The 130,534-nt window shown below is 42.0% G+C and overlaps 5 protein-coding genes and 1 long non-coding RNA gene across 16 annotated transcripts in view; 3 read left to right on the top strand and 3 right to left on the bottom strand.

Moving 5' to 3' along the window:
* Positions 1–14,228: 14,228 nt before the first annotated feature.
* Positions 14,229–18,066, top strand: LOC132685276 (uncharacterized). Its single transcript, XR_009613032.3, has 2 exons — positions 14,229–16,676; positions 17,764–18,066. It is a non-coding gene; the product is annotated as an uncharacterized LOC132685276 (long non-coding RNA).
* Positions 18,039–29,381, bottom strand: DUSP13B (dual specificity phosphatase 13B). 4 transcript variants are annotated; one of them, XM_060642391.3, is made up of 6 exons: positions 29,196–29,381; positions 26,745–26,948; positions 25,644–25,738; positions 21,839–22,012; positions 19,217–19,437; positions 18,039–18,495 (listed from the first exon to the last, which is right to left on the bottom strand). In XM_060642391.3, exons 1-6 carry the CDS (start codon positions 29,280–29,282, stop codon positions 18,293–18,295), a joined length of 984 nt encoding a protein of 327 aa, XP_060498374.1. In that variant the 5' UTR covers positions 29,283–29,381; the 3' UTR covers positions 18,039–18,292. The 4 variants fall into 4 exon arrangements, with proteins under 4 accessions (XP_060498374.1, XP_060498372.2, XP_060498377.1 ...); XM_060642389.3 differs by having other exon boundaries at positions 26,844–26,948; XM_060642394.3 differs by lacking the exons at positions 25,644–25,738; positions 26,745–26,948; positions 29,196–29,381 and adding an exon at positions 23,276–23,818.
* A 1,616-nt stretch (positions 29,382–30,997) lies between these two features.
* DUSP13A (dual specificity phosphatase 13A) lies at positions 30,998–32,154 on the bottom strand. Its single transcript, XM_078434089.2, has 2 exons — positions 32,006–32,154; positions 30,998–31,232 (listed from the first exon to the last, which is right to left on the bottom strand). Exons 1-2 carry the CDS (start codon positions 32,152–32,154, stop codon positions 30,998–31,000), a joined length of 384 nt encoding a protein of 127 aa, XP_078290215.1.
* A 2,637-nt stretch (positions 32,155–34,791) lies between these two features.
* Positions 34,792–85,927, top strand: SAMD8 (sterile alpha motif domain containing 8). Of its 5 annotated transcripts, XM_078434431.2 has the most exons (8): positions 38,707–38,764; positions 39,392–39,570; positions 46,107–46,149; positions 61,685–62,277; positions 74,529–74,624; positions 76,851–76,968; positions 80,991–81,141; positions 81,316–85,927. In XM_078434431.2, the coding sequence occupies exons 4-8, from the start codon at positions 61,700–61,702 to the stop codon at positions 81,618–81,620; spliced, it is 1,248 nt and encodes a 415-aa protein (XP_078290557.1). In that variant the 5' UTR covers positions 38,707–38,764; positions 39,392–39,570; positions 46,107–46,149; positions 61,685–61,699; the 3' UTR covers positions 81,621–85,927. The 5 variants fall into 5 exon arrangements, with proteins under 5 accessions (XP_060498364.1, XP_060498365.1, XP_078290557.1 ...); XM_060642382.3 differs by lacking the exons at positions 38,707–38,764; positions 39,392–39,570 and adding an exon at positions 34,917–35,031; XM_078434429.2 differs by lacking the exon at positions 38,707–38,764 and having other exon boundaries at positions 39,009–39,570.
* Positions 85,928–113,210: 27,283 nt separating this feature from the next.
* Positions 113,211–125,575, top strand: VDAC2 (voltage dependent anion channel 2). Of its 4 annotated transcripts, none has more exons than XM_081790524.1 (11): positions 113,211–113,336; positions 113,469–113,558; positions 113,755–113,809; positions 114,913–114,981; positions 115,814–115,863; positions 118,898–119,050; positions 119,144–119,196; positions 119,799–120,026; positions 121,171–121,321; positions 123,618–123,675; positions 124,820–125,575. In XM_081790524.1, the coding sequence occupies exons 3-11, from the start codon at positions 113,779–113,781 to the stop codon at positions 124,909–124,911; spliced, it is 885 nt and encodes a 294-aa protein (XP_081646650.1). In that variant the 5' UTR covers positions 113,211–113,336; positions 113,469–113,558; positions 113,755–113,778; the 3' UTR covers positions 124,912–125,575. The 4 variants fall into 4 exon arrangements, with proteins under 4 accessions (XP_081646650.1, XP_078290559.1, XP_060498369.1 ...); XM_078434433.2 differs by having other exon boundaries at positions 113,752–113,809; XM_060642386.3 differs by lacking the exon at positions 113,211–113,336 and having other exon boundaries at positions 113,399–113,558.
* Positions 125,576–128,140: 2,565 nt separating this feature from the next.
* Positions 128,141–130,534, bottom strand: part of COMTD1 (catechol-O-methyltransferase domain containing 1) — a 3,206-nt gene continuing 812 nt past the window's right edge. The window contains exons 3-9 of the mRNA XM_060642387.3: positions 130,019–130,386; positions 129,735–129,862; positions 129,372–129,477; positions 129,165–129,283; positions 129,006–129,060; positions 128,597–128,730; positions 128,141–128,393 (exon numbers count right to left, since the gene is read on the bottom strand). Coding sequence (XP_060498370.1) covers positions 128,241–128,393; positions 128,597–128,730; positions 129,006–129,060; positions 129,165–129,283; positions 129,372–129,477; positions 129,735–129,862; positions 130,019–130,112 — 789 coding nt within the window. The 5' untranslated portion in view covers positions 130,113–130,386 and the 3' untranslated portion in view covers positions 128,141–128,240. The remainder of the gene's footprint in view (positions 128,394–128,596; positions 128,731–129,005; positions 129,061–129,164; positions 129,284–129,371; positions 129,478–129,734; positions 129,863–130,018; positions 130,387–130,534) is intronic.

The raw sequence follows: 130,534 nt of genomic DNA, 5'->3' as shown, positions 1-130,534 counted from the left end.
CCAGGTTGGGAAAGGCAAGGAAACAGATTCTCCCCTAGAACCTGCAGAAAGAGTGCTGTCCTGCCAATACCTTGATTTTAGCCCAGTGAAACTCATGTCAGAATTCTACCCTACAGAACTGTAAGATCATAAATGTGTTATTTTAAGCCACTAAGTTTGAGATAATTTGTTACAGCAGCAGTAGGAAACTAATATGTGATATTTGATTAATACATGACTTTTCTGAGTCCAAAACATCCAGAGGGATCATAGTGCTCTGTGGACACCTGAGTTTATGTGGATGTTGAATCCAGCTAGAGTCCAGGGGTGAGGACCCCCACCCAGAGGGCAGAGGGCATGTTTCCATAGCAGATGTGTGTATTCTGATGACCATAAGTCCTCTGCTCTCCCAGAGGTCTCTCTCTTCTTTCATATTAAAAGAAACAAAACAGGGATGCTTGGGTGGCTCAGTTGGTTAAGCGTCCGACTTCTGCTCAGGTCATGATCTTACAGCTCATGAGTTCAAGCCCCGCGTTGGGCTCTTTGCTGACAGCTCAGAGCCTAGAGCCTGCTTTGGATTCTGTGTCTTCATCTCTCTGCCCCTCCCCTGCTTGTGCTCTTTCTCTCTGTCTCAAAAACAAATAAACATTAAAAAAAATTAAAAAAAAAAAAAAAAAAGCAGGGGCTCCTGGCTGGCTCAGTCAGTAGAGCATGCAACTCGATCTTGGGATTGTGAATTCGAGCCCCACATTGGATGTAGAAATTACACAAAAATAAAAGCTTAAAAACAAAAACAAAAACAACAAAACAAAGCAAACAACCCACCCAATGCCATTCTGTGTGGCAGAAGGGACCATGGCACAGAACAGGAGACAACTCCAAATTCAATGTCTGGCCTCCTATTATTAAAAGGTTGTTGGCTGGGCCCCTGCCCCAGGGATTTCTCCCTGGGGACTTCTGTCCACAAACTTCCGTCCCTGTCCCTGACCTGTTCGTAAGGCTCCTCTCTATGTGCTACCACAGGTTTCCTTTTTTTCCATTCTTGGTCTCTCACCTTCCTCTCTAGAACTGACTCTTTTAGGGGGGCTCCAGATCCCTCTTCCCTTATGATCACACAGAGCAGGTGCTCCCTCTCAGTCTCAGTTTCCCAAGCAGGCTAAGCCTGGGACCTCCCACTGTCATCAAAAAGCCCCCTATAAGGCATTTTCCTAGATATGTCATCAGTCCAAAAGGGGAATTTTTTGACTCCTCTAGATAATAACATTCATAGACCCCAGAAACAGGAGGCCCTGCCCTAAGCTTGGTTCTTAGAGGTCCCTGCATATCGCAGATCTACAGTGGTTGGGACACTGCTACATACCTTTTAGAATGGCTAAAAACAAATAAACAAAAACCCAACAATACCAAACTCTGGTAAGAATGTTGGGGGGTGCTGGAACTGTTCTGTATCTTGGTCATGGTGATGGTTACACACGTCCGTAAAAGCAAGAGGAGTGAATGTTGCTATATATAAATTTAGAAATAAAAAGGATACACGGGTACCTCTTTCACTTGGGATCTGGCTTTTGACACTGGAAGAACGTGACCCGAAGCTGTATCCACTTTTGTGACAAACACCATTCTTGCTCTGTGTCCTCAAAACAAAAGGTAACTGAGTCTGAATTCCATGCAGGTTGGTGGGTTGTGTTGCTGCTAACCTTGGAGTACAGGGAGGATTCAAGGTGTGGAAGTGCTGAGGTGAGACAGAAGATGTCTTATTCAGCTTACCCAGTTGTCCACTCTGTACAAAAAGCTGAGCGCCCTTGGTGTCTCTGTGTTCAGCTTCAGGGTTTTGGGTAGGATCCAGAATTCGTGTGATATTCACAACTGTTCCACAACAGCTGAAGAATAAGTATGTTGGTGTATTGATTCATAATAGTCTTTCACGTATACATAGGTAGGTCCAGATATAATGAGTGTGAAGCATAATGCCAATTCTTTACATTGGCTAATAGAATTGTCAATGATTTTATTTTTATAACAATATTCTACAAGAACCTTCAAAGAAGTCAGTTAATATTTTCATGTTCATATAGATAATTTTGATTTAAAACCTTGATATTCAATAATTACATATCCCCTTTTATTTTTTAAAGTTTATTTATTTTGAGAGAGAGAGAGAGAGCACACGTGGAGGAAGAGCAGAGAGAGAGAGAATGAGAATCCCAAGCAGGATCCACACTGTCAGCATCAAGCCTGACATGGGGTTCAAACCCAAGAATTGTGAGAACATGACCTGAGCTGAAGTTGGACACTTAACCAACTGAGCCCCCAGGCGCCCCACCCCCCCACTACCTTTTATTTTTAATAGAAACTTTTAATGATTTAGAAAAATAACTCTTCTGAAAATATGCATGGAAATCATTTTAGTTTTTTTATTGTTTTCATTTAATTTACATTTTGATTAAAATAATATTTACCTGTGTTCACTTTGAATTCGAGTACATTTTATTTTTGATCCTTCAGATCAGCACTGTCCAACAAAAAGATAATGCAAACCATGTATGCAATTCAACATTTTCTAGTAGCCACATTAAAGAGTAAAAAGAAACAGGTGAAATTAATTTTAATAAAATAATTTATTTAACTGACTCTACCCCAAATATTATCATTTCAGCACGTAATCAATATGAAGAATTATTGAGATATTTGACATTCTTTTCTTCCAGATGAAGTCTTTGAAATCTGTGAGTACTTCACACTTAACAGCACACCTCAACTTGGACTAGCCACATTTAAAGTGGTCAATAGCCCCACGGTGCTGATAGCTTGCATACTGGACAGCCCGGGTCTAGGTCACTGAGGATGAGACTAGTGAGTGGGGATGGGAATATAGAATGGGGACTTGCATTTGTCCTTCTGTCCAGGCCCGGCCTACCTCATGACCATAGACCATCCCTCCTCCTAGCCTGAGTTGTGCCCAGTCCCTGAAGCCTGTTGTGTAGGTGCCTTAGGAGTTTCTGTGCCCCCACCCCACCCCCCAGGAATTTGCTGGCACCTGGCTGTGCCATGTCTGTTGTGAAGCTGTCACTCTTGACTCTGATAGCCAAGCAACGTGAGAACATTGTGTTTGGAGAGAATGTCTAAGGGCCAAGGATGTTTCTCTGAAATTGATACCTCTGTTTATCTCTCTGGCTATCAAAATACTGGGAGTGCCTGCTGCCAGCCTCCTGCTGGGGGGCTCTGGAGCCCTTAGGACTGAGGGCATGGGCAGTGGGGCAGTGGCCCCCTGAACTCCTCCCTTTCCCAGGAGGTTAAATGCCACTTGAGCCCTGTTCAAGTCTGTCAGTGATTTTGGCAAGTGGGTAAATTGTGTCTCTATTAGCACCTCTGTCTTCATGCCAGAACTAGTTTATTTTACAGATAGATGGCTGTTTCCTCTTCATGGCCTGTTAGTGCATCAAAATGACATTGATGAGCCTTGACAGTGTGTGATTATTCATGTGTGGGAGGCAGGAAAGCAGAGGAGTGAAGGGCATGTGCTTTTGAAACATAAGGACTTGGGTTCAAATCCTGTCCCTGCCACTTGGCTCTGAGCTAGTGCAAGCCCCTTAACTTCTCTGAGCCTGTCCATTGGAAATAATAATAGGATCTTACCTACAGGGTTATTTTGCAGATTAAATAAGATAATGCATGTGAAGCTCTTGGCTTGGAAGAAGCAACCAATATATGCTAGTCATTGCTATTCTTTTTCTCATTCTCCTTTGACTCTGGTTAATTGTGTTAGTGCTCACTGGATGGATTAAGAAGTCCCTATAAAGATTTAAATTAACAAACTATTTGTTAGGAGCCAAAATCTCCCTGTGGATTTAACAGACATATACTGAGGTAACACCCTACTCTGTGTCCAGGTTTTGTTCTGGAAGCAGGTGGCAGAACAGGGAGGCTGGAAATCAGGCCCTGTCTTGGGTAAACTCACTGTCCAGTAGGGAAGCAGAGCTCCCAGTGAACACTAGCAGCTCAGTGAGTGAAGGCTGTGATGGGTTGCACAAGGGCCAAGGGTTGCCCAGAAGAGCCGAGAGACTCAGTAAAAATGCTCAGAGAAGGCCAACTTTAGCACTGGGAGAAGAAGGCTGTATGGAAGTGTCATATGATAATATGTTGGTCATCCATGAACCCAGTAGGCACTCAGTCAATACTTGTTGCCGTGAGAGTGATATTACCTCAAACTGTCATGGACATTTTTGTTCAATGATAGGCATTAGCCAACCTATAATAGTTTAGTCATGACAGGTACCTTGAGCTAATCCTACCAGCCAGAGTGAGTTCAACTTTTTAAAAAAATGTTTTAATTTAAATCCAAATTAGTTAACATATAGTGTAGTAATGGTTTCAGGAGTAGAACCCAGTGATTCATCACTTACATACACAAGCCAGTGCTCATCCCAAGTGCCCTCCTTAATGCCCATCACCCATTTATCCCATCCCCCCATCCAACTCTTCCAGCAACCCTCAGTTTGTTCTCTGTATTTAAGAATCTCTTATACTTTGCTTCTCTCTCCGTTTTTATCTTATTTTTCCTTCCTTCCCCTATGTTCATCTGTTTTGTTTCTTAAATTCCACATATGAGTGAAATCATGATATCTGTCTTTCTCTGACTGACTTATTTCACTTAGCATAATATACTCTAGTTCCATCCATGTTGTTGCAAATGGCAAGAGTTTATTCTTTTTGATCACTGAGTAATATTCCAGTGTGTGTGTGTGTGTGTGTGTGTGTGTGTGTGTGTGTGTGTGTATACCACATCTTCTTTATCCATTCATCAGTCAGTGGACATTTGGGCTCTTTCCATAATTTGGCTGTTGTCTATAGTGCTGCTATAAACATTGGGGTGCATTGCCTCTTCAAATCATCATTTTTGTATCCTTTGGATAAATACCTAGTAGTGCAATACTGGGTCATAGGGTAGTTCTATTTTTAATTTTTTGAGGAACCGCCATACTGTTTTCCAGAGTGGCTGCACCAGTTTGCATTCCCACCAACAGTCCAAAAGGATTCCCCTTTCTCTGCATCCTCACCAACATCTGTTGTTGCCTGAGTTGTTAATTTTAGCCATTCTGACAGGTGTGAGGTGATATCTCATCGTGGTTTTGATTTGTATTTCCCTGATGATGAGTGATGTTGAGCATCTTTTCATGGATCTGTTAGCCATCTGGATGTCTTCTATGGAAAAGTGTCTGTTCATGTCTTTTGCCCACTTCTTCACTGGATTATTTGATTTTGAGGTATTGAGTTTGATAAGTTCTTTATAGATTTTGGATACTAACCCTTTATCTGATATGTCATTTGCAAATATCTTCTCCCATTTTGTAGGCTGCCCTTTCATTTTCTTGATTGTTTCCTTCACTGTGCATAAGGTTTTTATCTTGATGAGGTCCCAATAGTTCATTTTTGCTTTTGTTTCCCTTGCTTCCGGAGACATATCAAGTAAGAAGTTGCTGCAGCTGAGGTCAAGAGGTTGTTTCCTGTTTTCTCTTATAGGATTTTAATGGTTTCCTGTCTTACATTTAGGTCTTTCATCCATTTTGAATTTGTTTTTGTGTATGGTATAAGAAAGTGATTCAGGTTCATTCTTCTGCATGTCATTGTCCAATTTTTGGAATGTGCTCAATATTAGGAAGGGATTGACTTTGACACATTGCACCTGATCAGTCAGGGTCCAGCAAAGGACAGAATTCACCAGAGATGGTTTACATGAAAAGATGTTAGGGGCATCTCAGTGGCTCAGTCAGTTAAGTGTCTGGCTTTGGCCCACGTCATGATCTCACGGTCTGTTGGTTCAAACCACACACTGGGCTTTCTGCTGTCAGCTTCGGATTCTCTATCCTCTTCTCTGTCTGCCCCTTCCCCACTTATGTGCACACACTCTCTCTCAAAAATAATAAAAAATAAAAAATAAGTTAAAAAAAGAAAATATGTTAATGAAGGGATTACATACAGAGTATGAGCAGAGTTAAGGGAACAAATAAGTAATGTTGAAGCACCTAGGAGGTAGCAACAGTGGAAAGCCATAGAATACAGATGTGTTCAACCCAGCAGATGAGGACAACACTTTCAGGGATGGCAGAACAATGAGGTGGAAGAAACGTGGGTTCCTACATGACCTCTTGAAGCCAAGTCCTATCTGGACTGCCCATCTATCTCTGTACAGCAATGTGAGAGAGAAATAAACATTTGTCCATTTAAGCCATTGTATTTTTAAGTGTCTGTTATAGTAACCTAACCGAAAGCATTCAAAGGCCATTGTGGTTGCAATACAGAGAGTGAGGGAGAGAACATTAGCAGATGAGAACCTATAACCACAGGGCCTTGTAGCCTTGGGAAGGAGTTTGGATTTTATTCTATGGAGGATGCTTACATGATCTAATTTGCATTTTTAACATTTTTAAGTTTATTTAGTTGAGAGAGAGCACGCGCACATACACGAGAGGGGGAGGAGCAGAGAGGAAGAGATAGAATCCCAAGCAGGCTCAGTACTGTTAGTGAAGAACCCAATGCAGGGCTTGATCCCACAAACTGTGTGAGACCATGATCTGAGCCAAAGTCAAGAGTCAGATGCTTAACTGACTGAACCACCCAGCACCCCCTTCGCATTTGTAAGAACATTTTGACTGGTATGTGGAGAATGAAATGTGGTAAACAAAAGGTGAGTCAGTGAGGGGATTATTCTGGTTGTTCAGGAAAGAGATGCTAGTGGCTTCATTAAGGATAGTAGTGGCAGTTTGTGAGAAGTGGCTTCGATTCTGAGTATGTTTTGGTGGTAGATGATAAAGAATCACCTGATAACTTTGACTTTGAGGGGTTTGCATGTTCAGGAATAAATGAACAACATAACAATAGAACTATTATTGTTGTTGTTTTAATACAGTCTTTCTGACCCTGATGATATAACTTTTCCCTGCACAAGGTGCTGATGGATTGAGTTAGGAAAGAAATTCATGTTTTATTAAGCAACTTACTACTTTGGTGTCTGTGCTCACGGTCTCAGATTGCCCCTGAGGCCAGTCTTGGGGAGAGAGTACAGCCCAGACCCAAAGAGGCCCTCATCACTGCAATCAGTTTGGCTTGCAGTGGGTTGAAAATTCACTCAGTCTGTATACCCCCATATAACACCTACTATGTATGAGGCAGTATTCTAGAAACTGAGGGAAAAGTCACAGCAAGACATATTATGTCACTCCCCTTATGTTGTTGCTCTTCTTTTCACTGAGATGTATAAAGAAAGTGAGGCATCTTTGTTTTTCTTTAGCTCATCTATCTTCCCCACAATCCTGCTGGGAATTCAGGACACTTAATTTGCTAAATAATAATACCACTATCTCTTCCCAGTTAAAAGCTCAAGCTCTCAGAATTCTGCCTTCCTGAGATGGATTATGGATGTACCTCCTGGTTTACTGCAAGAGGCAAGGTGGGGAGGAGGTATTGATGTTATGGGGTCCCTTGAGCCTGGCTGCTGCTGCTCTTGGACAAAATGATTTCCCTCCAGATGCCTAAGTGGGGAAAGAGTAAAGTGCCCCACTTTTCACTTTGTCTTTGGGACACTGTCCTAGACAATGGAGGTCACCATCTGTAGACCTCTCTGCCAGCTCTCCTTCCTCCTTCTTCCTCAACCATCCATTTGCTTTTCCTTTCTTACCAGAACATCCTCTGGGCCTCCTCCTTTCCCATTTGGCCTTCCTTTCCCATTTCTCTGGGGCCATAAGGGAAGAATGACTTCCAGGTAGGTGTGACTGATGTACAAGTAAATTTTTAGTGTAAGTATGTTCTCTGCAATATTTAGGACATGTTTATACTAAAAAGTCATTTGTTGCTTACCTGAAATTCAAATCTAATTTCTCCAGTAAATCTACTTCTAGGGAACTAAGTTATGGCAAAGAGCAATGAAAAACACTGCTGTACAATATTTTCAAAGTACTCTATTATGCCCCAAATAAGGCTTACCCCCTGCTGGCCTCTTGGCTGGACAGACTTAGAGGAGCTTCAGAAAGGTTTTCTTCTACCTCCTCCCTAGCAAAGGCTGTTCCAGTTCCTTAGAGGAACTCATCATGTGTGTGTATGACATGTGTGTATGAGATGGAGGGTGGAGGGATGGTGAAGGAAACCACCTTTGGCTTCCTGCCCTTCACCCCTCAATCTCACCAGGCAGCCCTCCTTGGGATGTGGGTAGCCCTATTCTGCTAGCAAAGTGATTGCTTACCTAGAATTTTTATGAGGACATTTTTATTGAGCTGTAATTGAAAAGAAAAAAATTCCAAGACATTCCAGATTTTTCTCATAAGCCTCCTTCAGAAATGTGTGTGTGTGCATGCATGTGTGTGCATGTGTGTGTGTGGTGTGTGAGTGTGTGTGTATGTGTGTGTGTGTGACATTTAATTTTTCTCTCTTCTTCTCTAAATTATGGACCAGAATGAAGATGAGCTGGGAGTCTGGAGAGCCTGTAAAACTCTTTTCATTAAGCAAATATTCTACTGTTTGGAGAATTGGGGTTTTATGTAAGAGGGCTGCATTTGTCATTACAGCCTAATATCCTAATGTAAGTTTACAACCCTACTTAAGAAACCTGTAATAGAATGCAGAGCCTGTTATGTATGTAAAACTGCTTGGTAAAAGTTTATAAATCATACAGATTTATTTTAAAGAATGCGAAACTAAATCCAGATGATGGCCTTTTAGAAACAGACTGGTTTTGAATACCACATTGTGCCCCACTGCTGTCCTGAGAAGCTGCAGGAAAAGACTACATCTGTCCTGGGGTCTCTGTGACCAGCCCTCTCACCCTCCCCATTCAGGAAAGATAGAGATCCAGATCTTCTTTCCCAACACCCTGGTTGTTTCAGCAGGAAGGAAAGAAACTCAAGCTTTTTTTGAGCACCTACTATGTGCTAAGTGCTGGGCTCCTTCTCTGTCTTCATCCTCACAACAGACCTATGCAATGCTATTATCCTCTCCATTTTTACTCTTGGGGAATGTAAGGTTCAGAGGGGTCAGCTATCTTTTCAGGCTCACACAGGTTGTTAAAGGATGGAGTCTGAGTGAAAACCTAAGTCCACGTATATCCAAGGCTCCTGTTCTTCCCATCTGTTCTTCCCATTATTCCACTCCTACCCCAGGCAGCTCCACATGGTGGTGGTCATGGTGTATGTTATAGTCTCCTTGGCTAGACACATACTGCCACTTCTCAGGAGGGACAAAGCTGGATTGGGGGTGAGAGAGGGCAGGCCGGGCACCTCTGTGCAGTGGCCATTTCTGGAACAGTCCTGAATTCACTGACCCACTGTCCTGCCAGATGGACTCATTCTTGTCAGACCATGGCTGTGGTCTTATTGAAGTTCATGAAATGAATAGATGAGGTTCTTTGGGGCCAAAAGGTAGACTCAGAATCAAGTGACCTCAGAGATTCATTGGAAGAACACACTTGAAAACAAGGATCTCCTGGAGAATGGGAATGTCTCCCAGGATATACCGTGACTCTGGTGCCCAGGTTAACATGGGGTCTCCTCAAGTTCAGGCTGCTCCTCACCCTGTGGCTCTGGCTTTCTTTAGACTCGGCTCTTCTCTGCTTGGCTTCTGCCTTCTGACTCCATCTGCTCCTCTACCATCTGACTTCCTCTCTTCCTCTGCCATCTGACTCCCTCTGTTTCTCTACTTTGAGACTTCTGCTGCCTTACAGCTCCTGCTTCCCGACTTCTCTCGGGGTACCTCTCCACTCATCCTGCTACCGTCTCCCACTCAAATTCTCCAAAAGAGAGGACCTTATTGGGTCAGCAGTCTTGTCTGGGAAAGAGCACCCATCAGTGGCAGCCTCTCATATCAGACCACCCCACAGGCCTCTCACTACCTGTGGGTCAGGAGACTTAACAGTTAAGGCCTGATTTGGCTGCAAGTAACAGAGACTTGAAAAATAGTGGCCTAAACAGGATAAGCCTTTCTTTCTTTAGTAAAGGAAGTGTGGAGGCAGAGGCAGTCAGGACGAGCAGGGAACCCAGCCAGTGCTATTCACATTTAAGGCAGCACTGTGGAGAGGAGAAATCCAAGGACACTCTCCTTCACCCGTTAAAGAGACATATCAGAAGTTCCACACAATAATTCCACTTATATCTTATTGGCCAGAATGTAGTCATTTGGCCACACTTACCAGCAAGGGAAGTTGGGAGAGGTTCTATGTTAGCTGGGTACATTTCCAGCCAGCTAATAACTGAGGTTCTTTACCAAAAGGGGAGGATATTAGAAGCAAGTAGAAGTCTGTGCCCAGGTGCCCATCCTGATTTAACTACTTATAGCTAGGACAGCAGATCTTTATTGTAGACAGTATGTGATGCCAGAAATACCTGAGAAAGGACTACATGCCAGTATTGGCATGATGGGGCCCTTGCACGGCTGGTACAGGGTGCATATCTTTATTTGTGTGGTGTGGTCTAAACGGAACTAGAAGCATCCCCTCATTTCTTCTCCCAAGTTTCCCCTTAGTTGTCCTGTCTGCAAGTTCACCATTCAAGTAAAACAATGTCTTCCCCCAACATCCCTTTTAAAGCCTGCACATGATCCTGGGAAAATCAACCTGTACTCAATTATTTATGTATTTTTTTCATGTCTGCCTAAGCAGCAACCCTCATCCCCAGTCACTGCCAAAGTCAGGATAGCCCTAGGAGGCAACAGCACTAAGCCAGAATCCTGGAAAGCTTGATAGCTAGTCTTTTGGGGTCCCACTTGTAGGTCCCAAGAGTCCCATTTTAGGCCCAGAGGATATAGGAACCAAAGCCCAAATACCTGTAAAGGGATGTGAAAAGGGAAGGGTTTGGAGGGAGGACACACATATGGGCTTATGAAAGGTTCTGAAGTGGCAGCTGAGGTGCAGGAAATCTCAGAGTAGGGGAAATTCTAACAGCCCTCAAGGAGAGAGGACCAGGCGGACCAGATATCAAATGGCTCAGGAAGCATGGATAAGGAAGTTAATGCAGAAGTCTGGGGGAATGAGCTGGGAAGAACAGAGTGATCTGAGGAAAGTGAGAATACTGATAGCTGGTTCCTCTTGCCTGCCAGAGAGGGCAGTACCTGTGGAGGTGGGGGTGGGGTATTATTTTCCTTTGAGTTTTCCTCAAACCAGATTTCCCCAAGACCCCGATGGCTGCAGAGTCCATACTGTGGCTGCCCCCCTCACCCTCCGTGCGGTTGGAAATGGAGGAGGCAGCTGTCTAGATGAGGCTGAGAGGTAGAGGCCAGTAGATCCACAGGGACCCCTGTTAGCCTGGAAATCCTGGGCTCCTCAGCAGGAGTCTGTTGGCCTGGTAGGTAGGGTGAGTGGAGCTTAGGACAGAGCTTGGGAGAGAGGTGCCCACCCTGCCCATCTCAAGGCCTTTGCCACCAGTATTCCCCTTGAGCCCCTAACTGTCTTCCAATCTTGAGCGGGACTCTGAGCAGATGTAAGACAGAAGTCTCTTGTCCTCTGTCTTCCCCTGTAGATATGGGAGCTCATCTTCATGAACTCTGCAGCAGTGGAATGGAATAATGTGGCTGTTCTGTCCCTCCCTCATTCACCCCATTCCTCCAGAGGCTAATTTGGTGTTCAAAAGCCAGGGCTTTTGGTCATAGGTTCTGCTGGTGTGCCGGTTATGTGTTCATGCATAATCAACTATCCCAAAACTTAGTGACTTAAAACAAGAGCATTTTCTTATATCTCATGATTTTATGGGTCCTTAATTCGGGAAGGCTTGGATAGACTATTCTTCTGTTCCATGTGACATTGATGGAGGCCACTCAGTGGTATATAATAGCTGACAGACATGCTGGTCTGGAGAGTCCAAGATGGATTCATTTAAATATCTAGTGCCTTCATGAAAAGATGCTCAACGTCGCTCCTTATCAGGGAAATACAAATCAAAACCACACTCAGACCACCTCACGCCAGTCAGAGTGGCTAAAATGAACAAGTCAGGAGACTATAGATGCTGATGAGGATGTGGAAAAACGGGAACCCTCTTGCACTGTTGGTGGGAATGCAAATTGGTGCAGCCACTCTGGAAAACAGTGTGGAGGTTCCTCAAAAAATTAAAAATAGACCTACCCTATGACCCAGCAATAGCACTGCTAGGAATTTACCCAAGGGATACAGGAGTACTGATGCATAGGGGCACTTGTACCCCAATGTTTATAGCAGCACTCTCCACAATAGCCAAATTATGGAAAGAGCCTAAATGTCCATCAATCGATGAATGGATAAAGAAATTGTGGTTTATATACACAATGGAGTACTACAGGGCAATGAGAAAGAATGAAATATGGCCCTTTGTAGCAACGTGGATGGAACTGGAGAGTGTGATGCTAAGTGAAATAAGCCATACAGAGAAAGACAGATACCATATGTTTTTACTCTTATGTGGATCCTGAGAAACTGAACAGAAACCCATGGGGGAGGGGAAGGAAAAAAAAAAAAAGAGGTTAGAGTGGGAGAGAGCCAGCATAAGAGACTTTAAAAACTGAGAACAAACTGAGGGTTGATGGGGGGTGGGAGGGAGGGGAGGGTGGGTGATGGGTATTGAGAAGGACACCTTTTGGGATGAGCACTGGGTATTGTATGGAAACCAATTTGACAATAAATTTCATATATTGAAACAAATAAATAAATAAATATCTAGTGCCTTGAAAGGGAGGCTGGAAGGCTAGACTCAACTGAGACTGTTGACCTGTTTGACTACACATGGACTCTCTAGCATGGTAGTCTTAGAGCAGTATGACTTCTTGTATAGTGATTCAGGGCTCCTAGGGTGTTCTCAGAGACCCAGGCAGAGGTTATAAGGCATCTTATGACCCAGCTTCAGCAGTCCCAGAATGCTACTTCTCAAAATTCTATTGGCAGGCAAGTCACTAAGGCCAACCCAGAATAAAAGTTCAGGAAGTATAGTATGACCACTGTCAGCTGAGTGACCTTGAGAAAGGTTACTTAAACCCTTTGAGCCTCAGTTTTCACATCTATAAAATAGGAATACTGTAATAGTATCTACCTCTTATGGCCTATGAGAATTAAATAATTATATGTCTAATCAACAACTGCTGTCTAAAAGCCTGCTTATGATCACCAGCATCTGCAGTTTCCTCTTCTTGGGCACCCTGCTGGACTATATTTCTCAGCCTCCCTTGTAGTTGGATGTGACCATGTGACTGAGTTCTGCTCATGGAACTAGAGGGGACAAGATATATCTGGCCTCTACATCCTCCATGCTTGCTCCCCCTACCCTCCATGCCCCCATTAGCCTGTGTTGCAAGGAAGAAATAAAGTTTTGCTTGTCAGAGCCGTTAGCCTACCCTGACTAGTGCAATGATACATACTAGGCTCTCAATTAAAATTAGGGGTCCTCCTGGGGCACCTGGTGGCTCAGTAGGTTAAGCATCCTACTCTTGATTTCAGCTCAGGTCATGATCTCATGGTTCATGAGATAGAGCCCCACGTCCAGCTCTGCGCTAATAGCCCAGAGCCTGCTGGAGATTCTCTCTCTCCTTATCTCTCTGCCCCTTGCCCACTCATTTGTGTGTGCTTGTGCATGCACTCTCTCTCTCTCAAAATAAATAAATAAACATTGAAAAAAAATAAAGTTAGGGACTCGCAGGCCTAACCTCTATACACCTGTATTCTCATCTGTACAATGGGGGTGATGTTAGGAACCTACCCCATAGGGTGGTGAGGATTGGATGAAATAATATATAGTTTGACTTAATGGCTTAGCTCCTCTTTGATCACAATGAAACGTCATCATTACCTTTCTCTTGAAACAAAATTATGTGAGTTTGCAGTATTTTAGGTCAGAAGCCAATAAAAATGATACCATTTTAATTCAGAATACATCCTAAAATCCATTTGATATGGGTTTCAGAACCTAAATATATAGAATAGGATGTTTCTAAGTTTAAAAGTTAATTTATTTTTGATGTTTTAAATTAGGAAATATTTTAAGAATACAAAAGAAAAGATGTAATAAGCACCTACATTTCCACAACTCAATATGGTCAAATCTTAACATTTTGTTATATTTGATATGTGTTTTTTTTCATAAAGAAATAAAACCCTATGGATGAAACTGGAAAAATAAATGATGTCTCATTTATTTAGCATAGTGCTTGACATATGCAAAGCAGTCCATAACAGTCAGCAAGTTTTTTTAACTTTTTATTTTGAAATAATTTTACATGTATAGAGTTATAAAGATAATGGAGATGTTTCTTGTATACCCACCACCCAGCTTCCTCTGTTAACCTCTTACATAACCATGACATATTTATCAAAAAGATTAAAATTGTCATAACACTATTAACAGCAAACTTTTTCCAGATTCTACCAGTTTTCTTACTTATGTCCTTTTGTTCCAAAATACTATGTGGCATTTAGGTCAGCTAATTTTTATTTTTCATTTAAGTTTATTTATTTATTTTGAGAGAGTGTATGTGTGCACGAGTGGGAGAGGGGCAGAGAGAGAAGGAGAGAGAGAGAATCCCAAGCAAGCTTTGCACTGTCAGTGCAGAGCCCAACGTGGGGCTCGATCCCACAATCTGTGAGATCACGACCTGAGCCAAGATCAAGAGCTTAACCAGCTAAGCCACCCAGGCGTCCCTGTTAGCTAATTTTTAATCATTCATTCAACACTGAGAGCACTGCCAACTTTTAGTCCAACATGCTGTTCTGTGTAGCAGATGATGCCAGGGGCCCATGTACTATGTACTGTGGCTCTCATTTTGGGGAGCTATCATTTTGGGGAGCATTCCACCTGTTGCACAAAGCACTTTCTATATTCCCCATGTGATCCTTACAATAATCCTGTATGTTGGCTATTATTACTCTTACATCACAGGTGAGGAAAATGAGGTATGGAGAGATTAACTGAGGTCAGACACCTCAGGTAAAGGGCGAAGTAGGATTTGAACCCAGCTCCAAAGTCATGCTCTTAACAAGACCCCCACTGCCCTAGAGAAGAAGGGGAGCAGATGCATCATCATAGACTTCCCAGGGCAAGTGTGGCAGGCAGGAAGTCTTCCTGATGGAGGTGCCAGTCTGGAGCTCCGCCTCTGTTTCCTCAGATGCTCTGGGGAATGTTTGGCCTTCCTACCACATGCCTCGTCAGGGCTTCCCTCCCTCTTTTCCCTGCAGCCCCATTTTCTGAGCCCAAGCCTCAGAGCTCCAAGATGACCTGCTGTAACTCAAGCCCCAGGGTGTGGTTCTGTCCTAGATTCTGGGCACCCCAGCCTAGTTAGCAGGGACAGGCTGCCCACACTCATAGACCCGGATGTTGATTTAGAGACTGACTTCTGGAACCACTATTTTGGGTCCCGCTGACAGTGCATTAGCAAGAAATAGCAACAAGGGCTGAGTTGTCAGGCAGAGGGGGGATCCACGGGAATTGGGGGTGGGCAGGCTGGTCTACTGAGCAGGGACTAGCTTTGTCTACTCTGGAGAATTATAGGCCCCACCAACCTGAGAATGAATCGAGAAGTTTTCCATCCCCAGATTGGAGAGGTGCCCTGCCTGGTTGGGCACAGCAGCAGCAGCCCTTCTGCAATCCTCCAGCTGGGATGTATGTTTACCCTTTGGAAAAGGCTCAGAGAGCACCTGAGGTAGCCAACCACCAGCCATTAATGGGACCAAGTGCTGTAGGGAGGAGAGCAGGGAGCTGGCAGGGCAGTTCCTGCCCTTTGAGGCCAGAGCCCAGAGGTCCCACATCCCTGCGGCAACATTCCAACCGCGTTTCATCTTCTCTGAGCCTTGGGTTGTTCAATTTTAAAATGGGGGTGTTAATCCCTATGTCTCAGACAAGGCAGCATAGGTTTGCTCAGTTTATGATTTGCAGGAGGAGGAGCAGGGGCTAAAACACAGCCTGTGCTCAGCTCACTCAGACGGGCACCCTGACCTGGAGCTACGTCTGCTTGGGAGAAAGGGACACCTTTTCCTCAACCAAGCCCAGGAGCAATTATGCCTGAAAGGTTGGTTTGCTCCCAAGGGGGCACCTTGCCTGATTTGTACAGAGGAAAAGCACTTGCCATCTGGAAATAGGCAAGATGGCAGAGAAGGGCAAGGACCCCTCTGCCCAGAAGGCAGAGCTGGCCCCAGAGAGTGTTGGTAGGGAGTAAGGAGGCAGGGTCAAGGTGACCAAAGAAGAACAAGATGTGCTGGGAAGAAGGTGTCAGGGTGCCCAAGTGGTGAGCATGCGGGCAGAGCTGGGGGAAGCAAAGGTACCCTCTGGAGGCAGGCCTGCTCCTGGGGCTGGCTGGGACCCACTCCCCCTGGTGACCTCCATAGAGAAGACCTGGTGCCAGCGGTGCCAACCTGTAGTTGTGGTCCACGCAAGCACAGAGCTATGCCTGAGGGCAGGGTCATAACCAGGGTGTGGGAGCCATGGGAGCTTTGAGACCATGGGAAGAAGCCTGGTCAGAAACAGCCAGTTGGAAGAGAATGATAAGGCACCAGTAAATTATGATTCAGAGTGACAGGTGATGTCACAGAAGGTGGGTGGACATTTTGGTGGTTCGAAGAGGAGCACTTCTCTCAGGTTTGGAGGGTCCAGGAGGGTTTCCCAAAAGTAACTGCTAAACTGAGACCTCATAGAGACCCCAGTGAAAGTGGGGGAGGGTGGTACACTCAGGTGGTACAACCTGAAGGATGTTTCAAAGTGCCAGAGGTAAGAGAATGTGGTGCATTCTGGAAACTGCAAGTGGATCTACCATTTCTTAATTACACAGTGTGTATAGAAACAGAATTACAAGAGATAAGGCTAGAGATACAAGAAGGTTCTCAGATAATGAAGCATCTTTATACTTTGTCAAGGTGTTTGTACTTAGGGGGTTGTAAGCAGAGTGGCAATGTGATCAGATTTCCATTTTAGTAAGATTGTGTATGGAGGTTGGAGGGGCAGGGCTTGAGGCAGAGAGACCAATAGTAGGCTGCTGCAAGGATCCAGTGAGAGGTGAGGGTGGCTTGAACTTGGATCCTCACAACAAAGATGAAGCTAAGTGAGCGGGTCCCAAAGGTATTGAGGAAGTAGAATCAATAGGCTAATTGTAGGAGGGGACATGATACCCATCACTGACTTGAGCAATGGTGGCTGTCAGAACTCTTCACGAAAATGAAGAACTAGGAAGAGTTCAGCTGGTGGGGTGAGGCTGCGGAAAAGCTCAGCTGAGTTTGAAATTCAAGTGCAGTATTCAAATAGAGGTGGGCAGTGGGATACAGAGGTTTGAAGCTCAGGAGAGCAAACCGGGCTGACTCAGAGTAGTCATCAGCCTAGAGATGTGAACTGAGGCTGGGGGTGGGGGCAAAGGGACCCCCCCCAGCAGAGTGAGAACTGTGAGGAAGAGAAGAGGCAGTAGCCAGAACCATGAGAAACCTTGAGGCTTAAGGGTCAGCTGGAAGAGACAAGGGCTAAATAGGAGCAGCCTGAGAGGTGGGAGGAGAGCAGCCCGTGACACTTTGCTCCAGTTGAGGAACCTGGGGCTTTTCGTATTGTGCTATTAGGGCACAAAATGAAGAATCTTGGAACTAAATGTTTTGCTGCTTCATAAAACCATCCTTCACCCAGGACTCTTGGGCTGTCTCTTCCCTAGACCCTCTTCTCTCAGTTGGTGCTTGTTTTAGTCTGTCCTTTTGAAAGTACGCATAAGTGAAAAGATTCAAGAGATGTTATTTGTACAGCAAGTTTTGATGATCGCTTTTTGATGGGGTGGGCATGGAGGAGGATGGTGACGGACTGAACCTTGGTCTTTATTCAGACAACCTCACTCTTGGGTGATGATATGAGGAGGACAAGATGAGGAAAGGCCAGCTAATTCTCAGCGCTCGTACTCCCACTCCTCCCTTTTGTACCCAAGGCAGATACTACTAATTGATCCTCATGTGCCTCTTTCTTCACGAAGACTCAACATGGACTCAGACTCTCTCTGTAGGCTGCCAACATGCTGACTCAGAGCTGGTAAGCCTTCTGGACTCTCGTGGCCATCCTGAAAGTAAGCCACCACCCCCACAAACCACCAGAAGATCTCCTGTCTTTATTATGATGAACATTTTATTATAGAGACAGACTGAACTCTCTTTTGTATAAAGAATCTTTGGATTGGGTCAGGGAAATCCACCTGCTAAAGGTCACCACTCAATTCTCCCTGCTTCTGCCTCAGCTAAGCCCCCACTTGCTATTTATACCTCAAGGTCACTGGAAACAGCAGAGGCTGCTGTCCCCAGGGCCAGGCTGGTTGGGTTGGGCCATGCTGGCCAGAAGGTCAGGGCTTCTGGCTGCTCACCAAGTCAGAGCCGCCCCGTCTCCCGCCCCAGTCGGTTGTCCAGAACCTGGAGCTGCTGGAGGAAGCCCGAGTTGGGGCAGATATCACGGTGGGCCTGCACCGTCTGGATGGCCTCCACCAGCGTCATGTTCTCGCAGATCATGAGGAAGGCCAGGACAACTGTAGCAGAGCGGCTCACCCCCATAGCACAGTGTACCAGCACACGGCCTGTTGGAAAGACCCAACCTAGCGTTAGCTACCTGCCCTCACACTGACCACCCACTCCAGCGGGAATTGAAGATGCTTCTGGCCATCCTTCAGCCCACCTATCACAGCACCCTGGAATACTGACAATGTTCTTACAGTCAGATGGGGCAGCTGAGGCCCAGAGAGGGAAAGGGACTGGCTTAAGGTCACGGAGCAAGTTAGTGGCCCAGCTAAGGTTAACAGCTGGGATTCCCTTCTCCAGGTCCAAGGTGCTTCTTCTGGCATCCTTTCCAACTCTGCCATCCTGTTGTAAAGGGTGGGAGAGGGGACAGTATCCCTGGAGTCCCCTGGATTTGTGGTTGATTAGAGGGAGTGTCCCTTACTCCCTTAGTTCTGCCCTCTCCTCTATCCCTGCAGCCCTATGCCAAGGCCTCATCTTAGAGGGGTCTGTTTAGCCTTTGCTAGGTTGTGTACCTTCTGCCCAACGCCAGACCTCTTACTGAGGGATGGTTACCCTGAACCACATCAGACCTTAGCTATGTCTGTGATTGTTGGTCCCCTGAAGGGGACACTCACTAAATGGTAGTAGCTATTTGCTCCATGGGGTGGGAGGGTTGTTGAAGATGTTTGTAGCTCTGGACACCCCACCCACCAGTGCTACTGGGAAAAGTGCCCCAGATCCCATCCCCTCACCACCATCCCTACCCCCACCTCCACCCCAGTGTCTTCCCCAGCAGTTCACCTTTAGGAACACTGAGGGCAGTCCGGATGTATCGAGCAACAGGCAGAAAGTAGACACTGAGGTCGAAGAAGGGGTTGTCATCAGCCTCAATGCCATAGTACTCCAAGGGCATTCCGCGGTAAAACTTGGCACCTGTGTCCACTTGAAACTTGCCCGCAGCAACATTCACGACATGGGTGATGCCCAGCTGGGTCAGCTTGTTCTTGTCCCGGGCTGCGTACCTGCAGGGAGGGCATGGGGACGTTGAGAGGTGGGGCAGGTCTCATTGGGTCACCTCTGGCTGGGCTGGAACTTGTCCCCTTCCCTCCTCTGCCACCCCTCCTCCAAGTGTGAGACTAGAAACAGTGAACAGGCCCAGATGATCAAGACTCTGTTTCATGCAGCCCAACTCTTCTAGAGGGCAGTTTGGCCACATGCATCAGAAGCCTTAAAAATATGCATAATATATTGGGGCACCTGGGTGCCTCAGTCGGTTGGGCGGCTGACTACAGCTCAGGTCATGATCTCGCAGTCTGTGAGTTCGAGCTCTGCATCGGGCTCTGTCCTGAGCGCTCAGAGTCTGGAGCCTGCTTCCGATTCTGTGTCTCCCTCTCTCTCTGCCCCTTCCCTGCTTGCTCTCAGTCTCTCTCTCTCTCTCTCTCAAAAATAATAAACAAAAAAAAATTAAAAAATATATGCATAATATATACATCCTTTGCCTCAGCAAGTCCCCTTCTAGGAACTTGAAAAAAACCCAAAATGTGCCCACAGACATATATAAATTGGACCTAATGATATTCAAGATAGTGAAAAATTGGAAAAAATCACTATCTTGTAATAGGAGACTGAGTATGGTATATCTAAATGAAATACTATGCAACCACTAAAATGTTGTAGATTGTTGCAGGTAAACAAGGAAAGGTGTTTGTGCTATATTGAGCATCTGTGAAAAATGCAGGTTACATTGGGGCACCTGGATGGCTCAGTCAGTTAAGCGTCTGACTCTTGGTTTCAGCTCAGGTCATGATCTCACAGTTTTGTGAGTTCTGGCCCCACATTGGGCTCTTCCCTGGCAGCTCAGAGCTTGCTTAGGATTCTCTCTCTCTCCCTGTGTCTCTGCTCTTCCCTCACTAGCACTGTCTGTGTCTTTCTCAAATAAATAAATAAACTTAAAAAGAATGCAGGGTACAGAACTTTGTTTAAAAATGTTTTCAAAGGATGTGTGGTTCCATTCAAAAAGCTTTAAAAAAAAATCTTTCTACATAAAGGAGATTACAAAATGGGACTAGAAAGAGGTATCATTTCTGTAAAAAAAAAAAAATGTGACAAAGCATTTATGTCTGTATATTTTTATTTTTAACGTTTATTTATTTTTGAGAGAGAGAGAGAGACAGAGCACAAGTGGAGGAGGGGCAGAGAGAGGGAGACACAGAATCTGAAGCAGGCTCCAGGCTCTGAGCGCTCAGCACAGAGCCCGATGCGGGGCTTGAAATCACAGACTGCGAGATCATGACCTGAGCAAGTAGGATGCTTAACTGACTGAGCCACCTACATGCCCCATGTGTGTGTATTTTTAAAAAGTCAACAAGGATTTTATAACTGGTTATCTGGTGCGGGGAAAGCATACTTGCCATATTATTTATAAGATATTGAACCATATTTTCTAAATATTAAGGAAAATGTCTGAAATCCACGTATATTCATCCATATATTCCAAATTTTAGGAAAACTTTTGGGGAAATGACTCACAATTCTACTTTCTTTATACATATACACCCTATAGAAACTTGGTGTGTGTATTCCCAGGAACCATGTACTAGACTGTTCCTAGGATCACTGTTCATAATAGCCAAAAAGTGAAAACAACTCAAATGCCCACGTACAATAGAATGGATGAACTATGGGATAGTCATACAAACAAATAGTATGCAGCAATGAAAAATGACTGAGCTTCAGTTTCATATAATGCAAGTGAATTTTACAACACCGAGCAAAGGATGCCAGGCACAAAGAATCCACAATAGGATTCCATTCATATGACTTTAAAAGACAAGCAAAACTAACTACATTGTCAGGTATATAGGTGTTAAAACCATAAAGAAAAGCAAGGAAATAATTATTTCAATACTTAGTAGTTATCTACAAGGAAAGGGATTATGATGACTGGGACTTCTAGGGCATAAGTAATGTCCTATTTCTTGTCCTGGATGGCTAAATGGTTCATATGTGCTCTATACACTTCTCTTTTTTTCTTTTTTCTTTTCTTTTTTTCTTTTTCTTTTCTTTCTCTCTCTCTTTTTTTTTTTTTAATTTTAGAGGGGGAGAGAGAGAGTGCATGTGTGTGAGTGGGGGAGGGGGCAGAAGGAGAGAGAGAGCAGAGCCAGATATAGGGCTCGATCCCAAGACTCTGAGATCGTGATCTGAGCTGAAATCAAGAGTCGGACACTCAACTGAATGAGCCCCTCTATGCACTTTTCTTATGTGTATTCTGTTTCCACAGCTAAAATTAATAGTAATACAGAAGGAAAGGAACATGTGGAAAGAAATGGTGGGAGGCAAAGAGGGTGCCACCTCTGCCCCTGGAGGACTCTCGGAGAGGCTCTCCTTCTGTCCCCTCTACCTCCCACCATGGGTAGTACTTACGCATCTCCTAGGAAGAGGTTGGGCCAGACCTCATTGATGTGGCTCAGCATGGCAGCCCGACGGACCCACAGCAAGCGCTGTAGGGAGGCCAGTGTGGGTGGCTGGTAGGGGGACACCCGGACTGCCCCATGGATCTTGGGCCTCCGGAGGTCCTGCTTCTGCAGCGAGTTCATTCTGAAACACAGTGGACACTGTGGTGGTTGGGGGCAGGATCCCTACCTGTGGGTCAAGCTGATGGAAAGGCCCAGGCATGGTGCAGTGCCCAGGTGCCACTGGGATGCTGCAAAAAGGGCCTCAGTTATTTTGGATGAGGTTATTAACCAGCTCAGGTGGGGCTGAGGCCTAGACCCTTTCCCCAGGGAACAAGGGAATCAATCCCTTGTCACCCCTGTGAAGCTGAGAAGCTCTCTCCTGCACTTTCCAGAGGTCCCTGATGGTGGAAGATTTGGCTTCCGAGACAAGGCCCTCGGAGTTCCCTGTTTGTAGCAACTAGTCAGTGAAGACCCTGTCCCTTAAGTCACAGGTACTTGGGACTTTATAGGGATGAAGACTTCAGATGACTATGGCTCTCAGAGGGCACCTACGGAGGCCCCCACATCCTGGCAGCTCATCTCAAGCTCCCTCCTCTGCTACTTCCCCAGGTCCCCATTCCCTCTCAGTTTCAGGTGCTTGAAGGGCAGAGCCCATCTCAGGAATAAGGGGGCCTGGGCCATGAACAGACATTTGTTGGTATTTCTGTGCTAAGTAAACTGATGCTTTTATAGGCCTGAGGCCTCACTTGGGGTAGTTCCCTATTTTACATAGGAGGAAGCTGAAGGTCAGAGAGAATTTTTAAGTGATGCCCAAAGCCATATGGGTGATAAGTAGCAAGGCTGGGTTTTCCATCCAGTTGTGTTCCTTCAGTTCTGTCTCTAAGCCTTCCACTTGCCATCATTGGGGACTCCAGAGAATGGTCACTACTAATTCGTCTGTCTCTACATGAGAGCCTAGTGTTGGGGTCACACATCTGCCTATAGGCCCTGGGATTTTCCTCCTTACCCCCATGACTCAGGCCAGTGCTGAAGATCAGGCCTCACCCAGGGAGGGTGAGTTGTGTCAGGAGTCATCTGGCTGAGGGTGTCCGGGACCCTGCAGAGCTGGGTTATCTGTGGCACCAGAACCTGGGTCTGGTGCTGTGCTGGGAAGGAGTGCCTATCTTGGCTAATTGTCCCTGGCCCCCTCAACCAGTAACTAGGGAAGGTACAAACTGGGAAGAACATCTTTTCTCTTTGGTAGGCAGTTCCAGGACCAGGAAGAGAAATGGGCACCCAGGAGGCCACTGGCTTGGCCAAGCTCACCCAGCGGGTAGCCAGTGGGCAGGGTGGAAGTGAAGACCCAGCTTTCCCCTTCATCCCCCACTGTGACCTCTCAGGGCAGGCTGAATGGCCTGCCACCTACCTAGGGCATGGTCTGGGGCCAGGAATGGGGGAGTGGGTACAGGGACAGGACTCAGCACATGAGCGGAACTGGGCTGGGGCAGGTTCCGCCCAGAACACAAACGCTGTGAAGCGGCTAGAATTCCAGGTCCTTCCCTTGGAGCCTGTGGGGGTGGGGTCTGAGAGCAGACCTAGGCTGCTGTAGACTGAAGCACAGTCCTTTCAAACCCTCTCTGCTTGGCATCTCTTTGGGATGAAAGGCTTTTGGCCCTGAGCTTCCCATGTCCAATGGAAGCTACCTGAAGTGCTGGAAAGAGAACTTTGGAGGGAGGGAGGACAGCATGGCCATAACTCATTTGGTGGCCTCCCGCAAGTCTTTGCTCCTGTCTGGCCGATGGTCTGTCTAATGTTTAAAATCCTGGCCTTGCCTGACTTTAGGATTCCCTGGGGGTGTGACCTGAGAATGAGAGCAGTGGCTGGGTTTGCGTTAGCTACAGGGTAGGGAGTGGCATAGTGTGTTGGGGTGGAGAAAGCCCCAGGCCCCAGGGTTGTCCAACAGCCACACTGGTCTGCCGCCAGCAGCTGGAGCTACAGGAGATGGAGCTCTGGGAAGCCTGGCAGACCCACACTGGCCTCTGAGCTTGGCATGGGGTACTTCCGCCACCCTGTGGCCATTGGGTGCATCGCAGTCCAGCTGTGCCAGGGAGCAGGCAGCCAGGCTCTGGCTGACACAGAGCTGGTCCCAAGGGGGCTCCTGGGAAGAGGAGGAACCAGCAGAGGGATCAGGAATTGGGGGCTGTTAGGCCACAGCCCATGTTTCAATCTCCTAGGGGCCTTAGACCCAAGTCTGGAGAATGGGGGCCTTTTCCTTGGACTTTGGGGTACTCCTTGTCTGGTCCCACCTAGGTTCTCAAACCTGATGCTCACAGATGTACCCCACATTTGTCCACTCTATCCTACTGGGGGTCCAGCCCCCTGCGCAAGAACTCATCCTTCAAGCTCCAGGCACATCCAAGGAAGGGAAGTCAGTGGCTACAGCAGCTCCTCTGGTTTCTGCTGCCCCCGGACCTGGACTGACTCCTCCTCCCACATCTCCTTGGCCACCACAGAGTGAAGCATGCGCCCAACATTTAGTAGGGACAGGTCAGGCCTGGCTCTTCTCCTCATTCACTCTGGCCCTCATTCTGCCTCCTTCTTGTGTCTTCTCCCTAAGCTGAATACCTGCCTCTGTGGGCAGTGGTTTCTCTGCTCTTGTGCTGCTCTGTGGGCAGTGGTTTCTCTGCTCTTGTGCTGCCGCTGTTGACAAGTTTAGGTATTTGTTTTCTGTCTTTGTGTGTGTCCCTCCTCCTGTCTATGCTGCTCTCCCCAGCCTCTCGTAGGAGCTCATGCTCCTCCACAGCCCCCGACACACCACTCTGCCTGCTGGCAGGCCAAGGCACAGGCCTCCTCGGGGCGGGGGGCAGCTCTTGCCATCCACCTCCTCAGCTGAAGCTCCAGACGTCCCCCTGGCCTTCCCTCCTCCCCAGGCTCTCTGCTTCCCCCTCCTCCTCCCCAAGCAGACCAGATGGGACTGTGGCCACAGGAGAGTTGAGGCCAGAGATCTCAGGGCAAGACGAATGAGGAGTCTGGTAAAGGAAGCCTCGGGGAGGGTGGCAGGCGGGCAGCCAGCATGAGCTGCCAGTGGGGCTCTGCACTCAGCACGCAGGCCCTGGAGGAGGACAGATCTGGGCAGTTCTCAGGTCAGGTGTTTGTATGGTCTTCTTCGAGCCAGTTTTTTCATGGGGCTGCTGTGAGAATTTCATGAAATACTAAATGTAAGGCACCTCCCACAGGGTCTGCCTTATGGTAGATGCCTCCAGAATGGTGAATCTTACTATTATTATCATTACTACTATTATTATTCTTACCCTTTCAAGCCTCAGCCATATCCTGGGTAGAGGGTAACCTCCCCCAGGACAGTGAGGCTTAGTCTCTGTTTCTTTGTGTCTCTTAAGGTTTTTTTTCTCTGTCCAGCAATAATTGTTATTATATTCACCACCTACTAAGGATGGACTGTGTACCAGACAGAGCTAAATGCTTACATTTTCTCATTGGATCATCACGGTACCCTTATAAAGCAGATAACGTTATCATCCCCATTTTACAGATGAGGAAACTGAGGCTCAGAGAGATTAAGCGATGTGTTCAAGGTCACGCGGCCAGTAAGCATGGGATCCAGGATTCGAGCCCACATCTTTCTGACTATTCTGCTCTTGTCTGTGCCTGTATCTCTAGCCCACTCTGTCCTCCAATCTAACCCAGTCCCTCCACAACACACATAGACACAGGTGCCCTGACCCTCATGACTCAGCATGCTCTGTGGCCCCCCTGAAATAGGGGCACTCACCCACCTGTGGGGATATCTGGCCCAGGCTGTGGTCTTCTCTGACGGCCACTTTGTGCTGCCGGCTTCCAGCTGCCTGTCTCCGCACACTTGATGCTGTTTCTATTTTTTGATTTGAGTTTAATTATAAAGCATGATGTGCTGCTCCCCTCTTCTGGCCTCCCCCTGACACTCCCAACTCACCCACTGGGTCCCTGGCATGGTCAGTGCCAAGCCCAGCCAGGCATCTGGCCTTGCTGGGAGTGGAGGCAGCTCGCAGGGGTCTGCTATGGTGTGTATGCATATGTGGAGCAGGGAGAAAGAAGATCCAATAAGCCATTTTAAAAGCTCCCTTGGCCTTCGAGGGTGGTATGAAGGATGGAAAGAAGGTTAGAGCTAGAAGGATCTTCCATGGAGGAGGACAGAAAAGAGACTAGCCAAAACCAGACACAAACTGGCAGTGATGTCAACATCAGAACTCAGGTCCAGGGGTGCTTAGTTGGGAGCTGAGGATTATAGGACTGGCCCAGGATTAAGATCTAGAAGACCCAGGCTGAGGGAAGTGTGGGTACACTTAACAAAGCTGTAAGTGGGGTTCAGAGCAGGCCTTTAGACCTGCGCTGGCCTGCCATCAGAGGCTGTGTGTCCAGAAGCCACTCTGCCCTCTGCCAGGCTCCTCTTTCCTCCAGAAAGTATTCCTAACCCAGGTCTCACTGTCCCTTGAGGTCAGCAAGATGGTGTTTTAGGTCCTTCCAAGGCCACTGTGGTCAGTTAAGGACCTTGGATTTAGGCCTGTTAAGAGTCCTTCCTGCTCTCCAGATACCCTTCTCATATATACTTCAGGACTCCTCCACACACACTCCCAGATGACAGACACACACAGAGACATATGCACACCTGCTGCCACACCTACAGGGTGACTCTGAAGTCCGAACTCCAGGGAGCTAGGGCTCAACCCCTGCTGGGGTCCCTTGAGCCCTGGGGAGAGCTGGTGGAGGCAGCTATGGCTAAGGGCAATCATGAACACTTAGAGTCCCCTCCCGCTCTCCTCCCATCCTCCCACCCCAGGAAACTTGGAGCCCCTGCCTAAGGAGCCTCAGGATTGGCTGAGAAGGCAGACCATTCCCACCTGCAGGGACTGAAGACAGTGGCTGGCAGGGAGTGCAGGCAGCGGGAGGAAGCAGATGGAGTAGCAGGCTCTAGGGCGGACTCCACACTGGGTTCTTACCATCTTCTTGGAATCCACCTGGGCCAGAGCCTCCAGCAGCACCAACAGGACGAGTGCCAGGGCAGCAAAGTGGCACAGCCCTGCGGCAGGGAGTAATGACGAGCTCTGGGGAAGAGATGAGCTCCATGTTATAGGCAGGCAACCCAAGTCCCAGAATGTCTGGGACTTGTCAGGGCAGAGGCAAGAACTGCCATCTAAACCTGCCTCTGCCTTGAGTCCTCTATGTAAGGTCAAGTGGGTACAGGTGCTGGGAGAAATAAGGCAGGTCTGGGGCCTAGGGCTCATGGAGAGAAATGACCTTTCCCCAAGGCCCCCTCATCTTTCGGAGTCCCTAGGTCTGCTGTGTATGGCCATATAGGCTGCACACTGCACAACTCCTGGGGACTCCAGTAGCACAGGCTGTCTGGTGGGTGGCACCTCAAGGAAGTGTGCAGTGCTGCAGCCCAACTGATTTCCCCCAAGCCGCCTGATGGAGAGATACTGAAGTTGGAGGTCAGGGCATTTAAGGGTTCCAAGCCAAGGAAGTGGGGCAGTTGGGCATAATCAGAGATCTGCTTTCCACCAGTTTCCTGAACCTGTTTAGAGGAGAGAGCAGGATGGGAACGTGCCATTCTTGTCTCCCTCTTGGCTCCGCATACCCACAGAGCTCCGCACAGTGGTTTCCCACCCAGCTCAGCCCTAGGCCTAATCCCAACCACGGCTATAACCCTAATTTTCTTCCATTACACTCACCCCCAAACTCTAAACCTATCTCTCCGTCCTGCTCTGATCCCCATCCCCAAGATGCTCATCCTTCTGAAAGTATCAGGAAGAGGTCAGTGTTGCTACATGGCTCCCTGGCAGTGGTGCCAGTTAACAATTCAGAACCAAGAACAGCTTTTAGTGGGGGGCAGGGCAATTCAGTCCACATCCTGGGAAGCTCTTGGTAGGAGAAAGCTACCACTTTTCCAACTCCCAAGAGAGCCCAGGCCCATCACCCACCCCTAGCTGGCAACCCCTCTGAGCCAGTGGGCACTGAGGCACAGAGCCCAAGTCAGGGTTGAGGAGAGATGAGGGAAGGCACAGCATGGGTAGGAGGCTTAGCTCCCTGGCTGATGGCCCTCAAGGGGGATGTGAATGTGAGGCAGGTGGGCTACTGGGGACAGACAAAACAGACCCAGCCTCAGCATGGTGAGAGAAGAAGGGCAGGTGACACCGCAGCTCCCTCACAATGCTGGTGCCAGCACAGCCACTCCACCACAGGAAGAGACGTCCCTGTGGTCTCCCAGCTGAGCTGGAGGAAAACAGGGCTGATGCCAAAGAAATTGAAGTAGCACCTCGGTGACCGTTTGTGGGCCGGGAGCCTGAGAAGCAGTGTTGCTGTTGGGAGCAGCCAACTCCTTCTACTAGGCAGCTGGGGATACAGGAGGCCCCCATCAGGAGTGGGGAGACCTGGGGGAGGAAGTGTTGAGGATCTGTTCCTCTTCTGTAACTTAAGGACCATCTGTTAATGCTCTGAATGCACTGCACATGGGGCCGCAGGACGGAGGGTAAACGGAAGTAGAAAGGAGCTGGATAGACCTTTAATGTCCTACAGGGGTCCTCAGAACCTGAGAGGGAATGAAGTTAGGGAGGCTGCTTCTGTGGATCTCTGAGATCAGATTGACTGGGGGAGGACAGGTAGGGAGTGGGGTACTGGGTCTGAGGCAAGGAATGGAATGGCATGATGGCAGGAGAACTTTATATCAAGCTGGGCTCAGGTAAGGAGGCCATGGCTGGTGGCAGGAGTACCTGTACTCCTCCATTGTGAGAAGGGTGAGGCAGGGCTGATGTGAAAATTAGCTAAGCCTGGAGTGACAGCTGTAGCCCCATTTTCCCCCCAGAGCTGGAGCTGGGATCTGGACCTGGGAAGGAGGTATGCAGAGGTGTGGGAATGTCCAGACAGCCCACAGGTGTCAGGACTGGCTGTGTTGCTGCCTCAGTGGAGTTCAGGTGAACCCCCACTGGCTTTTGGCCAAGGAAGCAGGGCAGGCCACATCAGAACCAGGTAAGAAGGCCTCACCTCTTCCATTATATGTTTTCCACCTCTTTCCTTCCTAACATTTCCATCCTCTCAGGGGTCTGAAGAACATGAGTAGGCTGCAGGAGAAAGGCTCCTTCTGGAAGGTTGCCTTAGCCAGGCCCCTTCAACCCTCCCTCTGGCTACACATTAGCCCTGACAACCCACTTCTGAACTGGTCCCATTCCATGTCCCCTGCCAGCCCTCATGGGCCTTCCCTTTCCTGGTTCCCCATCCAGCCCTGACCTGACCTCTCACTTCTTAACTGCACCCAGTCTTGCCCCTCACCCCCTCATTCCCTGCCCAGCCCTCACCTGGCCCCTCAGCTCCGGCCTGCACCCCGCAGCTGCTGGTCCAGCTGGCAGAGCTGGTGGAGGAAGCCTCGGTTGGGGAAGACCCATCGGTGTTGCCTCACGGTGATCACTGCCTCGCGCAGGGACAGCTGCTGGTGTAGCATGAGGTAGGCCAGCACCAGTGTGGCAGAGCGGCTCACCCCTACCACACAGTGCACCAGGACCTTGGCTGAGGAAGACATCCTGGTGAAAGACCCTTTCCCACCAGCTGGCCCACCCAAGGGCAGGGGTAGGGACCCAAGTTCCTTTCCCCGCTCTGCCTTGGGTGTACTATGTAACCCTGGGCAAACCATTCAGCCTTTAGGGTTCCCAGTTTCCTGATCAGTCAAACGGGCATATCAACACCCTTTGCCTCCCCTTGGGATAGGGTCCAAACTCCTCAACACACGGCTTACAAGACCCTCCGTGAGCTGGCCCCTGCTAACCTTACAGCTTCATCTCAGGCTGTCTCACCCCAACCTTCAGATCTAAGAACACTGGGTAACTTTGAGTTCCTTAAAGCTCTTATGGTCTCTGGCCTCCAGCCCTAGAACATGCTATTCCAACTACCTATAGCTTCTCTAGCTCATGGTCTGACTAATGTTTAGTACTCATCTGTCAGGTTTCAGCTAAGACATGATTTCCTTGTCCAGGCTTTCCTGACCACTCATGGTATCACTTGAATCACAGAGCAGCTCATCCTTTTTGCATGTGGCCCAGTGAATACTGCTGTAGAGGGAAGTCTCCTCACTTCCTGGTCCTCTGGACTGAGCACCCTTGCCCTGTCCCTGGTCTCCCACGTCTCTTCACATTTACCCATTCAAAGGAATAGTACCCACAATACTCCACATTTTGACCATCTTTCCACAAAACATATAAGTTTTGATTATGCAAGTTCCATTAGAGCAGGGAGCCTGCTTTGTCTAAGTGTGGATTTAGTACCTAGCTCAGTGCCTGGCACAGAAAAAATAATAAATAGCTGGTAAATGAATGCTTGTAAAATGAATGTCAAAGTGCTCTAGATGTTAAAGAGTGCTGTGAGCCATAGTCTTGTCTTTCCTGTCACATAGATGAGAAACTGAAGTCCAGAGAGGGACACTGGCTTGCCCAGGGTCAGGTAAGAAGGGACATGGCCCTTACCCAGGATAAACACAGAGTGCGGGCTCCAGTTTCCCCAGCCTCCTTTGTTCTACCCTGGGTATTAGAAGTTTGTTGGTTTTTTAGGGACATATGGGTGGCTTAGTCAGTTAAGTGTCCGACTTCAGCTCAGGTCATGATCTCACAGTTTGTGGATTTGAACCCCGCATTGGGCTCTGTGCTGACAGCTCAGAGCCTGGAGCCTGCCTTGGGTTCTGTGTCTCCCTCTCTCTATGCCCCTCTCCCAGTCATGCTCTGTCTCTGTCTCTCATAAATGAATAAACGTTAAAAAAAAAATTTTTTTAAGTTTGCTTTCTTTTCCGTTTGAAAATATTTTAGAAACCAGACATCTAGTTACTAAATGGCAATTTCTCAAAGCTGAATGATGCAGAGAAAGAACTGTTCTGCTATTTGTGAAACTTGGCTTTCAGTCCCAGGACTGCTCCTAACTCGTGACATGACCTTGTATTCTAGGCCTCAGTTTCCCTGTCTATGAAGCAATGAAGTTGGATAAATTGTAGTAGCACTGAGCAGAGGATTTTTAAAAACCTGAAGGCTTTTGAAAAACTAGAAATGGGAGGGCACCCATATTTGAGGGGAAACTTGATATCTCGCCCCCCAATGACTGAGCAGGTTGGAATATGAGTTCAGACCCAACTCCTACCCCCGGGTGTGCTGAGGGCACGGTGGATGAAGTCAGCTGCTGAGGAGAAGTAGGCACTGATGTCGAAATTGGGGAGGTCGTGGGCTGGCACGCCCAGGTAGCTCACACTGCTGCCGTAGAAGTCAGGGCTGCCCTGACAGTAGAGTCCGCCGTGGGCTGCATTCAGCACATGGGTGATGCCCAGCTTCCATAGCTCAAAGCGGTTATTTGCCGTGGCCCTAGGAAAGGGAGGAATGGGACTGGTTGCTGGCTAAGCCATGGGGTCCAGAAGAGAGGTTTTGTCTGGCTCCCTGCTTCAGGGGGACAGAGCCATCAATATCCAAAGGGTACCAAGAAGGAACCCAGTAAACTTGAGCCCCGGCCTCAGAGCTTTCTGGTGGAAGGGTGGGTGGTATAGGGAGTTATCTTCAGACCCTCTTTGCTACCTGAGATGATCTGCTCCTGCCTTAGCCAAGACAGGAAGGAAAGAATTGCTTCAGCTCTGGAATCCAGCTGCCCCTCCTTTCCTGCCCCATGCCCTCCCACGGACATCTGGCCTCTTGTGGCCACCACCTCGTACCTGTTTCTAATTTGCAAATGTTTAATGACACCTTCCCTGATTCACCTTCCTCACCCACTCTGTGTCCAGAGGAGGCTGGACTCAGGAAGGGGAGCTTTCTGTCCATCCCATGTCATACCAGAAAGCACCATTCCCCAGGCCTCTGTCCCTGAGACTCGCCAATTGTCCAGGATATATCAGAAGATTTCAGAATCCTCTGGGAGCTCCAATCATCCAGGCAGGCAAAAGCTTTCCTCCCCCTGGTGGTCACATCTGATCACTGCACTCACCCCCGCACACAGGAGTCCTAGAGTCAGTCAGTCCCTGGCCTGAGATGTGCAGCGCAGAACTATTTCTCCTTGTGCCACCCAACCCCTCATCTCTGGTAAAGAGCCCAAGAACTGTCTCTCCTTGTCCCCTTCCCCACACCCTTTCCGATGAGCTATCACTCACGCATCTCCTATGTAAAGGTTGGGCCAAACTTCGTCCACGTGGCTGCAAGAAACTTTCCCTGCCCTTAGGAGCTCTTCCAGTTCCAGAACGCTGGGGCAAGGCGTGGCTTCGGCATCTCCCCTCAGCACTGGGACTGAGGCTTCAGCCATGGGCCAGCCCACCCAGCCCTCTGTCTCTGCGGTCACTCCTCTTCTGCCTCTCCAGTGTCATTTCTCCTTCCTGGAGATTGGCAGGGACAGGTGGGACAGAAGCAAGTGACTCAGCAAGTCGTGGGGCCTCCAGAGAGAACAGGACATTTTTCCCCCCAAGTTACTCCCCTAACCCCAAACTCCATGACAACATAGAATCCATCGTATCTTTGCAAGTTATTTTACTTTTCCACCTGGGTTTCTTCATCTGTAAAGCAAGGATAATTGCAATTACTTCAAAGAATTGTGAGGATTAAATGAAACAAAGGATATTCTGTATCTAACACATCGTAATGCCTAAGAAACATTTGTTGAACTAAGAGGCTTTGGGCCCTGAGGAAGGCTATTTAGTTCTGAGGACTGAGTTAAAGTGGAGATCCAGGGTGGAGAGGGGGTGATTGATTCCAAGGATGAGTGATAAAAAAAAAGCACCGCAGGTCTGGGTGGGCTACCAATTGGGTGGGAACCATATGGCTGCTGAGTGAGCCTCTGGATTATGCAGCCCAGGGAAAGTTTCGAGGGTTGTGGAGTCAGAGTAATGTGGAGAGGAGGCAAGGAGGACTTCATCTCAAGGATGCCATGGGGTTTGTGGGGGAAGGTTTGAACAATGGTTCTGTACTGAAGATGGCTGATTTCTCAAAAGAGAAAGCTGAAATGGGCTGTGTATATCAAAGGGGGGAGAAGGGAAGTGAATGTTGCCCTAGACTTCTGAAGAGCCAAAAGGACTGTCATCAGAAACATTTTGGGGGCGCCTGGGTGGCTCAGTCGGTTTAGCGTCCGACTCCGGCTCAGGGCGTGATCTCGCGGTCTGTGAGTTCGAGCCCTGCGTCAGGCTCTGTGCTGACATCTCAGAGCCTGGAGCCTACTTCAGATTCCGTGTCTCCCTCTCTCTCTCTGCCCTCCCCCGCTCATACTCTGTCTCTCTGTCAAAAATAAATAAACATTAAAAAAAAAATTAGAAACATTTTGGGGATGGGAGGGAGATTCCCCTGCTTACAAGGGCTTTTGTCCCCACAACAGAAACTAAGAAAGCTCTATATCTGCCCTCCTGTCAGAGGCAGTTATGGGCAAAAGAGGTAAGATGCCTTGCCTGCTCTCAGGTGAGTTCGTGAAGGCCCTGATGGGTTGGGAGGAATATGATTTGCTGTGGTGATGGGGTTTTGAGGTGGTGGGAGTTTGGAGCTGACAGCCAAGAAAGAATCCTTGAAGGCATCTTTGGTGCAAAAAGGTGATTTTATTAAAGCCTGGGGACAGGACCCTGGGCAGAAAGAGCTGTGAAGAGTGACTGGTTATATACTATGGAGTTGGGGGAGGTAAAGTCCAGAGGAAGTTTCTTAAAGAGATTTCCATATGCTAAGACTCACAGATTACTGAAGGCCTAGCTATTGTCAAACTAAAGTTGTTTTTCCCTCTAGCAAAGCATTATCTTTAAGACAGTAGGGAGTTCCTGGAGATAAAACTATTGATAAATTGCCTTTTTCTTGTAATTTGTAAAATGATGGAGAGTCTCAGATTAACCATTTGTTTTCTTTTTTTTTAATGTTTATTTTTGAGAGAGAGAAACAGAGAGTAAGTGGGGGAGGGGCAGAAAGAGAGGGAGACACACAATCCGAAGCAGGCTCCAGGCTCTGAGCTGTCAGCAGAGAGCCGGTGGTGGGGCTCAAACCTACAAACCATGAGATCATGACCTGAGTTGAAGTCAGAAACTCAAGTGACTGAGCCACCTAGGTGCCCCTTGACCATTTGTTTACGTTCCTTTATTTTGTTCTCAGACAGCCTGAAAGTGCCTGAGGAATGTCACATATATCCCACGGGGGTGGGGGTGGGGGGTGTTGTTAGCTTGTGCTTTGCCCTCAGCTTGCCTTATGCTTCCTCATCAGTGGGAAGGCTCCCAACTGCCTCTGGCCTTGAGTCCAGCCTGAGGGTAAAGGCTACAGCAGGGCATCCCACGGGAGCAGTAGGCACTCTTGTCCCCTCCCCCCCCAACCTGTCTCCATCCCATCAGAGCCTCCGAAGTCTGCCCTGCACTTGATGGGGAAGCAAGATCAAGGAGGGTTTGGAGCTCAGGTCACAGGTGGTTTTGGAGTTGGTTTATGCCAATTCTAGGCCAGGTTAGGTACTTTCTGGTAATGGAATGAGAAGAGTACAGAATCTTGTTAGATTTAAGAATACTGGCTTCGGCATGTATTAACTGCGGTACCTCAGGTAGGTTTCTGGGCAGTTCTGTGTTATAACACCCTGAGAGTTGGCACAAGGATTAAGTGAGATATTTATATAACATTTGGCATAAGCGCTGTCAGAAAGTAAAGGCAATAAATGGTAATAATGATCCCTGGATATTGGCTCTTGCAGAGGAGCTGGCTCCCTCCAAAGGAATTAGGTAATTTCTTGTTCCCAAACCCTACTTACTAATCCCATAGGCCCCACCCCAACTTCACCAGCCTTTTATTTTCTCCCACTTTGGCGTTGGGCCTGACGCATGCGCTCTCAGACTTCCTTGCTGCGGTTTTCCTTCCCCCAGCCCAGCTTGAGTCCCGCGAACCTTCCGGTTTGGGCCCCACCCCCGCCCGTAGGCTCCGCCTCCCTCCGGTACGGCCCCTCCTTCCGAAGCAGTTCCGGTTCGGATTCAAGTGGCTCCCGGCGCGACAGAGACAGGCCGAAGCGATGCCTGCGCGCAGCCGCCACCGCCCCCGTCTCCACTCGGGCTCTCCTCCCCGGGCTCCGCCCCCGCCGCTCGAGGAGCTTCACTCCGGCGAGGCCCGGAGGGCCCGGGATTCCGACAGCGGCTCGGACGCCGACTCGGAGTTGGGTCGGGGGAGCCCGACCCGGACCGCAGAGGTGAGCGGCAGCTGAGCCTGACGAGAGGGGGGGTTTGGGGTCGCCTGCAGCCGAGGATGAGTTGGGAGTCAGGGGCGGAGCCGGGGCTCCCAAGGACTGGGGTCTGGAGGGGCCACAGGAGACGGTTGAGGGAGCCTGGAGAGTCGGCTCTAGAATGGAATCTGTGGGAAATGGAGGCTGTTGAGCCGAGAGCCTGAGGTGAGGTGGGAGAGTGGGAGACTGAGGGAGGGATGGCTTTGAAGAGACAAGGGCTTGGAAGGTTTTGAGAGCCGAATAGTGAGGGAAGCAGATCGAAGGGGTCCCGCGTGAATGCGGGACTGGAGAAAGAGATGCTCCAGGATTTGGCAGTGGGGGCGAGGCACCGTAGGAGCCGGGAACACGGTCAGTGTTGTTGCCTGGCGAGCGACGGAACCCGGCTGTGAATGATGAGGTAGCTGACCAGAGTCGGGGGGGTGGGGGGTGGTAATTAGGGGAAGGATTTAGGTTTGATTGGAAAAGGGAGGGGCTGTCCGCTAGGAAGTCGTCTGACCTAAAGGGCCTTAAAAAGAGAAACGGGGTCAAGAAAGAAAAAGAGCCCTGGGGGATCTAATTTAGGGCTTTGGCGTTTTCACAGGTGTCTTTGAAAACGTCGAAGATCGCTAGGGTAATGTGCTTGGATAATGGGGCTTTCTCATTTGTGAATAGGGGATCGTTTTAATAATCTGGGGCGGTGTTGAACATTGATTTGCCGTAAAGACTGGGGGGAAGTAGTAAAAAGGAAGTGATGTTTGGAAAAGATAGTGAAGGGGGTGATTCTGAACATAAAGGTATCATTTTGGGTTTTTACTAACAGTAATAGCGTGTTTTTGTCTTTGTATTTTTTTCTTCAAGTTTACTGTAAATACCAGACAAGTTTAGATCTTTAAAAAAGAAGAGGTTTAATACGTTACCATTAAATTAAAAAAAAAAAAAACAAACCTCAAAACAAGAATTTGGACGCTTAGGTTTTACAGAGACTCAGTATTGACTGGTTCCGCTTTGACAGTTTGAGTTGACACATTATTTTGACCACAGGGTAAAAATATGATCAATGCAGGTTAAAAGGGTTATAAAACTGCAGTTCACCCTTGAACACCAGGAGGTTGGAAGCATGCAGTCATAATCCCCTATAACTCTTGACTCTACAAAAACTTAGCTAATAGCCTGTTGACCAGGAGCCTTACTGATAACATAAACGATTGATTAACACATTTTGTATGTTATGTGTGTTATATACTGTATCCTTATAGTAAAGTAAGCTAGAGAAAAGAAAATGTTAAAATCATAAGGAGGAGAAAATAAATACATTTACAGTACCGTATTTATCGGGAAACAAGCCTGCATATAAGTGGACCTGTGCAATTCAAACCCATGTTGTTCAAGGGCCAACTGTCTACGTGAAATCACTGCAGCCCAGGAGTACCAGCTCTTTCTCTCACCCGTAACTCCAGGATTGGAGTCACCTCTTGAAAATTGGAGAAGTTCTTTTGATACATTTGCAGGACCAGTATTGATGCAATTTTGTATATATTGTATAAATAATATTTTTAGGAGAGTAATCTAGAAAAATAAGAATAGAGGATGCTTGTAGTTGTCAGTAAACAGAACTGGGATAGGTGGGTACACAAATGCTTTCTATAGAAGACGGTACCAAAACAATAATTGTGCCAGAAAAATAATGATTGCAATACTTATGTTCACTTTAGTATAAGTAAGTTAATTTCCTTTTGTAATTGTTAAATTATAACATGGCTTCAAGAAGTCTTTGACTTTAGCTATGTTTCATATGTTGTTTTACTTTTGCAACTTTTTATTTGACTGTATGTTTTGCACATTTGTTGGCCATTTCAAAACAAACTTTAGATCAAGTGTTTCTTCTCTAAACAGGTATCTACTATTTAATCTTCATGCAGTGAAAATGTACTTTATTGCAAAAACTTTTCAATTAGCTTATGTATATAGACTGTCATCTTCAAATGCTTAGCGGACTAGTAATTATTTCTTCAAAGGAAAGATGAATTCTTTGCTTTAACTGTTGTCAAAAGATTAACTCCCTTTTAACTTAATACAAAAGATATTTAGTTGGAAGTTACGTAGTATTACTATTGCTTATATCTCTGTTTACCCTCACCAGACAGATTTCTCTAAAGACCTTGCCTTTATACTTAGCTCTAAATAAAAGTCTTGGCATTTAAAAATTTACTGAATGGAACTGAAATAGAACTCTCTATTAAGGTTACATCTTAATATTACTATAACATTAAAGAAACTATTAAATGGAATTGTATAATTTTTAATGTTTATTTATCTTTGAGGGACAGGGGCAGAGAGAGAGGGGAAACAAAGAATCCAAAGTAGGCTCCAGGCTCTGAACTGTCAGCACAGAGCCCGATGTGGGGCTCCAACTCACAAACTGCGAGATCAGGACCCCTGCCAAAGTCAGACTAACTGACTGAGCCACCCAGGCACCCCTGGAGTTGTATAATTAACATATTAAATGCCTAATGGTTACTTTTGTTTCCCTTTGACAGTTCTCACTGTCCCTTAGTTGTAAAGAAAATCAGTTTTGTGGTAGAGCATTTTCCCTAAAACAAGAAGAAGCCATCATGACCACAGTGGCAGAACTTGCAGATATACTTAGATAAATCCATTTTTGTTTATTTTTTAAAACATTTTATTTTTACTGTTTATTTGTTTATCACAGATAAATCAGTTTTGATTTCAGTAGTACTCTCTGCATTCTGTAAAAACTCTCACATTGCACAACTACTTATAAAAATGTATTTTGCTAACCACTAAATCCTCAATGCGTTTTCAAAACTTTGCCATAGTTGATTTGGAAGCATTTTCATGGCTTTTCTGAGAATTGAAATTTAAACACTGTTTTTGAGAAATTGTTGAATCACAGATGTTCTAATGAATATTATTATTTTGTCTTATAAGAATGACCATATTAAGTGGACATTCTTTGAAAATTCTTACCTTCTGGCCTGATGTAATATATGGTGTTACGTAGTGTGAATCTAACACAGCCATTGATCATGACAGTAATTCTTACTTTAGGTTTCACTGTCCTCTTACCTTTGAGAAATCCAGAAGTTAACAAAAATTGGAGAGCATGGACCAGGCACGCTTGGAGAACAATTCAGTGTTTACATGCTGCCTCTGTCACTGGTTGGTAATTTGTCACATGAGTATTGGATATGAATTTGTGACAGACTTGTGTGAATATTCCTAGGCTCCCCCCCCCCCCCCCCCCATATACACAGCATTGTCATCACTGGATCTTAAGTTTAACCTTCTAGTTGAGTCTAGACTTCATGTCTCCAGATTGAAGTGTTCTGTTACTTCCCTACACATTGGGTCTTCCTGGTAATAAAATCACTTCAGTACAGAATGTAACATAATATGAGTTTATCTTTGCTCTTGCTTAGGATAGTAGGAACTAGGAAAACTTGGTTACAATAGTTTCATCACAGTCTTTCACCATAAAATAGTTTTTATCATGTGTACCTCAAAAGAGTGTTGTGGAGTCAGTGACCTATATTTATATTTGTCTTAAATTTTTATTGTGGGCTTAGGTGAGTAATTGTCTCAGTGGACAAGAGAGGTAGTATCTAATATCTTGATCCTTTGTTCTCTTAAAATTCTTGACAGGTAAGACATTCTATCTAGTAGGAGGTGAGAACCACGAATTCTGCTAATTTCAAATCTTGTAAGTTATGCCGTATCACTGAGTTATTGAAAATGTCTGCAAATTGGTTTTAATTTGGAACTTCGAGACTAAATTAAATCAATGTCAGTTTTATTAATGTAATATTGTCATGAAAGTCAAAGATTGCCAAAACTATACATTAAATTTTGAGTCTAAATTCAGTATATTTTCACAATATTGTGATGGGTTTTGAAATCTTGAGCCAGTTTCTCATTTTCCATCATGTCGATTTGATTTGGAGGTGTAGCATATTTAGAAATAAAGATTTTACCAATCAATATATCAAACTACTACTCTTTCCAAATATCATTTTAGTGATTAGAATAAGAATTAGAATTTATATACTTCTTTGCTGGTATATTTCTTTGTACTGGCATGCAGCCAGATCAAGAACCCCTCATCAAATTTACTACTAAATTATCATCATTGTGTAAAACATTTTACTGCAACTGAGGGTTTAAACTGAGCAATATTGTCTAATTAGATTCTTACTCATTGAGCTGTGATGGTTCTGGATGTGGTATAGAATTAGATGCATCCTGCCAGTGGGAGTCTTAGTTTAAAGGCAAGTTGGAGCCAGAAAAAGTGTGGGTTCTTTGGTATACATGACAATTTTTTTTTTAATAGCATATGAGATTGCATGATCTGGACAGAAAAAAACGTCCCTGAACTGAAGTGCAGCCAAAAGAATGATGATGTAACTAAGAAGGCAATTTAATTTCTTCAAATGTGCTGCATCAAACTCTACTGCTCAGAAGTAGGACATAACAAAATAGTAAAGAATCACTGCTGGAGTTTCAAAAATGGTTGGTAGAAATTGGTTCAGGGTCTTTGTAACTTTTGAAATTATACCAGAATTCATAGATGTTTTGGAAACAATGCTCTGTGCTTAAGAAGGTAAATGGGGCGGGGCGCCTGGGTGGCTCAGGTCATGATCTCGCGGTCCGTGAGTTCGAGACCCGCGTCAGGCTCTGTGCTGACAGCTCAGAGCCTGGAGCCTGTTTCAGATTCTGTGTCTCCCTCTCTCTGACCCTCCCCCGTTCATGCTTTGTCTCTCTCTGTCTCAAAAATAAAAATAAACGTTAAAAAAATAAAATTAAATTTAAAAAAAAAAAAAAAGGTAAACGGGGCATCTGGGTGGCTCAGACGGTTAAGTATCTGATTCTTTATCTCAAGCATGATCTCACTGTGAGTTTGAGCCCCACATGGGGCTCTCTGTCAGCACAAAGCCTGCTTCAGATCCTTTGTCCCCCTCTCTCTCTGCCCCTCCTCCACTCATGCTCTCTCTAAACAATAAACAAACGTTTAGAAAAAGAAAGAAAATTTGATGAAAAGATTTAAAAATAGGATTAAAAAATAAAAATGGGATAGAAAAAAAGCTGCATAGTTCTAAATACTACAAACTGCAGAGCTAAATGCCCAAAGTAAACTTCATTCTTCTACATTATAGTTTAGTCTTCTTACTTTCATAAAAGTTAATTTTATGCTCTGGCTTATGGATCTGCAAACTGATAGAATTTGTCTGTATTAAATGTATAATAAGTAAGCTTTATTATGTACAATTGGATTTAATGTTATTTTAGCTTGAGTTCACTATAATGTTTAATTGTTTTAAGGAGAATATATTTACTATATAATTTTTAAAAATCTCTTCCCCTCTTTTTTAAAAAAAATTTTTAATGATTTGTTTATTTTTGAGAGAGAGCATGCACAAGCTGGGGTGGAGGGTGGGCAGAGAGAGGGAGACACAAAAACCGAAGCAAGCTTCAGATTCCATGCTGTCAGCACAGAGCCTGACACAGGGCTCAAACGCACGAACTGGGAGATGATGGCCTGAGCTGATGAAGTCCAACGTTTAACCAACTGAGCCACCCAGTCACCCTTCTTCCCCCTCTTTTTTGTCTTGGGATATGGTCACTTGGAAATTATAATTTAAAAAAATTTTACTGTATGCCAAATCAGTAATAACTTTCAAAAACAGCACATTTTGTGTTCATGAATCAAGTTTAATCAGTTCTAAATTCCTTTAGAGACATTCGAATGTATGGTTTTTAAAGACAATATATGGTTTTTAAATAAGACAATTACTTCAGGTTATACTCTAGTATTTTAGATTACACATGATCGAGTGAAACTACAAGAAAAATCCAGCATATTTAAATTACTGTCATCATAGGAACCTCAACATTGGTTCTGAAAACACAGAAGTAGTTTTTAGGGCACCTGGGTAGCTCAGTCAGTTAAGCATCAGACTCTTGGTCTCAGCTTAGGTCTTGATATTAGGGTCGTGAGTTTGAGCCCTGCATTGGGTTCTGTGCTGGGCACGAAGCCCACTTAAAAAAAAAAAAAGTAAAGTTTTCATTTTGTTCATATATCCTTTGTATTCTAAAGATTGTATAATGATAACTTGAAAGTCATTTTGGTCTCTTATGTGTTTGTATAATTAAGACCATCAGGATGGTTTGTCTATTTCCAGTTATTGGTACCTCTCACTTTTTTTTTTTTTAAGTTTACTAATTTTTTTAGAGAGAGAAAAGGAGAGAGAGAATCCCAAGTAGGAGATTCTCAGGGATTCGCCATGCCGACAGCAGAGAGCCTGACTTGGGGCTCAGTCTCACAAACTGTAAGATCATGACCTGAGCCGACATCAAGTGTCAGAAGCTTATCCAACTGAGCCACCCAGGCGCCCTGTGCCTGTCACTTTAGGAAAATTTCCCAAGTTAATTGTTAAGGTATAGAAGTACTTTTTTTTTTTTTTTTTTTTTTTTTTTTTTTAAGATTTTATTTTTAAGTAACCTCTACACCCAGCGTGGGACTTGAACCTACATTCCTGGGATGAAGATTCTCATGCTCCACTGACAGCCAACCAGGCACCCCTAGAAGTACTTTTAGATGTCAACAATAATCAATTATCATCAACCTATAACATATTTTTTTAAAATATTCATATGTTCCTGTTGAAATATATTTTTATTTAAACTTGATATTAAGTAAGTCTTTATATGAGAAACTCAGGTTGAGTTGAAGTCTACACTGATTAATTGGAATCACTATTGTTATTTTACTTTTCAGTTTGTTCTTTGATTACATTGTTGTTTCCCTGAAAGGTAATTCCATCTTGAGCAAAACCTTATTAAGATTTTACAGCTGTTTTCAAATATTCATAATTATTTCATATTAACCCAAAGGTTGAGTTAAGAGTGGGTTTGGGGGTACCTGGGTGGCTCAGTTGGTTAAGTGTCTGATTCTTGATTTCAGCTCAGGTCACTATCTCACAGTTTGTGAGATCCAGTCTCATGTCAAGCTGAGCTCTGCGCTGAGCATGGAGTCTGGTTTGGATACTCTCTCTCCCTGCCTTTCCCTTGCTCGCCTGCTCTCTCTCTCTCTCAAAATAAATAAATATACATTAAAAAAAAAAAAAAAGAGTGGGTTTAACTATTAGTTGATAGGTGACTGTCCTAATGATTTAATTTCAGGCCTAGCGCAATACTGGCAGAAAGAGGAGTTAGTGAGGATGGCAGTATTAGTTTATATTTACTGAGCAGTTTGTATTTGCCGAGCATTATTACAAAAGCATTACATGTTTCAGTCCATGTAATCTTAACAATAAGCCTGTGGAGTAAGAGCTAGTATTCTCTCCATTTTGCAGATAAAAATAATGAGGCCCAAGGAGATTAAGTAACTAATGCAGGGTCACATAGCTGTGAGTTGTAAATCCCTGATTTGAATCTAGGCAGTTTGATTCCAGAGCCAGCATTCTTAACTGCTATGCATTCTGGGTTATTTGTTGAATTCTGTTGCAGAATAGCTTTCTGAAATTTATTTAACTCTCAACCCTTTGTTTCTTAAGCTGTCAGTTGAGGAATTGTACTAAATCTTCCATTCAAGTCATTTCCAATTCTACCATTTTAAGAATTCTGTCATCCTGATTTACAAAACATTGTATGTTTAATATTTCTGATTAGGTTCTGTTCGTAATCTCTTGATCTCTTAAAGTACAAAGGTTAAGTCATTTTCCAAAGTCACACTGGTAATGGGTGATGGTGCTGGATCTGCAATTAGATATTTTTTGGACCTCTTGGGCTTGTTAGTTGCCTCACTATTTCTTTTATTTAGTGTATATATGCATACGTAGATTAATAATTGAGTTTAATTGATTTTCTTTCTTAATTTTCTATTCATATCTTATTTGTGTGATATGCTTCAAACAGGGAGAAATAATATTGTTTTCATTTTCTTTAAAGAGTCTTTTCTCTTTGGTTATCAAGTATTATATGCTTATTGTATAAAATTTAGAAATTTTAGAAATGTTTAATGTAGGTAGTGAAGGAGTCCACTGGAGGAGAACTCTTAATAGTTTGACATTTTACTTATTTAAAGATACATACATATGATGCATCTGCTATTTTTTAGGACATTTTGCTCCTTTAAATTTTTTTTTAACTTTTATTTTGAAATAATTAAAGATTCACAGTATGTTGTGTAGATAGTACAGAGAGATCCCACATACCTTTCACTGGTTATATCTTACATATTTATAGTACAATATCAAGGCCAGGAAATTGACACTGGTTCAAAATGTGTGTGTAGTTGTGTGTTACTTTAGCATGAGTAGATTTGTGTAACCATTGCACTGATTAAGATATAGAGGGGCACCTGGCTGGCTCAGAAGAGTATGCAACTCTTAATATCTGGGTCATGAGTTCAAGCCCCACATTGGGTGTAGCGATTACTTAAATAAATAAATTTTAAAAGTTAAAAAAAATTTTTTTTTTAAATATAGAATTATTCCATCACTATAAGGATCTCCCTTGGATTACCCTCCACCCTCAATACATACTCTTTCCTGTGTTCCACCTGTATAATTTTGATATTTTGAGGATATTACAGAGGGAATCATACTGTATATGACCATTTGAGATTGGATTTTTTCCAAATAGCACAATGCCCTTGAGATCCATCTACTTATTGTATGTATCCATAGTTTATTAATTTTTATTGTTAAATAGTATTCCATGGTATAGATGTACCACAGTTAAACTGTTCACATATTATGGGATATTTTGTTTTTATACACCTTTCAGCTATTAAAAGTAATAAAGCTGGGGACATTTGTATACAGGTTTTTGTGTTAACCTTAGTTTTCATTTTTCTTGGATAAATGCCCAGAAGTACAGTTGCTCAGTTGTATGGTAAGCGTATGCTCAGATTTTAAAGAAATTGGCCAAACTATTATCCAGCATGGCTGTACAATTTTACTTTCCCCCAGCAGTGTGTGAGAGGTCCAGTTTCTCTGCATCCTTGACAGCATTCCATATTGTGACATTTTATACCTCATCATGGTCTTAATTTGCATTTCCCTAGCAGCTGGTGATGTTGAACATCTTTTCATGTGCTTTTTTGCCATTCATACATCTTTTTTTTTTTAATATTTTTTTTTAATTTTTTTTCAACGTTTTTTATTTATTTTTGGGACAGAGAGAGACATAGCATGAACGGGGGAGGGGCAGAGAGAGAGGGAGACACAGAATCGGAAACAGGCTCCAGGCTCCGAGCCATCAGCCCAGAGCCTGACGCGGGGCTCGAACTCACGGACCGCGAGATCGTGACCTGGCTGAAGTCGGAAGCTTAACCGACTGCGCCACCCAGGCGCCCCCATACATCTTTTTTGATGACATGCCTGTTCATGTCTTTCACCGATTTTAATTAGATTTTTAGTTTCTTACTGTTGAATTTTAGGAATTCTTTGTATGTTCTAGATTTGAGTTTATCCAGGGAGTAATAGTGAAAAGTATGTCTACTCCATCTTCCCACAAGCAGAAGTCCACATATGCTCTTTTTAAAAATGTACTTGTCAGAGGGGTGCCTGGGTGGCTCAGTTAGTTAAGCGTCCGCCTTTGGCTCAGGTTGTGGGTTCGAGCCCTGTGTCTGACTCTGCACTGCTGGTGCAGAGCCTGCTTGGAATTCTCTCTCTCTCTCTCTCTCTCTCTCTCTCTCTCTCTCTCTGCCCTTTCCCCGCTTGCACTCTGTCTCTTTCAAAATAAACTTAAAAAAAAAGTATTTATCAGAAAGAATGCTGTTACCGCCATTTTTTCATCTGCTGTCGTATTTCCTTCATCTCTTGCCTCTATTTTTTAAATTTTCTTTCAGTTTTTTTAATGTTTATTTATTTCTGAGAGAGACACACAGTGTGAGTGGAGGAGGGGCAGAGTGAGAGTGAGACACAGAATCTGAAGCGGGCTCCAGGCTCAGAGCTGTCAGCACAGAGCCTGACACAGGGCTCAAACCCACGAACTGTGAAGCCTCTATTTTTAGAAGCTATTTCCTTCATTTAGTCTGTTAAATACTTTTATGCTAGCTTCATCCCTCACAGTCTGTTTTACACTTTCTGACAGCTGTTCTCCTTAGAGCACACTTATTATGTCATCTTCTTATTCAAAAATCTCTAGTGGTTCCCCACTGTCTATAGAATACCCTTAACTTGATGGGGCACCTGGGTGGCTCAATCAGTTAAAGCCTCTGACTTTCGCTCAGGTCATGATCTCACGGTTTGTTGAGCTCAAGCCCCACACTCTCTGCTGTCCGTGGAGCCCGCTTCAGATTCTCTGTCCCCCTTTCTTTCTGCCTCTCTCTTTTCTTTTTCTTTCTCTCTCTCTCAAAAGTAAATAAACATTAAAAAATTTTTTAAAGAATATCATTAACTTGACAAAGGTTTCCATGATCTAGCCCCAATTTATATTTTCAGCTTAATATCCCAGTAGTCCTTTGTGCCCTGTGAACACTAATAGTTCTCCATTGTTTTCTGTCTTCATACCTTTGCTCATACAATTTTCCTCTATTAGTGTACTTTTTTTTTTAACTTTTTTTTTTTTTTAACGTTTATTTTTGAGAGACTGAGAGAGACAGAGCACAAGCAAGGGAAGGGCAGAGAGAAAGGGAGACAAAGAATCTGAAGCAGGCTCCAGGCTCTGAGCTGTCAGCACAGAGCCCGACGCGGGGCTTGAACCCACAAACCATGAGATCATGACCTGAGCTGAAGTCAGACGCTTAACCGACTGAGCCACTCAGCTGCCCCTTTGTTAGTGTACCTTTATTTTTCCGTCTCTGTTCACAGCTTCACCCTTCCTTAAAGGCTCAGCTCAGATGTCACTTCCAAGAACTCTTCTGATCTCACCAACTGGAAATAACCTCTCTTTCCCTTAACTTCCTAATTTTTTAAACAAGTTTCATAAGTAACCACTTTATTAGTGTTGTTTTAAGGATTAAGTGAGCTAATGTATATAAATAGCAGCTGTAATTTTACCTTTTTTTCATAATGACTTTCTTTAATATCCCTTTCTAGACTAAAAATCATTGAGGCCAGGATCTGTTTCATATTTATCTAGGTAAGTGCTACATTGCCTAGTGAGATACTCTTCACGTAGTATGTGCACAGTAAATATTTAATAGGTGAACAAACATAACATGAGGGCATTTTAATACTGTCTATATCCCCAGTGCCTTATTACCTGACATCTGGATATAGCAGACAGTAAATGTTTGAGCCTGTACAGTGCAAATTTGTGATTCAAAAAGCTTCCATCATTAAGCAGTCTCATTGATGTAATCTTTATGTAATGTAACTGAAAACCTTTGATAAATTCCTCTGCTGATAACTAGAAAATATTTAATGTTTATGAGATTCAATCCCTACAGAAGTATAAGAACCCTCAGCTTATGTGAGGTGGTGTGGTGTAGTGAGAAAGAACATGGACTTTGAAATGAGATTGCCTGGGTTGGAAACCTGTCTGTACTAGTTACTAGTACAAGTTTATCTTGGGCAAGTTATTTAACCCATCTGTTTCAGTTATCTCATCTGTAAACTGAGGAAGATGATAATGCCTACTTTATGTGGTTGTGAGAATTATATGAACATACAAGTAAAACACTTAGAGCACTTTCTGACCCTTCATAAATGTCTTAAGGTGGTAGCTAATCTAATTATTGCCTGTTGTTACTTCCTAAAAATGTACTGAACACAGTTCAGAAATCAAAGAGTGTGTGAGTTAGGACATACATTCTTTTAAAGAACAACACTCTGCAGAGATGGAATATCTTGTACCTGCACATCCTGCCCACTGTATTCCTCTTCCAGTAGGTGTTGATTGGGTAACTGATAATCCTGTTCACCTCATTGTACTAATCATACAAAAGTCAAAGAAGCAAGTCTTCCAGGGACTTTTTACTGAAAAAGGATTTTGAGTTCATATCAAGGAACAGTACATACTTTTGTCTTCTTCCTTTGAAGAATATGATAACTGAGTTTTTTTGGTTCTGGTTGAATATGCTTCCCTATTTTGTGCAGTTAATTCTTCTGAGGTGATATACCATTAATTTTGTCTTCATGGACAAATTAAAATGGCTATTTAACATTTCCTATATTACTTTGAATCTTGAGTCTGTTTTTATCAATTTAGCAGTCCTCTAAACTTTTTCCAAAATTACTGTCATTCAAATTTTTTTTAAAACAGGTGAATGCTACAATCTACTTTTGTATAATACTTGAATGCATACAGTGTGATTCAATTCATATAAAAGAGAAAAACAAGCAAAACTAAACTATATTGTTTATGAATATATGCTTAGGTACTGAAACTATAAAGAAAAACAAGGGATTATCACAAAGATAGGTTTGTAGTTCCCCTGGGAGAAAGAACAGAGTTATTCATTGGGATACTGGGCTGGTGACATGGTGGTTATAAAATAAGGGAAATTAATAGTTGCCTGAAATGAAAAGATTTTTTGAAATCCAGCTATTTGTTTGTATTATTAATACGTGTATGTACCTGATTTTGGTACCTAAATAGTTAACCTAGATTTCCCAACAAATAATGAGGAAAATGTATTATTTCTATCTGTAAAAGGGTCTCTTAACAAAAGTTGAAAGTTTTATAATGAAGAAGCTGTATTACAAATCACCTCCAAATCATCTGGATCTTATTTCTAGAATGTATTTTTTTATTCTGAAGATATTTTGGCCTTGAGAATGATTAGTCTCATTTGACATCTTCAGTTTTTGGGGGTTTTATTAAGTGTTATTTTGAGAGAGAGAATCCCAAGCAGGCTCCACATTATCAGCACAGCTTGATGCGGGGCTTGAACCCACCAACTGCCAGATCATGATGTGATCTGAATGAATTTGGACACTTAACCAGTTGAGCCACCCAGGCGCCCCTTGGGATTTTAAATTCAAGCCCTACGTTGGGTGTAGAGATTACTTAAAAATAAAATCCTAGGGGCTCCTGGGTGGCCAGTCGGTTGAATGACTGACCTCAGCTCTAGTCATAATCTCACAGTCCGTGGGTTCAAGCCCTATGTCAGGCTCTGTGCTGACAGCTCAGAGCCTGGAGCCTGCTTTGGATTCTGTGTCTCCCTCTCTCTCTCTGCCCCTTCCCTGATATCACTCTGTCTCTCTCTCTCTAAAAAATAAATAAACATAAAAAAGGAGAAATAATATATATTCTTAAAAATAAATAAATATAAAAATTAAAATAAAATCTTAAAAAGATAATGAATAAAATAAAACATAAAACAGGTCCAGTCAGAGTCCCCAAAGCAACTAGGCAAAGATGAAGCAGGAATTATTATTATAATTATTGCTATTAATATTATTATTAAATCACATGTGAAATCATCCTGGACAGTGTCTGATCTATAATAGATGTTCATAAATATTAGTTTCCTTCTATTAGCTCTTTCTTTGCCTCCTCATTTTATAGATAAGGTATTGAGATGCCAAGAAGTTTAGATTGTTTTAAATCACCTAAAAGGGTAATTAATGTTGTTGAAATTGAGCTCCAAGAATTTTGACAACCAATTCACTGCTCTTCACTATATCATGCTACTTTTCTTTTAAGTTAAAGGACAGGTTGAAAATAAAGCTCTTAAATCCTACCAGGGATTTATAGACTTAATATTTATTATAGATTTTTTTTTAAGCTTTCTTACTATGTTTTTAAGACTTTTTTCCTTATAATTATCAGAAATATATAAATTGTGGGGACACCTGGGTAGCGCATTCAGTTAAGTGTCCGACTTCAACTCAGGTCATGATCTGATGGTCTGTGAGTTCTAGTCCTGCGTCAGGCCCTGTGCTGACAGCTCAGAGCCTAGAGCCTGCTTCAGATTCTGTGTCTCCCTCTCTCTCTGCCCCTCCCCCACTCATGCTCTATCAAAAACATGAATAAACATTAAAAAAAATTTTAATATATAGATTGTGGGTAAATTTATTTAAGTTTATTTATTTTTGAGAGAGAGAGAAAGTGTGCACATGTGTGAGCACATGTGGAGGAGGGGCATAGAGAATTCCAAGCAGTCTCCACACTGTCAAGCAGATTGCAACACAGCTCTGAACCCACGGAACATAAGATCAAGCCTGAGCCAAAATCAAAAGTCAGATGCTCAACCGACTGAGCCACCCAGGCACCCCAAATTGTGGGTACATTTGATCAGTTATTCAAAATAATAAAAAGTTTCTGTTTCCTGGGTGCTAGGGTATTATAAACAGACTCTGAAGGATTATTTTTAGTATAAACTAAATGCAGTTTTTCTTAATATATATCAGTAGTCAACCCTAGAGTGTGATATGTCTTTACCTGCAGTTCTGTGTATAGGTATAGTTTATTCAGTTGTATCATGTAGATTTTTATATAGGAGAAACAGCTGCTCAACGCAGAATCAACATATAATGGATGAAATAAGATATGTGTGAAGGAACTTGAAAGATTAAATGTTAGCCAAGCCAGAAGTAGAAAAACAAGCAGAGTTAGATTGGATGGTCTGGTGTAGTGCTTCAGAATCACTTGGGGAGCTTTTAAAAAATGCAGATGTCAAGCTTCTCAGATTCTGATCCAGTAAGAAAGTTAAAAAAAAAGCATGGGAAGTAGAACGGGCATGTTTGTTTGTTTGTTTTATTTCAGATTATTCTAATGTGTAGCCAGGTTGAAAACCATTGTTTATATTGATTCCATGGAGCATAGGCAAAGGAGGAGTCAAAGGTTTTTTATATCTACCCTGTGTGGAAAAGAGAGATAAACTGAGAGATGTAAACAACTTTTTCTAGACAGATACTCTGTGAGGCACAGACGTTATACATTAAGTCTCATAAAAATGTTGCTTAAAATCATCTGCTTTTCTGTGCTCTGATTACTTACTCTGTAAGTAACATTCTGCTTATTAAGTCAGCCTTCTAGATACTTCAGAGTTGTGAACAAATCTGCCTGGGACAAGATTCTTGAGTATTCTTTCTAGACACTTATGTGCCTAGTATTGGCATTCTAGTTTATCCATCAGTACCTTATATAAGTTCGCTTGTAGTTTCACTCAATTTGATCAACTCTGGGGTAATGACAAAAGATCAAGTTTTGAATCATTGAGGCTGATTACCAGATCCTGATTCCTATGGGTTTATCAAATTAGTGACCAGGGGTTGTCTCTTGGCAGTTAGACATTCTAAATTTGTTGATGTAAAACTGAAGCCCTGAAGAATTTGTAATAAAATTTTATTATTAAAAATGTGCATAAATAAAGGGAAAATGTAAAATCTTTTTAAGACTATACTCTTAAGAATGAAATAGCCAGTGTAAAACAAGGCGTTTTGTTTTTAATAATCCTGTTTGGAAGGGCATTGGGGCAGTTATTTTGATTGCTACTTTGTTTTTGCACATTTATTTAATAATGCTTGTTGAGAACCTATTATGTGCTCATCATACAGGTCTTTGTAATATTCTTAGTAATCCCTACCATAGTCTCTAAAAATAAAAATAATCTAACGTAAAAAATCTCTTAAGCTCTCCTGCTGCCCTAGGTGCTAGATAACTTTTTTTGCTAGACATATTCATGTTTTACTTTTTCTCCCCCTTTCTTTAATTTGTCGTGCTATTTGCCTCCTTTATTTTCTCCCCTGTGGGCTTCACAGTAGGCAGTCTGGTGCACCCAAGCCCACAGCCTCCTCACTTTTCCTGTACTCCCAGGAGACCTACGGCTGGCTAGAAGCCGTGGGGCACCTGTCTACTTTCTTATTCTTAATAGATAGAGTTGAACCTATTTAATAGATGAAATGACCAGATCAGAGCCTTTGTTGTGTTTAAATTATCAATGGGACATTTTACTGCTTCATCTTTTTCCATTGGCACAGTGTGCTTGGTTGAGAAAAAAATATGTTGTACAGCTTATTAAAATAAAACAAGTCATTCATTCCAAAGATAATGCAAGAGTATGTGCATTTAATGGGGGGGGAAAACAGATGAAACCATATCCTGCTTAATTAATTTCCCAGGAAGTTGAAATAGCATAAATTTATTTGCCTTACCTAGAATTAAACTAGAATGTGGACCTTGTGAGCAAGCTTGAAGCCTTTAACCTTAGGTACTTCACTTGCTTTGAAAGATGACAGTTTGGAGCACCTGGGTGGCTCAGTTGGTTGAGTGTCCCAACTCTTGATTTCGGCTCAGGTCATGATCTCATGGTTGGTGGGATCAGGCCCCATGTCAGGCCTCTGTGCTAAGAGTGCAGAGCCTGCTTGGGATTCTCTCTTTCTTTCTGTCTCTGCCCCTCCCCTGCTCCCACATGCCTGCCCTTTCTCAAAATAAATAAGTAAACATTTAAAGAAGAAAAGAAAAGAAAGTTAACAACTGGGAAGATTGAATGGCCTGGCCTATACTGACATATTCAGGCGAGGTTCAATTACAAGAGATAGAAACTACTCTAGGCTCTGGGCTGGGCTGCTAGGAATGACTTCTATAACAAGATTTGAACTTGTGTGCCAAAGAAGTGCTACCTTTGCCACAGTCATCAAAGGTATTAGAAGGCCGGCGTGGAACAATTTTAAGAATGTACCATTTCAGAGCACCTGGGTGGCTCAGTCGGTTAAGCATCCTACTTCAGCTCAGGTCATGATCTTGTGGTCCGTGAGTTCAAGTTCCACATCGGGCTCCGTACTGACAGCTCAGAGCCTGGAGCCCGCTTCAGACTCTGTGTCTCCCTCTGTCTCTTGCCCCTCCCCGCTCATGCTCTGTCTCTCTGTCTCTCTGTCTCTCTGTCTCTGTCTCTCACAAAGAAATAAAAACATTAAAAAAATTAAAAAGAACATACCATTTCAACAACCAAACCAACTTGATTCAAAAATAGGCAAAGGACTTGAACAAACATTTCCCTAAAGAAAATATACAAATGTCCAGTAAGCACATGAAAAGATTCTCAACATCACTAATCATTATGGAAATCAAATAAAAACTACTTTACACTTTACATCCACTAGGATGACTATTGTTAAAAAAAAAAAAAAAAAAAAAAACAGAAACAAAAAACATAAAATAACAAGTGTTGGCAAGAGTATGGAAAAATTGGAACACTTGTACATTGCTGGTGGAAATGTAAAATAGTATAGCTACTTTGAAAAATGGTATGGTGGGCTCCTGGGTGGCTCAGTTGGTTAAGCAGCTGGCTTTGACTCGGTCATGATCTCACAGTTTGTGAGTTTGAGTCCTGCTTTGGGTGAGCCCTGCTTCTCTCTCCCCTCACAGTACTCTCTCAGTCCCTCATGAGATTTTTCTCTTTTTCTCTCTCTTTCTTTCTCTGCCCCTTCTCACTTGCGCCATCTCTCTCTCTCTCTCTCTCTCTCTCTCTCTCTCTCTCTCTCTCTAAAAAAAACAAAAGAAAAGAAAAAGAGAAATGGTGTGGTGATTCCTGAAAATAAAAAAAATTACCAAAGACTCAGCAATTCTACTTCTGAGTTTATACACCAAAGAAGCGAAAATAGGACTTGAACAGTTATTGTACAGCCGTGTTTATAGGAGCATTATTCACAATAGCCAAAAGTTGAAAGCAACTCATGTCTGTTGATGGATGAATGGGTAAACAAAATGTGATATATGTATATAATGAAATATTTTTTAAATGTTCGTTTATTTTTGAGATAGAGAGAGAGAGAATTCCAAGCAGGCTCTATGCTGTCAGCAGAGAGCCCAATGTGGGGCTCAAACTCATGAACCATGATGTGATCTGAAATCAAGGTTCAGGTTCAACCCACTGAGCCACCCAGGCACCCCCATGCAACAAAATATTATTCAGCCTTAAAAAGGAAGGAAATTCTGATAACGTGCTACAACATGGACTAACTTTGAAGACATTATGCTAAGGAAAATAAGCCAGACACAGAAAGACAAATATTGTATGATTCCACTTATATGAGGTACCTAGTGTCCAATTTATAGAGACAGAAAGTAGAATGTTGATTGTTGTGGGGTGAGGAAGTAGGGGATAATGGGGGGGGTTATTGTTTAATGGATACAAAGTTTTCATTTGGGATGAAGAAAAAGTTCTGAAAGTGGACGGTGGTGATGGTTGCACATCCATGTGAATGTACTTAATACTACTGTTCTGTACACTTAAAAAATTGTTAAAATAGTAAGTTTTGTGTATGGTTTAACAAACATACACAAACAAAACAACGTATCATCGTGTCTGATGCAGGCATTAGAAAGGCAGCATTGCTGCTCCACAATTGCAACTTCTTCCTTATACTCAACACTTAGTGACTGAAAACTGGAGAAATGTGTGAGCATGCACACACACACACACATACAACACACACCCAACATTTACATAGTCTGTCTTGTGGACAGCCAGAACTTCAGTAAAATGGCCCCTACTTCACTTACTGTTTTCCGTATCTCTTGTCAGAGAATCCACTTGGCCGAATCTAATTCACATTTAGAACTCTAGTTGCAAGGGATCCTGGCTAATAATTTTTTAGCTTTCGACCTCTGTAGTAGCAGAAAACAACTAGAGGGAGATTGGAAAAGATGCCAATTCATCAGTGCCAAATTCATCGTATCTGTCACAGACACTGAGTCAGTGTGATTCACGAAGGTAATGCTCCTTTCAGTTCAGTCATTTTCAGTGGGGGCCAGATTGTTCTGCAACTGGTCATACAGAGGTAGGGTGGAGCACACAAATAGTTTCAACAAGGAGGAGTAGGGAAAGAGTTCATTGATAATCATTATCTGCTTTTGCAGTTCTGGACTGGTTGTACTTTGTCAAGCCTAACAACATACAGTACTTGCAGTTTGAATAGAGAAGAACACAACTGAGTTATTTATATTATTGTGAAGAGATTTGGGTCATTCTAATGGGATGCATTAAAGTCTTGTTGATTGAGGAATAGCTATGCTACTGTTAAGAAATACCAAACTAAAGTTCTTATGATAAGGTTTTTTCATTTTATTAAGTATGGAGATAAAGTCATCTTTACAGTATATAGGCAATATACTGTAAGCTCTTTTGCTCTCAGGCTGGTGAAATCTCTAATTAGTATGAACTAAATTTGGAAAGAAAAGAAATATGCTTGTAAATTAAAGAGTTGATGTGCCGAAAATTGCATTTTCTATAGTTTTCAAAAATTTCTAACTGGAGTCCATCCATAAGATACTTTTGTTCCCCTTTGTACAGAACAGTCAGCTCCTTTTGTTTATCTGTTGTCTAGGACTTGGAACTCTGACTAATGCCTGTTGATAATGAGATTCTGCAGGAGTTGAATATTCTCTCAGTGCCTTTGATAATTAAATTCTTAATTGTTCATGATTTCAGAGTAAACCTCTTTAGAATTTTATCTCAAATGGGGATGTTTCCTTTATACATACCAATTAATGTTTTAGACAAGTACAAGCTTTTCATGCAGTGTTTTTTAATTGTGAATTAAGCTTTAATGACGTTAGTGGGGAAACACTTGAGTTTTTTTTTGATAGTTACTTGACTCCTAGAAATCTTAAGTAAGGCACTACAGTACTATTTATAATAGTAATAATATTGTGAACAATTGCCAACAATGGAGAGATGGACAAACTATTGTATAACCATTAATGGACTGTCCTTTTCAAAGGATAATTTAATAATAGTAGACAGGATTCATGTAATAATGTTAAGGAAAATGAGACAGAATTATCTATGGTATGATTTCTTTTCGTAGAAAATTCTGTGAGAGTTATAACAAATTATAAGCAGTAGTCTCAAAGGTAATTTTAAAATTTTATTTCTTCAATGAATATATATTACTTTTATGTATTTTCTGTCTTTTTAGTATAGAAATACATTGCTATAAAAGATTCAAACAATGCAGAAATTTACAGGCTAAAAACTATAAAGGTCCTTCAGTCTCCTACCTAGACAAATGAAATCCAGTTTATCAGTTTATTCTTTTATGCATTTTGCTTTTGGTGTCATATCTAAAAAATCTTGACCTAACCTAAGGTAAGAAAGATTTTCTCTTGTGTTTTCTTCTAGATGATTTATAGTTTTAGACTTCACATTTGGTCTGTGATGCATTTGGGGTTAATTTTTATATGTGGTGAGAGATATCGATTGATTTTTTTGCATATGGATATCCATTTGTTCCAATACTATTTGATGAAGACTATCCTTTCTTCATTAAATTGCCTTTACATGTTTGTAGAAAAACAGGTATCTATCGATCTATCTATCTAGGTCTATTTCCAGATTCCCTGTTCTGTTCCATTGCTTTATTTATCATCATGCCACTACCACTTTGTCTTGATTTGGGGTAGATGATAGAATTCTAAAATGGTCTCCAGTGACTGTTGTATAATAATAGAAGGGACCTGTAAATATGATGGGCGATCACTCCTGTGATTATGTTGTGTTAATGTGGCACAGTTGACTAAGAAACTAAGATTATTCTTGGTGGACCTGACTTAATCAGGCAAGCCCTTGAGAAGGAATGTGCTTTTCCAGGAGAGATTCCAGGTACAAGGGGAGTTCAACACAGGTGAAGCTGCTGCTTTTCAGAATAAGAAGAGGCAAGAACTGAGGGTGGTCACTAAGTTTATGGTAATTAGCTACATAGCGGTAGAAAATAATTGCTGTATGATAAGTCTTGAAATCAGCTAATTTGTTCTTTTTCAGAGTTGTTTTTCGTTATTTTGGATCTTCTACATTTCCATATGAGCTTTTGTGAGTTAAGTTTATCAACATCTACAAAAAATCCTGCCAGGATTTTGATTAGAATTGCACTGAATCTGTAGTTCAAATTTAGGGGAGAATTGACATCTTAACAATATTGAATCTTCTGACCCACCCATCTCTCATTGTTTATTTAGATCTTTAATTTCTCTTACAGTGTTTTATAGGTTTTAGTGTACAGGTCTTTTCCGGGTTTGGTCAGATTTATCCTTGAGTATTTGATATTTTTTGATGCTATTGTAAATGGTAGTGTTTTATAAATTTCAATTTTTTTAAGTTTATTTACTTATTTTGAGAGAGAGAGCATGAACAAGGGAGGGTCAGAGAGAGTGAGAGAGGGTATCCAAAGCAGGCTCCACACTGTCAGCACAGAGCCAATGTTCTGGAACTCAGGAACCACGAGGTCATGACCTGAGCTGAAACCAAGAGTCAGATGCTTAACCAACTGAGCCTCCCCGGTGCCCCTATAAATTTCAGTTTTTGAATTTTTATTACTAGTATGTAGAAATACAATTGATTTTTGTATATTGATCTTATATCTAGCAATCTTGCTAAACTAACTTACTAGTTGTGGTAGGTTTTTGTGTGTACGTATAGATTCCACTGAATTTCCTAAATAAACAATTATATTGCTTGCAAATTCTGCAGATTGTGAGTTTTATTTCTTACTGTCTAATCTGTATGGCTTTATTCCCTTTTCTTGCCTTATTCTACTGGCCAGAATGTCCAATGTATAGAATTGGTGAGAATGGATAGTTTTGGCTTGTTCCTGATATTATAAGAAAGCGTATAGACTTCTGTCATTAAGTATGATATTAGCTACAGGTTTTTCAAAGATGCCCTTTATAAAGTTGATGATGCTTCTGTTTTTGGTTTGCCAAGAGGTTTTATCAGGAATAAATATTGGATTTTTTCAAATGCTTTTTTTTGAGTGTCTTTTTAAAAAACTTTTTTCTTAACATTTATTTATTTTTAAGAGACAGAGACAGAGCATGAGTGGGGGAGGGGCAGAGAGAGAGGGAGACACAGAATCCAAAGCAGGCTCTAGGCTCTGAGCTGTCAGCACAGAGCCCGACGCGGGGCTCCCACTCAGGAACCATGAGATGATGACCTGAGCCGAAGTCGGACACTTAACAGGCTGAGCCACCCAGGTGCCCCTGCAGGGTTACTTTCAAAGGAAAAAAAAAAAAACTTATCTTTTCTTGTGTTTCATTTTGAGTAATTCCTATTGTTGTGTCTTCAGGTTTATTATTCTTATCTTTTGTAATGTCTAATCAGCTGTTAATCCAATCCAGTGTATTTTTCATTCTGTGTATTGTAATTTCATCTTTAGAAGTTTCCATTGGAGCTTGTTTATGGCCCATGTCTATAACTTCTTGAATATGTAATAGAGTTATCATAACTTCATTGATTTTCTAGTCTGCTAATTCTGTTTAATCTGTATTAGTTCTGGGTCAATTTTGATTGATTTGTTTTCTATTAATTATAGGTAATTTTTCCTACTCTGGATAGAGAGTAGGCATCTTTGATTGGATGCCAGACATAATGGATTTTATCTGTTGAGTGCTAAATACTCCTAGTAATCTTGAACTTTGTTGTAGGATGTAGTTAAGTTACTGGAAAATAATTTGATTCTTTTGGATCTTGATTTTAACATTTGTTTGGCGGGGGGTGCCTTTGTGGCTCAGTCGGCTAAGTGTCCGATTCTTGATTGCGGCTCAAGTCATGATCTCACAATTCATGAGATCGAGCCCCACGTTGGACTCTGATGACAGTATGGAGCCTGGGGATAATCTCTCTCTCTTTCTCTGTCTCTGTCTCTCTCTCTTTATCTCGCTCGCTCTCTCAAAAATAAATAAACTTCAAGAAAAAAAAGATTTATTTGACTGAACCAGAGACCTGTTCATTGTAGGGCAGGGTTTTTCAATATCAGCACTCAATATCAACATCTTGAATCAGTTATTTCTTTGTTGTGAAGGGCTATGCTGTGCTTTGTAGAATGTTTAACAGCATCTGTAGCCTCTGCCCTTTAAGTGACTCCCTACTTGTAACAACCAAAAATGTCTCCAGAAATTGCCAAATGTTGGGGAGGGGGTAGCAAATTGCCCCCAGCCAAACAACTACTGCTTTAGGATTAATTTTGTCTTACTACTATGCAAGATCTTCCTATGCACTTTGCCTAATGCCCCATGAATTGTGAGATTCTTTTGTTTTTTTTCAGTCTGTTTGGGGTAGGCATTTGTATTGGTCTTGTGTGTGTACTGAGTGTTGTTCCCTCTAATCTTTCTGGGTGGTGCTTTTTTCAGTCCTGTTTTGTTTCCTCGTGTGTATGTGATGATCAGCATTTTAGCTGCATATTCAAAGGACAATCTCTGCAGATCTCTGGGGTTCTGTCTTAGTCTTTTCAGGCTACTATAACAAAAATACTGTAGACTGGGTGGCTTAAACAAAGCACACTTATTTCTCAGTTCTGGAGACTGAGGAGTCCAAGATCAAAACCCAGCAGGTTTGGTATCTGGTGAGAGCCTGACTCTTGCTTCATAGTCAGTCATCTTCTAGTTATGTCTTTAGGTGGTGGAAGGGGTGATAAAATTCTCTGGAGTATCTCTTAAAAGGCAACTAATCCCATTTATGAGGGCTCTGCCCTCATGACTAGTCACCTCCTAATTGGGGGGTTAGGATTTCAATATATGAATTTTGGAGAGACAAAGCATTCAGTCTATAACAAGTTCTCTGTCTGTGCATCTTTCTCTTCTCCAGTAATCTATTTCATGAACACTAGCCACCTGGATCTCCCCAGACCCTCAGCTCTATCTCCTCAACTCAGCAAGTCCGCCAGCCCTCACCCGTTTTGTGTCCTGTATCACACATGACTTGGAACCTCTCAGGGCAGTAAGCTGGGGCAGTAGGGTTCACTTTGTATTCTGTCTGGCAGCGATCTTTTTTGTCTGATACCCAGTGTCTTGATGCTGGTTTTTCTCTCCCATGTATTTTGTCTATCATTTGGTTATTTGTGGTGGGAGGGTAAGTTTGGTCCCTCTCATTAAATCTTGGTCAAAAATGGAGTCCCTTTAAACCTTAATTGATTCATATTAATTATTGATTAAAGCTGAAAGTGTTCTTAAACACGAACTTAATTTCATTTTTTTTGATTTATATGAAACTCATAGCCGTCATATCTTTGTTCAAAATTTCCTGTTCCATGTAGTTTCTATGGCACAACATAAATACTAAATTGGCCCTAAAGCCTTTTATCATCTTTTTAATGTACCTCTTTAGTGCAGGTTTTCATGGTGTTACATAAATATGGGCCTCTAACTATAATGTAGTAGCATACAATTAAAGGACATGTCCTGACCTGATGAAGCACATTAGTGGAGTGTGTCATGTTTTTAGGACATTGCCACAGCAGGCTCAAAGACTTCCAGAAGGCTTCCTTGTGTTACTCGTTTTGTAGCAGCTAAAACACCAGCATCAAACTCTGATTGTTGGCCCAATTGAGAGTATAGAGAACTGGTGATCTAAGACAGGGGAAAAAAAAGAAAAAAACAAAGAGAAGATCATTTTGAACAGTGTATGAGACAAAACCGTACTGAAGGATAATGCTATAAGGATGGGAGTGACTTGGAACCCATTGGTGGTAAGCTGTTTGAGAAAGGAGAAAGGTAGCAGAATAGAGAATAAAATGACAGAAGAATCCAGCCTTGTTTTGTGGGAGATGAACTTCGCAAATTTGCTACATCGTAACTGCTGCAGAGTTTGTATGTAACAGGTGTGGTTGGATATTCAAAGATGAAGAAATTTATTCTGAGCATATCTTTGGGGAAGAGAGATGTATGTAGTGGGTGGGATGAAACCATCTGGATATATATATGAACTAAAACATACCAAAGTCATTTTAATGGAATTTTGTATATATGTGATAACTTACATAAAATGATATACATCAGTGTGTATAAATTCAATGTGGTAAACTGCATAAAACATGTTTGGGATGGCGGTGATATTCTGTAGCTAAAAAGAGCTGAGTAACAGTTTATGTAGCTCTTTAGTACATAAGAATTAGGCAGCTTTTTAAAGCATACAGATCCTTATAGGCAGATGTGCTGTTAATGTTCTAAGACTGAAAAGCTATTGTGGATTGATAATATGAAAAACTCTGTTTGGAAACAAAATCTGATTAAAGGCTTCCAAAAATTAAGATTGCTTTTTAGTAATTAAGAAATAAATATTTAATAAGCATTTCTTGTTGCCTGAATATTTTTGATGGTGTAAGTGGTGGTGCTCATGTAGTTAAGTATCTGCCTTTTTCAAGTATTTATAAGTCTTCATGGCAAGAGTTTGTGTGGGTAGGGGAAGAATGTAGAACAGTAGCAGTTTTTTACTTTTCTCAACATATGTAAGCATAGAAGATTTATCATAGCCAAAAGTGCATATTATAAGAAAATGATAAACACCAAAATCAAGAATTATTTCATCTGGGAAGGGGAGGAAGGGGACAGTATCAGGGAGGGACATTCAATTGTATTGATGTTTTGTTTTTGGCCTTTTAAAGCAAACTTTTAAAATATAGTTTAACATATGTAAAGTGTAGATCATAAGCATATAGCTTCTTGAATTTTTATAAAATGAACATAACCTGTATGACTAATACCCAGATTAAGAAACAGAACATATATTGGAATTATTTGATATTTTTTCAAACTGGGTAGTGGACATTTGGGTATTTCTTATGTCATTATTTTTTTGTTGTTGTTATGCTTTAAAGTTTGCCTACTGTGTTTTTTTAAAAAAATCGTCTCCTCTCTCTCTCTCTCTCTCTCTCTCTCTCTCTCGTGGGATTCTCTCTTTCTCTGCTCCCTTGCTCACTTGCACCTTCTCTCTCAAAAAAAATTAATTAAAAAATCATCTCAGAAGGAAATAGGATCTTTAAAAATATGGAAGATGTCAGAAAACCCACATGCTTTAGTAACTGAGGAAAATACTTCAGGGAAATAAGTTTTTTCCATGTAGGCCTTTGTCTCCTGTGTTCTTATAAACCTGATAGAGGCCCAAGTTACTGAAAGTTTTAGAATGGAAAAAGAACATAAACAGAACTATGTGGATCAAAGTAGTAAAAATAATTAGTACATTTCATTACATTATTGGCCTTTTACAATCACAATATAAAGTTTGGGTCCTCAAATATGAGTACATTGAAATGACACTTTTCTTTTAAAAATTTTATCACTGAAATCTCAGTGATAGTTTAAGAAGGAAATTTCTTATTTAGTTCTATAATGGTATATTCAAAGTATGGAAAGAAATGAGCTAATAAGATACTTATATCTAGTTTATAGGCTTTATATCTGTTTAGAAATCATTTGTGTAGTGGGTAGAAATATTCTTAATCTAAGGGGTTTCCTAAAACTAGTTCTCTGTCTACCTTGGTGGTGTTTCTTGTTTTTGTTTTCTCATTTTAGAGAAGTGGGAGATACTTATTCCATCAAACATGAAGATTTCTAAAATTTGATTAATTTTTATGTATCAGGTATCTTTCTGTATCTCATTTTAAGAAAAGCATTAAAATGAGATTTTTCTCAATTCTCAGCAGTAGGCTTTTTCTAATGAAGTTACACTTGCTATGGTGTGGAAAGGCCATTTGTAGAGTAATTTTTTGTAAAAATGTTTAGTCATTAGCCTTCCTTCTTCTGTGGGGGCCATATCATAAAATTATTAGAATGTTAATCTACTGAAAACCAATCATTTGGGTTTTTATTTTTTTCCTTTTTACTCTCTTCTAGAAGCCAATAGATCAGAGTAGAAAAATTATTGTTTCTGGTATGTTTACGTGTATTTGGTCTTTAAAGGAGTTGTTAGGACACACTAAAGTTTTTGTTTTGTTTTCCTGATTTCCCTGGACAGGCAGTGGAAAAGGAAATGGCTGTTCCTAATCACCTCTGCATTCGCCGCTGGACTACCAAGCATGTAGCTGTTTGGCTGAAGGATGAAGGCTTTTTTGAATATGTGGACATTTTATGTAATAAGCACCGACTTGATGGAATCACATTGCTAACATTGACTGAATATGATCTCCGGTCTCCTCCTCTGGAAATCAAAATCTTAGGGGACATTAAAAGGTTAATGCTCTCAGTCCGAAAATTGCAGAAAATACATATTGATGTTTTAGAAGAAATGGGATACAACAGTGACAGTCCCATGGGTTCCATGACACCTTTCATCAGTGCTCTTCACAGCGCAGAGTGGCTCTGTAATGGAGAGCCTTCACATGACTGTGATGGACCGATCACTGATTTGAATTCTGATCAGTACCAGTACATGAATGGTAAAAACAAACATTCTATTCGAAGATTGGACCCAGAGTATTGGAAGACCATATTGAGTTGTATATATGTTTTTATAGTATTTGGGTTTACATCTTTCATTATGGTTATAGTCCACGAGCGAGTGCCTGATATGCAGACCTATCCACCACTCCCAGATATATTCTTAGACAGGTAAGTTTTGTTTCTAGTTGCCAAGTTTGCAGAAGGTTGGAATAACAGTAATGATAATATAGTTATGCTAATTATGTTGTTTGTTATTATTTTGGTTGATACATACTTTCTACTTATCTGGTAGCATATGAAGATATGCTTTGAAGTCGCTTTTTTTTTTTTAAGTTTATTTATTTTTGACAGAGATAGAGTATGAGCATGAGCTGGGGGAGGGACAGAGAGAGAAAGAGGGAGACTCAGAATCTAAAGCAGGCTCCAAGCTCCAAGCTGTCAGCACAGAGCCTGATGCGGGGCTCGAACTCACAAACTGTGAGATCATGACCTGGGCCAAAGTCAGACACTTAACCGACTGAGCCACCCAGGTTCCCCTGTCTTAAAGTAAATTAGACCTTAAGCCTGTGTGAGTGGGAAAAGCCACTGCTTAATTTATTTTTTTTATAGCTATATTATAGCTCCTTGGGCAGTTCACATTTTAAAAGGGTTTCCTGGAATGGTGTCTATAATAAATGGAATTTGGTTACCTTTTCTTGATGAATGGGGTTTAAAAGCTTTTCCAAAAATATGGGGAAGGCTCCTGTATCACCAAATAAATTGGAATTATCACAAATAATACAAATTGATTCATTGATAGTATCCTCTTGTTTTTATGAAGTGTTGCATGCATAAAAAAGAATATAGTATATGCATATGAAAAATAAGAATAGAACAAAACTCAAAACTATTAGTTTTTATATTTGTGATTTTAAAAATCTGTTTCAAGTTTGTAGAACTTTCCTGATTGTTTTTATAAAATATTTACCCTTCTGAAAGTGCCTTATAGAATGTTTTTTTTGTTTAGAATGTGTTTTTTTTTTAATGAAGTGAATTAAAGTATTCGTGTTGAGATGGCAAAATGATGTACATATCACATTTTTGTCCTCACAAACCCCGATTTAAAGTGTAGTAAAGAGGTTTTTGTTTAAGTCGTAAGCCTACAAGGATGCAGCAGATAGGAGAGGAGAGAGTAGCCATACATTTTTGGAAGTTTGAAAGTAGGTGGATGAGTGGCAACAAACAGACCTAAAATAATCAAATTCTAAAACAGCAATTAGGAAAAATGAGAACCAACCCAGTCTATATTGCAGATTTCTCAAAACTCTGGATATTGCAGGTGAAAGGGTGGTGCTAAAAGAAGAGTCTAATGAAAACTGTTGAAGAAACTGTTAGATCCCTATATCTCCTCCCCTATTCTATACAGTTTTCCCAATTATAAACAGAAGACCCTAAGGAAGTAAGGAAGAAAGCATATGGATATCTAAGGAAAGAGTATTGGAGGCAGAGGAAACAAGTTGTTCCTTGCTCCTTGTTCTTTGTTCCAAGTTGTTTCCTTATTCCAAGTTGCAACACAAGTTGCAGAAATCCTGAATTGGTAGGGTACTTAGCAGGTTTAAAGAACAGCAAATGAGAGCTGGGAAGAACAGTTGGAGATGAAGTTTGAGAGGAAACAGGAATCCAGATTGTATAGTGACTTGTAGATTATTGTGTGGATTTTAGCTTTCATTCTGAATGAAAAGGGAAGCCATTGGAAAGTATTTTAGAGAAGGAGTGATCTAACTTCCATTTTAAAAGGTAACTCTAGTTGTTGTACTGAGAATAGCCTGAGTGTGGACGTGAGTATGGCCAAGTAGGGATTAAATTATTGAATTCACCTTGACAAAAATGAGGTGCATTGGATGAGGATAGTAGTGGTAGAGATGGTGTGAAAGAGTCAAGTTCTATTTATATATTTAGAAAGCGCAGCCAACAAGATTTGCTGATGGATTTGCATGTAAGGCATAAGAAAAAGAAAAGTCAAGGATTACTCCAAGATTTTTGACCTGACCCTTTGCAAGGATGGAGTTGCCCTTTACAGAGATGGGAAGACAGCTGACTTGGAAAGAAATGTAAGGATTTGGTTTTGGACATGTCAGATTGAGATATCTTTTACACCAAATCATTATGTCAAGTAAGAGATGGAAGGATGAGTTGGAGTTCAGAAAGATGTAGGCTGAAATTTGGAAGTTACCAGCACAGGTAAAGCTGTAATGTTAGATAAGGTCTTCTAGCAGGTGAGTTAAAAAGTGGGAAGATTAAAGATTGAACCCAAGAACATTCTTTTCTTTTTTTTTTTTCTTTTTTTAAATGAGTGGCCTGTTTTATATTTCCTTATTATTTTTTTAAATCTTTTAAATGTTTATTTTTGAGAGAGAGAGAGAGAGAGAGAGAGAGAGAGGGAGATGGAGATGGAGCATGAGCATGGGAGGAGCAGAGAGAAGGAGAAACAGAATCCGAAGCTGTCAGCACAGAGCCCAATGTGGGGCTCCAACTCACAAACCATGAGATCATGACCTGAGCCAAAGTCAGACAGTTAACCAACTGAGCCACCCAGATGCCCCCAAGCCCAAGAACATTCTAACAGAAATCAGAGAAGTAAGGCAAAACCAGTAAAGAAGACTGAGAATGTCAGGGCAGAGAGAGAAAGTAGTATCCTGGAAGCCAAGTTAAAAAAAAGTATTGTAAGAGGGCAGGAATAATTAATAATTAGCTGTTTTTAAGTGCTACTCAGGGATCAAGTAAAATGTGGATAATTGACCATCAGATATAGCAACATTGACCTTCACAAGAGTTAGTAAAAGCAGAAGCTGATTGTAATGGGTTCAAAAGAGAATATGAGACTTACTGAAATTTACCTAATGGGATATAATCCACAAATAGGAAACATATGCTCATTGTGACAGTTGCTCATTGTGACATTATTTGTAGTAATTGCAAATATTAGAAATAATATAAATGCCTATCCTTGGAAAACTGGTTGAATGTAATACTCTGCATACCAGAGTACTACTAAATCACAAAGAAGAGTGAGGAAGATTTTTAAGAACTGATATGAACTGGTTTTAAGTGTGAAGCAAGGAAAATATAAAATGAGTGAAACAGCTCTTGTTCCATAAATCAAGGAAGTGCATGAAACCAATGAAAGCATGTCAGAAGAACATATGAGCTGGTTTGAAGGGACTTACACTGATCAAACTAGGGCAATTAAAACATCCAAAAGCATAATGATGGTAATGGATTCTAATATATTGAGTAAAAGAAAGAATTTGTGAATCCATAGTGATAAACAAAAAATGGTCTGGCAAGAGGGGAAATTCTTCAAGAATGATACCAGCAAATAAACATGGATGGCCTATTTTGCAACATCCAGCATAGTAATTGATTCAGGCAGGTCATCAGTGGATGCTAAAATCATTAGGTGAAAGATCAAGGATGTTTACATGATTTGAAAATAATCATCTCACATACTACTTAATTATAGGAAGAATAAAGTAGCTTTCCAGTGTCATGATCTGACATGCATTGTTTTAACCAAATGATCAAATGTAGCATTTCAAACTGACATGTGCATTGGATGTGATGTTCACAGTATCAACTATATAATAATCTTGCCCCTCCAAATGTAACCTAAGTCTAATCATGAGGAAATTATCAGACAAATCCAGAACAAGGAACAGTCTAATAAGACAGCTGATCTGGACTCTCCAAAAATGTAGATATTATAGCAAACGGAAGTCAGGCAGAGAGAATTGTAGGGATATTGAAGAGCTGTAACCAAGAGCAATATATGAACTTTAATTGGAACCTATATCAAGAAAAAATATATACTGTTGACATTTTGGGGACATTTAGGAAATTTTGGGTATGGACTTCATATTAAACAATGTTGTCTAACAATCAATGTTACAGTTTCCTGGGTATAATAGTGTATTGTGTTATGAAAAGGATATCCTTTTTCCTAGGGGAATCATGTTGTAGTATTTAGGAGAGAAGTGTCATAATGTCTGCAACTTACTTTGCAGGGGGTGGGTTCAAGTTCTTCCAAAACAGTGTGTGTGTGTGTGTGTGTGTGTGTGTGTAGGTATGCATAGAAAGAGTGAAAAAAAAAATGTGGAAAAAATGGTAATTATTGTACGGTGGATTTTTTTTTTTTAAACGTTTATTTATTTTTGAGACAGAGCATGAACGGGGGAGGGTCAGAGAGAGAGAGGGAGACACAGAATCCGAAACAGGCTCCAGGCTCTGAGCCGTCAGCACAGAGCCCGACACGGGGCTGGAACTCATGAACCGCGAGATCATGACCTGAGCCGAAGTCGGACGCTTAACCGACTGAGCCACCCAGGCGCCCCTGTACGGTGGATTTAAGTGAAGACCTTAAAGTATTTATTCGTTCAACTTTTCATAGCCAAGAAAAGTTAAAAAAAAAAATTGGTTAGAGTTGATAAGAGAGAAAAAGAGAATAGGAAGAGAGAAATTGGAAACAATCAAATCTTAAAAGGTTTCCTGTAAAGGTGGTAGAGAAATGGAGCTGTATCTTGGACAGAGAAGGAAAGGATAGAGAGTCACCAGGATTTTAGTTTGGGATGGGCTATATTATAGTATGTTTGTTGTATTGATGATAGGAATGACCCAATTTAGGCAGAGGGGAATGATGTTAGGAGGAAAGAGAGGGACATGATCAGAGTCATGTCCTTGAGTAAATGAAAAGTGATGGGATCTAATGGGTAGGAGAGGTTGGTTTAGGCACATGGACTGTTCATACATAACAGAGAAGATAGAAAATACAGGAGCACATTATTAGATGTGATGGTAGAGCATGAGGAAGTGCTCTCCTGATTGTTTTTATTTTCTCTGCAAATAGAGAGTTACAATGGAGAGAAAGATGGCAGTTTGAGGAAAATGAATGGGGTGTAAAATAGTCATCTAGGAGAGTGAGTAGACTTGTGTGATGTAGTAGCAGCACTGATGGCCTCCTTGAAGTTAGTAGTCATGTTGGCATGATGTATTTTTACTACCTCACTCAAATAGGTGGATGGAATAGGTGGATAACTGGATTTAATAGGCAGGGTTGAAGGTTTGCTAGGCAGCATGATGAAGGAAGACCAGGCAAGGGAGTGATTATAATGACTGACCATGGACTCAGGTGGATAAGAAGGGACATGAGGAAATGAGATAGGTGAAGGACAGTGAAAATGTTGTAAGATCAATGGATTTTAGGTCTCAAAATTATTGAGGTTGGGAGTACTAGAAGGAATAAGCTGGAAAGCAAAGAGGTGTTGGTTAATATAGGATTCTTGAAATTAAGATTATGAAAAATAATCTTAGTAATGACAAGATCCAGGTTATAACCATGGGTGCAGGTCACTGAAGTAGAGTAAAAGACAAGGCCAAAGGAGAAGTAAAAAGATAAGTGAGAAGAACCCAAGTTACAATAGAAGTTTTAGAGAAAGTGACAGTGAACCAGAAGCTGAAGTCTTCAAGAAATGAGAGAATGGATGCTGAGGTTCGATAGATGCCTATAACCAAGGTGTAGTGGGAGAAAGGTGGAAAAATGACCTGAGAGAGAAATGAGGATTTTATTTTAAAGTGTACAATCCAGTGGGCTTTATTATATTTACAAAATTGTGCAACTATCACCACTAATTCCAGAATATTTTCATTACCCCAGAAAGAAACTCCTATCCATTATCAGTCTCATTCCATTCCCTCCTCCTTCCATTCCCTGGAAACCACTAATTTACTTTCTACACCTGTGAATTTGTCTGTTCTGGACATTTCATATAAATGGAATCATACAATATGTGGCCTTTTTTGCGTGTGATTGGCTTCTTTCATTTAGCATAATTTTTCAAGATTCATCCATATAGTAATATGTATCAGTGCTTCATTCCTTTTTATTACAGAATAATACTCCATTGTATGGATATATACTACATTTTGTTTCTCATTAATCAGTTAATGAATGTTTGGGTGTGTCCACTTTTTGGCTGCCATTAATGCTGCTTATGAACATTTGTGTATAAAATTTTGTGTAAACATATATGTAATTTTCAGTTTGTAATGGGGATATGAAGCCAAATTTTGCCTAACTCCCTATAGTGCCACCCACTACAAATCTTCATGCTCTTAAGCATTGAAACTTTATTCATAGGAGAATGGTAACAGGTGCTATCAGTGTTTTTCCTGTGTACTCTCAGATCTCTTTTTCATTTTCTTGCATGTGGACGCCCCCAACATCCAGTAAATGTATCTGTGTTGGAGAGCTGCATCTGGGCTGCTGAATACATTTTGCCTGCTTGGAAAGAGAGGCAAACATGCTTAGGAATTTACATCCCTCCAGCAACGGCCTTTAACTAATGACTGATGAGATAGGGTATAAATATTTTATTTCTCTTCACCCTAATTGGGACAACTTTTAGGTCGGACCTACACTGTCTCCCAAAGTCCCCATAGGATTGAGCCATAATTACCCTTGCCATAGTTAACCCCACAAGCCTTTATTTGATGTCTCACTTTTACCCTGCTTCCTTGCCTTCCTAATCTCATTTTCTTACTACCCTAAGGTTTTCCCTTGGGAACACTCCTAAACACTTTCACACTGATCTTTGTTTCAAAGTCTGTTTCTGAAGCTTATGTTACACAATTTCAAGACCTTCAGTACACCTTAAACAGAAAATTAGGAGATAGGGATGCCTCTATAGGCAGGCCCACTTAAAACAGTGAGAAAGGATAGCTGATAGCCATACTAGTAACAGAAGAACCAGAAGCACTATAAAAAGCAAACATAAATAATGGAAAAACTAGACTAGCCTGGAGCTTAACCTTCATTTCTCAGTAATCCTGAGGTCATTATCATATTCAGTGTAATAATCAGTGTTCATAATCATGATTATTACCAAGTAATGGTAATAATTACCAAAGTTAAATTTTTATCTAGAAAAAAAGAGGCATGCACATGTATAATGCATTTTAGATAACTTTGTATCAAAATAAATAATGAGATCTTGAAAAAACATTTCCTCACAACATTCCACTAAAATAACAGTAAAAAGGAGATGAAGGGGAACCCTATAATCCTATGAAGGCAAAAGTAGTGATAATGATGAATATTTGGAAAGTAGGAAGTTGAGGGCCTAGTATAAGATTAGGAACCGGAGCTAGCAATGTCCAAAAGGGGAGTTAGTGTTGCAGAGCTCCAGAAAAACTCTCTAAACAGATGGCACCAGGTATCTGTCACAACCAGGTACAAATAGGAGCCAAATATGGGAGAATTGGTTGAAAAGCTTTTAGACTTGCTCTATTCCAACAGAAGATAGATGGTATAGTCTCCAGAGTAGTTAAATGTGAGGGACTCTGGACTCATGAGAACAAAGGTACCTAGATGTGTTCAAGGTGATTACTATAAATTTACATACTGATCACTGAAACTTCTAGCTCCCTTCCTTAAGTAGCCAGACTTCTTATCCCCATTCTCTCCCAGCACCAGTCATCTAAGCAGGAGAACAGATCCCTCTCCTTGGAAAACCTACACAAGAGAAAAGGACTATAGATACAATGGTAGGGGAGATATCCCTATCTCATCAACCAGACCCCTTTATCACTCTACCATGAAACCCACAACATGAGAAGCTCAATCTATGCGCACAGAGCTTCAAATTATTTTTTTAGTGCTTCACTGTCAAATATGAATGGTCAAGAATGATCAGACATTTAAGGACAAAAGACCAATGCAAACAGAAAAAAGCAACATGGGAAACACAAAATAGCATAAGAACACTTCAAAAAATAAACCATATTCTCACAGATGAGATGTTATGTTGCATTTTATGAGACAGTAACAGTAGGCTATAAAAAAGGAAAATTCAGAAGGAAAAAAGCTTTTGGAAATTTAAAAATGAAAGTAGAAATTTAAAATCCAGCAGAATAATTGGGATACAGATATGATAAATTGCCCTGTATGTAGAACAAAAATGAAAAGTAGAGGAGAAAAACTAAGATCAATCCATTTGGCCCAACAGTGAACAAATAAGGGTATTAGAAAGAATACATAGAGAAAATGAAGGGGAAGATATTATTTAGGATATAATAAAGGAAATTTCCTGAATTCAAAGGATGTGACTTTCCAGATTGAAAGGGCCCACTGAATAAGAAATGGAAAATTTCAGAACACTGGATTTTAGGCTGAAGATCCTAAAATTTAACTTCTTTTTTTTTTTAATTTATTTTTTTTAATCTTTATTTTTGAGAGAGAGAGAGACAGACAGAGTGCAAGTAGGAGAGGGACACAGAGAGAGGGAGGCACAGAATCTGAAGCAGGCTCCAGGCTCCGAGCTGTCAGCACAGAGCCCGATGCAGGGCTTAAACTCACAAGCTGTGAGATCATGACCTGAGCTGAAGTCAGAAGCCCAACCTACTGAGCAACCCAGGTGCCCCCTAAAATTTAGCTTCTTAAGAGACAGAACAAGTAACATAGAAAAGATTGGAAATCTAAATAGCATCAAATTCTTTGCAACAGTGGAAGCTAGAGGACAAGACCTTTAACTTTCTGAGACAAAATAACATCTAACTTAGAATTCTCAGTCCAAGCAAACTGCCAATTAGTTATAACGTTAGACCGAAGGATAGTTTTTAATTTTTTTTTTAATTTAAATTCAAGTTAGTTAACATATAGTGTAGTATTGGTTTCAGAGTAGAATTTAGTGATTCATCACTTACATGTAACACCCAGTGCTGATCCCAACAAGTGCCCTCCTAATTAATGAGCCTCACCCATTTAGCCCATCCCCCCACCTACTCCCCTCCAGCAACCCTCACTTTGTTCTCTGTAGAGTCTCTTATGCTTTGCCTCCCTGTTTTTTATCTTATTTTCCCTTTCTTCCCCAATGTTCATCTGTTTTGTTTCTTAAATTCCACGAGTGAAATCATGCTATTTGTCTTTCTCTGACCTATTTGGTTTAGTATAATATACTCTAGTTCCATCCACATTGTTGCAAATGGCAAGATTTCATTCTTTTTGGTCACCGAGTAATATTCCATCTCACACACACACGCATGCACACACACACACCACATCATTATCCATTCATCAGTCAGTGGACATTTGGGCTCTTTCCATAATTTGACTATTGATAGCGCTGCTGTAAACATTGGGGTGCATATGCCCCTTTGAATTAACATTTTTGTATCCTTTGGAAATACCTAGTAGTGCAATTGCTGATAGACCCAAGGATATTTTTAAGTTTTCAAGTCTCAAAATATTTACTTTCCAATCCCACAGCTACTAGAATTGCTAAAATGAAAAAAATTGATGATAACGCCTGATGAGGATTCAGAGGAACTGATAATCTCATACATTGCTGGTAGAGATGCAAAATGACAGAACTGCTTTGAAAACAGCTTGATAGTTGTGGTGTTTTTTTAATAATTTGTTTTTTATTTTAGAGAATGCAAACGGGAGAGGAGCAAGAGAGAGAGAGAGAATATCCTAAGCAGGCTCCATGCTCAGCATGGAACCTGACACAGGGCTTGATCCCATGACCTTGGGATCATGACCTGAGCCGAAATCAAGAGTCTGACACTAAACCGACTGAGCCACCTAGGCGCCCCCTGTTTGATAGTCTCTTAAAAAGTTAAACATATCCTTAACATAACCCTTAACAGTTTCACTTCTAAGTATTTACCTAAGAGAATTGAAAACATATATCCATGCAAAGACTTGTATGTGGTCTTTATTCAAAACCACCCAAAACTGAATATATCCAAATATCCATTACATATCCGAAATACCCATCAACCAGTGAATGGAAAGGAAATTGTAGATAAAGAAAGGGTAAAGAATTATACATGCAGTATATATGGGTAGATCTGAAATATATTATACTAAGTGAAAATAGGCAGATACAAAAGGTATCTAGATAAATACTGTGTGATTCCATTTATATGCCATTCTGAGAAAGGCAAACCTATATAGGACAGAAATCAGTTGACTTGTTGCCCCAGAGCTAGAAGTGAGAGAGGGGGTTGACTACAGAGGGGCACAAGGGAACTTTTTGGAGTAATGAAAATATTCTATATCTTTATAGTGGCGGTGGTTACATGACTGACAAATACGTTTGTCAACCTCATTGAACTACACAGCTAAAAGGGATGAATTTTTTGGGTTGTAAATTAAACCTCAATAAATCTAACATTAAAAACAAGTTTGTGCTTCAGCCTGTCTTTCTCAGAAAACGAATGGAGGAAACAAAACTAAAGAGTAAACTGAAAAAGACGAGTACTTGGATTCAGGAAACAAAGAATCTAATATAGAAAAGAGGAGTTTACAAGGTGAAAGTCGAGTTTTACTTCAAAAAAAGAGCCATACAGGCAGACTAGAAAATGCAACCGTACTGTGTGATTCCATTTATATGCCATTCTGGGAAAGGCAAACCTTGGGATCATGACCAAACCTACTAAATTTGAAAAAAAAAAAAAAAAAAAAAAAAAAAAAGAAGAGCTCTAAGAGAGATTTCCCCAAAAGGAAAAATTGAATCGGTAGAATAGTTTGAAGCTGAATTGATGATAGGCACATAAGAAACAGAGCAAACTAAAAAAAAAGAAAAGAAAAGAAAAGAAAGAAAGAAAGCTTTTTTAGCTCTAGAGAATTATAAGAATTTCTACAAGGAAGGGATTTAATTATTGTTCTCTACTGACTCAGCTGCAAATGGTATTTAGAAACTTAAGTAAAAGCCAAAAATTGTTTTTTAAAAAATTGTGAAACTGTAGAGAATAGGGGAGAGAAAATGGACTGTGGCAGCTAAGAGATATAATGCTAAATAAAACACAAGAGTGAAAGTGATTGCCTCTGGGAAGCAAGAATTAGGTAGGGGGTGGGGCAGAAATGTATTTTCATCCTAAACATTGTAAAATTGTTTTATATATGTATATATATATATATATATATATATATATATACACACACACACACACATATATACATACACACATACATATATACATATGTATTATTTTTAAATGTTCATTTAAAAATTTATATAGTTAAAGTCTTTTAAAGGAATTTTTCTTTTATTTAAAAATTTCTGATATGTGATAACCTTTTCCCCTAGTAATGCGAGATAAATAAGGCAGCAATAGATTAAAAATACATAAGAGGAATCTTTTGAGGTAATAAATGACAAATCCCTGGCTAAAGATGATGTATTCTCTTCACTTACTCTGAATAAGGTTTGGTTGGATAAAACTATTAATACCTTCCTTTCAGATTTCATGTTTTATTTTTAAAAGATACGTTTATTTCCTTAGTTATAAAATTAATACATTGTACAAGAAATTTTAGTGGAAATGTACAAAGAATAAAAATAAGACAATCAGGGGTGCCTGGGTGGCTTAGTTGGTTAAGCGCCTGACTCTTGATTTCAGTTCAGGTCATGATCTCACAATTTGTGAGTTCAAGCCCTGCATCAGGCTCCATGCTGGCAGTGTTGAGTCTGCTTGGGATTTTATGTCTCTCTCCCTCTCCCTCTTTCCCCACCCTACCCCCTACCCCGCCATAGCTCACGCTCTCTGAATCTCTCAAAGTAAATAAATGGAAAAAAAAAAAAAAGACGATCACCTGGAGATGATATATTTGCACTAATTCATTTCCACCTTTACCTCCTTTCCCCCTCTGTCTTCTCTTTCTCCTCCTTCACTCTTTTTATTTATTTATTTTTTAAGATTGTAAGTAATCTCTATACCCAACATGGGGATCAAACTTAAACCTCAAGATCAAGAGTCACATGCTCTACTAACTGAGCCAGCCAGGTGCCCCTTTCTCTTTCTTTTTAAATTAGGAAATGTGACATGTATTTTACCAGTGAATAACCACAGGAGCTGTGGATTTGGTGAGGAAAGAGGGGTCAATGGAAACAATAGAAGAAAACAAGGATATAAAACAAAGGAGGGCAGAAAAAGGAGTAAAAACAATTTACTGCCTCTAAAACAAAACCAAATTAAAAAAAAAAAAAAAATTACTATAGGGAGAAAAGAGTCAAGTTCAAGCCCCAATTGTCTGGATTCTGCAGTTAGCACATCATGCAAGAGGCGAACCCTTTCCCATTGATGTTTGTGGGCAGTTTCGTATCCAGGTCTACCATTCTATGGGGGGGGGGGGGGGGGGCAGGGGGAGAAAAGGATTGTCACCTCTTCACAGAGAACCATTAATTGGGAATCAAAAACAGCAAAGAAGTTTTGATAAATGAGATATTTGATGAAACAGATCTTTCCCCCAGGTTCTTTAAATATCCTCTCCTAAAAGAGGTAAAAGTTATAGAAATAAATTTTGAAGAGTATCATGTTGCAAAAGGTGTCACATACATGCACTTCTTGTCAGTATGAAATGTAATTTTTTTCTATTTCAGTGTTCCTAGAATCCCATGGGCCTTTGCCATGACAGAAGTATGTGGCATGATTTTGTGCTATATTTGGCTCCTGGTTCTTCTTCTCCACAAACACAGGTACCTCAGTTATTCCATTAAAAGACAAAATGTTTTTACTGTCTTGGATAAAGTTCATCAAACCTTGTTTCTCCCTTTGTAGTTTCCTTGTTAATTTCCTTTAGCCATTATGGAAAATGTTTTGGGTTTGATCAACAAGAAAGTCACCGTGAGGTAATACCTCCATATTTAGTTACCTTCTGAATGTATTCTGAACACAAAGATCAGAGTTGGCAATGTTTGGCCATTAGCCAATCGCTAACAGTCTAGCTTTAACTTTCTTTGGAAACAAACCGGAAATATCACTTTTTGTGGAAGGATAGAAACTCCTCCAAAGACGGTCTTTGGACAAGGATAGTGCTTGAATGGAAGACATTGTTCTCTGCTTGCAGGAGGCTCATTAGAAAAGGGATTATTTTGCACACCATGCACATCTGTCTAGCCAGTGTGGTTTGCTTAAGATGGTGTAGGAAATTGATGAATAGGGAAAGTGCTTCTTTGGCACTTCCACTAAGAAATATAAAGGAAAAAAAAAATTTTATTAAAAAAAAAAAGTATAAGGGAGGCTTCTTTCCTACTTTAGTGAGAGGAAATTACTTGATTTAAGTAAAAAGGCATAGTGAAGAAAAATGTTAAAGAACTCTAAAGTTTGTGGATCTGCTATCTGTTGTCTTTTGGACATTGATGAGAAATAGGGACAGTTTCTTGAATTTTTGATTGGTTCTCCTCACCAGGAAGTGCTTGAGGTAAACCGCTGATGGGCTTCAGTTCCTAAGCAGCAGTTATTGCATCGCTTTGAAGGTGAAAAGAAAGGTTGATGATTGCTATTGTTGTCACACTCTCAGGCTGTATTGTGCTTCATTCTTTCCCATTTTCCAGCAATATTTTTAACTCTGAATTGCTTAAAACCAGAGGTGATTTAAGAACATGTATATCACTGGTGCTCTCTGATTTAACTCTGACTCACAAGACCCGGTGAATTTGAATTTATCCACTCTTCAAAACAGGAAACTGGTAGATTTAGCAAAGCATAGCAGTGGCCAGTTAAATGTAAGTTTTGACGTTTAATTTGTCAAAGAAAGTGTTTCTCAAAATGTGGTCTTTGTACTACTTTCATTAGACTCACCAGGCTTCTTGTTAAGATGTAGATGCCTAAGCTCCATCCCAGGTGTACACACTAAAATTTGAGATGTCTTAACCTGTGTTCAATGCTTTTTTGAGGGTGGGAAGAGCATTTCAAAAATGTGTAAAGCATAATTCCTGTTTTTAAGAATCTTATAGTCTGTTTTGGTTTAAGGCATTTAAGAAAATAATATGACAGTACAAGTGATATTACAATGCAGTTCAAAATTTTAGGTTTACTTAATATAAAACTTGGTATTAAAAAAAACAGTATTTAAAAAAATTTTTTATGTTTATTTTTGAGAGAGAGAGACAGAGCACAAGTGGGGGACAGGCAGAGAGAGAGGGAGCCACAGATCTGAAGCAGGCTTTAGGCTCTGAGCTGTCAGCACAGAGCCGGAGGCGGGGCTTGAACTCATCAACTATGAGATCATGACCTGAGCCAAAATCAGACACTTAACCAACTGAGCCACCCAGGCACCCCAAAAGACTTAGTATTTTATACCTTACGTTTAACTTAGGAGAAGTTAGAGAATGTTTATTAAATAGCTACTATCAGTAACCAATTTACGGTGTTATTAATCAGCAAAAAATTCCCCAGAATCATGTGTTTAGTTTTACCTCTCATAAAATAAATAATTTATGAGCGATAGATGAATAACAGGGCTAACATTAAGCTAAGAATCGGCTAGGTACTAGTTTTACTTCTTTCTCACTAGCTCCTTTACCTTCTCTTAGCCATATTTTCTTATCAATGAAATGATGCTCTTAGGTCTGCACTGTCTAACATGGCAGGTACTAGCCACATCTGGCTATTTAAATTAATGAAAATGAAATAAAATTAAAATTCAGTTCCTTGGTTGTACTAGTCACATTTCAAGTACTCAGGAGCCACATGTAGATACCTTATTAGTGCGGTTATAGAGCATTTTCATCATTGCGGAAAGTTCTATTAGACAATGATGCTTTAGATTGAAGAATTCTCTAAAATTTCTGTCCTCTTCAAAGAGTCTAGTTCTAGTGGTTTTCCTGTCTGTTCTTCCTTTAAGTAAACACTTGATGCCTGGAGTTTTTTGGTTTGCCTTCTTCTGATCTTTCTCTCTTTTTTGGTCACTCTGTTCACAGGTCAATACTTCTTCGAAGGCTCTGTAGTCTGATGGGTACTGTGTTCTTGCTTCGCTGCTTTACCATGTTTGTGACCTCCCTCTCCGTGCCAGGACAGCACCTGCAGTGTACTGGAAAGGTAGCCTGCTACCTCTTCATCATTCTTTCCTTTTGTTCTTGGTGGGTTGATGGCACCATATATGTAATAGGGCTAAGATTTTGCTTTTAATAGTAAAATGTGCTTTTAAGTATTTTCAATATCTGTAAGAAATCTCTATAGATTTCTAGATCTATAGATCTCTATAGATTTCTAGAAATAATTTGGTAGTAATCTTAAGCCAAAATCTACCTCCCTGTTACATCAGTCCATTGAAACTGGTTCTGTGCCGTGAAGCTATAGAAAGCAAGTTCCTTTTGGGGCGCCTGGGTGGCTCAGTCGGTTGAGTGTCCGACTTTGGCTCAGGTCATGATCTCACGGCTCGTGGATTCAAGCCCCACATTGAGCTCTGTGCTGACAGCTCAGAGCCTGGGGCCTGCTTCGGATTCTGTGTCTCCCTCTCTCTTTGCCCCTCCTCCCCTGCTCGTACTCTCTCTCTCTCTTTCTCTCAAAAATAAACAAACACAGAAAGAAAAGAAAACAAGTTTCTTTCAATTGTCATTTTCTCTTTCCCACTATCCTGATCATCGTTAGTTCCTCATACGACATGACTCTGGTCCCTTCATTGTCCTCATCACTCCTTTTTTAAAAGTTTTGCAGTTTGACCATATTCCATTTAAAGCATTCTAAACTCTATTTTAAACTTTACTCTTTCCTGGGGTGTACTAAATAATGGCTGATTTATTGTTTTTGTTTTAAACTTTGTAGCTTGTTTTGCTATATTGTAGACATATCTTCTCTTTTGATTAAATTGAGAGAGGAGAGATTATGCAGATGGGAACAACAACAAAACCCAGATAACAAAAAATTTTAAAAACCTGAAAATCACCTATACTATACAAAATTGGCCTTTGAGACTCATTAAATTTGGACAAAAGAATTTATTATCCTACTATTATAAACTTCCATGCTTTAGTTATGTATTATCTAATATTCAAATGTATGTGTTAACAGCTTTGTTGTTATTTTAATATTCTTTGTAAAGTGTAAAACATAATTGTCAGGTCTTCTATTGCAATGTAAATAGCTGAAATGCCAGCAAGGGAAGATTAAGCAGCCAAAGGAGATCAAGAACTAAAAATACAGCCCTGAGCTGAAGGGTAACAAAACTTTCTCTAGGTATTAGGACACTGACCAGTAAGCAAGGGGGAAAGGTTAATATGACACTTAGGATTTCGTGTAAAGGAAATGTTTTATTTTTCTAAAAATATATAAATTGAAAAGTGAAAGCTCACATGGGGCTCAATTGGTTAAAAAGACTTCAGCTCAGGTCATGATCTCACGATTCATGAGTTAAAGCCCTGCATCGGGCTCGCTCTCTCTCTCTCAAAAATAAACATTAAAAAAAAAAAAAGTAAAAGCTCACATAATTTCCTCTTTCACCCGTCCCATAAATAATACTTTTAACAGTTGGATATATAGCCACATAGACTATTTTTAAGCATGCTTACACATTCACATAAGTTTATATAATAGATACTTTTTAAATAAAAGATGAGATTATATTGCAGATATTGTTCTTTTAACTTATGTTTTATTTAATGTTAATTACTTTTTTCTAAAGAAATGCATATGGTTATACCTCATTTTTTTAATAGCTGCAGTGTCCCATTATATGATTTACCAGTTTCCAAATGATACACATTTATGTTGTTTCCAAATCTTACTCTTTATAAACAGTGCCTTTGTAAACATCCTGGTGCATTTATGTATTTTCACTTATTTAAGCATCTACTTAAAATAAATTCCTGGAAGTGGAATTATGACCTCAAAGAACATGAACATTAAAAATAGTGATGATATTGCTCAAATGTTTACCAGAAAAGACAAATTTTTCACTACTACCTACACTGTATGCATATCAGTTTTCCCACTCTCATGCCAGCACTACTTATTATCAACTTTTAGAGTCATTGTCATTCTGATTAATGAAAGATAATGATATGAGACTTCTACGGTCTTATGTTTTCTATTTAAATCTTTACTCTTCTGAATTTGTTTCTGTACATGGTATGAAATAGGGATAGAACAATTTCCCCCAAATAGTATGGTAATTGATTAGAAGAGATTTTTAAAAAGAAATATATAAGCTTATTACACTGAAAAGAGAATTTCCTGTAGCTGAGGGATTTAATTGTTGGGTCAGCCACTAAAGAGAATAATATATGTACATAGCGCTACAACATGTACTACAAAAATAAATTAGGTACCGTTCCTCTATAGTATGGATAACCCTTTTTCTGTCTCTAATGACTGTTTTTCATTATCAGTTAGTTATATGTGGACATTTCTATTCAAATTTGCCCTAAATACTGTTAATTGCTTTAAATTATAATATAACCTACTTATTGACCTGTATTATTTGTTGCAGTTGTTAAAAATAGAAGGTTAAGGTGATAGTAACTAGCAATCAAGTCCCTTACAGTGAACTCCATAGGGCATTTTCATTGAAATAAAGTAATTGCTTGAAATCTCATTCCCAGAAGTAGGAGGTTTAGGGACAGAACCAAGAACCTGCCTGTTTTTGAAATGCAGCAATGGACCCACCCTAAGGAAAGAACTACTTAAAGCAGATTTTTGTACCTTGTCTCATCAAGGCATCTTAGTCTGTTATGTTTTAATTTTTATTTTTCTGGAAGAATATTTGGGACATTTAAAATTGGAAGGGATAGGGAGACTTGAGTAACTGAGAAATAATTGCTTTCTTTTGACTGGCATCATTTTTTTCCTGTCCCTGGCTGAGATACATTTTCCTAGCAGTCTCTGTGCTTCACTGCCTAATTTCTTACTCTTACAAGAGTACTATCTCCAACGCTGTTCTTCTTAGAGGGCTTAGAGGAACCAAACCATGTGTATTTTAGTAACTTCTCTTTCCTTTTGTCTAATAATAAATTCCTCTTCTTGTCCTGCCCTGTCTTTTTTTTTTTTTTTTTTTTTTTTAATCTAACTGACTTTATTAAATGATTGATGAATTGGGCAGCACCCCATCTAGCAAGTAGAGTGGCATTCTAAGACTTAGGACTTTAGAATTGGTCTTCCTGGATTCACATGTGAACAAAGATTCACATCCTCGTTGTGTTACTTACTAACTGTGTGACCTCTGTAAGCCAGTTTCCTCATCTGCACAATTGAATCATTTCATAGGATTGTTGTGGAAATTAAATACAGTAACACATAAGGCACTTAGCAGTATACCTTACACATAGTAAATGCACACTAAATTCTAGCAATTTTTTGTACTGTTATTATGTGTTAAATGCCTTTAAAAAAAAAGTGACCTTTACTCAAACTCTTCCTCAAAATGGATTGCTTTTTTAAGCTTATGTGTGGGAGTTGGGATTAGATTTGGCTTTAAATAACAGGAAATTCAAGGTGGCATGGTTTAATAAACAAATGGTTTATTCTCTCTCATAAGAGAAATCTGAAAGTAGGTCATGTGTAATTGTATGGACTTAATTAACCACAACTCATGATTCTTCTGTCTTTCTGCTCTCCTGTATAGTTGTTGTCTCCTTCCTTCATAATTAGCCTTCCCAGAAATCTTTTACAATTCCACTTACATCTTATTTGTATAAAACTTAGTCACATAACCACACCAAGCCTGTAAGGGAGGCTAGGAAATGCAGTGTTTGAACTTCTGTTACCAGTTAAGAAGGGGAAAATGAATAGACATTGAATGGTAGCCATTGTCACTGTCATAGCCTATTTCTTGTTGACAAGAACAGCCAGCAAATACTACTGTATTATTGGATTAAAACTTGGAAATATTTTGTGTAATAGTGACCTTTTCACTGTAAAGGAACTTCTAGTAGAGAAATTTGAATTACATTGATTTCATGTAATTACCAGAATATTTCTGACCACTCTTTTTTGATGTCTGGAATTAGACTGGGAGTCTGGTTGCTTTTGTTTAGATCTTATTTCTAAGTCACTCAGCATTTGAATTTCAATGGGAGTAGATGTTCAGAAGCCCCTACCTCTCTAATCTGTAGCTTTCTTTATAGGTATATGGCAGTGTATGGGAGAAACTGCGCCGGGCCTTTGCCATTTGGAGTGGCTTTGGTATGACCCTAACTGGTGTTCACACTTGCGGAGATTACATGTTCAGTGGCCACACAGTCGTCCTAACTATGCTGAATTTCTTTGTCACTGAATGTAAGTATCTCTTTAATGCTTCCATGCATATTAGATAACTGGCCGCAGAGGAGGCTGTGGGAAGGGTGTCAAGTTCTGTAAAGAATGAAAGGAACAGACTGATCTAAGAAACACATGACTTAGGAGCACTGGAAGGAATGTGGTTTTGAAATGATGTTTCTGTCCTTTTCCCAGATACACCAAGAAGCTGGAATTTCTTGCACACTTTATCCTGGGTTCTCAACCTCTTTGGAATCTTCTTCATTTTGGCTGCCCATGAACATTATTCCATTGATGTGTTTATTGCCTTTTATATCACGACAAGACTCTTTTTGTACTACCATACTCTAGCCAATACCAGAGCATATCAGCAGAGTAGGAGAGCAAGAATTTGGTTTCCCATGTTTTCTTTTTTTGAATGCAATGTTAATGGTACAGTACCTAATGAATATTGTTGGCCATTTTCAAAACCAGCAATAATGAAAAGATTAATTGGATAAAGACTACCTTTGTAATGGGTTCTTGATTAAATATATAGTAGTTGTCGAAAGTGAGTAACTTTGCTTTCTCCCCCTAGGTTGTTCCTGGATGCCTTGCTTTTGGGCTTATATGTTGACAAAGTAAAGTTCATATTCTGAGCAAGGCTATGATTATAGAAATCAAGAAAGAACAATCAAGAGTCCTTACATATCTGTTTGAATAGAAAGCTTAAGTTTAAGTAGATGTTTCCTGACCCTTCTTTTTCAACAAACTTAATGTTGTGATTGAAGTCAGATTGTTACCTTTACCTGTTGAGTACTGGCTTGTTGAACTTAAGCAATTTGCTGGTTGAAAGTGGTTTTGTTTGTTTGTTTTTTTGTTTGTAATTTCATTAGGACTCTAGTCAAGAAATAATTTTTTTTAAGCTCCTTAATATCTTCAAGGGAAAAACCCCTACCAAGTGAGCAGTATTTGTTCTTTGAACTGATCTCTGTATTCGTGAAAATTGCAACTCTAGAAAGTAATCTGTATTACTAACAAATAATTTTTGCCTCCTGAACCATCTTTAAGAAAAGTATACTGAACATACCAGGATGCCTGAAACAAGAAGAAAATGAAAGGGGCTATCCACGAGGTAACTGAGTACAAATATGGTACTGGCATTTTTCACCAAAGATAAAACACAAGATGCAGTTCCTATTTTGTTCTGAGGACTCAGTATGACCATCAGTCAGTATTTTTGAGGGAAAAGTGGCTGCATCCATAAAAATCAAATTGGCTTAATTTTAGTGAGGTAGGTACCTGGAACAACTTTGTGCTGTAGTTGTTAGTTAGACTTATGACAACCCAATTTTATGCTATTTAATGATGTTATTTAATGAGTAAAATAGTGGAGTGTTTTACCAAATGTTAGATAAAGTTCTGATGTCTTTAAGTAGGGAGGTTTGCATGCAAAGAATATTTTTTCTATTTCTGAAAAGAAATGATAACAGGTTGCAGGCATTATACAATTATTTGGTTTAATATTTGTCATTCTTGGCCATCAGAAGTAAACAGTCTCAAATATATTTGGATATAAAAAGGTTTTGTTGTTTTTCATTTTTAAATACAATTGTGTACATACATTCTTTCTATTTTGTCTTAATTTGGCAGTCAGGAAGTGATATAACTTAGTTACTGTTTACACTAGAAATTTAGTACCGTAAGTAATCTGAGCCCTGTGATAACATTTGTCACTTTGCTTTTAATGATTTTAATAGTTATGACAGTAGAATGGTTATGGAATTGGAATTTGAGCCCCAACTGATTGAGCTTAGCCACTTGGAAAATTAAGTGTGTAGTTTTTACATTCCATTTTAAAACAAGGAGTTAGAAAAAGTGCTGACATATTGAGGTCTAAAATTAGGCCACTTAGCTGAAATCTGCTTGTCATGTGGGTGAAATATTTTATTTTTGCATTTTGAGTCCTATTCCCACCCCTGTATAAGGTACAGAGGAGCTTGAAGGGAGTGAGCAGGAAAGGAATATTACGCAAACAAGTTTCAGCCAGTGCTGAATTACCCCAATTTGAGTCTACTCTGAACATTATATCTTATTTCTCACCTGAGAAATGACACAAGGCAATTCAAATTTTATTATGATTTTAAAACTCACACTTTAGAATCTTATATCTTAAATTGTTGATTGTTTTACATGCTAGGGACAAAAATGCCAACATTTCATGTAAGGAAACTGCATAATCATGAAAGGTGAAGGATGTTTCCTATGACTCGAGGTCAAATTATGTGTAACTAGCATTCTTTCCAAGTGACAGAGCAAGACTGTATTTTAACTAGGGAGGGACTTAATGTTAGCTTTTGGAAAAATGTTTGAAGAAAATCTGTGGCAACATTAATTCAAGAATGTTAGATAGCTACTTAATGATAAATTTCCTAACATCAGTCTTCTTTCCTTTATATGGATTCTATTCTAGAACAAAATAGAAGAAAAAAAAAAAATTGTAACTAACTTTGCAGAGTGCCTAACAGCAGACTGCAATGAGGATTGTAAAATAAGTTTTCAGCTTTGCATTTATCATATCTGATTTGAGGAAAAGGTAAGCTAGATTTATAATTTATAACTAATACAAGGCAGTGTTTACATAAATTCATCATCTCCAAGTCTCTTTCTTGGAAAACTTGGACACAAAATTCTTTTCCATTTCTTTTTTTAATATGAAACCTATATTACAGTTGTGTTTTTTGTTTTGTTTTGTCCAGAAACTCTCCAGATTTTGTCTTTGTATTTTTTTTTTTCTTGTTAAAATCTAAACCATTGGAAAGGTGGTATTTATATTCACATTTTGGGTATGAATGTGGCTAGGTGGAGAAGCTACATGCCTTAGATCTATATATTTTTTTGCTCTGACTTCAGTTGCAGGCTTGTGAAAGCTTATAAAATACTGAAAGTTCAGTATAGAAGGAACCAAGATGGTTTTGGTTTGGGGAATGCAAACTGGAGGTTATATTGAAAGTCCTCAATGCATTTCTCTATGTTCCTGAGGACAGTGTAGCCTTTTTTGTCTTTTTTTCTTTTTTGAAGTCCATGCAGGACATTGTTAACTGAAGGGTAATTGAAGTTAGTAGAGAGTAGGAGATTTTGAAGAAGGCACATTTATTGTTATTACTGAATAATTTGGGAGAAACCTTTTTTGGCTTTGCTGCAAAATTCTCAAATGCCTATCCTTTCCATAACTCTCTGTGGTCAGAATTGCTGGGGTAAAAATACAACTTCCATATCTGATTAAGTATTTTTTTCGTAATCAGAAAGCAATGAACGTAATCTTAGAACCAGTCAGCTGAAGAAATGTGGACTGTTCACAACAAAACACCTGTTGACTAAAAGACCTGCTGATTGTGTAATGATTTACACACACCACAAGTGGCTCTTTCTTACCCTGTACCTGCCTGAGTGTTGTTACTTAGAATTTCAAAAATCTTACAATTTGTAAATGGAGAACTGAGGAGCCAAATCCTTTTATAGCTTATATGAAAGTCTGTTTTAGAGACATCTGTTTGGAGAGTGTTATTTATATTTCAAAGTCATATTCAGAACACTAACCTGCTTTCAGTGTATTCAGCAAAAGGCAATTTCATCATTAGTTTTATAGTAAACATTTTTTAAGGATTCTTGTTCTAAAATGCTTGAGAACGTTAACCATATTCTTGTTTTAAACTCTGTGATCTAATAAATTTACTTCTTTGATAGTCTTTGTAGACCTAAGTTATCCCTTAAAAAAAGTAATTATAGTAATAGTCATGTGTCAGTTCTTTAAGGTATTCAGGCATTTGAGACAAGTTCTCTTTTAGAATAGTCCAATAGCTTTCTTAAGCAGGATTGGTTTCATTTAGATAGTTTCAAAGCCAACAAAGCATGTCAGTTTTAATGCCATCTTTACTTGGTGGTTAAGATGGTGTACACTTGTAAAAGTGTAGCCTGAATTACCCCCTTACCTCTGCAGAGGTGACTTGTTAGTAACATCAAAAGTCAGACTGCTTCACATGACAAGTGAGAAAGGAAAGAGGTTGAGGATTTTTCCCTCTCTGTGTTTGAGAAGCTCTGAATGACTGAAATTACTATGAAAGTAGGTTTTGGTCTCCCCTCTCACCTACCCCTCACACCCAGTGAATGCCACCAATTTCAAGTAACTTAAATGTGGCCTATTATTTTGCATCAAGTTCAATAAAAATATCTATGAAATCTATAAGCCATAATTCAGCTACTGGTAAGGTTGGTTTTTAGAATATGTTCTACCCTAAATTAGCCAATGGACTTTTTATTCAGTGTACTCCATGTTTAAGCATAAGGATGTTTTGTGCCTGATGTGGAGGGAGAAGGAATACTATGATAATTTTGTTGTTATTTCAGGTCTGTTTCAGTATAAACTACTGGCTTATTAGTTAGTCATCTTAAAAATGCTTAATTTTAATAATTTTTTTGAGAGAATCTATGGATTATTAGGACAATTGAAGTATTCCTGAAATGGAACAAAGGAAGTGGAAACTGGTACTGAGCGGGGGAAGCAAAATTAGTTTGCTAAACTAAAGTGGGCTAAAGTGGGCATGTTTTGTTTTAAGAACACTACCTAAATGTCACTCTATCCACAGAGAAACTAGTATTACTTGAAGATGTGAACGTTCCTGTGTTAGCCATACCTTGAAGCACAGTATTGTATATAAGTAAATATCTTGATTCTAAATTAAATCCAGATTTAACTAATATATATTATTTTATATCTTTGTTGTATTAAAATGTTTAAAAACACTAAAAATAAAACATTTGAAAGTTGGATTGCAGTCATTTCTTTGAGTGTCTTGCATTCCTAATGCAGCTGGTCTATTTTTTATACAGTAAGTTTTTATTTTTGTGAATGATTGGGCCCAGCAACTTTAAATCTTAATATGGTATCTAGTCCCGGGCATTTACTGATTCCTAATTGTCTTTTAGATAAGCCATTTGCTCTTTCCCCTTTCTTTTGTGTAAACTAGAGAAGAAAAGTGATCTTCCTGAAGGTATAGAATAATTGTAGGTTAAGTTGAGAGGGAGAAAAGAGAAGCAAATTGCTAATTATTCTTGGACAGATTAAAGCTTTTGTCTGGTTGGTTTTGGTTTAATTGTAGATTATGTTAGGAAGATGCCATCATCTTGGCCGGTCAGCTTTGGAAATAATGATTAACAGGAAAAGAAGGGAAAACAGCTGTTGGGGGTAGCTCAGTAGCTTAGAACCATGGTGTCATTAGAACACTAAGCATTGTCATAGACCATATGAACTTGATCCATGACTGAACTTGTCTTCATGATTACTACTAATTGTAGCCTCTCTAGTGGTGGCCCCAGCTAGTCTCTTGAGAACTCTGGGAAGGAATAATCCAGGACAGACCCTAGAGGCTGCTTGATGGAATAGAAAAGGTACTGGATTTAGACTCTGAGGGCCTGGGCATGAGTCGCATCTCTGCTGCTGTTTAAGTTAGGTCTTTTCTTCCAGCTCCTCTTAACTTTATGTGTAAAATGGAGACCAAAAAAATGCCTATCTCCTAGGTTGTATCAAAGGCCAGATATGAAAGTATTCTACCCTTGCTGGTTCAGTAACTGGTACATAATGCTGAAATACTAGTTGAATTTAGGTCAATAAAACAGGATCTGTGCCCATAGGAAATTAATAATCTATCTGGGAAGCTGACATGAAAAGGTAGCCAACAACATTTGTTGGTGGAATAAACCTGTAGTTTTGAAACTGGCAGGTTGAACTTCTTCAGTGGTAGGGGAAAGGGAATTGGAGTTTGTACCATTCTTTTCCTTTTTTTTTTCTTTTAAAGAAAAAACCCAGCACATTCTATTGGGACGCCTGGGTGGCTCAGTTGGTTAAGCAGCAACTCTTGATTTTGGCTCAAGTCATGATCTCTCGGTTCATGAGTTCCAGCCCCACGTGAAGCTCTGCACTGATGGTGTGGAGCCTGTGTGGGATTCTCTCTCCCTCTCTTTCTGCCCCTCCCCTGCTCTCTCTCTCTCTCATATATATAAACCTAAAAAATATATATATATATATTTATTAAAGAGAGAGCACAAGTGGGGGAGAGGGGCAGAGAGGGAAAGAGAATCTTAAACAGAATCTTAAATCTTAAAAAAACAAAATCTTAAAAATCTTAAACCTCTCAGCGCTCAATCCCATGACCCTGGGATCATGACCTGAGCTGAAATCAAGACTCGGGTGCTCAACCAACTGAGCCACCCAGGCGCCCCAGTTATTTTTAAGTTTATTTATTTATTTTGAGAGAGAGTGGGGGACAGAGGGAGAGAGAATCCCAAGCAGGCTCCATGCTCACCTCATTGTGGAGCCTGACGTGAGGATGCATCCTATGACCATGAGCTCATGACCTGAGCCGAAATCATCAGTCAGTCACTTAACTGACTGAGCCGCCCAGGCACCCTGAGTTTGTGCTGTTGTCATCCAGAGCTGGTATTTCACAGATTTGGCTTTCCCTTTGAAAAAAGAGTTGAGGATAGGGGAAGGAAATGTTTAGAAACCCCTGAGTCAACAGAAAAATTTACTGTCTTCATTTGGTAACTTGAGAGAGGAAGGGCTCACTGGGGTCTGAGGGTCCAAGCAGAATTTACTAAGCATGTGAAACTTGAACTGACCCCTCCCTGAAGGAAAAATTCATAAAGATATGATGAAAGGTTTACAGGACTCTAATTCTCATGCAAAAAAAAAAAAAATGGATTTATTTGTGTATGAGAGAGCTGTTGACAGAGTATGTGTTTTCAATGGAAGCACTGGGATGCCTATTGCCAGGGTCTATATTGTTGGGACAGATATAAGTAGCTTTATAAAACAGGAGTTAATCGAGGGCAAAGAGAGAGAGGGTAGGATGGTGGAAAGTACACAACAGGTCAAACTAGAGATGAAGGAAATGCTACAGACCCCAAGATAGTAGGTCAAGGAACCAGGCCTGGGCACAGCTATAGGAAGGTTTTGCCCCCAGCCAAGGAAGATCAAGACACCCCAAAAATGAGCTGTCAACTGCTACTGGCTTGTGAAATATGACTGTAGAATATAATATACCCTGTATCCAAAATTGTCTGTTTTATGGTCAACAGCTCATCCACCCATTGGAGTGCTAGACTGCCGGCTACCACGTGGAGTGGGAGCCGGCTCTAGCAGAGACTTGAGAAAAGTGCCGGGTCAAGAGAATGCCTCAGAGACGCTCGGTTACCACCGTCAGCTGTAACTGTGAAGAAGACTACTTGATGGCTGTAAGGCATCTGCTAGAGGAGCATAATATTTAAATGCTGTATGTTCTCAGCTCACAGGGCCCCCCTATGAGAACTGGAAGTATAAAACCACCACGACCTGTTCATATCCCAGCCTTAAGAGTCTTGGATCCCACTCTAAACACCTATACCTGATGGTTTTTCATTAGAGATCATCGATCAGCAGCCTTCGTCAATACGATGTCCAAGTACATGAAATTTGATCCTGTTTTTCCCCAAAGCTCATTTTGGAGTAGTTGGCAGTGGTGATGTGATTTTTGAAGGACTGCAACATGGTGGAAATCATACCTGCAGAAATTTGATAATCCTAACTGTCCAGGCAAGATTCTGAATTTTCTTCACTATTGCATTCCACAGTGGTACCTGTGATTTTGCTATCTTTTTAAAAAGTTATTGTGAGTAAGTAATGAACTTGGTAACAAACTATATATACTGAAAACTTTTCCTCCCACTCCTGTGCCCCAGCATATAGTTCCCTTTCCAAGAGGCAACCATTTTTTTAATGTTTATTTATTTTTAAGGACGAGAGCATGAGCAGGGAGGTGCAGAGAGAGAGGGCAACAGAGAATCCGAAGCGGGCTCCATGCTGACAGCAGACAGCCCAGTGTGGGGCTCGAACTCACAAACTGAGAGATCACAATCTGAGCCAAAGTGGAATGCTCAACTGACCAAGCCACCTAGGCATCTCGAGGCAACCATTTTTTTAAATTTAATTTATTTTTTTTAATTTACATCCCAGTTAGTTAGCATATAGTGCAACAATGATTTCAGGAGTAGATTCCTTAATGCCCCCTAATCCATGTAGCCCACAACGCCTCCAGTAACCCTGTGTTTGTTCTCCATATTTAAAAGTCTCTTACATTTTGTCCCCCTCCCTGTTTTTATATTATTTTTGCTTCCCTTCCCTTGTGTTCATCTGTTGTGTGTCTTAAAGTCCTCATGTGAGTGAAGTCATGTGATATTTGTCTTTCTCTAATTTCACTTAGCATAATACCCTCTAGTTCTATCCACGTAGTTGCGAATGGCAAGATTTCATTCTTTTTGATTGCCGAGTAATACTCCATTGTATATATATACCACATCTTCTTTATCCATTCATCCATTGATGGACATTTGGGTTCTTTCCATACTTTGGCTATTGTTGATAGTGCTGCTATAAACGTTGGGGTGCATGTGCCCCTTTGAAACAGCATACCTGTATCCCTTGGATAAATACCTAGTAGTGCAATCGCTGCATTGTAGGGTAGTTCTATTTTTAATTTTTTGAGGAACCTCCATACTGTTTTCCAGAGTGGCTGCACCAGTTTGTATTCCTACCAGCAGTGCAAAAGAGCTCCTTTTTCTCCACATCCTCACCAACATCTGTTGTTGCCTGAGTTGTTAATGTTAGCCATTCTGACATGCGAGGTGGTATCTCGTGGTTTTGATTTGTATTTCCCTGATGATGAGTGATGTTGAGCATCTTTTCATGTGTTGGTTGGCCATCTGGATGTCTTCTTTGGAGAAGTATCTATTCATGTCTTCCGTCCATTTCTTCACTGGATTATTTGTTTTTTGAACATATGTGTTCATATGTGTTTTTGGGTGTTCTTTGAACATATGTATTCATATGTGGTTTTGGGTGTTGAGTTTGATAAGTTCCGTATAGATTTTGGATACTAACCCTTTATCTGATATGTTGTTTGCAAATATCTTCTCCCATTATGTCGGTTGCCTTTTAGTTTTGCTGATTGTTTCCTTCACTATGCAGAAGCTTTTTATGTTGATGAGGTCCCAGTCGTACATTTTTGCTTTTGTTTCTCTTGCCTCCAGAGATGTGTTGAGTAAGAAGTTGCTGCGGCCAAGATCAAAGAGGTTTTTGCTTGCTTTCTCCTCGGGGATTTTGATGGCTTCTTGCCTTACGTTTAGGTCTTTCATCCATTTTGAGTTTATTTTTGTGTATGGTGTAAGAAAGTGGTCCAGGTTCATTCTTCTGCATGTCGCTGTCCAGTTTTCCCAGCACCCTTGCTGAAGACACTGTCTTTATTCCATTGGGTATTCTTTCCTGCTTTGTCAAAGATTAGTTGGCCATGTTTTTGGGTCCATTTCTGAGTTCTCTATTCTGTTCCATCGATCTGAGTGTCTGTTCTTGTGCCGGTACCATACTGTCTTGGTGATTACAGCTTTGTAATACAGCTTGAAGTCCGTCAGGACAACCATTTTTAACTAGTATGTTTTCCCAGAGGCATTCCATGCATATTCAAACAAATACATATTTTTTCATTTATTTTTATATTAATTTTAAACAAACTGTAGCATATACATGTATATGCACATGCATACATGGTTTCATACCTTATTTATTTCACTTAACATATGCCAATGCCTTCCCCTCCAAGGACACACCTTAGTTGAATAAGGTTTATTGCTCATTACAATGAGGGAGAACATATAACATGGGAAATTATAGGGCATCTCAGCCGGAGGGTGTTGGAAAGGACTTATTTTAGGATTTGGGTGGTTATTTAGGTCGTTTAGGGGGAAAGTTTTAAGGAAGCATGGATTTGCTCTGGATTGGATGCTTTCGGGATGTTGGGGCAATCCAATGATTGAGTATCTTAATAAATCTGAAGACAGGAAGAATGGATCGAAGCTAATGTTACAATTGGTAAGGAAACAACAGTCACATATTAGGATAGAGGGATACTTGGTCATTTTTGTCGTTTCAGTAATGTTTATGTTTTTATCTGTGTTCAGACATAATTATTGACTAGTCTTGTTTTTATCCTTTTTTTTTTTTTGAGAGAGAGAGAGAGACAGACAGAGTGCAAGCAGGGGCGGGGGGGGGGGGGGCAGGGGCAGAGAGAGAGGGAGATAGAGAATCTGAAGCAGGCTCCAGGCTTCTAACTGTCATCACAGAGCCCAGTGTGGGGCTCGAACTCGTGAACCACGAGATCATGACCTGAACTGAAGTCAGCCACTTAACCAACTGAGCCACCCAAGCGCCCCTGTTTTTATCTTGCTCTATCATGGTCACTGGTCTCCTTGTCATACATTGGTGTTTGGTGAAATTTTTTTTTTATATTCAACAGGAAAACAATAAGGCCTAGCTGTGGGTCCTGGGCCAGCTTCTGGCAACACCCAAGTTCTAGCTGATGGTACCAGGCCAGCTCCCCAGTGTCAAGAGCTGCTTTTCTCTTTCCCACATGATATATTGGTGTTCTTTCCATATAAGTACATAAAGAATGCAATTTGCTTCATTCTTTTTTTTTCTAATGCTTATTTATTTTGAGAGAGAGAGAGAGAGAAAGAACAAGAGTAAGGGGAGGAGGAGCAGAGAGAGAGGGAGAGAGATAATCTGAAACAGGCTCCACACTGTCAACGCAGAGCCCAATGTGGGGCTCAATTCCACAACCATGAGATCATGACCTGAGCTGAAATCAAGAGTCAGAGCTCAACCAACTGAGCCACACAGGCTGCCCTGTTTCATTCTTGTTAATGGCAACATGATACTCCATTGTATAGATGTCATTTATTACTCATTCCCAGAAAGATAGACATTTAGATTATTTACTATTCAAACAATGCTATAGTAAATAATATATTACTTTGCATGTGTGCAAGTTCATCTGTAGAATAAATTGCTAAAACTGATGGTATTGGGTCAAAGGGTTTGTGCATTTTAAATTTTGTTAGATATTGTCACATGATTGACCTTAATAGAAGTTGTACAGTTTTTTCTTCCACTAGCAGTGTATGAGTTTGCCAGTTAATCCATACCATTGCCAAAATAATGTATTACTGAACTTTATCATTTTTGGCAATCTGATAGGTTTAAAAATGATATCTTAATTCCCTTTCAACTTAAATAAGTTGCAGAAGTATTTTTTAAATTTTTTTTAACGTTTATTTATTATTGAGAGACAGAGAGACACAGAGTGTGAGCAGGGGAGGGGTAGACACAGAATCCGAAGTAGGATCCAGGCTCTGAGCTGTCAGCACAGAGCCCGATGCGGGGCTCGAACTCACAAACTGCGAGATCATGACCCAAGCCGAAGTCAGTCGCCCAACCAACTGAGCCACCCAGGCGCCCCTGCAGAATTATTTTTTTAAATAAAAATTTTTAATGTTTATTTTTGAGAAAGAGACAGAGTGAGCGGGGGAGGGGCAGAGAGAGAAGGAGACACAGAATCTGTGCTATCAGCACAGAGCCCAATGTGGGGCTCAAACTCATGAACCATGACATCATGACTGAGTTGAAGTTGGATGCTTAACCAACTGAGCCACCCAGGCACCCCAGAAGTATTTTTAAATAGTAATATAGTAAGGGAAGGTGACAGCTTTATTGGAATACAAATCTTTATGGAGGACTAACTGCATTGCAGACTATGTCATATACTTTGTTAAAAATCCATATGACTATAAAATATTGAATGGGGAGGGGCACCTGGGTGGCTCCCTTGGATAGGCTTCCAACTTGATTTCGGCTCAGGTCATGATCTCAGGGTCAGGAGATGGAGCCCTGCATCGAGCCTTGTGCTGTCAGCGCAGAGCCTGCTTGTGATCCTCTCTCTCTCTCTCTCTCCCACTCTGTCTCTCAAAATAGACATTAAAAAAAAACAACTCCACTCCATTTAAAATATATAAAACAGGGAAACGAAGATGATTTAACAGATTGAGGTGTGTTTCTCCCATTTTATTTATAGCATAGTCTTCAACTTGGCCATGTCTTGCCAATGCAGAGTAGTGGAGGTTTTGGATAATTGTCTTCCTAAACACCTAAAGGAAGCTAAGTGCTCCCTGGTCTAAGGGAGAGTCTGGAAGACTCAGTTGCTTTCCATTTTAAAGTTCTATAAAGGGTAAACAGGGTGCCTGTGTTACATAGTTGAGCATCTGACTCTTGATCTCAGCTCAGGTCATGATCTCGTGGTTAGGGAGATTGAGCCCCGCATCGGGTTCTGCCTTGATGGTGCAGAGCCTGCTTGGGATTGTCTCTCCTTGTCTCTGCTGCTCCCCTGCTTGTGCTCTCTCTCTCTCAAAATAAGCTTTAAAAAAAATTTAAAAATTAAAAAAAATTAATAAAGGGTAAACATTAATACCTGTCTGCCCAGCAGCAACTACTTGGCTCTGCCTCTACCTATGAGACATTCTAAGGATCTGAATTTACCCTGTCCCAGATATAGGGCTCCATTGTAGATGTATAGGACTTGAGTAATCGAAGATATTTTGAAAGAATATTTATCAAGCATTTATTGAGCACGTACTATATGCCAGTTACTATTTAAGCACTGGTGCTTCACTGGTAAATAAAACAACATCCTTGCCCTCAGGAAGCTTACTTTATAGACAATAAACTAATATATGAGAAAGAAAAAGGCATCCCTAACAGTTGTCAACTAGTAACTGACAGTGGTGTTTCCTTACTGAACATGAACAATGTTATAGAATATCAACATCAACATGCATGACTGATAGACCATCTTCACTTGTAATCAGGCTAGGACAGACACCATGCAACATAAAAATAACCATTCACCCCTCTCCCGATTAATATGTACAACTAAGATCCTGAATTGCCCCAGGTTTCTGAAAATACTCAATCCAGAATAGCATCCCACCTCCTTGTTTTCATGAACCCTCTGTAATATCACCAAACACAAGCCCAAATCCTGTACAAGCCCCTCCTAACACCCTCCTACTGAGTTTGCCCATTCCTTTCAATAGTGTTTAGTTTCTCTTGCTACATGAAGTTTAATTTTAAAAACTTTGACTCATGCATGGCCCCAGCGATCTTTGGTTGGTGGGAATCGACCCTTTTGGTAGTCAAAAGTGGCCACACACACACACACACACACACACAGTAGAAAACAGATAAAAGGATAGTGAGTGCTAGGGAGCACTTTCTGTCTGACTGCAGAGGCCTTCTGCAGAGGTGACATTTGAGCAGAGGCCTGGATGAAATGAGGGAGGAACCACATGGATATCTAGAGGTTGAGGGAATAGTGAGTACACTGACCTCTAGAATAGGCTTGGCATGTTGTACAAATAAGAGGCCAAATTAGCGTAAGAGTAAGCAAGAGAGGGGTGCCTGGGTGGCTCAGTTGGTTGAGTGCCCAACTTCAGCTCAGGTTGTGATCTCATGGTTTGTGAGTTCAAGCCCTGAATCAGGCTCTGTGCTGACAGCTCAGAGCCTGGAACCTGCTTCAGATTCTCTTTTTCCCTCTCTGTCTGCCCCTCCCCCACTCACACTCTGTGTGTGTGTGTGTGTGTGTGTGTGTGTGTGTGTGTCTCAAAAATAAACATTTTTTTTTTCTTTTAAAAAGTGAACAAGGGAAAGAATGATTGGAAGTGAACTTATAAAAAAGTAGCCAGCCTCCCAATGATGCAGGCCTCAGAGTTCCTGGTGAAGACTAGATTTTGCTTCAAGTTTCTGGAAGCCATTGAGAGACTTTGTGTTTGTGTAGGGGAGTGACTCACAGCTCCATTATAGCTAGAGTGACACAGACCTGAGGGTAAGGCAGAGAAGGCCTCATCCACCCACCTCCTGTGTGGCCTTGGAGGCCTCCAGGCCTTGCCTGGCCTTAGAGACCATTGTCTCTGAAAATTTCACCAAGTGCTTCTGGGTCCTTTATTAGGAGCCTAGAAAAAGGAAGGATGCACAAGGAAATGAAAGTGGCAGCAGAACCAGAGGAGAACACGCCATGATCTCAGAAATTCTGTGATAAAATGAGGAGGCATCAGTGCATGTAATAGGAAACAGGATTTTTCTTAACATTCCTTCAGTTGAGTAAAAAATTCACAGGCCAGCAAATTAATTTTGAGAGCTTTGTTTTGGTTCAGAGGTCGGGCTTTGCAAGTGGTCACCAGCAGAGGGTGCTATAAACCTCCAGCAACCTGGATGCCTTGGTCTTTTTTTTTTTTTTTTTGCATGCATGTTTTTTTTTTTTTTTTTTTTTTTAATATATGAAATTTACTGTCAAATTGGTTTCCATACAACACCCAGTGCTCATCCCAAAAGGTGCCCTCCTCAATACCCATCACCCACCCTGCCCTCCCTCCCACCCCCCATCAACCCTCAGTTTGTTCTCAGTTTTTAACAGTCTCTAATGCTTTGGCTCTCTCCCACTCTAACCTCTTTTTTTTTTTTTTTTTTTCCTTCCCCTCCCCCATGGGTTTCTGTTATGTTTCTCAGGATCCACATAAGAGTGAAACCATATGGTATCTGTCTTTCTCTGTATTGGATGCCTTGGTCTTAGGCACAGAATGAAGTAGGAAGTAGCTGTTTGGAACAAAGCATGTGCCTCAAGATCACCTGGCTTCCTCCCCTCCCTCTCCCTCCCCCCAACGGCCATTTCTAACAGGTTCCTAGGTTAGATGCAAGTGCTGGCGGTGTTAAATGCTGATGTTCCGGGTCAGACTGTTTCTCTTTCTGGAGGTGATAAGAATCCCTTGAAGAGCTTTTCAACCAACTGTCTGAGGCGCCCTCCCCTAAGGGAATTTCAGAATGGGGTGGAGTGAGAATGCAGGTGTTTGCCAAGCTCCCTAGTTCCCTCCTCCGTCCTCTTTGGTGGTTGTAAAAGTACTCTGTCTCTCTGCCCCTCCCCCGTTCATGCTCTGTCTCTCTCTGTCTCAAAAATAAATAAACATTAAAAAAAAAAATTAAAAAAAAGTACTCTGTCCACTGAAGCTCTATACAAATAGCTACTCTAAGCTACACTTAGCTTTTTTATTCACTCATTCCATCTTTTTTTTTTTTTTTAATTTTTAATGTTTATTTTTGAGAGAGAGAGACAGAGTGCCAGCAGGGGAGGGACAGAGAAAGAGGGTAACACAATCTGAAGCAGGCTCCAGGCTCTGAGCTGTCCACTACAGAGCCTGACGAGGGGTTTGAACCCATGAACCAGAAGATCATGACCTGAGCCGAAGTCAGACACTCAATTGACTGAGCCACCCAGGTGCCCCACTCATTCCCTCTTTTCATTTTGGTTTCCAATTATACATTACTAGTATACAGAAATACAGCTGACTTTTGGATGTTTACCTTTTCCCCTGTGATGTTGCCAAACTCATGTACTATATTCTAGAAGTTCTTTTCTAGATTTCTTAGGATTTTGCACATAGTTGTAGTCCATCTGTGAATAGGGACCATTTTATCCTTCCCTCATTCCAGCTTAAATTCTTGTTTCTCTGGTGGCCAGAACTAGAGAATCTGCTGACCCCATTCTGTCATGATATTCAGTAGCAGATAACACACACACCAACTCACAAAGCAATTGACAGCATTCTGAATTGTAAGCAACCACTGAGGACGCTTAGGGGAAAAATGTTTGAAATAACGATAATGGTGTTGGCCCTGAGATGAGAGAGACCTAGCCTTGAAATAGTTCTCATTGGCCAGAACTAAAGAGTAGAACCCCACCTGTATAGAGTGGAGAGGTTAGGCTCCTGCCAGGAGTGGAAAGAGTGGCCTTCAATCCTGCCACTCTGAGCTGGGAGTCCTGAGTAGGTCGGGTATCTGAGTTGTAGGACACAAGGGGACTCTTGGTTAAGCCTTGGGATGGACCAGGGCTTGGCAGAGGTGAAGGGAATATATTCACCGATTTGATTCATCATGGGAATTGGTAGCTGCATTCTCATGGAGGGCTCCAAAAGGAAAGCAACAGATTGGGCTTCTAATCTAGGCAGCAGGCTAGAGGAAGTTTGTCCTTTCTTGGGTAGTAGTTGAGTGGGGATAAATATCATCTGAGAGCAATGTAATTTTGTATTCTCTCTCCCTGCACACTGCCTGGTGCCTTCATACATTGGCACTGAGAGCATGACCTTCCTTGACCCTCCTTCCCTTTGTCAAGCTCCTTTTCCTAGGGACTAGCTTCTAGGGTCAGTTCACTGAGCAGCTCCCATTTTCACAATTTCATCCTTCCTCTGCTTCTAAACTTAAAGGTAGCCATTGTCTTCTCAAGGAAAATAGCATGTCTAAAATGCATTATGTTTTCATTTCCCTAGCCTTGGGTAGCATGTTTAGGAATAGATTCAAAATTGGTGTGGTATTCAAATTTGGCCTCCCACTCTGGACTCCACCTCCCAACCCTTATAATCCTTCCTATTAGGAAAACCACTCAAAATAGAAATGGCTGATAACCTCAACTGTTACCTGTAAGAGGGTTGGCTTACAGGGGGAAAGCCTGGCTTCTGTGTCCTACATGTGATGTAATGGCACTGTGCCTAAGTTTGGTCAGGTCACCAAATCACTGCCTCAGTTTCCTTATTTGACATGATGGGATGATAGTATTTGGAAGGCAGTATAGTATGGCAGTTTAAGGGCATGAACTCTGAAGCCAGGTGCCTAGACTTAAGTCTTGGCTCCTTTACATACTAGCTCTGTAACTTTGTAAAGTTATGGAGACTTTTTGTCTCTCAGTTTTGAGTTGCTAATAGTACTTAAGTTCATAGAGTTACTATGAGGGTTAATGAATTAATACATGCAAAGGATGTAAAATAGTACCTGGAACACCATAAGTGTAAGATACCATCATCATCATCATCATCGTCATCATCACATTATAAGGATCTGCTGAGTTCATAGTGTGAAAGTACTTTGAAACTAAAAAGTGATATCCACCCTTTGATCATTACCTTACCGCAGCTCTTTAAAACATTTTTTTTAAATGTTTATTTATTTTTGAGACAGAGAGAGACAGAGCATGAACGGGGGAGGGTCAGAGAGAGAGGGAGACACAGAATCCGAAACAGGCTCCAGGCTTTAAGCTGTCAGCACAGAGCCCGACGCAGGGCTCGAACTCACGGACCGCGAGATCGTGACCTGAGCCGAAGTCGGTCGCTTAACTGACTGAGCCACCCAGGCGCCCCACTGTAGCTCTTTAATTAGTTGTGTTTAGCCTGCGGGCTGAGGAGGACTGTTATTTGTTTTATTGAAATATAGTTGACACATAATGTTACATAATGACTCATACGTTTCAGGTGTACAACATAGTGATTCCACAACTCTATGTGTTATGTTATACTCCCCACCAGTGTAGCTACCATCTGTCACCATACATCGCTATTATAATACCATTGGCTATATTCCCTATGCTGTACCTTTCATCTCTGTACCATTCATCTCCTAACTGGAAGCCTGTACCTCCCACTCCCCTTCACCCATTTTTCCCATCCTCCCACCCACCCTCTTCTGGCCACCATCAATTTGTTTTCTGTATTTATGGGTCTGCTTCTGATTCTTGTTTATTCCTTTGTCTTGTTTTTTAGATTTCACGTGTAAGTGAAGCCATATGGTATTTGCCTGTCTTTGTCTTATTTCACTTAGCATAATACCCTTTAGAACCAACCATGCTGTCACAAATGGTAAGATCTCATCCTTTTTTATGGCCGATTGATATTCAGTTGTGTGTGTGTTTATTTATTCCCCTATCGATGGACACTTGAGTTGCCTCCATATCTTGGCTATTGTAAATAATGCTACAATAAACATAGAAGTGTATACTTCTTGGGGTGCCTGGGTGGCTCAGTCAATTGAGTGTCCGACTTCAGCTCAGGTCATGATCTCACAGTTCATGGGTTCGAGCCCTGTGTTGGGCTCTGTGCTGACAGCTCAGAGCCTGGAGTCTGCTTTGGATTCTGTGTCTCCCTCTCTCTCTGCCCCTCCTCTGCTCACATTCTCTCTCTCTCAAAAATAAATGTTTTTTTTTTTTTAATTTTTTAAAAAGAAGTGCATTATATCGTTTTGAATTAGAGTTTTTTGTTTTCTTTGCATAAATGTGGGCTGGTTTTGCACATCACTTTCCAAAAGCCCCAGTAAGCTGCCCTTGTCTGGGCAGTTCTGCCCGCAAACTGGCAATGGAGGACTTGGGTCCTAATTATTTATATGGAGCCTTAGATGCTAGTGAATTAAAAACGGAAGATATTACACCACCAGGGAACGACTTAGCTACCCCTGCAGGAAGGAATTGAGGAGGGATGCCTCGGTAGGCATCAGGGACAAGAACAATCCATGCCCTGGCATAAGACAGAGACCCGAGAGGGGATTTTGAGAAGCCTGGCTCTCATGTCAACCTTCTGAGGGACTGGAGGATGGTCCCTCCTGGTCCTAGTTTCCTTATTTCTAGAAGAAGAAGACAAGTCCTGTTCTCACTTTACAAGGTGCTTGAAAGAAGACAGGGAGGAAATAGTCCCAGATATAAAAACAAAAGGTATTATTGGAGTAAAAGTATCACTTGGCAAATTACCAGACTTGAACCAAACCTCCCTAAAATCTGAGAGTCGAGTGTGAGGGAGAGCAGCATGCCTTCTTTGGATACAGGGCTCTCTTGCTAACTTTTATGTTTGCCCTAACTAGGCTTTGCTACCAGGTGGCTCTGGAAATTGTACTCAGTGAAGACTTTGGCTGAAGTTTGGCTACTCTGCCACTCAGCTTTTCCAGCGTTCTGTCCCTGCCATGGTCAACGAACTGGGGGAAGGATTTCTTTGCTTTTCAGCCCTTCTATACTCCCCACATCATACAGGTGTTTCTGCAGTAGGAATCAAATCCTCTGCGGTAGACTCATACTCTTTCGTAATATGACTTTACCACTCCCTCAATCAAGAGACAAAGTCTTTTTTCCCACCCCTTACAGGAACTGTCTTTGTGACTAATAAAATGTGATGGAAGTGCTGATACATGACTCATGAGGCTACCACTTTCACCCTCTTGGGACGCTGGCCTGAAACAGCCATGCCATAAAGGAGCCTGGGATGAAAGATCTTGTAAGGAGAGTGAGGCCCAGCTGACCAAGCTATCCCAGCTGAGCCTACCCTTTAGCTGACCCACCAGCTGAGACAGCTGCATGAGGAAGCCCAATAGAGACCAAGAGAAGAACTGTCCAGTCAATATGCAGAATCATAGACATAAATTGTTTTAAACCACGAAGCTGTGGTATATCTGTTAGTTTGCAAGAGATAACTGATATACCTAACATTTCTTTAAAAAAATTTTTTTTAATCTTTATTATTGAGAGACAGAGAGACACAGAGCGTGAGAAGGGGAGGGGTAGAGAGAGGGGGAGACACAGAATCTGAAGTAGGCTCCAGGCTCTGAGCTGTCAGCACAGAGCCCGACGCAGGGCTCAAACTCACAAACTGCGATATCATGACCTGAGCCGAAGTCGGTCGCTTAACCAACTGAGCCACCCAGGCGCCCCTCTAACATTTTATTTCTAAACCCCCTTCCCACTGTTCTGTATTTTGAAAGGCCTGGCTTTCTTTAAGAGGTCAGAGTGTGTTTTTCCAGTCTTCTTGGCCAATATCCAGTTCCATATTGTCCTGAAGTCTGTTTTCACAAGGCTGGTCTTGGCTCTGAGGCTGTATATCTTAAATGCAATCTCATTGTAGGACACATTCTTACTTGGCTTTGCCTCGAATTAAATGGGCAAACACATATACTTACAAAATTTTTCTGTTAAGAAATCACAAATTTAGACTTTTGCCTGTAGCCAAGATGGAGTATAGAGACCAGATTCACCCTCTCACTTCATTATTGCCCTCCAGTGTGTCACCATTGTCCTAAATAAGATACTCCAGATGTGATGTTGGCCCAGTACTGAGGAGAGCCAGTGCATGCTCCCCTTGATCTGGCCCCCAGTGACCTCTCCAGCCTGCCCTTGTTAAGTAACCCCTCTTTCTTCTGTTTCCTCTGCTAACATCCCATCTGTTGTCCCTTTCCTGCCATATTATTTACAGTTTGTCAAACATGCCATGCTCTATCATGCCTAGGCATCTTTCTTTTGGGGCTCCCCTTTCCCTCCTAGCTGGTCACATGAACATGTCCTCCATTTCCAAGAATCCATTTAAATCTAAGGCCTCCCTGATACTCTCAAGGTGAACTGACTACTTCATAATCCCTGGTCCTCTGTTCATGTAGCAATCCTTGCGGCTATAACACCTTACAATACTTGTTCATGTTTGTCTCCCTTTCTAGTCTATGAGATTGCTGATTTTTAATTAGTATCTGACACACACTAGTTGCTTAACAAACATTTATAGAAGGAAGTGTGAGAGGAAGGAATGTGTGTCACAAAATTTGAAAGACTAGGGTGTCCCCAGGGCAGGAAGAATAAAAGCTGACTGATACATACAGTAGCTTGATTTCATGCTTATAGAGCCATTGCAGCATTAATTGTTTCAAAGGAATAGAAAATTGGATGGTTTATTTTATACTATTTATCAAGGGGGTTATTCAACTAAAATACTGTGATATAAACAAGAGCGAGCATTTCAGGTAACCCTTTCCATATAAACAATTGATGGACATAATTAGAAAATATTCTCATCTGTTCATTAACGCAAATTTCCCTTAAGATCTATACTGAAGAGCAATTTATTAGCTAGTTCCACTAGATTCCTGAAGACAATAAAACTGAATTTCTTTTAATATGCTTTATGATTCAGTCAAACCAACGCTTGTCAGAGGGACCTAGTTCATCTGAATTAACTATATTTGTAGTTTTGGCATTGCAGACTGAGCAGAGTGATTCATTCAAATGTTGTGTCATTGTAGCTCATCTCATAAAACTGCTGGAAACACAGAGAAAACTGATACTGTTTTGGAGGAGATGAAGGAGATGCCCCGGGTACACTTTGACTTCTAGATTTGAACTTCATGAGCTTGGTAGCTTTCTACTTGTAGGGGAGATGTAGCAGTAGCCTTGACTCTTAAGAGGCAATCCCTCCCAACTTTCCCCTCCTCCTCTTTCAAACACTTCTTGTATACACATATATACATGTATCCATAGAGCTTTTCTGTGGCATAAGGGATTTAAATGAAGAGAACGTAGGCCTATCATGGAAGGTCATTTTGTTAGAAGAGAAGGGTGTTACTTGGGGAGGGAATCTTGCTACACATGAACACCTGTTGTTTGGGAGGGCAAACAGGCCATTAATGCTGGGCTGTGCTCCACAAACAGGGCCTTAAGCATTTCTTCCAGTATGATATTTGTACTCTACTAAAAATGTCCTGGAGCTGGGGTTTCAAGGAATTAATGAGGCTTTGGGAAGAGCTGAGGTGAGCGTGAGTTCGTTCCTCCCATCAGAGAGCAATGGCTCCCAAAACAGACGATGTCCTTTCCTGAGCTTCCCCAGAGGTGGAGCCACAGCTGGGCATACAGGCAGAAGATTCCTCCTACAAAATTCCAGTAGCTTCCTCCTACAAAGGCCCAGGGCAGGTTATTCTGGGGGCCACCACTGCTGTGGTTTCCCCCTCCAAGCCAGGCTAAAATCATGGTGACCGGATACCCTGAACTGAACAAAAAACCAGTACTCTGAACTTGGATGGAAACTCCTGGTTCTGTATATTCTAATTGTGTCCCTTCATTGACACATTGTTTCCCATCCATCTTTGCAATTTCCTTCCTTTGGTTTCCTGCCACTTTTTTCTTAGTTGCGTTGAGCTTAGGAAATAAGGATTTCACTGGTAAAATCGCCCTTCCAGGTTGTGCTTACAGGGCTTAGAGTACAAACCTCTGCAAAGGGACCAGGGAGCACAACTTTGGTCTCCTGGCCCTCTTCTCAGCAGTTATTTCTGAAACCATGGTTCTTTTATATATTTAAGTATAAATATACATATAACATGTATATATGTATGCACATATATAACATAAATATTTTCTATTTTATACATGTATTATATATTTTGAATATTTATATTTCTTATGTCATTGGCTAACACTCCTGATTGGCTCTTCTGCCCCTCTTCTCTGAGATGCCCCTTTCCTTCTGCATTTTTCCCCCACTTAATTTAACAGCTATTTGTTGACCCACTATGAATAACACCTGTATCTCAGGCCCTTCAGGAGAGTTAGATGAAAATCAAACTATCCACCCTCAAGTCTTTATAATCTGATAGGGGAAAGGAGAAAAAATACAAATGACTATAAATGACCATTATTCTATTTTTTGAGTACCTGCTTTATGTCTGGTGCTTTTTTTTTTTTTTTTTTTTTTTTTTTTGAAGAGATAAAGGCTATTTATTTATTTATTTATTTATTTTTGAGAGAGAGGGAGAGAGAGAGAGAGAGAGAGAGAGAGAGAAGGAGCAGGGGAGGGGCAGAGAGAGAGACACACACAGAATCTGAAGCAGGCTCCAGGCTCCGAGCTGTGAGCACAGAGCCTGATGTGGGGTTCAAAATCGTGAACCACAAGATCATAACCTGAGCTGAAGTCAGATGCTTAACGAACTGAGCCACCCAGGTGCCCCTATGTTTGGTGCTTTAAATAGAACATTTCACTTAATCCTTGGAACCCTTGCAAAATAGTGGTGTCACCCCCACTTACTGCTTGCTGAGGAATTTCCTTAAGGTTTTACTGCTGGTAAGTGCAGAGTTGGGATTCAGACCTGGGTCACTGTCTCCAAGAGTGTCTTCCATGTGCTGCTCTACTGTATCAGGAGGCCTCTCAGTGCAGACCACAAAGGCAAATGCCATAAAAGTGACGTGTAGTTGCAAGGAGGAGCTAAATCTGGAAAGGCTTTAGAAAACATTTGAGATAGGAGTGCTAGTTTACATCTTCTGAGCAGGAGATGCTGAGGTAGAATTAAACATGCAAGAGGGGTGCATGGGTGGCTCATTTGGTTGAGCGTCTGACTCTTGGTTTTGGCTCAGGTCATGATCTCATGGTTGGTGGGATCAACCCCATGTCAGGCTCTGTGTTGGCACAGAGCCTGCTTGGGATTCTCTCTCCCTCTCTCTCTGCCCCTCCCCTGCTTGCTCTTGCTCTCAAAATAAGTAAATAAACTTTTAAAAAATGTGCAAGAGATTTGCTGAGGGATATACCTGTGACAAAGGAGAAAATGCATGAGAAGCTTCAGATTTCAGCACAGGAAGGAAGATTGAGTAGGAAGAGTTTCAGATGGCAATGCAGTTCTAAGAAAGCTTTGGCCAGGCCAAAGGGACATCCTTAAGCCAAAGCCATTTGTGAGAGGAGTCCCACGTTGTGCGGCAATGGACCTGCATGAGGACCCCTGTTCATCATTATTCTTGGTTCCAGGCTAGAAATACCTTGTGTGACTTCATGGATCTAGAAGGGTAGCAACTGGACCAGTGAGTCGGCTGTGCTCTGCATAGCAGCAGATCTGAACAGTGCATTTTCATGGCTGCCATGATAGGCTTAGAAGAACTGGTTACATTTCAGGGATAGCTATGTTGAGAATGATATTTGAAATAACACATTTTCTTTCTTTTTTTTTTTTTCAAAGTTTATTTTTGAAAGAGAGAGAGAGAGAGAGAGAGAGAGAAAGCATGAATGGGGAGGAGCAGGGAGAGAAGGGGACAGAGAATATGAAGCAGGCCCTGCACTGACAGCAAAGAGCCCCATGCAGGGCTTGAACTCATGAACCATGAGATCATGACTTGAGCCAAAGTCAGATGCTTAAGCACCTGAGCCACCCAGGCACCCCAGAGATAGCACACTTTCTATGGAACACTAGTCTCTTGAGATCCTTCTTGAAAAAACTGGGAACATATTGCATTCTTCTTGCAGAGACTCATCATGCACATCAATTCAAGGCTCTCAGAAGTTCCACTTAAAGAATGGGTTAACTAATCCAACAGTTCCTGAATCTATTTGATCACAGAGCTCTTTCTATATATAAAAATTCTATTAATGCCCTGTGTAAATAGTGGCTAACAAAACTCTATGCTTGCTTAGAAGCTTAGGTTAGACCATATTTCAGAGGGCTGTAGCCTATGTTTAACCTGGTGCATTCATGGCTTTATGGAGGGGTCTGAAGAGGGGAGTCATGCACTCCGTTGTATTACCTGGAGGTGGTGTGTAGTGGGGATTGTAGCAAGAGGGAGGTCTTCAAAGTGAATGCCTGATTACTTACAGCCATAATGAGCTTTGGTATTTCCCCCAATCTCCAGACATAGCCTGTGAATCACTTGAAATATAATTGCTTTACTTCCAACCAAAGGTCTAAGGGAACTCAAACTGGTAGGAGGGATGTTGGGTCACCCAGTAGCAAACCGACCAAACTCCTGCAGCCAGAAATAATGGCCTATTGTGCCTCTGGCTTCCCCATCAGCTTCCCTCTGTACTGAGTGTCCAGGCGGCTGCCAGCCAAGCTGTCCTTGTGACTCTCCCAGGCCTCAGAACTCTCCCTCACCCTCCTTCCATTGCCTCCCACACTAGGCCCAGAAATACAGGGCAGCCATACAGTAGATGCAGGCAGCCGTGGGATGTGAGTCATGAGACTCACAGCAATGACCCAGTGACAAGTCTGTGGAGAAGCCAGCTTTCCTCTCCCTTAGATTATGGATTCATGCCCCTACTACAAATTTAACAGGGGGAAATTTTGAAGCCAACTATCTCTGTTAATGTGTCATGACAAGGATGGTCCAGAGCAGTGGACTCTTTGAATGTTCCATAAATAAAATTACTCTCCCTCAATGGGTAAGGCTTTGACAATGGGGAAGCAATGTGAATGGTGGTTAAGAACCTATGCCCTGGACTCAGAGCTGGGTTTAAATTTTGTCTCCACCCACTGGAAGAACTATGCAACCTGGGCCAGTTACCTAACCTCTCTTTATCTACAACAGATATCTTTATATTACCTGTTTCATGGGGTTGTTATAAGAATTTTAAAAAAACATATGAAGTGTTTAGAACAGCACCTGGCACAAACAAAGTGCTCAGTATGTGTTAGCCATGATTATTTTGATTATGTTTATCATTACTAGTGTCATCATTATTAGATATTGGGTGTGTGGGGTTAGAATTGAGTAATAAATGATTTTCACCATTAAAAAGTTTCATAAGGAAGGTAGGGGTGCCTGGGTGGCTCATTAGGTTAAGCTTCTGACTTCAGCTTAGGCCATGATCTCATGGTTCGTGAGTTTGAGCCCCACATCAGGCTCTGTGCTGACAGCTCAGAGTCTGGAGCCTGCTTCAGATTCTGTCTCCCTCTCTCTCTGCCCCTTCCTACTCTCTCTCTCTCTCTCTCAAAAATAAATATTGAAAAATTAAAAAAAAAGAGTCATAGGGAAGGCAGAGTATTTTTTTTAATGTTTATTTTTGAGAGAGAGACAGAGAGACAGAGAGAGAGAGCAGGGGAGGGGCAGAGAGAGAGAGGGAGACACATAATCCAAAGCAAGCTCCAGGCTCTGAGCTGTCAGCACAGAGCCTGACGCAGGGCTTGAACTCACAAACCATGAGATCATGACCTGAGCCGAAGCCAGATGCTTAACTGAGTGAGCCACCCAGGTGCCCCAGAGTATTTAAAAACAAACAAACAAAGCAAACAAACAAACAAACAAAAACTCCATGATATATGTGAGTAAATTTCACTTTAAAAAGCACAAATAAATATTGAACTCTAGTTAATGGTATGCATGCTGAAGTATTTACAGGTGAAGTGTACTGATGTCTGCAACTAACCCTGAAATGCATCAAAAAGGTAAGATGGATTGATGAATGGATAGATGGAGAGATATGGGATAAAAATAAATGTAACAAAATGGCAATTGTAGAATCTAGATAGTAGCATATGGCATCCATTATCCAATTCTTTCAACTTTTCTGTATGTTTGGAAATTTTCATAATAAAATACTAGAAACTATGTAATAAATGCCATAAGGTCATAAATGCCCTAGAAATTCAGAGAAAGTAAATGAATGCATAGTTGGTAAGTCAGCAAACACTGTGGTGGGAGTACATTGGAGTCGGGCTGTAAAAGGATTCAGAGGAGGCAACTGGGTGGCTCAGTCGGTTAAGCGTCTGATATTGATTTCGGCTCAGGTCATGATCTCATGGTTTGTGAGATCCGGCCCTGCATCCAGCTCCATGCTGATGGTGTGAAGTCTCTCTCTTTTTCTCTCTCTCTCTCTCTCTTTCCCTCTCTCTCTCTCTCTGCCCCTCCCCTGCTTGTGACTCTCTCTCTCTCTCTCTCAAGATAGATAAATAAACTTAAAAGAAAATAGAAGGATTCTTAATTCAAAACAGTGGGGATGGGGAAGCCTTCCAGGTGGGATAACCAGCATACAGCAAAGGCAGTGAGACTGAATGAAAACACCGTGATCTGGGAATAGTCCATGACCTGAATTAGCACAGGTGGTAGGTAGGAAACATGTCTGTGAAGGAAGGCAGAGTGCAATCATGATCCATCTTCCTTATACCAGGGACCTTATGCTCTGGGCAAATGGGAGCCACTGAAGTTTCTTGGTCAGGAGCCTCTCTTCATTTTCCCTGTTGCTTTGGGCTAAGCTTTCCCATAAGGAAGGTGTGAGTTTTTCAAGGAAAAAAAACAATGTTTCACCAGTGTTCTAATTGGAACTCTGAGCAAGACCCCAGGTTGCTGACTGCATGATAAGTAGCAAAGTCCTTTTATATCAGTCTCTGCATCAACCCAGAATCATTCCACCAGAATATCAACGGGGAGGAACTGCATGAAACTTACACTTATTTTGTGTTCTACCTATTAAGCTGTAACTCCACTATCTTCTTTAATCATCACATCTTATATTAAATAGTAAATTGAAATACAGTCCCCCCTGCCTGTGATCTGGAGAGCTGCAGAATGCTTCTCCTTTCCCCTGGTCACTGCTGGGCTTTGACAGGCAATCTAGATCAGTGATGAAAATGATATCTGAGTATCTGAGAATGATAGCCCAAAGTTATGTGCACAAAACCAGGCATACTGTTCTTTATGCACAATTTCAGGGATTTTTCATAGGTACTGGCTTGGCTTTTGAGCCCTGTTAATCCTAGGAATGACATCACCTCAAGCCATGGGTCCTAATTTCCCCAAATATTTTAAGTCCCCCTATTTCCTTGCACTCTCCTTAGTTTGCACCACAGTTCTGTCTGTGCTTCCTTCTTTCTGGTTTGTCCTCTTACTGCTGCCCCCTCCCTTGATCCCCTCCAGAGCCTTGTTCTATTATAAATAAACTACCATAAGTCTTCAGTTGCACCAGTGAATGCTCTTTCACTCTCCTCACCTTGGCAAAAAAAAGACCTTTTCCCACAGATGTTCCTTCTTCCCAGAAAGAAGCCTGATCATTCCCCCACACACTTCCACACTCAAGGGCTGGACCTGGGGATGGGAAGGGTAGCCATTTTTTTTTTTTTTTACTCCTCCACCCTCCTATAAAATCACCTCTACCATCAGTTCTATCATCCTCTACTCGTTATCCTTTATGACTAACTTCCTGGCTACTCCCCTGTGTTCCCTGAGGACTTTGGCACTTGATTCCCTAGTTTTCCTCTCTACCTTTTATCCTAGCAACATCCTGGTGGCTTCAGTATCCCTGCCACAACCTGTGCCTATCTCACCATTGCATGTTGAGTGTATGTGGGGTGGTTAGTTTCAACAACCTAGCCTCACCTGTCATCTTTGACCTCAACTCCAGTGAACTTCACTTCCACTCCACCTTCTTCCCTGGTTCCTCACCACCCAGAATGCTCCACTGCTAAACCTTACATCTCAACGTCCCACATTCTAACCATAACCACAGCTTACCATCCTGGCTTTCCTTCTCTCTCATCACAATAAATGTCTGTTTCAGTCATATGAAGATTCCCAGTCCTTAGCCCCAGTGCTGTCCTTAGACCTGGGCAAAAGGGCCCTCCCACCCTGGGCCTCATACTTTAGAAAGCCCCCCTCAAACCCTCCTCAGATTGTACCTATTTCTATGGGGTGAGGAGTCTGCAGGGCCAAGGAAACATGCCTACCATGCTCACCTTCTCCATAGCTGGACCAAACTCTGGATACAGAAGATCTGTCTTTCCCATTGAAACAGTTCTCAGCCTGCTTCTGGGGACTGTAAGGATTTCTTCCCCAGAGTCCTTTCTTTTGAGCATGGATTGAACTGCCAGTGACATACCCCTGAGCCCACAGAAGTGGTCAAGGAGTGTGTGTATGTGAAGGGGGATGGAGTAGAAGTGTGAGCTGGGGTGTACCCTTCACATAATGGGACAGAGCTTGGGACAGGAAAAGAAGACATATGAATCTAGGGGTGTCTCTCCCTATGTGACCTCATCTGGCACAGGCAACAATAGGACTGAGTCCTAATAGAGAAACAGTCAAAATTGGCCTGGCTGGATTTCAGAATTGCTATGGACTCCTGTATATGTCCTATTTCTCCCTTTTTGACCAGGGGTGTCTTTAGCAGTTAGATATCCTGTGCCTATCCTACCCCATGTGTACTGAAAGTGTGTATGTGTTGGGGGGTAGACAGCTTGTCTCTTTGGTTCATAAGTCTTCAGATCAAGAGGAGCTGTACTGGAGTTGCTGTACTTAAGGAAATATACTTCGGAAGATTTCTGCTAATGCTATAAAGGCTGGAGGTTTGGGGGAGATCTTCAGAGGGAGTTAATATATTTTCCATGTAGGAGAAATGTAAATAATGTGACAAGAGCATTGATTGTAGTAATTTAAAATATATCCACAAATTCTTTGACACTCATTTCAAAACATGGAATCTAATTTCTTTCCCCTTGAGCATGGACTGGTCTTAATAACTCACTTGTAATAAACAGAATAAGGCAGAAATGACAGCGTGATTTCGGAATCCATTTTTTTTTTTTTTTTTTTTTTAAGTAGGCTCTGTGCCCAATGTGGGGCTTGAACTTACAACCCTGAGATCAAGAGTCACATACTGTATCTACTGAGCCCGCCAGGTGCCCCAACAGTGTGATTTTTGAGGCTGGATCATCTAAGACATTGTGGCTTTGGCCTCTCTCTCTTAGATCACCTGCTCTGGGAGAAGCCAGCTGCCATGTCATGAGGACACTCAAGCAACCCTATGGAGAGATGCACATAGTGAAGAACTGAGGCCTCTTGCCAAGAGCCATATGAGGCAGCCATCTTGGAAGCAGATCCTATAGCAGTCAACCCTACAGATGACTGTAGCCCTAGCAAGTATCTTGACTGCAGCCTCAGTGGGAGGCCTTGGGCCAGAACTACCCGGCTAAGCCAATTTTTGACCCACAGAAACTTTCAGGTAATAAAATGTTTGTTGTTTTAAAATATTAAGTTTTGAGGTAATTTGTAGCTAAGAGAAGCTAATACTCTTTGCCTCACTTGACCACTCCTCAGGATGTGACACTGTCTAGCACTCTCCCCGTCAGTCACTGCTCTTGCAGAGCACCGTCCAGTCACTGCTCTTGCCCTTTGGCTTCCAGGAAGTATTCCCTCCTAGGTTTTCTTTTAGCCTCCTGGCCAGTCTGTTCACCCCTGGAACACCAATACTGCTAAGGCTTCTACTATCTTTATTGCTATCCCATCACTTACTGACTTTAATCACACCCAAGGATAGTCCTAATTAAAACCAAAATTTTCATTCCAGTATCTCCTACCTATACCTTTCTCCTAGGCTTCATAATTGCCTATTGGATAACTCTATTCAGATGTGGCCCCTGGTTCCTCATACTTATCTGAAACAGAATCATCTTTCCTCTCCCTTCCTCATCCTCCATCCTCACACCTGACCCTCCTCCTGTAGCCCTCACAACACTGAGTGGAACCTTTGTTCTCCCAGTTGCTCAGGTCAGAAATGTTGCTCCCAGCCATCCTAGATTCCTCCTCACTTGCTGCTTTCAGGACCTTCAGCATTTGACTCCACCCAACATCTTCAACTTTTCCTGTAGGTTTTTCCAGGTTTACTTAATTACTTGTGGTTTCCAAGTGATTCTTGCCACTTGAAGTACCCGTATGGCTTTGCACATGTCTCTTTCTAGAATTTAGCTTTCCACCCTTGACCTATTGGCTTTTTAATTTTGATAAGTTCTCCTTTCAGACTTTAGGGCAAGTGTCTTTTCAGTGTGACTATGCCCACAAATCTCTGTACTTGCATTTAGCACTGTACTTGCAATTCCTGAATTCCCTATCCTTTTTGTGGGACAGTTCTCCATGGAGTTTCTCCGGGTCTTATGACTTCTTTTATCCCAAACTATCTTTTCAAGGATGTCTGCATAGCGAACAGCCTTGGAAGATAGAGATAGTGTCTCCTTCTGGGGCAGAGTGAAGAGGTTGGGCAGGTTTACAGCAGCGGCTTGTGAAACAGGAGGTTTTTTTCTCTCTTTCTTTCTTTTTCTTTTTTTGTAAAATAGGTTTCTTAAATTCAGGTCCTCAGCTGTGACACAAACACTTACTGTGCACAGCTTCCACATGGGCTGTTCTGCATCACCCCTGGGGACAGAGAGGGCAAGGGGAACTAATTCAAACATGAACCTATGTTGCTTGCCATGCCACAAGTAATAAAGTCTTTTGTCTCTGAGTCTCATGTCTTCTGCCAGCATTTATGAACCTATAAAACTATGGTAGACTAACTTGCTAGCTTGCAAGTGGAGTAAAATCTTGGACTTTTCACAGTTCTGGATACCTCTACACACACTTGACCATAAGTGCCCTGAGAGCAGGAAGTGCGGCTGAGTGTGCTTTGCTTCCCCTGTGGCGATACAAGGTAGTTGCTTATAGTGGTGGCTGCTACTATTGCTGCTTCTAAAGGGCTTTGAATGAAAGCACTGGAATATATTTACTGACTACAACTTTGAAATAAATTGCCATGACTCTTCTCCTGGTCATTAGGTATTCTGTACATTCCTTGGGTTCCTGGAGGTTAAACTAAAGCCTAAGGTCTGTGTTCTGTGGCACAGTGAAATTCTCTGGGGGTTAAAAATACTACAGATAGTTCACATTGTGAATAAGCCCTACTGCAGGTAATGGAGGTGGCTGGGCACAGACTAGGTTTTTCAGGAAGGCGGTGTGTCAGGCTGCATTTGGGATGAGGTATCAGTCTTTGCTGTTAGTTTCACAAAAGCATCAAGCACAGCCAAAGCAAACAAGTTCCCAGTAGAACCAGGCTGATTTCAGCGCAACCTGTCTGAGCTTGAATGAAGGCATTAATTAGTGTTTCTGGTGCCTGAGCAAAGACTCTTCCTTTCTTCTAACCTGTTACAGGAGTAGTTCCAACCATAACCAGGCAAGTTTTATGGCTGAGCTTACACATGGGAGGGAGTCCATCAGGATGCACCTCCAATCTGGGTTTGCCTTGTGGAAATCTCTCTGGTTACCGTCGGGTTTAGGAGGAGGGTGGAACTTCCAGCAGCATTTGAGTTGAGCAGAGGTGGCTTTCAGAGCCAGAGGGGATGGGGGTTGGGAGGCTTTCCTCATTGCGTGCGGCTGAATGGCTACTAAAGACCACTTCGTCTCCGTTAAACTTGCCATTTTAGTGATGAGGAAACTCAGATACAGTAAGGATAAAATGCTGAGATTGTTGATGGATTCCGGGGCTTCAATTGACCCTATTTCTATCTCATTAGACGGCTCATTTTTTCTTGTTCTTTTAGCTCCCTCACTCTTCCAGCACACTCAAGGAACTTGAGCGCAACATTCTACTGCCTCGTCAGCAAGATTTCTAAATTTTCTAGCAGGCTTGACTCATCAAGACAGCTCCGGTTCGGTGCGTGTGCAAAGCAGCCCTATCCCTAAGCCAGGAGGCGGCGACAAAAGAGGAACCCTAAGGGCTAGAAGCGAGGAAAAGGGGCGGGGCACCCTGAGGCCGGCTCCACTTAGTTCTGGGCTGGTCCTCCCACCGCGGCCTCTGCGATGGGAGACGGTCTCTGCAGGGTATGGGAAACACACCCCTGGAAGGAAGTTGGAGAATCGTACGTGACCCCCGTGCTGCGCAGCCGCGCCCAGTGGCGCCGGGTCCCGCGCGGGCGCGCGCCTGACGCCCCACCCCATCCATGAGGAGCGCGCGCGGGGCCTCGGCCCCATTCCCCGCACGCGCAGTCCCTACAGCGCTGCCTCCGCCGTTCCCCGCCCCCTCTCCTCTAGGGTTGCCCTCGTCGCTGCCTGACCCGAGGTCCAGCAGCCTCTGCCTTTCCGGCCCCCGCCGACGGACAGAAGCAGCCCACCCCGGGGCCGGGTGTGTCTTCCGCCCTCGTGGCTGTTCTGAAGCAGGTTGGAGTGGACAGCGGGCGGCGTTGCGGGGGCCGGCGCGGCGGACACCCTCGGGGGCATCGGCGGGGTCCTGGCGGGGGGAGGACAGGGTTGCGGCGGGCGGAACGGTGTCTCCTTCACTTCGCCCTCCAGCCGCGGTAGCTGCAGCCGAAGCCTGAGCGAGCCGAGCGGCCTCAGCTGCGAGCAGAGCGGCGGCAGCAGCCCCTCCCAGGAGACCACCAGGTACGCCGCTGTCGCGTCACTTGGCCGCCTAGGCCCCGACGACCAAGCAGGACGCCTTAGCCACACTCGGGGTCGGCCCTGGCTCCCTAAGATGGCCGCGCAGCCCCGCGGCTCTTCGCCTCCCTGTCTGAGACCCCTTCTGGCCTCTTGACTTGTCCCTAACCCCCGCTGACCGCACCTCTTGTCCCTCCAGCAGATCACCTCTTTCTGTGGCTTCGCCATGGCGACCTATGGACAGAGCTGCGCGCGGCGTAAGTAGAGCGGAGATGTCTGCGGGATGGGGCGGGGTTGGCTGGGAGTCGAAGCCTGTCCACCGGAAAACCGCACCTTCTTTCCCCTAATCTTTCCAGGGGCTTGGAAACTCGCCCCTTTTGGTAGCCGTTCCACCGTCTGACTGCCTCAGCTCTGCGGAGGAGGGGCTGGGCTGTGGGATTTCAGATAGAGGGACTAGGTCAGGGGAGTTGGTCTGTGGACGCATCACCTCCACCCCTTGAACGTGCCTTTGACGAACTCGAAAGCAAAAAGTTACTAACTGTTGGATTCAGCCTTTGGAAGATTGGGTCAGTCACTTTTTTAGAGGAAGTAGTAACCCCCTTGGTGAGAGCACAAGGTCATTACACGTGCTCCTAAGGGCGTGGACGTGCTCTGTAGAATGAATGAGCTGGTATAACCATCACAGATTGCTTGTCCTTAAGCCGCATAGCATTGGCCAAGGACTTGAGTGCCATATTAATATGCCTAAAGTGCTTTTTGATAGTTAGTTGATGTAGATGCTTGAGTGAATCCTAGATTATTGTGTTTTTGTCTAAATTCTAGTATTTAAATTAACATGTTAATTACCTATCTCTTCCCACTCCAGACTATTGGTTTCGAACTCAGGGAGGATACTAAGAGGTCTATTATGGGAGAGGGCCTTGTTTCAGGTTTTGGTTTTAGGTCACTTGGTTAAATCAGCCTATCCCAGTGAATTTTGGCAGAGATTTCTGTGTGTATAGATATGTTTATGTGTATGTGTTTGGCTCTTTGTACTAGTTGGGTCCTAAGAGGTGAGGCTGTAGATACTGTGTAAATTTAGGAATAGAAAGTCTGTTTTTTCTGTTTTGGAAGGAATTGCCCAAGTTTATATAGCCACTTACTGTGGTTATTCATTTTAGAAATAAAGCTTTATTGGTGATATCTCTTTCATGGATCATTAGAATACATATAGTTAGTGTAGCTCCTGGTGGTATCAAAAGAAAACATCTTCAACAAGTTGGACTGCTTCAATTTAAAGATAGCAGTGGGTGATAATCTAGTTCCTGGACAGAAAGTGGGAGAACAGGAACCTTAACCCTGGAATGTTTCTTCCCACCAGCAATGTGTATTCCTCCATCATATGCTGACCTTGGCAAAGCTGCCAGAGATATTTTCAACAAGGGATTTGGTAAGATTCTTTTTTTCTTTCCTTTTTTTTTTTTTTTTTTCCTTACCCACCCCCGATCAGAAGTGAAAATGTGTTTGGATTGCTTGAGGAAGTTAATAATTTTTTCAAATTGTAAATATCTTGCTGTGTTGGTTTGTTTACTAGATACATTTTAGATAAAATTTCTGTTAAAATAGTAACAATCCACATCTTTCTCCACCCCAGTTTCCTCTATTTTTTTTTTTCAAACTGTAGTTCATGGATTTTATCTATAAGAAAAAAACAGTTGTGCTTTCTTTCATTTCCTTCAGATACAGCTTAGGTCTTGAGTGACTAGAATTATGATGTTTAAAGTGTTTTTGCTTTGGCAGTGGTTATTCCTAGTGGTTTATGGATTTTTTCAAATGAATTTGGGTTTTCTTCTTGAAGATTTTGTTCCACATACACCCCCTCTACTTTGGATTATTCTTCCAGTTACTTAGTTGATTAATCCTAAAGGAAGAGCTCTTTGGGATAATTGTTCTAAATGTCTGTATTAAATAAACTATTGGTTATTCCAAGACTTAAAGTTAATTTTCTGATCTGATATTTAGGTTTTAAAATGGTTTGAAAACCATTTTTTGTGCCATATATACACCAGAACACTAGGCAAAGCTGCATGAGATGTTCTGTGCTGTACATGTTAGTTTACATAGAGTAATTAAAAATCTTTTCATTTAAATGTTGTATCAACCCACATTTTTATGCTCCTTTGAATATATGAAGTTTTTCTGTTTTTTATGTGATTTCAGCTATTGGTATGCATTTTTTATACAGAATAATCATTTCGTTATCTTTTACTCTCTGCTTGAAGGTTTTGGGTTGGTGAAACTGGATGTGAAAACAAAGTCATGCAGTGGTGTGGTGAGTGTTAGATATCTAATAAATCCTGATGAACTGTTAAATAATTTTCCTTTTTCTTTTTAAAAAACATTTTTAATGTTAATCCATTTGAGAGCAAGAGCGTGCGTATGAGTGGGGGAGGGTCAGAGAGAGAGGGAGACACAGAATCTGAAGCAGGCTCCAGGCTCTGAGCTGTCAGCACAGAGCCCGACGCGGGGCTCGAACTCACGGACCGCGAGATCATGACTTTGGGATCATGACCTGAGCCAAAGTCGGCCACCCAACCCACTGAGCCACCCAGGTGCCCCCTGCCTTTTTTGTTTTTCAGTGTTCATTCATTTGTTTGTTAGAAGAGAGAGCGGGAGCGTGCGCACGCCGTTGCATGAGCAACGGAGGGGTAGAGAGAGAGAATCCCAAGCAAGTTCCACACTGCTCTGATGCAGGGCTTGAGCTCTGTGAGACCCTAACCTGAACTGAAACCGAGAGTCAGATGCTTAATTGACTAAACCACCCAGGCGCTGCCCTGTTTTGAGATTGCTTTGGGGATGGTTATGTGTGTGAATACTGACTATTAACTGGTTATTTTGATAAATCCTTGCTGTAATTGTTAGCTCCCTTAGTGCATATAACTGATATTTATTAAAATTGATCATATTGTAGTTTCTTAATGCACGGACTTGGATTTCAGGGGTATTATATTGGTCACATCTGTCATTTGGCTTCTTTGGTCTGTAAGGAAGCCCAAGTGTTCACTGGTTGCGCAGCTTACCTGCTCAGAGTAATAGTACAGAGCAGTGACTTAGTGTTTGTTTTTGTGTTCCCACTCTTTAACCTCTTGAAGTCCTATATAAGCACTTGCTGTGCACTTGTGGCGTCACAAAAGCCTTCTGAGAAAAATGAAGACTCAATCCTTGTTTAAAGAGCTTGTTTATTGCTGGTTGGAGAGACAAAATAAACTTTAATCTGGAGAACAATCAGAGAAGTGTATCTAGTACTAGATTGATTAATCAAAATCTTTGTTGGAGAGAAAAGGCTTTTTGTGGACAGCGGTTAAGGAACGCTTTACAGAATTAGGTTTAAGATCAAGAAGGATGTATATGGGTTGGACTCCATACAGTATGTTTTGTTTCCATTTAATGTGTAACTCAGTGTGGTACTGCTCTTGTAGTATGTACCTGGCCCCAGATAAGTCCCTTTAACAGCTCGTTCTGTTTTCTCACCTAAACTTGCAGAGGTGTCCAGTTTGCTTCAGAATGTAGAAGCCTTAAGTGTTTGGTGATGGAGTGAAAGGTGTAAGCTGTTCCAGTGATGTCATCTGGTCCAATTCTGGTCCCACATGATGATCTTGATTTTGTGTCTTGAAGATTCCTTGGAGATATAGATATATATATATACACACACACACACACACACACACACACATATATATAGGCTGGCTCATAACCTATAGGCTGATGGATGGCAGTGGGTGGAGCCTCAAGAGTCATTGGTCTTTGTCACTCAGGATTAAAAATAGCTACTTCCACATATTCAGCATTCCAAGTATTTGCTAGAAGAACATGCTCCATATGTATTGTTTTAGTAATGCTTTCCTTTTGTGTAGAGCACAGGAAGATGTGCAGAGCTTTCACAGTGCCAGTCCAATTTAATCCTCCAAAGGTAGATCTTGTTAATACAATTCAGGAAATTGAGACCCAGAAAAGTGTCTTCTTCAGTGTTACTCATTTACTAAATGACAGCCAGAACTGGATGCCAGGGCTCTTAAATTTTACATCCAGTGTTTTTTCCTAACAATCCAGTGCTTTTTAGTATGGGCACTGAGTGCCAAGCCTTGACTTGAAATTCCTGTTAAAGCATTTTACATCAGGAGATTGAGTCCATCTCACTGCAGAGCAATAGTTATACAAATGTTCTGTTTTCTAAGTGAGGGATGATTGGCCTTTTCTTCCACTGATATATTTTTGATATTTCCTCACTCTTGCAGGCATCACAATTTCAGGTTGAGTTCTATTAGTTAGATTAGCTGTCTTCTTTAGACTTGGCTTTCCATTGGCCAAAGTGTGTAGCCATCATTAGCAGACAAATTGTGAATCAGAACACTCAGTAGGTATTTTAATATTTTAACTTGGAAGTTTGCCTGTCTGTATAATAAACTTTGAAAGATTATTAGGTTTTTGGATTTTCTATAGCAGATTGTAAATTTCAGTAAGGCCTCCATATTATGCCTTCCTTTCCAGTTGGTGTGCAATTAGGGATTGGCAAGATACTTATATTTGCTGCAAACATAAGATTATGTGGTGTACTTCAAATTAATACCTGTATTAGGTTGTTTTCTCTACTGATATTATCTATCATACATAATATAGTTTACATCATGCATGATAAAACCAGTTGTAGAGCAAATCTTTTCCTACTTTGTTTCGTTTTTAATGAGAATGTGAAAGATGTTTGGGAAGGTATGAAATCTTAGGAAAACTTCATCTCAGAAAAATAGAATATTGGGGTTACCAAAGATTTTAAGTTTTTTCTTATGGCATGAATTCTTCCTACACTGGAGTGCTTTCTGTTGTAGGAATTTTCAGGAAACATTTCCTAATAGTGTGTCAGTTATTATAAATGCTCATTTTAGTGATGGGAGGGCATCTATGATTAACCATACTAACCTTCGTGTTTTATTTAATATCAGGCAGAAAGGAAACAGTGCCAAAACATTCATTCCTCCCCGCCACCTTCCCTAATTTTTAAATTCCAAATAAAATCACCTTAGTGGAAGTTTCCTTAAAAGGTCTACAGTTTGTTGTTCATTTGAGAATTAGATACAGGTTAACTTGTGATTGACTGGTTGGAAATGTCCAGTGTATGTAAGGTGGCAGTTAGTAACTGACAGGCTAATTTGTTCTTGTGTGTACTCACAGTAGCAGAGGATAGGAATATTTGGAAAACTAGAAAAAAGGATTAGTGAAATTACTGTATTTTAGTGGGGTTTTATGTAAGTTAGGCAGTGATTCTTCTAGGCTTACAAGAAAGTTCATGAAGTCATTTATTGTCTTACTAGGAATTCTCAACATCTGGTTCATCTAACACAGACACTGGTAAAGTTACTGGAACCTTGGAGACCAAATATAAATGGTGTGAGTATGGTCTGACTTTCACAGAAAAATGGAACACTGATAACACTCTGGGAACAGAAATAGCAATTGAAGACCAGGTAACATTTTGAACATGTGTTTTGGTATTAATTTATTTTTGTAATTCAAAAAGGAAATAATGATGAAAACAAATTCTTTTTCTCTCAAAATAGATTTGTCAAGGTTTGAAACTGACATTTGATACTACCTTTTCACCAAACACGGGGTAAGCATGTACAGACATTTTTATCTGCTTTAAATTTCGTTTTTATTTTTAAGTAATCTCTATATCCAGTGTGGAGCTTTAGCTCAACCCTGAGATCAAGAGTCGTATGCTCTAGCAACTGAGCCAGCCAGGCACCCCTTTATCTGCTTTAAATTTAAAAGCATTTCTGTATATTTAGGAAAGGTGCACATTTACTGTTTGATAGCTTCCTTAACTTCCTTGTGGTGGTGAATTTCTGTTTTTGCCTTTGGAAGATGATGAGTACTACAGTCGCTATTGTTGGCTTCCCTTCAAATATATGCCTCTTCCCATCGTGGCACTAACTTGGGTAATTAACATGTTTCTAATAGGCTTTTGTGACTGATTGCCAGTTGTGCAAAAAGCAATCTTCTGATGGTGGTAGAAGTCCAGTAACTCCATGTTCCCTTGTTTTTTAGCTCACTGAGCTGTATCTTCTTTACCTCTTAGGGTTATCCTGCTACTGCTTTTACTCCCCATTTATGCTGCAGTTCATAAATCCCTCTTGTGCTCTCTGTGCAGAGGTTGAGTGTGTAAGGCTTTCCCACTGGCATCAGTTTTAAGTCAGTTTGTTCTTTTTCCAGAAAGAAAAGTGGTAAAATCAAGTCTTCTTACAAGAGGGAGTGTATAAACCTCGGTTGTGATGTTGACTTTGATTTTGCTGGACCTGCAATCCATGGTTCAGCTGTCTTTGGTTATGAGGGCTGGCTTGCTGGGTACCAGATGACCTTTGACAGTGCCAAATCAAAGCTGACAAGAAACAACTTTGCAGTGGGCTACAGGACTGGGGACTTCCAGCTACACACTAATGTGTGAGTATTTCCTTTGTGAGTTATGGGGACATAGGACCTGGGAGTGGTATTGATGTCACCTGTCATTTCTTATGAACCCAGGTACAATCTAAAGGATTTCTCTTAAAAAAAAAAAAAAAGAATTTCTGCCTTTTTAAAAGAAAGTTTCTTTATTTATTTTGAGAGTGTGTGTGCACGCATGTGTGGGAGGGGCAGAGAGAGAGAGAGAGAGACAGAGAGAGAGAGACAGAGAGACACAGAGAGAGAGAGAGAATTCCAGGCAGGCTCCACGCTGTCAGCGCAGAGCTCCACTAGGGGCTCAAACTCACAAACTGTCAGATCATGACCTGAGCTAAAATCAAGAGTCGGATGCTTAACCACCTTAGCCACCCAGTACCCCTAAAGGATCTCTCTTAACACAAAAAGATCATCATCCTTAGGCATTTCTGGGTGCCCTTAGAAGTGTATAGTAAAAAATGTTAGTCTGACTTTTGGTGCTGAGAGAGTAAATGTTTAATTTATATGAGGCTTGATGTGCTCTGGAGTTTTAGAAAAGGCTAAGATGTTGCCAAATTACCAGTATGTTTGACTTGTCTGTGATATCTGAGGTGCTGAGTTGGTAGGATTGCCTAAAATGAATGGTGTTTTTACCTAACCCAAATTAGGTATGTATGTTGAAAGGATTTAAGAATTTTTCTCCCTTATAAAAACAACGGATTATTAAATAGCAGAAGTACAAAGAAGAAGACCAAAATTTCTCATAATCCTAATCCTACCATCTAGATGTATAATCTTTGTTACCTGATAATGTTTGGGAGTTTTCTTATATGTAAATATAGAAAATATGTATTACAAAGCCTGGTTTATAATCCCTCCCGTACTACCTCAATACATTTTGATAATTTTATTGTAGCATTCTACAGCATGATTATTAGTGGCTGGGTGGTAATTAATTCTACTGAATGATTTATCATGATTTGTATGACCTTACTTTGGGGCATACATTGGAATAAAGACCTTTTAAAACATGTTTTCAGTGGAATACTAGAGACCCATGTGAGCAATATAACTATAGCATTGTTTAACTATAATTCTACAATAACAGCTTAGTGCTGTAGACATTACAGTGTCTGTTTTAGATTTACTAATTTAAAGTATCTTACAGCAATGATGGGACAGAATTTGGAGGATCAATTTATCAGAAAGTATGTGAAGATCTTGACACTTCAGTAAACCTTGCTTGGACATCAGGTACCAACTGCACTCGCTTTGGCATTGCAGCCAAATATCAGTTGGACCCCACTGCTTCCATTTCTGTGAGTACTGCTGTGGGCTTAGAGTGGGCTCTTTGCTTGTGGGAATTCATCTTTGGGTAGATTGAATTGTATTGAAAGTTTGAACCGTGGTTCACAGGATCCCTAGTTTACTCCTAGATTGGAATTAGAATTTGTAATGCTGCATTTTCTGTGGAGACAGTGTTAGAAGTTTGTTACCAGGTCATAGTTTGTTTAACCTCAAAAGCTGCTCAGTTAGTGTGGATAATAACCCTGAGCTCCAAGCCTGTCTAAGCTCAGGGAAGCCAGTGTTTTGGCCCCAGGCCAGGAGTAATAGCATTTTAATTGTTACTTTGTCTTTCTATAGGAAATAGTAGTACTATGTTAGTTGGACTCTGTCTTTATGGTTAACAAAATATCTTTAGATTTGATCTTCAGGGTCTGTGGTACAAATGCTGTTTTGCAGGTGGAGATCCCAAAGCTTAGAGAGAGAAAGGACTTTCCTTACTGCTAGGCCCAGAGCAGAAGGGGTAGAACCAGGATTGGACTTGTACATCTTTTGATTTCCCTCCTGGCCACAGTGACCACTAGCTCATCCTGCTTTGCCTGGGACTATTCCAGCTTTTAGCATTAAGAGTCCTGCATCCCAGGGGCACATGGGTGGCTCAGTCCGCAAAGTGTTCCACTTTGGCTCAGGTCATAATTTCACGGTTTGTGAGTTTGAGCCAAGTGTCAGGCTCTGTGCTGACAACTCAGAACCTAGAGCCTGCTTTGGATTCTGTGTCTCCCTCTCTCTCTGCCTCTCCCCGTCAGCGCTCTATCTTTCTCTCAAAATAATAAACATTAAAAAAAAAAAGTCTTGCATCCCAAGGACTCCCTTCCACCTGTTCTTGGTTAGTTGGGGTGGATAGCCATCCTAGTCCTTTTCTTAGGCTTTTTTTTTTTTTTTAATGTTTGTTTTTGAGAGAGAGAGACAGACAGCTTGAGCAGGAGGAGGGGCAGAGAGAGAGAGGGAGACACAGAATCGAAAGCGGACTCTAGGCTCTGCACTGTCCACACGGAGCCCGACTGGGGGCTCGAACCCATGAACCATGAGATCATGACCTGAGCCAAAGTTGCACACTCAACTGACTGAGCTACCCAGTCGCTTTGCTTCTTTGCTATTTCATCTTTCAGTCATAGTGGGTTTAGGGTAGAAGGGCGTGCGGTGTCTGAGAGTGTAGAGGCAAGGCACTGGCTCTAGTTTGAGGCACATTAGCAGCTGTTCCTGTGTGTCAGTTGCTTACAGGTCAGGCATTGCCTATACTGTATGTACTGGGAATGAAAGGAAGTTAAACCTTCCTCGAGAGTTATTTCTGTTACGTAAAGTGATCTTCATTCCTGAGAACAATGTTTTGATAATTTAGGCAGTTAAGCTTTAGCCTCACTCTTAATTTATGATAGCAGTTGTAAGCAGAAAGAATGAGAAGCACCCAGAATGCTTTTCCCATTGGCAAGGCGCTGATTCATTTATTTTTCCCTTCTGTTTCCATTTACACTGTAGCAGTAAAAACCTTAGGATTCACACAACACTATCCTCTGGTAGCTACATTGCTGTTCTTTTCAAATGTATGTCCATGGCACCATAACAGATTTAATGCCAGCTGATGTAGCTCTCTCATAGTCTAAAATGGGAAGGCAACTTTGGCCTGTGTGCCATTGAGTGACTCCTGGGGATTAGTTTGGAAATACATCTAACATTTCTAGTGCCCCTGTGCCCCCAATCAAGCATCACCCTGAAGAAGTATTGCCCATCACAGTTTGATGGTTTACTTCTATTCTGAAATAGTAGAAACTTGTATCCAGTTTTGTCTGAGGCTCTTAGCTTGTTGGGCACAAGATGGTCACTAGTGGGGCATTTCTTTCTTAAGACCAATAGCTCACTTGGCCATTGGTGGCTAGTGAAGACTTGGCTGTGTGCCGAGTGAATGTAAGTGCCTTTTATGTGACTTCTGCTTGTAGGTACATCGTTTCTGTCTCTGGACTGGACTGTTTTGATGTTACACATTACAAGAGTGTAGACATCAAATAATTTCCAAATCTGTTTCGATCCTAGAGGTTGTTTGTCACCTTTTTACAACGAAGAAAATTGGGTCCTACTGATAATCTGACTTTGAGTTTAATGGATAAGAATTAAGTGGCACCAGGCTGTTGTTTGGCTTAATAACAATATTGAATTTTATTTCACATGTGAATAAAAAAGCAGAACACTTCATAATTGCATGATAGGGAAACCTGGAGGCCCTTTGTCTCTCCGGAGATTCAAAAACTTTACATCTGTTTTTGTATTTTATTTTAGGCAAAAGTCAACAACTCTAGTTTAATTGGAGTGGGCTATACTCAGACTCTGAGGCCTGGTAAGTGTTCTTGATACGTAGGATTTTTTTGATGGTGTTTCAAAAATTATTTTTTATTTCTCAGCTTCTTTGTAAACCTTTCAAAAAAAGTACAATGAACATGTTTATCTTTTGCCACAATTTTTTTTATTCCTTTTTTTTTCTTTTTCTTTTGCTGGACTGTTTGGAAGTTGGAGCTGTCATGACACTTCCGTAAATGCTTCAGCATGCATCTACTCAGAACAGGAATGTTCTGCTCTCCTACATAACTCATTGCTTTCATTGTTTGGTCTCTGTAGTCTCGTTTACTTTATGTACTATTTTGAGCCTTGCTATGTTTTCTAGAGCAGTACTTACCAAATTTTAGTGTGCGTGAATCACCCGGGGACTCATCAAAATGCAGATTCTGAGCCCATAGATCTGGATGAAGGGTTCTGTCTTTCTAACAAGCTCTTGTGTGATGCCAGTGTTACTGGTTCTTGGACCACATTTGAATAGCAGGTTCTAAAGCACTTGGAACTCTGCTCCCCCCCCCTTTCAGATAGGGATTTTCCCCCAGACTTTATTTTGGCCTTTTGGAAACCTAAAGGAAAGAATGGTATGAAGAACACCCATATGCCCTTAGCCGCATTCACCAGTTAACATTTACCACATGTGTTTTCTCTGTCCATGTCTGCATACATAATCCTTTTTTTCTCTATATGCCTTTAAGAATTATTTGTTTTGTAGACATGTGAATACACCAGCCCTAACATGCATATCCTGAGATTAAGACATTTTTCTTCCTAACTACAATACCACTGTCACAGCTAAGGAAATTAACATTAATTTAGCAATACATAATAGTCTATACATGTAGTCTATATTCTGTTTCCCCCACTTGTCTATTGTAGTTTTCCTTTCCTGAGTCCAATTATGATTTTCCTTTGTAGCATATTGAATATTATATTTTCTAGAGCACTTTGAACTTTATTAACATTTTTACGCTCTGTGACTTTATCTCTTAAGTTTCTGAATTCTCTTGTATCTCTGATACTCCTAAGTGCCCTCTGGTGGCTGGCACTAGTAGGTCATGTGACAGGCTGAGGAGGGACAGGCAGGCTATTAAAGATTGCAGACTTTCGAGGTGTTCAGACAAATCATAGTTGCCTGCTTTTGTTTACAGGTGTCAAGCTTACACTGTCTGCTCTGGTAGATGGGAAGAGCATTAATGCTGGAGGCCACAAACTTGGGCTTGCCCTGGAGTTGGAGGCTTAATCTAGCTGAAAGAAACCTCTGGGAATGGATATCAGAAGATTTGGCCTTAATATATTTCCAGTGTGACCGACCAGCAGGCTTTTTCCCCCCAAGAAGGTGATCAAAACAAAGGATGATCTAAACAAGAGCTGTATTTTAAATATTTAGACAGTTACTTGTTAGCTGGTTTCTAGTTGAATCGGTTATCTATCTAGTTACCAATGCTGCAGTCGTGCAGTCACCTATACATTATTTAAATGTATTTAACTGTTAAATGCGCTACCCACCAATAATGAAATAGACCTTTATGAAAACTGTGCAATTGTGTGCATGTTTGTTTTTATGTTCTTATTAACATTGAAAATTGCCATTGAATGAGATGGATCAGTGGAAGTTTTAAGATGAGGTTAAAAAATTTTGTTAAATTCAACTATTAGAGTTACTTTTGGTATCCCAAAACATTACAGATTATGAATAAAACAAGTATACATAACTAATGACTCCAAGTATTTGCAGAGTTAAACATTTGCCAGCTAGGGTCAAATCTCCCTTGTATCTAGTTAGTACTTTATTTTTCTGGTGAGCATTTTGCTTTTTACCTAAATCTGTGCCATTAAGTCCTCTGTCCCTAAAGTAACTCCATGAGCTTTTTGGACACAATAAAATAAGAGGATATATGCCTTTATATCTTCAGTTTGTAAGTTTGTCCAAAATTCCATTGGATCACTGTTGACCCCAGAAGGGAGTGGAGAGTAAGTGATGAAGAAAGGAAGAAGGGATGGTGCTGAAGGTTAGCCACATACACCACACCCCTGCAAGCTATCGCTGTGGAAAATGAGCTAGGCCATAGGTGGGATGGGACAAGGTATAGGCAAGTGGAGTGGGGTGTCTGTAACCAGAGGAACTGAGAAGGGAATATGTGGGCCTCGGTCAGATGTCAGTCATTTCATTCTAGGCAGACACTGACTGAAAGGGTCGGGCTTAAGTGTGTGAGACCAGAAGCCGTGCCATCAGGTTTTGTGGCCACTGGCCCTTAATCTGCACTTGGACTGAATGATAGAAATTAATAGGTGATTCTGGTTGGAATAGTAGGAAAGAGCAAGTGTTTTGATGGGAGGAGACAGTTTGAAGAATGTGATCAGAGTTTAAGAGAAGGGAGAGATTTGTTCACATTGAAACTACTAGACCCAGTGTACCATTTGAAGTCTGAGAGAGAACAGATAAGGAAATGTAAGTACTTTCAGACTCACTACCCAAAAAATGATACATGCTGAATATTTCTAGGTCAGAAAGAATCTGATGAGAGATTAGAAACCCAAGCAAACTTTCCACACTGGGGTGATAAAAAGGCTCCTTCTGGGGCGCCTGGGTAGCTCAGTCAGGCATCTGACTCAATTTCAGCTCAGATCATGATCTCATGGTTATAGATTGAGCCCTGCCTTGGGCTCTGTGCTCAGTGTGGAGCCTGGTTAGGATTCTCAATCTCTGCCCCTTCCCCCCATTTGTGCTCTCCTCTAAAAACAAGGGGTCTTTCTGATCTGTGTTTGTCTTGAGGGACTGGCAGAAATGGCCTGTATGAATAAGACAGGACTTAATGGCAGAAAGTTGGAATTTGAGCCATTTGAGAGACACTGTTGCTAGGTTAAAAAAAAACAGAAAAGATGTCTGTAAGTTAGGTGTGAAAACACCTCATGCTTTTGGGATACACAGGAGAGGTGTGAAGTAGCTCAGCAGACCGCTGAGAAACTGCTGGCAGTGCTTGGTGGGAAGGAACTGGTCACAGGCCTGGCGACCCCTGAAGCCTCCTGCTGCCCCTTAGTTAACCAGTGGCCTTCCCTCATGTTGTGTTTACCTGGTCCAGTACTCAGGACTGGGTGTGGCACAAGTGAGCTACCAGTTTGTCAAAGATCTATTTAAGAGTAAATTGGGCCTGTTTACCCATGTGCATCTTTTTTTTTAAAACATTTATTTTTGAGACAAAGCATGAACGGGGGAGGGGCAGAGAGGGAGACACAGAATCTGAAACAGGCTCCAGACTCTGAGCTGTCAGCACAGAGCCCGACGCGGGGCTCGAACCCACGGACCGTGAGATCATGACCTGGGCCGAAGTCAGACGCTTAACCGACTGAGCCACCCAGGCGCCCCTTCCCCATGTGCAACCTTAATAGGCTTTAATGTGTGGAGAGACAAGGGTTGGTTCACACCCAGAGCCCTGTGGGTTAAAATGTAAGGTACGTACCAAGTTTAGGATTATGAAAGTTGCCTGTTACGGTCTCCTGTGGCCTTGTTTCTAGTAGCCTCCAGCCTCAGCAGCACCCAGGCCTAACCAAGTGGTGGCAAAACCTGATTGTCTTCTAGGCTGATGCCATTTCTGCCTGAGGCAGTGTTAGTGGGAGGAATACTTCATCTGTGGCCTGGAGATATCTTCCTAGGGGATTAGGATTAGGGAGGTTTAGATGAGAGAAGTGAAGCACCTGGCTTCCCTCCACCTCAGCTCGTAGATGTTGGTGCCGGACAGCCTAACCATATCTTCATCTTCCTCTGGGGAACTTACTTAAAACCGCAGTACTGATGGTCTCCTACCTGTTGGCCTGTCTGCTTCACACCTTTCTGGTCAGTGATCCCACTCAGTCCCTCACCTTTCTCCAGGACTTCAGGGGGAGGACAGGATATATACTCCAACCTTGTGGTCCTCAGGTCTAAGTCAAGTGGCCTGGTTTTCAGAAGTGATGTCCACTGACCAGAGCCTCCACTGTAGAGGTGAGATCGAGCTGACAGTGCTGTGAAAACATGGGCAGATAGCAGAACCAGCATAACCTGTGAAAGTACCCAGCCACAAACCTGGTCAGCTGTAGGGTCTGTTTCCTGTTGTCAGACTCCAGATATGGTCTCCCAACCAGTCCTAGCTGTGCCAAACAAGAGCGTCATTCACTTGACCCTCCTAGGAAGCTAAGTAGGAGGGAGACCAAGGCGGGGCTCTAGCCAGCATCCTGTGGAATGGAGGCAAATCCGAAGAGCTGGGATCTCTGAGCCACTGTATGTGGCCAGGTCAATCAAAACTTTATATCTTGCCTCCCGTCAGCTGGAGGCTCCTACTCAGGCTTTAGCCCTGGTCCCACGTGGTCCTAAGGACAATGCCACGGAGGGGATGACGCCTATGACCTCAAGGCTCCCTTTTGCTGAAGAACCTGCCAGTGCTGGGCCCTCCCTCCCTACCCCACTTTAGAGCCACGTACGGAGGCTGAGAAGATCTTGTCCCAGGCCCCACTTTATTGTCGAATTTAGAACTCAGGGTTGATGTCTGGGGTTCCCAGGTCCCCTCACTTGAGGCCACTCTCGGGGGGCCAGCCCTAGATCTTGAAGGCTAAGGTGAGGCCGTCGCCCAGAGGCAGAAGGCTGATGTGGACCCTGGCGTCCCGCAGGATGCGCTCGTTCAGGTTCCGCACACACTGGGCCTCGGTGTCCCGCGGTTGAGGCTGTAACACCTCTCCGCGCCACAGGACCTGCGGAGGGGCGGGGCATCATGGAGGAACAGGGCCGAGGAGGAGGTGCCTAAGCAGGAGGCGGGGTGAGAGCTGGAGACAGGACCCCAGGGGGAGAAAGCACTGGGCGGGGCTTTGTGGCATGGGGGCGGGGCACAGGGAGGAGCCAAGGGAAAAGATGGAGACCCAGCCCAGGAGGGCTCTCCCCCTAGTCTATCCCTTACACTGAGGACGGCGAGGACTCCTCCAGGGCGCAGCAGCTGCAGGCACCGCTCATAGTAGGCGGCACAGTTTTCCTTGTCCGCGTCCACCACGGCCACGTCGAAGGTGCCAGCTTCGCCCGCGGCCAGGAGCTCGTCTTGAGGGGGGAGCGGGGGCGGGGGGTAAGATAGGTCTTGAGTCCGCAGCCCAGGTGGTCAGAAGCCCCTGCCCAGGCCTGCCCAGGTGCTGTGACCATTCAGGGACTCTGGTCTGGAGGGGCGCCCTGCCACCCGGCATGTGGCCGCATAGGTGAGGCCAGGAAGCAGAGGACTGTCACTGCCTCAAGCCCGCCCAGCAGACCTGGTCACTAGCTCACGCCCAGTCGTCTCACTTAGAAAATGGTGCCAAGGCCCCTTCTACTCCGTTGCTCACCCAGGGTCTCCAGGGCGGGCTTCAACCGAAGGTCGATCTTGTGTTCCTCCTCAGCCTGCGGAAGGAGTGGGGTCACAGCCAGCAGGTCCCTTCTCCTAGGGCTGGGAGTGGTCAGGCTCCAAGGGCCTGATGAGGGCCTCAAATGTGCAGGACACTCACCTGCCTCCACAGGGGCCGCCCCAGCTCCGGAGGCTCTGGGTTCACCTCGCAGGTTATTACGCGCCCGGCCGGGGGCAGCGCCAAGGCCAACGCTAGGGCTGAGTAGCCTGTGAAAGTGCCTGTGGGCAGGGACATGGACAGGCTCAGGCCAGAATGGGGGACATCCTGGTGACTTAGGCTCCCAGTGGTCCCAGCCGTGCGCCCTACCCAGGTCCAGCGCCTTCTTCGCCTTGATGAGTCGTGCCAGGTTGGCCAGAAGCTGGGCCTGCTCACAGGTCATCATGGAATCTCCCTGCGGCTGCTCCAGGGTCAGCTGTGTCGCGATGGTGGAGGGGAGAGGGTCGCACCACCACTGCCAGTCACCCAGCTCCGCCCCGTGTTCACACCCCCTCCAGGTGCGCGGCTGTGGGCGTGGCCTAGGGGGACTGGCCCTCAGGGAACGCCCACCGCGCCCCGCCTGTGGTGTCCCGGAAGCCCGGGGAGCTCCAAGGCCCAGCCCAAGGTCACACAAGCACGTGGGGCCCGCTGGGTCCGAAGTGGGCGCCTGTTCCCGCCCCTGGCCCTGCTGACCAGCCGTAGGCTCCGCAGCACCGGATGCTCCCGCATGGAGCGGCTCAGCAGATACTGCCAGAGGGGGCTGTCTTCAGGGGGCAGCAGGCGCTTCTCTCGCCGGGATCGCTCCGGATGGCACCGTCTCCCTGCCAGGGAGGGGTCCTGGGTCAGGGTCTGGGACTCCGGGGCGCCAGGGCTGAGCTTCAGCCTCAGCCAGCCTCGCGGAGTCACGGGCTCTGCTCCCGCACCTGCCCCGCCTGCGGGGGCTCTGCGGGAGGTGCCGCAGGCCCCGCCTTACTCACCCAGGAAGAGGCCGGTGGCGAAGGCGGCGCCCAGCGCGGCCGAGCCCAGGGCCAACGCGGCGGGCACAGAGAGCCGGGGTGCGGGCTGGATCATGGTGCGGCCAGGAGGGAGCGACGTCCAGGTCACTTGGCTTGGGCTTCTGCGCCCGCACTGGGACCCGCCTGCCTTCTAGTCTCCGCCTTGTCCCGGTACTGCCCGCAGAACTGCGGTCTCGAACGCCATCTGGCGGCCGCACAGCTTTACTGCAAGCCCCGCTAGCGCGAGCCGGGCGCCACCTGGTGGCTGCGCTTGGAACTGCGCCCGGGAAGGGGAGCAAGCCTGCATCTGGGGTCTGGGCTTTCGGTGCGGGTCCTCGAGGTCTACGGTCCTGGGTCAGGGAGGTAGAAATTTGATGCCCCTCCTGGGTGCTTCTTATTATCGCTGCTGCTTCTGCTGGGGACCCTGGGGCATATGTGGGTGGGTGGCTGGGCCGCTGGCGTAACAGGATAGTAATTTGCACGAAGTGATAGAAATTA

This window comes from Panthera onca, chromosome D2 (genome assembly GCF_046562875.1).
Source record: "Panthera onca isolate mPanOnc1 chromosome D2, mPanOnc1 haplotype 2, whole genome shotgun sequence".
Lineage (NCBI taxonomy): Eukaryota > Metazoa > Chordata > Mammalia > Carnivora > Felidae > Panthera > Panthera onca.
Note: the sequence above shows the minus strand (reverse complement) of the source record. Positions and strands in the feature narration are given on the sequence as shown.

Excerpts from the sequence above, each read along its gene's own strand:
- VDAC2 (XM_081790524.1), top strand. The coding sequence starts at position 113,779 with ATGGCGACCTATGGACAGAGCTGCGCGCGGC. Across the intron at positions 114,982-115,813 it reads TATTTTCAACAAGGGATTTG|GTTTTGGGTTGGTGAAACTG; the intron begins GTAAGATTCTTT and ends CTCTGCTTGAAG. Across the intron at positions 120,027-121,170 it reads TTCCAGCTACACACTAATGT|CAATGATGGGACAGAATTTG; the intron begins GTGAGTATTTCC and ends AGTATCTTACAG.
- SAMD8 (XM_060642381.3), top strand. The coding sequence starts at position 34,858 with ATGCCTGCGCGCAGCCGCCACCGCCCCCGTCTCCACTCGGGCTCTCCT. Across the intron at positions 62,278-74,528 it reads CCAGATATATTCTTAGACAG|TGTTCCTAGAATCCCATGGG; the intron begins GTAAGTTTTGTT and ends TTTCTATTTCAG. Across the intron at positions 81,142-81,315 it reads GAATTTCTTTGTCACTGAAT|ATACACCAAGAAGCTGGAAT; the intron begins GTAAGTATCTCT and ends TCCTTTTCCCAG.
- DUSP13B (XM_060642391.3), bottom strand. The coding sequence starts at position 29,282 with ATGGGTCTTCCCCAACCGAGGCTTCCTCCACCAGCTCTGCCAGCTGGA. Across the intron at positions 25,739-26,744 it reads ACTGTCTTCAGTCCCTGCAG|AAACAGCATCAAGTGTGCGG; the intron begins GTGGGAATGGTC and ends ATCAAAAAATAG. Across the intron at positions 22,013-25,643 it reads TGGGCCAGATATCCCCACAG|AATGAACTCGCTGCAGAAGC; the intron begins GTGGGTGAGTGC and ends ACTGTGTTTCAG.
- DUSP13A (XM_078434089.2), bottom strand. The coding sequence starts at position 32,154 with ATGGCTGAAGCCTCAGTCCCAGTGCTGAGGGGAGATGCCGAAGCCACG. Across the intron at positions 31,233-32,005 it reads AACCTTTACATAGGAGATGC|GGCCACGGCAAATAACCGCT; the intron begins GTGAGTGATAGC and ends TCCCTTTCCTAG.